The sequence below is a fragment of the Lithobates pipiens genome, unplaced genomic scaffold (genome assembly GCF_037356315.1).
Source record: "Lithobates pipiens isolate NorthernLeopardFrog02 unplaced genomic scaffold, aLitPip1_a1.2 Scaffold_35, whole genome shotgun sequence".
In the NCBI taxonomy this organism is placed as follows: domain Eukaryota; kingdom Metazoa; phylum Chordata; class Amphibia; order Anura; family Ranidae; genus Lithobates; species Lithobates pipiens.
Window position 1 is genome coordinate 9,670,240 of NW_027507811.1, and position 144,031 is coordinate 9,814,270.

A 144,031-nucleotide genomic window follows, 5' to 3' on the forward strand; every position below is an offset into this window, starting at 1 on the left:
ACATCTTGATGATCCCCAAGACTTTTGGGACAACATTCTGTGGACCGATGAGACAAAAGTGGAACTCTTTGGAAGGTGTGTGTCCAAGTATATCTGGCGTAGAAGGAACACTGCATTTCATAAAAAGAACATTATACCAACAGTAAAATATGGTGGTGGTAGTGTGATGGTCTGGGGCTGTTTTGCTCCTTCAGGACCTGGAAGACTTGCCGTGATAAAAGGAACTATGAATTCTGCTGTCTACCAAGAGATCCTGAAGGAGAATGTCCGACCATCTGTTCGTGTACTCAAGCTGAAACGAACTTGGGTTCTGCAGCAGGACAATGATCCTAAACACACCAGGAAGTCCACCACCGAATGGCTGAAGAAAAACAAAATGAAGACTTTGGAGTGGCCTAGCCAAAGTCCTGACCTGAATCCTATTGAGATGTTGTGGTATGACCTTAAAAAGGCCGTTCATGCTCGAAAACCCTCTAATGTAACTGAATTAGGACAATTCTGCAAAGATGAGTGGGCCAAAATTCCTCCAGGACGCTGTAAAAGCCTCATTGCACGTTATCGTAAACGCTTGGTTGCAGTTGTTGCTGCTAAGGGTGGCCCAACCAGTTATTAGGTTTAGGGGGCAATCACTTTTTCACACAGGGCCATGATGGTTTGGATTTTTTTTCACCTTTAATAATAAACACCTTCATTTACAAATTGCATTTTGTGTTTACTTGTGTTGTCCTTGACTATTGTTTAAATTGGTTTGATGTTCCGAAACACTTAAGTGTGACAAACATGCAAAGGAACAGGAAATGAGGAAGGGGCAAACACTTTTTCACACCACTGTTGTATGTATTAGGATTATAGTTTGGGGAGGGTTAAAATTTTTAATTTGAAGGGATAATGGTATTAATGGGATACACCTGTGAGGCTACAACCTGTGGTATAAAAATAGGAGGTTGTTTGTAGAACATTGCACAAAGCCTGATGAAGAGCATGGTATGCTCGTAACTGTACAGTAGCATTACGCTATATGCTTTGAAGAGTTATTAGATAAAATATATTTTTGCATTGGAGAACGTGTCCTGTCGTTTTATGTATATATATGTGTGTGTACATATATGTATATATATATATATATATATATATATATATATATATATATATATGTATATATATATATATATATTTGCCACTTGGTGGGAGTGGAGATGACCCCATCTATAACGATATTACAGTACATACACACACAGCACAAGGACGAGACGTTTCTCGGGGGGCTGCAGTTCTTCAGAGCTCCACAAGATGGTGATCTCACGTCTACCCAGACAGGAAGTCTCTATGGAAGACAGGAAGTGATGTCAGGTACACACAGGAAGTATTTAAAGACAAAGACAGGAAGTTGTGGGTGAGAGGTGGGATAGGAGGAAGCCGAGAAAAGATTTTGCTGGAATCGGCAGCGGAGGAGGTAATACAATAATATTATTATACAGGATTTATATAGATATTATTTTATTGTATCTCTCCTCAATGTCCATTATTGGGAACCAAATGGAGCTGTCCCTCTTTGTCCTTTAAATGTCTCTCTTTTCAGTCTGATGTACACACAGACAAATCAGTATACTATTTATCTGCCCAAAGCGTATTTCTTCAGATTTCAGATTATTTTCCTTATTGAACTGAAAATACTACAATATAAGAAAGATTTGACCAAACATCAAACCCAAATAAAAGTTTTCCCTGTAAAGGTAAATTCTTACCTCTCTGAATGGAGCTCCAATGCCGACTGAAGTTTTCAGAAACCCACACGACTGGGAAGTGCTGATCTCCTGGTCCTCCACAGAGCTCCGTGGTTCCTCCTGATGATCTCCTCATCACTGCAGGACAGGGTATGGGACACGTTATGGGAACACAGAGCTCTAATACCTACTGAAGTCTTTAGGAGCTGACACAACCAGGGAGTGACAATCTCCTGGTCCTCCACAGTGCTCCCTGGTTCCTGCTAATGATCTCTTCATCACTACAGGACACGGTATGGGACACGGTACAGGGACACATTATGGGAACACGGAGCTCTAATACCTACTGAAGTCTTTAGGAACTGACACGACCAGGGAGTGCCGATCTCCTGGTCCTCCACAGTGCTCTGTGGTTCCTGCTGATGATCTCCTCATCACTACAGGACATGGTATGGGACACGGTACAGGGACACATTATGGGAACACAGAGCTCTAATACCTACTGAAGTCTTTAGGAACTGACACGACCAGGGAGTGCCGATCTCCTGGTCCTCCACAGTGCTCTGTGGTTCCTGCTGATGATCTCCTCATCACTACAGGACATGGTACAGGACAGAGTATGGGAGGCAGTACAGGAACACATTACGGGAACACAGAGCTCTAATACCTACTGAAGTCTTTAGGAACGGACACGACCAGGGAGTGGCCGATCTCCTGGTCCTCCACAGAGCTATGTGGTTTCTCCTGATGATGTCTTCATCACCACAGGCAGGGTATGGGACAAGGTACAGGGACACATTATGGGAACGCAGAGCTCTAATACCTACTGAAGTCTTTAGTAACTGACACGACCAGGGAGTGCCGATCTCCTGGTCCTCCACAGTGCTCTGAGATTCCTGTTGATCTCCTCATTACTACAGGACATGGTACAGGACAGAGTATGGGACGCATTACAGGAACACATTATGGGAACACAGAGCTCTAATACCTACTGAAGTCTTTAGGAACGGACACGACCAGGGAGTGCCGATCTCCTGGTCCTCCACAGAGCTCTGTGGTTCCTGCTGATGATCTCCTCATCACCACAGGACAGGGTATGGGACAAGGTACAGGGACACATTATGGGAACACAGAGCTCTAATACCTACTGAAGTCTTTAGGAACTGACACGACCAGGGAGTGCCGATCTCCTGGTCCTCCACAGTGCTCTGTGGTTCCTGCTGATGATCTCCTCATCACTACAGGACAGGGTATGGGACAAGGTACAGGGACACATTATGGGAACACAGAGCTCTAATACCTACTGAAGTCTTTAGGAACTGACACGACCAGGGAGTGCCGATCTCCTGGTCCTCCACAGTGCTCTGTGGTTCCTGCTGATGATCTCCTCATCACTACAGGACATGGTACAGGACAGAGTATGGGAGGCAGTACAGGAACACATTATGGGAACACAGAGCTCTAATACCTACTGAAGTCTTTAGGAACGGACACGACCAGGGAGTGGCCGATCTCCTGGTACTCCACAGAGCTCTGTGGTTTCTCCTGATGATCTCCTCATCACCACAGCACAGGGTATGGGACAAGGTACAGGGACACATTAAGGGAACACAGAGCTCTAATACCTACTGAAATCTTTAGGAACTGACACGACCAGGGAGTGCCGATCTCCTGGTACTCCACAGAGCTCTGTGGTTCCTCCTGCTAATCTTTATGTCACTACAGAACATGGTACAGGGTGGATACAAGTGAAGCAGAAAGACAGAACACACTGGGCTCTGGAAATATTTCCAGGAGTGCTAACCACAGCCATCCCCCTAACTATCCAGTCCATCAATAGGCTTTGCCTGTCTCAGGAGTACATTAATGGCATAGGGAAAGTAGCAGATACAAAACGCTTTGACTCTATCATAAGCTGCACAATGTCCTATGTATAAACTATAGCAAAAAAATTCTAGCCCTCACCAAGAAGATGATGGAGCTGCTGACAGGAGAGGTGAGGAGGATTCTGGGAATTCTGGGACATTATCCAGTAACAGACAAGGGATGTGTCTGGATGGTGACTGTATCATTGTGTGTGTCAGGTTCCTATAAGGTGTCAGGATGTCACTGTCTATTTCTCCATGGAGGAGTGGGGGTATTTTTGTTTTTTGCATTAGTACATGTCCCCTCTGTATTGCATCAGTCAATCCCTAGCTTCCAAAAATGGCAGAACTGATTTGAAATATTCTCCTCTTATTGAATTTGCATTAAAGTTCCCATCCTAATATTTTGAAACCAATATAGTCCAGGTTATTCTCCTCTCTCCATCTTCAGAGAATAGGAGTGAAATCAGGAGTGGGAGTATTTAGAAGGACACAAGGATCTGTACAAGGACGTCATGATGGACTCACATAAAGAGGACAACAACGCACAACATGATCAGGTAGATGATGAACAATTATTGGTGGTTATGACTTTTATACAAGCATATGTGTTACAATGAATGTTGTATTATATATTCAGAATGGAAACCTCATGGATAATAATATTGGTATTAAAGAAGAGTATCAGGAGGAGGAGGATGAGTATGGTGTGATGAAGGGACAGAAGGATATGATGGAGCCGGCTAGTAACAGAAACCCACCAGAGAGATGTCCCCGTCCTCTGTATTCCCAGGATTCCACACAGGAAGATCACACCGTCCCCCACCATCATCGGGTAGATGAACTACAGTTATTGGTAGCTATTATTTAAACACAAGCATGTTTGTTACAATTAATTTATTATATATTTAGAATGAAAACCTCTGGGGTTGTAATATTGTTGTTAAAGAAGAATATAAAGAGGAGGATGAGGAGTATGGTGTGATGGAGGAGTTCCCAGAGAAACACAAGGATATGATGGAGCCGCCTAATGCCAGGAACCCACCAGAGAGATGTCCAAGTCCTCTGTATTCTCCACAGGAAGATCACACCATCCCCCACCATCATCAGGTAGATGAGGAACAATCACTGATAGTATCATTAGGATCTGTACATTATCTGCATTGTTACGATTTCTTATATGCCAAATTTTTTTATATATTCAGAGTGGAAACCTGCGTGTTCATACCATTGATGTTAAAGAAGAAATAAAAGAGGAGGATGATGAGGACGGGTTGATGGTGGAGTCGGTGTTCCCAATCGGGCACAAAGATCTGTACCAGGACACCATGGTGGAGTCCTCCAGCTACAGGAACCCACCAGAGAGATGCCCCCGTCCTCTGCATTCCTGGGATTCTGCAAAGCAAGATCACAGCTACACAAGACTTCATCAGGTAGATGATGGATGATATTAGGTAGTTATAATTTATACACACACTGTGTATGTTATTGCTGCCACACCACGCTGCACCCCACCTACGTTTGTCAGTCGGCATGATACGTGTCAGAAACCATGAAATCAGACCGAGGCAGAAGTACAGTTAAATCACACTTGTTTAATAATAAAAGTAAAAAGAACGACATAGCCAAAGTTCAGTGACCGGAACAGATAGTCAGCCAAGCCAGAAGTCAGGGATCAATGTAGTGGAACAGCAAGCAGGATCTTGAGGGATGTCAGCAAAGCCAGTCTTTAAACAGGAATGCAGGAGATGTTTCTTGTGACGTTGACCAGCTCCTCTGGGCTGGACGGCTTAAGTAGGCAGGACTGACGAGCAGGATATCATCAACAGCTGAGTAACTGTGGAGAGAGATGGAAGCTGGCAATTAGCCGACAGCTGAGCAGAAAGCTCAGAGAAGGAAGGGCTGAGTCCAGCCCTGACAATATGTCCCTTTGCAAGGGGTGTGGAGAGGGGATTGGGTTCCAGTAAGGATCCTCTAGCATCGGCATTAGCCCTAATACCAATGTTCAATGGCTCTAACATTCCCTTGGCAGAGTGGGAGAAGAGATTGGAGAGTTCTGTCCCAGTTGGTGGCAGGCGTACATTTTCGCCAGCACATATGGATCGGCAATTTTCGTCCAAAAGGTTTTAATGGAAAGGATCACATTACAAAGGAAAGTGCAACGTTTCGGAGCCACGCAGGACCCCTTCGTCAGGCAGCTGGTGGCAGAGCTAGATATTACCGCCTTAGAGGATGATACCCGCCATATGGTGATGGCGCTGGCCAGAGGACGAGCGAGTTACCTTGGAACAGATAGTGTCACGCTTGGAGGGCGTGTGTGGGGAGAAGATGATGCTTCAGGAGCTGAGATGAAGGTTCTTAAGGAAAGAGCAGGAGGACAAGAATCTTGCCCACTATGTGGTAGCCATTCGCTACCCCTTTGGTATCAATAAAGTATTCTGAATCTGAATTCGGAACCTCTGGAGGTGCCTGGAAAAGAGGGTTTTGCGTGGCTGTGCTGACATCACTTATTCAGACCACATACTAAGGGATCAGTTCATAGTTGGCTTAAAGAATGGCCCAGTCTGGAGAGTCTTGCAAGAGAAAGTTAAAGTGGAACCCGCCACCTCTTTCCATAATGCGGTGGTGGATGCAGATGCACAAGAACAGTAATAGACCGATTCAATGGTGGAATTAACCAATAAATGTGAACCTGCATTTTTCAAAGAGGAGGCCCTGGCACTTTCACTCCTGTCAGCTGTGCAAACCAAGCTAGATCAGGATGTGGCCGCCTTGAAACAGAAAGCAGCCTCCTCCTAAGAAGGACTCACCCCGACCCCATAGGGGGGCGAGAACCCACTACGTAGAGACCCCAAGAAGAACAAAAATGCTGGCAGTGCAGCCACATCCAAGAACTGTGGGCATCTGGATTCAGAAACCCCTTCATGCCATCTTTAAACAACTGATTCCCGGGGCAGAGGGACGACCCCTGGGACCAACAACTCAAAGTCCCAGCAAGTCAGAGGACATGGTCGCACCGAGCCCATTAGTAGCTGCCTTTTGTTAATGGAAAGGAAGTCCAATGCCTGACACCAGGTCCGGTGTCACGGTTCTGGAGTACGATTTCTATGTGCAGTGATTTGGAGCACGTGAACAGTTAGCCCCCTGCTGGCTGTCCCTCAGAGCGGCCAATAATCTACCCATCCTGGTCGAGGGCAACACCTGGGTGCGGATTCAAATTGAAGACCAGGTAGTGCAGTGGGTAGGAGTAGTAGCGAACCCACGGCCCAGTCATCCCAGGAGTGTCTGTCATGCCGGGCATGAATGTCTTGAAAGACCTGGACTTTCCCCACCTTACCATCAAATATGAACATTCGGGCCTTCAAGCGCTTGGCTGCAGCTTGCAAGCTATGTGGCTATGAGTGCTCCAGGTCTAAGAGACCCAGTGCAAGGCAACCAAGAAGTAAAATTACTATTGGCACCCCTGCAATAGGTGATCTGGTCACTCCCTGTTGGGGCCCACCAGGGTTACATGGGGCCACTGTTATGGTAGAATCCCCCAAGGATCCTGTGACATCAAGGGAGCGACTAGTGGGCCTATACGCTATTCAAGGTCCAACAGGGAAGAGTCTTGGTGCAACTTGTCAGCCTGGGAACAACGCTGCTCGGACACACCATCTGCGCCATGCCTTGTTCCTGTATCTCCGAGGCCCAACACGGTGGAAGTGATCTGTGTCCCTCTCCAGGTAGCTTTGGCCTTCTAGGATGAAAACCAATACAGGTTACTACTAGAGCAGCTGAATATCCCCTTTTTAAAGACTTTTCGAAAATTGCTGGAAAAACACCTGCTGCTGTTTTTCACCAGTCCAGAGGACTATGGGTTCACCAAAGCCATCGACCACCCCAGACACACAGGGGATGCACTGCCCATCCGGGATTGGGACATTGGGACCGGCTGGAATCGCAAGACAAGACACTCTACTGTTAGGCACATATCCCTTCCGAGCAGCGGGATATTCTTCAAGTTGTGGTCCCTCAGTGGCATATCCTACAGATCTGCCAAGTACTCCACACAACAGGTGGCCATTTTGGGGTGGATTGGATTCAATCGCTGGTTTAGAGGTACTTCTTCTGCCCCTATTTATCAGACTGGGTGCACAAAGCTTGTCAGGTCTGTGAAAGTTGTGCCATACACAAGGCTTCCTCTGAAACGATAACTCCCATAACAATTGTCACCTCGGAATCTTTCAAAATGGTGACCATGGACTTTCTGACAATCTCCATTGCGCCCTCTGGCTATCAATATGCTCTGGTCTTGGTCGACCAATTTACCAAATTCATTTGGTGGTCCTACCAAGGACCAGACAGCTGTCACCACTACCAAACTTTTCAGGGAACACATTGCCCAACTGTATGGCTGCCCGAAGCGGATCATGTAAGACCAAGGCCTGAACGTTGAGTCTGTAATCATGATTGAACTCTGTCGCCTAAGTGGTATCCGTAAGTTGCACACCAAGCCTTATCACCTTCAAGGTAACGGCACCTGTGAGCCATTCAATCGCACCCTGCTGGGAATGCTGTGGACCCTAGGGCTGAGTTACCCAGATTGGTGGCACCAACCCCTGGGGGCTGTGGTATGGGCCTATAACAACACCCTCCACAAATCCACCAGATACAGGCCGTTCTTCACAATGTTTGGGTGGTATGACCGGATGCCCATGGACCTCCTGTTGGGGCCACCAGAACAACTTCTGCCCCGAAAAACTAGTTCTGGGCTACAGGAACACTGGGAGTGTATGCAAAAGGCCAAGCAGTTTGTGTTGGAGAAGCACAAGGTGATGACTCCTGAACCTATCCTGTAAGAATTGCAACTGCTATCGGGGGGGGGGGGGGACTGGGTGTTGGTTAAGAATGCCAAGTACACCCAAGGAAGGAACTGGAGCTCAAATGGGACCAGATCCTGTACCACGTGGTAGGACAGCCTTTCCCACCTACCTCTGTCTATGATCTTGTCTCGTAGTGGCCTGACACCGTGAAGATTCGACTACATCGATTATATGCTGTGACCTTGTGTGCTGAGTGCGGACTGCCCAAGGAAGCCCACCAATGGCTGGGAGGTGCCTGACACTGTAGATTGTCCCCGGTGTGAAGCTACAACTGACTGGTTCCTGCTGCCCCTCATGCTCAAGTTTCTGGCCTTTTATACGTAGCTTGGGGCATGGCGATGTTGGAGTCCACCTTATCCACTACCATAGACTGTACTGACTCACCCGAAGATTCAACTTTGAGCTCAGGTGAAGACAAAATAGACATGTCTGGTCCCCTGACACTTGAGGCCTCTGAGTCACTGTCTGCAGTTGAGCCTTTGCCGAGTAACTCTAGAGAATCAAGAGAGCCATTGCCTTTTTCCTTTTTGGATGTTGCTGGCCCATGGGACTAGCAGCCATCTTGGGTCAGGCAGAGCCTGATTAAGGCCATGCCTTTCCGGGCTTGGAGCCCATTTTGCGAGTGGGTAGAGTAGGGAAACGTACCCTGCCTGGTAGGAACAGAACTAGTGACAGGGAAAGGTTTTTGACAAGGAGGGAAAGTGTAGGACTTGCAACTTCTCTGGACACCTTCCTGTTTGGGCATGAGATGGCCAGGCCACACTCTGTCCCTCCTAACAGGCGTTGTCAGTTCGACTGTAACCTTCTCTCTACACGTTGCTGGACCTGTGAGTGTTCCCGGTTGGGTTGTCTTTCCGCTAGGTTTATTGTGAACACTTACCTGGATGTTCCCTTACCCAAGGTTTCAATCTGGTTCCCTAGAATAGGTGGTCTCCATTTTGTTTTCAGATCTTGTTTTTAGTCAATTTCCTGGGAACTATCGGGCGTATGTTTGGAGTCGTTCTTGAGATCTGATCACCTGGAGATAGGACTTCCTTCTGTGGCTGATCCACAGCTTCCTAAGGAAGAGTCTCCATATCCCTTCCTCCGATGTGCCCTTAATCAGGCCAATGTTCTTAGCAGTGTGGCTAAGGTTCTTGTCCCTCACTTCATGAGTATGGGTGCTTCACTGGACCAGGATATCAGGCTCCTTGTCCAGGGGTCAGGATATCAGGATATTGGACCGGGGATCAGTACATATCCTTAGAAACATGTTCTATGCTAAGGTTAGGCAGGTCCTTCAGAGTTCATCTGTCAGCCCTCAGAGTCACCTACAGGTGTTCAGTGGATGGCTTGTCCATCCCTATGTTTGTCTGGTGTTCCTTCAAACTAGTTTGAGGTTACACCTTTCATCCCTCCCTACTTTTATAGGGGTAATTATTTTACATATTACCCCCTTTTTCAGTCCCCCTGACTTCAGGGTTGGTGTCCTTGAGTTCCCTTCTATTCTCTTGGGCTATTTTGGTATTTTTTTATGGTATATTTTGTGATGATGTTTCTCAGATTCTTGAATATCTTGTTTGGAATATTGGTTGTGTCGCCCGGCAACCTCATTTATTATTATGGAACCTTCTCTCCCTGAATACTATCGGTAGAGCAGTGGTTGACCATGTCATGTTGTTGGCCTTTTTCTCCTCTTGGGTAGTCATATAGTTCCACTGGTTTCGATGGATTTTTAGTTTCATAGACTCTTGCTGGTTGAGGCTCTGTGTTCCTTCTGGTGGAGTCTTCCCCCTTTTGGCAGTGATCTCTTCTGTCCAGGTCTGAGCATCAGGTTGACTCTCTGTGGCCTTCCATTTGGTTATTGGCAGCTTCCCCTAGCTAGTATGGTGCTTTTGTCTAGACATGTGCACTGACAAAAAAATGTGTTCTTTTTCGTTAGTTTTTTTGCTTTTTTACGAAAATGTGGATTTTCAAATTTTCGCATTTTCGGACCTCCAAATTCTCAAATTCCGAATTTCAGATTTAGAATTTCCGGATTTTCGGAAATTCAAAAATTTGAAAATCTGAAAAAAAGAAAGAGAAAATCATTAAAATTCGAAATAATAACTATTAAATTTATAGGTATTGGAATTTCCTTTCAAATTTTGGCTGTTTGTGAACGTAACGAATACACATTTATCTTAAGTTAAGAATTATCTGAAATAACGAATGCTGCATTTAAACAAATGGAATGGAACAAATTAATAATAATAATAAAAATAAAACCTTTTATTATTATTATTATTATTATTATTAGATCGTTACGTTCCATTAGTTTAGATGCGGCATTCGTTATTTCAGATAATTCGTAACTTTGGATAAATTCGTACTCATTATGTTCACAAACAGCCAAATTTGAATGAATTAAATTCTATAATTTATTATTATTGTTATTTCAGATTTGCGGGTTTTTGAATTTTCAGATTTTCATTCTTTTGAACTTTCTGATTTTCATTCTCAGTCTTGGATTTTCAAATCTCCAAATTTTTAGAATTTTTTTTTTTAATTTATGAAATTATGAATTTCCGAAATTTCGGAATTAACAAATTTTCCAAAATTCGTTAAACGATTTCGCAACTAAACGAATTGCACAGATCTACTTTTGTCTCCTGGTTCAAATTGAGGGGGTTATTCTTGCTGGTAGTTCTGAGTTCCCAGTCCCTTTTGGGCCTACCACTGGTTGTTGTCCACCCCCTTGGTTGGACTGCTTTTGGACATCCTGGTTGAATATGAATTCTTGCGTCCCTCAATGGACAAGAATGAAAATGTATCTTTGTACTTACCATAAAATCTGATTCTTGGAGTCCATTGAGGGACACAGGTCCCAAACCTTTTATGTATTTGTGTTTTCTCTTGGCCTTGGTACTGCTTTTCCACAAAACTAAGGCATATTGGGTAGAAGAGGGGTTAGATGGGGGTTGGCTTACAATTTCTCTGTTTGCAAGGACCTCAACCTCCAGTAGGCGGAAGTGTAACCTGACTGTTTTCGAAATACAGTAACTATGAGAACCTAATGTTTTGCTGCCATTCTGTTGGTTTAGGGTGAAGATCTGATGAACATAAAAGTTGAGGGTGAAGTAGAAGAGACGGATGTGAGCGATGATCAGCAATGTACGGAGGAGGCTGGAATGACGAGGACATTCATAGAGGAGGACACTCCTACAGAGATCAGCACAGGTGACCCATCATATATTCTTCTCTTATCTCTGCTCTGTTACTGCTCACTGATTGGTCCAGAGTAGGGCGGGAGCTCAGTGATATCGGCCAATAATAGGTTGATAACGGTCCCCTCCCTGTACTGATACCCTATTTGTGGTTCAGCTGGCAGTATTAGGTTGTGGGTCACTCCTAGTTACAGTAGCACAGATATGATAACACAGATTGAGCCTTTCTTTGGTTGGTCCCTCTTCTTCCAGCCGACTTATATCTAGATGTTACCATAAAACTCTATTACCGGTCTTGTTGGGATGAAACGTAAGAAGTAAAAGAGAGTGAAGCACCTATCTCTCTAGGAGAAAATACTCCTAAAAGCCCCCACAGTGCTGCATATCACCAGAAGCCTAGGCCCATGGTCACTTGTTCTATGGTAAAGGGTCTACAAGTCTGAACTTGGACCTCTTGTCTATCAGAGATCACATGACCCGGTGCCTAGGCTCGTGGTTGTGTGAGGAGCATGGACCTCCAGTCCCCATTGGTTCCTGCTCTTCTGACAAGGCTGTGTAAATGTAGAAGTGATCTGGGAGGAGGACCAAAGAACCTTTGACTGAAGAGGGGGGAAAAGTCCCGGCTGGTTGGGACCTTCACAGAGAACATCTGCTCACTCATATCATAGATCAGGTAGATATGAGTGAGCAGATGTTCTCTGTGAAGGTCCCAACCAGCCGGGACTTTTCCCCCCTCTTCAGTCAAAGGTTCTTTGGTATCACCAGAAGCCTAGGCCTATGGTCACTTGTTCTATGGTAAAGGGTCTACAAGTCTGAACTTGGACCTCTTGTCTATCAGAGATCACATGACCCAATGCCTAGGCTTGTGGTTGTGTGACGAGCATGGACCTCCCAGTCCCCATTGGTTCCTGCTCTTCTGACAAGGCTGTGTAAATGTAGAAGTGATCTGGGAGGAGGACCAAAGAACCTTTGACTGAAGAGGGGGGAAAAGTCCCGGCTGGTTGGGACCTCCACAGAGAACATCTCCTCACTCATATCTACCTGATCCAGATGGGATCTTGATGGAAGTGAACTAACCCTCTCATATCTATTGATGATGTTTTTATATTTTTCCAGGACACGCCATGGAGAAACCCTCAAAGAATCGTCTCACTTTATCTCCAGGTTGTAAAACGGAAGATGAGGACATCACAGGAGATGGTAGCGGAATTCAAGAGGAGAAAAAATTTCCCTGTCCTCAATGTGGGGAAAGTTTTAGCTCTGGTTTAGGCCTTTTTATACACCAGGGATCTCACAAGCAGGGGGAACTTCATTCCTGTTCCGAGTGCGGGAAATGTTTCCTATATAAAGCACAACTGGTCAGACATCAGAGAACTCACACGGGGGAGAAGCCGTATCCCTGCCCCGAGTGCGGGAAATGTTATGCGAAGAAATCGGAGCTTGTTTTACATCAAAAGTTCCATAATGGCGAGGAGCCGCATTCCTGCCCTGAGTGTGGGAAAAGTTTTTCGCATAAATCCGGGCTCACCATGCATAAAAGATCTCACACGGGGGAGAAGCCATATTCCTGCCCTGAGTGTGGAAAAGGTTTTATAAGGAAATTAGGACTTGTTGAACATCAGAGGACTCACACAGGGGAGAAGCCGTATTCCTGCGCTGAGTGCGGGAAATGTTTTTCACTCAAATTGGGGCTTGTTGTACATCAAAGAATTCACACAGGGGAGAGGCCGTATTCCTGTTCTGAGTGCGGAAAAGGTTTCAAAAGGAAATGCCTACTCGTTATGCATCAGAGGTCTCACACGGGGGAAAAGCCATTTTCCTGCCTTGAGTGCGGGAAAAGTTTTTCGCAAAAGTGCAATCTTAATACACATCAGAGGTCTCACACAGGTGAGAAGCCGTATTGCTGTTCTGAGTGTGGAAAAGGTTTTTCGCTGAAGTCTGATTTTATCAAACATCAGGTAAGGCATAGGCACACTTTTTAGTCGTCGGAGACGGCACACTGGCGAGAGGAAGAATGACTGCCTCGAGTGCGGAAAATGTTATAGGCAAAAATTAAAACGTTAATATATATATATATATATAAGGGGGCCCCCGGATACCAGCCCCCCACCCTATGTGAATGAGTATGGGGTACAATGTACCCCTACCCATTCACCTGTAAAATAAAAGTACAAAAAAAACACAACACACGAGATAAAACACTTTATTGCACAGCTCCGGGGGTCTTCCGTCTTCGGGGGTGTTCTCGCCGGACTCCTCCGCTATCTTCTTGTAGCTCTTTTGCTAGCGGAGGAGTCCGGCTTTCTTCCTCGCCGCCGGCCTCTTCTTCCGACTTCGGGGGTCTTGTCTCCCTCTTCGGTTCTTCTGCCGGGCCACCGCGCCTTCTTCTAGCTCTTTTACAGGCAGTGGCCCGGTCTCATAGGGTGGGGGGGGCCGCTATCCGGGGGCCCCCTTATTAAAGGGGGCTCCCGGATTCCGATAAGCCCCCCGCCCGCAGACCCCGACAACCAACGGCCAGGGTTGTCGGGAAGAGGCCCTTGTCCTCATCAACATGGGGACAAGGTGCTTGGGCACCCCCATGTTGAGGGCACGCGGCCTGGTACGGCTCAGAAGGGGGGGGTCTCACTCTCCCCCCCTTTCCTGGCCGGCCGGGCAGCGTGCTCGGACAAGGGTCTGTTGTGGACTTGGGGGGACCCCTACGCCGATTTTTTTTCGGCGTTGGGGTTCCCCTTTAAGTCCATACCAGGCGGTGGGGCCAGCGACGTCTCCTTCGCGGGCCCCGCCTACCTGGAGACCCGCTCAAAATGAGCAGACTTTTCTCCGGGTGGGAAAAGTCCGCTCAATTCAAAAGTACGGCGGACTGGCATACACACGGCCGGATTGTCCGTCGAAATGCGAGTCCGGCGGGAAGATTGGAGTGCAACACGGCATTCTAAGTCCGCCGTACTTTCGGGTCAAAAAAGTATGCCGGAGGCTACACAGAGGGGGATTGTCTGGCGGACTTGAGTTTGCCGGACTTTTCCACCCGCTTGTTTGATCGTGTGTACGCGGCATTAGGGAACAGAAGATGGGTATTTAAACCCACTTTGTGGCAGAGGGTAAAACAAATTGTACATGTTTTGTTCGTTTTTAGTTTCATTTGTTTTTTTTATTTAATTTTATTTTCGTTTTTCGGTTCATTCATTATGATCGCAATTTGAAAGAATAACTAACTAACTATTAAATTATAGGTATTGGAATTTCCTTTCACATTTGGCTGTTTTTGAATGTAAGGAATACGAATTTATCCGAAGTTACGAATTTATACGAAATAACAAATGCCGCTTCTAAACGAATGGAACGTAACAAATTAATAATAATAATAAAAAACGTTGAGTCATTGAAGTCAGGCTGGGCAGCAGATGGAGAGTCAGCAGAGTCAGGCTGGGCAGCAGATGGATAGTCAGCAGAGTCAGGCCGGGCAGCAGGTGGAGAGTCAGCAGAGTCAGGCTGGGCAGCAGATGGAGAGTCAGCAGAGTCAGGCTGGGCAGCAGATGGAGAGTCAGCAGAGTCAGGCTGGGCAGCAGATGGAGAGTCAGCAGAGTCAGGCTGGGCAGCAGATGGAGAGTCAGCAGAGTCAGGCCGGGCAGCAGGTGGAGAGTCAGGCTGGGCAGCTGGTGGAGAGTCAGCAGAGTCAGGCTGGGCAGCAGATGGAGAGTCAGGCAGGGCAGCAGGTGGAGTGTATGCAGAGTCAGGCTGGGCAGCAGGTGGAGTGTAAGCAGAGTCAGGCTGGGCAGCAGATAGAGAGTCAGCAGAGTCAGGCTGGGCAGCAGATGGAGAGTCAGCAGAGTCAGGCTGGGCAGCAGGTGGCGTGTAAGCAGAGTCAGGCAGGGCAGCAGGTGGAGTGTAAGCAGAGTCAGGCAGGGCAGCAGGTGGAGTGTAAGCAGAGTCAGGCTGGGCAGCAGGTGGAGTGTAAGCAGAGTCAGGCTGGGCAGCATGTGGTGAGTCATTAGAGCCAGGCTGGGCAGCAGGTGCAGAGTCAGCAGAGTAAGGCTGGGCAGCAGGTGTAGTGTAAGCAGAGTCAGGCTGGGCAGCAGGTGGAGAGTCAGCAGAGTCAGGCTGGGCAGCAGATGGAAAGTCAGGCTGGGCAGCAGGTGGAGTGTATGTAGAGTCAGGCTGGGCAGCAGGTGGCATGTAAGCAGAGTCAGGCTGGGCAGCAGATGGAGAGTCAGGCTGGGCAGCAGATGGAGAGTCAGCGGAGTCAGGCAGGGCAGCAGATGGAGAGTCAGCAGAGTCAGGTTGGGCAGCAGGTGGAGAGTCAGCAGAATCAGGCTGGGCAGCAGGTGGAGAGTCAGGCAGGGCAGCAGGTGGAGTGTAAGCAGAGTCAGGCTGGACAGCAGGTGGAGTGTAAGCAGAGTCAGGCTGGGCAGCAGGTGGCATCTAAGCAGAGTCAGGCTGGGCAGCAGATGGAGAGTCAGGCTGGGCAGCAGATGGAGAGTCAGCAGAGTCAGGCAGGGCAGCAGATGCAGAGTCAGGTTGGGCAGCAGGTGGAGAGTCAGCAGAATCAGGCTGGGCAGCAGGTGGAGAGTCAGGCAGGGCAGCAGGTGGAGTATAAGCAGAGTCAGGCTGGGCAGCAGGTGGAGTGTAAGCAGAGTCAGGCTGGGCAGCAGGTGGTGAGTCATTAGAGCCAGGCTGGGCAGCAGGTGGAGAGTCATAAGAGTCAGGCTGGGCAGCAGGTGGAGAGTCAGCAGTGTCAGGCTTGGCAGCAGGTGGAGAGTCAGCAGTGTCAGGCTGGGCAGCAGGTGGAGAGTCAGGCTCTGCAGCAGGAGGAGAGTCAGCAGAATCAGGCTGGGCAGGAGGTGGAGAGTCATCAAAGTCAGGCTGGGCAGTAGGTGGAGAGTCGGCAGAGTCAGGCTGGGCAGCAGGTATAGAGTCGGCAGAGCCAGGCTGGGCAGCAGGTGGAGAGTCGGCAGAGTCAGGCTGGGCAGCAGGTGGAGAGTCGGCAAAGTCAGACTGGGCAGAAGGAGAGAGTCTGTGAAGTCAGGCTGGGCAGCAGGTGGAGAGTAGGGATGGCCGAACGGTTCGCCCGGCGGTTGTTTCGCGGCAAATTACGGCAGATCGCCGGACTATTGCCGCCGTTCGCCCGGCGGACTTCCGTGTTTACTGTGTAAAAGAACTTTGACCTATGATGACACATCCATCATGGGGTACAGGACAGCCAATTGAGAGATTACAGCACATCAACACTTGGACATTCCCCCTAACTTATAAATAGACCCGATCCGGCGGCCATTTTACATTCTTTCTTCTGTCACTATAGGGAGAGGTTGCTTTGTGGAGCAGGGAGAGATTGCAGTGACCCAAATCGCTAGCTATTTGTTACACAAAAGTTATTTTCAGGACTGGTATAGGTGTTAGGTGTAGTTCAGGATATAGGTTTGAGGCAGTGCTGTGCTAGTGATTGTTGCAGCAGCCTGAGTGTCTTTTGTCAGTCTAGAGAAAGGGACAGGACGGTGTGTGCTGCAGGGACAGTCAGTTTAATCATTAGCTGTTACTATCAGGTCCACAAAAGTGCTATTCAAATTATTGTTCCAGCAGCCTCTGTTTTGTCAGTTTATATAGTGACAGGCAGGAAGCTGTGTGTCAGGCAGTGAGGGTCAGTTTAATCAGTAGCTGTTACTATTAGGTCCACAAAGGTTCTTTTCAGGACTGGTATCAGTGGTATGGTAATAGGCTTGTACACGTATAATATTCTTTCTTCAAAATATAGAAAGAATATTATACTTGTCTGCTGCCCTTCTGCTGCAGTCTGCTAATCATTCACAACCTACTTGTTCCTAGTGATGGCCGAACAGTTCGCCCGGCAGTCGTTTCGCGGCGAATTTCGGCTGTTCGCGGTCCGCCCGTTCGGCGGACTATTGGTGCCGTTCGCCCGGCGGACTTCCGTGTTTTTAATGTGTAAAAGAACTTTGACCTGATGACACATCCATCATGGGGTACAGGACAGCCAATTGAGACATTACAGCACATGGACATTCCCCCTAACTTATAAATACACCCGATCCGGCGGCCATTTTACATTCTTTCTTCTGTCACTATAGGGAGAGGTTGCTGTGTGGAGCAGGGAGAGATTACAGTGACCCAAATCGCTAGCTATTTGGTACGCTTTTCAGGACTGGTATAGGTGTTAGGTGTAGTTCAGGATAGGCAGTGCAGTGCTAGTGATTGTTGCAGCAGCCTGAGTGTCTTTTGTCAGTTTAGAGAAAGGGACAGGACGGTGTGTGCTGCTGTAGGGACAGCCAGATTAGTCATCATCATTAGCTGTTACTATCAGGTCCACAAAAGTGCTATTCCAGTAACCAGTTATTGTTCCAGCAGCCTCTGTTTTGCCAGTTTATATAGGGACAGGCAGGAAGCAGTGTGTCAGGCAGTGAGGGTCAGTTTAAACAGTAGCTGTTACTATTAGTTCCACAAAGGTTCTTTTCAGGACTGGTATCAGTGGTATGGTAATAGGCTTGTACACATATAATATTCTTTCTTCCAAATATAGAAAGAATATTATACTTGACTGCTGCCCTTCTGCTGCAGTCTGCTAATCATTCACAACTCACTTGTTCCACAAAGCTCTTTATCAGGACTGGTAACTTGGTCTGTCTAGGGTGCTACAGTACATAGGCTTGAGTGAGGTACAGTCTGCTATTCTATAAGGACTGGTATCGGTCCACAATACATAGGGTTGAGGTGCACTACTGCTGACCAATGCCCTATACTGCAGCAGTCCTTCATCGGTATAGGGACTGACGTACAGTCTGCTAATCACTCACACACAACCTACTTGGTCCACAAAGCTCTTTATCAGGACTGGTAACTTGGTCTGTCTAGGGTGCTACAGTACATAGAGTTGAGTGAGGTACAGTCTGCTATTCTATAAGGACTAGTATCGGTCCACAATACATAGGGTTGAGGTGCACTACTGCTGACCGCTGCCCTATACTGCAGCAGTCCTTCATTGGTATAGGGACTGAGAGTTTTGTCACAGGGTAATTTAAAAAATGACAGGCAGAGGAAGAGGCAGGCCCTTCCGCAGGGGTGGTAGGGGTAGGGCAGGAGCAACAGGCTTGAGCCAAAGTGAGAAGTTGCAGAAGGTGCGTTCAATTACTTTAAAGGACGCACCAGACTTGGTTGAATGGCTCGCTCAGCCTTACTCTTCTGCACCCTCCTCATCCTCTCGATCTGCACCCTCTTCTTCACTCTCTGCTATGTGCACCCCCAAAGACACTACCACCAACACCATCACCACCATATACCTTCCTCTTGAGTCACAGGAATTATTTTCCGATCCATATCAAGAGGACATTTCTGATGCGCAGCCACTCTTGGTATTGGATCAGGAAGAGGAGGTAGCAACAACCGCTACTCAGCAGTCTGACGACAGTACCCAGATCAGCCCAAGGAGGAGGTTGGTCCCCAGTGTTGCTGCCTACTCCGAGATCTCTACTTATAGCGGTGGGGAAGGTGACGTTGATGATGACGTGTCTAGGGATGTCACGTGGGTGCCCACAAAAGAGGAAGAGGAGGGGAGTTCAGAGGGAGATATGGACCAGCAGATAGGGAGGAGAAGCAGGAATAACTTACATTGCACAGGAGGGACAAAGCAGACTGCAAATGTATCCGTAGCGAGTCATCGACCATGTACGGTCACATCTGGCGCTCCCAGGACACCGGCACATGGCTCCGCAGTGTGGGCTTTTTTTAACGTGTCCGCTGCTGACAATAGCGTTGCCATCTGCAATCTTTGCAGTCAATGCATTAGTCGCGGTAAGCCCAACACTCACCTAGGGATGACCGCCTTAAGAAGGCACATGGGACACACAAAGCCACACTGCAGGCTCTCACCGTCCAGCCTCGTCTTCTACTTCTCCTTCTCCTCTCTCCTCACAATTGTCCTCCACTCCACCTTCCATCACGCCAAGCTCATGTTTTTCTGCAAAAGTCAGGCTTCCGTGGGCCTAATGTTCGAGCATAAAAAAATGATGATGCCGTATAACCCTCTTGCCCAACGGTTGACGGCTGGCTTGTCAGAACTCATAGCCCGCCAACTACTGCCATATAAACTGGTGGACTCGGAGGCCTTTCGCAAATTTGTGGCCATTGGAACACCACAATGGAAGGTCCCAGGAAGGAAGTATTTCTCAGAGAAGGGCATCCCAGAGCTATATGGCCATGTTCAGCGGCAAGTGAATGTATCTCTGGCACACACTGTCGGTGCCAAGATACATCTGACCACAGACACGTGGTCTAGCAAACACGGGCAGGGAAGGTATATCACTTTTACTGCCCACTGGGTGAACCTTCTGACGGCCGTCAAGCATGTAACCCGTGGCACCCATGTAGATTTGGTTTTACCGCCACGGATTGCATGCAGGCCTGACTCTTCTTCTCCTCCTCCTCCTACTCCATCCCCCTCCCTCTCCTCCTCAGCTGACTCCTCCTTTTCCGCTGCTAGGGTCTCTTCCGCTGCACCGCCCAAGCTCCCCAGAACCTATTCCACATGCCAGGTGAGACGTTGCCATGCCGTGCTGCGTCTGTTGTGCCTGGAAGCCAAGAGCCACACTGGCCCGGCACTCCTTTCAGCTTTGCGTTCACAGGCAGATCAGTGGCTAACACCGCTCAATTTGACAGTTGGTAAAGTGGTGTGTGACAACGGTGCCAATCTGCTTAGCGCATTGAAACAGGGCTAAATCACGCATGTGCCATGCATGGCACACGTCTTAAACTTGGTCGTTCAGCGATTCGTTGTCAAATACCCTGGGGTCCAGGACATCTTGCGGCAGGCAAGGAAAATATCGGCCCATTTCAGAAGATCTTACACGGCCATGGCTCGCCTTGCTGACATTCAGCGGCGACACAATCTGCCGGTCAGACGTCTTATTTGTGATTGCCCGACGTGAAGGAACTCAACCTTCTATATGCTTGATAGGCTGCTCCAGCAGAAACGTGCAGTTAACGTCTACCTGTATGAACTCTGCGGCAGAACCGGTTCTGGGGAGCTGTTTTTTTTTTCACCACGCCAGTGGCTGCTCATGCGCGATGCATGCAGTCTTCTGCGGCCATTTGAGGAGATCACCAAACTGGTCAGTCGCAGCCATGGCACCATCAGTGACATGGTACCTTATGCCTTCTTTATGGAGCGTGCATTGCGTCGTGTCATTGATCAAGCTGTGGAGGAGCGGGAAGATGAGGAAGTCACAATGCTGGATGAATTCCCAGGGGGGCTACTCTATCTGAGACAAGTCAACAACAGGAGTCTGAAGAGGAGTCAGAGGAGGATGGTGCCGGGGCGGATAAGGAGGAGCAAGAAGAGCATGCTTTAAACCTTTCTGGGATCCCTGTTGTTGTGCGTGGATGGGGAGAGGAGAATGAAGAGGACGACATTATCCTGGATGATGAGCAGGAGCCAGGCCACCACACCGCTTCCACTTTAGTGCAAATGGGGGCCTTCATGCTCCAGTGTTTTAATAGGGACCCCCGTATAAAAAGCATAAGGGTCAAGGACCAGTACTGGGTGGCAACGTACTTAGACCCCCGGTACAAACACAAAATGGCGGAAATGCTACCGCCGTCACAGAGGGCTGGCAGAATGGAGCACTTCCAGGCCTTGCTTCGAGAAATGCTGCATTCTGCTTTTGCGTGCGCTGGTAGAGGAGCAATTCCTACTCCCAGAGAAGGAGTTGCGGGTACCAATCCAACAACGCCTGCAAGAAGAGGCCGGTTTGAAGATGTGTTAGTGACTTCGGATATGAGGTCATTCTTTCAGCCAACCCATCGACAGGTGTCATCCGGATCCAGCATTAAGGAATGCCTAGACCGTCAGGTGTCTGACTACATCGGGTTAACGGCCGATGTGGACGCTCTGAGGAGTGCTGAACCCCTGGACTACTGGGTGGGCAGGCTTGACCTCTGGCCAGAGCTTGCCCAATTTGCAATCGAACTGTTGGCTTGCCCCTCATCCAGTGTCCTGTCCGAAAGGACGTTCAGTGCAGCAGGGGGGATCGTGACCGATAAGCGTACTCGCCTAGCTCACGACAGTGTTAACTACCTCACATTTCTAAAAATGAATGAGGCATGGATCTCGGAGGAATTCAACACAGGTGACCAGTAGACCATGTATATGTCTATAAGCAATTTTTTTCATCGAGCACACAGACCTTCTTTCTTCATTTGGCTCACTTCCTTGTCCAAAAAAAGCACACCGTACTATATGCCCGTACCCTCCTCTTTGAAGAGGTTGAGCGGTGTTATATTTCTACTGGGGCTGCTTATTATGAGGGGCTCCCACCATCCCTGTGCTGTGCTGACTTCCTCCTGGGGCTGCTTATTATGAGGGGCTCCCACCATCCCTGTGCTATGCTCATTATGAGGGGCTCCCACCATCCATGTGCTGTGCTGAATTCCTCCTGGGGCTGCTTATTATGAGGGGCTCCCACCATCCCTGTGCTGTGCTGACTTCCTCCTGGGGCTGTACCTCTGCTGTGCATATTATGAGGGGCTCCCACCATCCCTGTGCTATGCTCATTATGAGGGGCTCCCACCATCCCTGTGCTGTGCTGACTTCATCCTGGGGCTGCTTACGGTGCAGGTGTCAGTGCTGTATATCACGGCTCTGGGGACCCTGATGTAAATGGGATAGAATTGGGGAACCTGATGTAAAGTAGGTGATTCTGCAGACCCTGGTGTAAAATGGGTGATTCTGCGGACCCTGATGTAAGGCAGTGGCTCTGAAGACTTTGAGGTAAATGGGGTAACTCTGGGGACCCTGATGTAAGTAGGAGGCTCTGGGGACCCTAATGTAAATGGGTTGGCTCGGGGGAACCTGATGTAATGGTGATGGCTCTGGTGACCCTACTGTAAAGGGGAGGCTCTGGAGACCCTAAAGTAAGGGGGGATGCTGAAGTAGGGGGGAGTGGCTCTGGGTACCCTGGTGTACGATGGGTAGCTCTGGGGTCCCTGATGTAAGGATGAGGGCTCTTTTGTAAGAGGAGACTCTTGGGACCTTGAAGTAACTAGAAGGGGGGACCGATGAATGAGGGGATTCTGGGGACCCTGATTTAATGAAGTGACTTTTATGTAAAGGTGTTAACTCTGGGGACACTGATGTAAAGAGGAGGGCTCTAGGGTCTCGAATGTACAGGAACTTGTGCGGGAACTTATAATGTAGAAAGAGGACTCTGATGTAAGGGGAACTATGATAGGATGTAAGGGGGGATCTGATGTGAACAGTTGGAATGCACAAAGGGGGTAAAGTTGGCTTATAACCAAAGGGGATTGGATAATCACTGATTGGTACTAGGGGCGGACACAGAAGTGTCACAGGTCTTGCAAAGCAACATGGGAAGGTTTTTTATCATATAATTATAGAGAGTTTTTTCAATTAAGCAACTTTTGCCTATTTTGCAAATCAAAAGCTAACAGGAATTTGGCAAAAATCCGTAATTTCACTTTAAAATCCACTGAACCAAAATCCCTCATCCCGAGCAGAAATATATTTCTATCCCCTCTCGGTGGGAGTGGAGATGACCCCATCTATAAGGACATACGGTACATACACACACCGCACAAGGCCGTGTTCACACTACGAGATGTTTCTCGGGGGCTGCAGTTCCTCTGAGCTGCACAAGGTGGTGATCTCACTTCTACCCAGACAGGAAGTCTCTATGGTAGACAGGAAGTGATGTCAGGTACAGACAGGAAGTTCCGGGTGAGAGGTGAGTCAGATCGAAGCCGAGAGAAGACATGAAGCGCTGTACGGAGCACAAAGGACTTTCCATGTGGGAGGAATAGTAGGGAAGACATCATTTAACCTGGCAGCAGAGGAGGTAATAAGATATTTGATCATAGATCTTATCATTGTCTATTATTTGGAACCAAATTTCTCTGTCCCGTGTTGCCCTTTCGATATACTTGTTTATCTACGCAAAGTGTTTTTGTCGCTCTTGGTATTTCATCGGATTTTAGATCATTTGACGTATTGAACTGAAATACTAAAATATAAGAAAAAAGTATGACCAAACGTCAAACCCAAATAAAAGTTTTCCCTGTAAAAGGTAAATTCTCACCTCTCTGAACGAAGCTCCAATGTCATCTGAAGTCTTCTTCAGAAACCGACACGACTGGGGAGTGCCGATCTCCTGGTCCTCAACAGAGCTCTGAGATTCCATCTCTTTGGCCTTCATGTCACTACAGGACATGGTAGGGGGACAGAGTAGTGGGGTTGAGGTCATCGGGCTTGGAAACCACAGGGAGGGCACCAGAACATCAACACTCTGGGAAGAGTTGGTTTCTGAGGAACACGTCATCCAGCATTTGGTCTTCATCAGAGTGGATACAAGTACAGCAAAAGAAAAAAAAGAGCACACTGGCCTCCAGAAACATGTCTAGGAACCATGCCCACCACAGATTGTCCCCCAGGCAGGGCTTTTTCTGTCAGAGAATAGGTGTAGGTACTCCCTATTCCGAGTCATTCCCTTGACCTACTCCTTGAATGCAAAACCAAGTATGATGTTGTGGTGCTAAGCAATTTGCTAATGAAAACATGGAAAGCAGTAAAATAGATCCCCTGCAGCCAGCAACAAGAGAACCCCCCCCCCCCTTGCAAAAATAGACCTCTAGACCTCCACCTGTAACAATTGATCTGTCATCATCCAAAGACCCCTTCCTCAACAGTAGATCCCTCCCAGCAATGATTGCCCCCCCCCCCAGAAAAAAATCCACCACCAGCAACAATTGATCCCCTGAAACAATAGACCCCCACCCCCTGAACCAATAGACCTCCACCAGTAACAATTGATCTGCCATCATCCGAAGACCCTTCCCTCAACCGTAGATTTCTCCTAGCAATGATTGCCCTCCCCCCAGTTACATAAGACCCCTCCAGAAAAAAATACCCCACCAGCAACAAATGACCCCCTGAAACAATAGATCCCCCCTTCCCCCAGCGACAATATATTCCAGAAACAATAAATCTCCCAGCAGCCAGCATCAGGAAACCCTTCTTTCCAGAGTAGATCCCTTCCAGCAACAAAATCCCCCCACCAGTGACAAAAGACCCCCAGTAATAATAGACCCCTCCCAGCAATAATTTCCCCCTCAGCAACATAAGATCCCCCAGCAGCAAAATCCCCTACCAGCAACAATAGACCCCCCCCAGCGACAATAGATCCCAGGGACAATAGATCCTCAGTAGCAAATATCCATAAACCCACCAGCACACCCCTTGCCAGTACATACATTCAGTGCTGGAGGTGCCGAAACTGCATTCCCACTGAAAAAAATGCCCTGCCCCCCAGGTACCCAGGCAGCCAATTAGTAAAGGCTGATCAAAGGCTTTGCCCTTTATCAGGAGTACAGAGTGATGACTCGGGGCAAGTAGCAGATACTAACAGCTACCACTACCTAAAAAGAACAACAGTGTCTCTAATAGCTGCACAGTACTATCTATGTAAACGATGATAAAAAATGTTCTAGAGGTCACCATGAACTTGATGTGATGGAGCTGCTGACAGGAGAGGTGAGGAGGATTCTGGGAATTCTGGGACATTATCCAGTAACAGACAAGGGATGTGTCTGGATGGTGACTGTATCATTGTGTGTGTCAGGTTCCTATAAGGTGTCAGGATGTCACTGTCTATTTCTCTATGGAGGAGTGGGAGTATTTAGAAGGACACAAGGATCTCTACAAGGACGTCATGATGGACACACATGAAGATGATGACAACGTACCACATGATCAGGTAGATAATGAACAATTATTGGTGGTTATGATTATTATACAAGCATATGTGTCACAATGAATGTTGTATTATATATTCAGAGTGCAAACATCATGGATAATAATATTGGTATTAATGAAGAGGAAGATGAGGAGAATGGTGTGGTGGAGGAACCTTCATATGGACACAAGGATATTACCGAGACACCTAATAACAGAAACCCACCAGAGAGATGCTCCAGTCCTCCTCTGTATTCCCGGGATTCCACACAGGAAGGTCACACCATCCCCCACCATCATCAGGTAGATGAGGAACAATCACTGATAGTATCATTAGGATCTGTACATTATCTGCATTGTTACCATTGATGTGATTATTTTATTATATGTTTAGAGTGGAAACCTTGGAGATTCTAAAGTTGATGCTCAAGAAGAGTTTAAAATGGCGGATGAGCAGTATAGAGCGATGAAGGAGTTTTTTGAAGGAAACGCGGATCTGTATAAGGATTTCATGATGGGGCCACATAATACCAGAAACCCACCAGAGAGATGCTCCAGTCCTCCTCTGTATTCCCGGGATTCCACACAGGAAGGTCACACCATCCCCCACCATCATCAGGTAGATGAGGAACAATCACTGATAGTATCATTAGGATCTGTACATTATCTGCATTGTTACCATTGATGTCATTTTTATTATATATTCAGAGTGGAAACCTGAGTGATCCTACATTTGAGCTTAACGAAGAGATAAAAGAGGAGGGTGATCAGGACGGGGTGATGGAGGAGTCACAGTTTCCAATTGGACACGAAGATCTGCAACAGGACACCACGGTGGAGTCATCCAGCCACAGAGACCCAACAGAGAGTCCAAGACATTCCACACAGGAAGATCACAACTACGCAAGACTTTATCAGGTAGATGATGAATGATATTTTGGTAGTTATGATTTATACACAAGCATGTTTCCTTGTAGAAGATTCTAGACCACTGTGTGCTTGACAATATCATCTGAGTCTATTGAACCCATATATGTGGCGAAAAGATGAAAGTGCTAAATAGTTTACATTTCAGGATATACAGAGATATATGCCATTTTCATCATTAATGCAAAGAAGCTGGTTAACATATGACACACCCCTCATTAATATCAGCCAAACCCACTTATCTCACCCTCTGGATCTCCAAAACTCTACATTTCCAGAATACAGTCCCATTATTCAGACATACCAGGCTCACTTGGAGCAAGATGGGGATGGGCGAAGGGTTTAGCCCGGGCATGAGTTCAGGCAGAACATTGGCAGGTCGCCGAACCACCGAGTTATCGGGGATTTCATCCAGCCGAATGACCACAGTGCACAGCGCCGGCATGCAGTGCACTGAAAGCCCTGATTGGCTGAAGCAATGAAAGCTTTGGCCAGTCCCAAATTTAACTTTTTCTCTGTTAAGGTAAATTCTTATCTCTCTAAACAGAGCTCTGATGTCTGCTGAAGTCTTCTTCAGATGTCGACAAGACCGGGGAGTTCCGATCCCCTCCTGTTTCTTCCACAGAGCTCTGTGGTTCCTCGTTAATCTCTGGCATGATATAGGGACAGAGTAGTGGAATTGAGATCAATGATTGGTATAGGGACAGGTTAGTAGGGGTGTTGAATATAACGTTTAGGTCCCATAGACTTCATTGGGGTTCGTCATTCGGTTCCGAACTTTCGCAATGTTCGAAAGTTCTGTTGCAAACTGAACAGGGGGTCTGTTAAGGTTTATTCTGCTTAGACCTGGACAATCGGTGGGAAATTCTCTCCGAGCTCTGGGAAACATTCAAATCAACACGATGAACACAAGATTATAGTTTCAATGAATGTACCTTTTATACCGGATATGGACAGTGTAGTTCTACAGTTCCACCAGTTTTGATGGGTTTCATATTCTCTTGCTGGTTGAGGCTTGGTGTTCTTTCAGGTGGAGTCACCCCCCTTGGCAGTGATCTCTTCTGTCCAGGTCTGAGCGTCAGGTTGATTCTCTGTGGCCTTCCATTGGTCATTGGCAGCTTCCCCTGTTTTGTAGGGTGCTTTGTCCTATCTGGTTCAGATTTGGGGGTTATTCTTTCTGATGCCGCGTACACACGATCGGAATTCCGGCCAGAAAAGGACCGATGAGAGCTTTTCATCGGAAAATGCGACCGTGTGTACGCTCCATCGGAATTTAGCTGTCCGAATTTCCTTCCGCCAGCCAAAAATTTATAGCATATTCTCAATTTTCCAGATAGATCGGTAATTCCGATCGTGTGTATGGAATTCCGATATGCCAAAATTCACGCATGCTCAGATTCAACTATGAGACAGAAGCTACTGGCTATTGAAATTCCTTTTTCTAGTCACGTCACCACGTTATAAATGATCGGAATTTGATGTAACCGTGTGTAGGCAAGACAGCTTGAGCCGAATTCCGTCAGAATTCCGTCAGGAAAACCTTCAGAGCTTTTTCCGACGAGAATTCCGATCGTGTGTACGCGGCATGAGAGTTTTCAGTCTCTTTTGAACCTACCACTGGCTGTTGTCCACCCCCTTAGTTGCCTTTGTTGGGCTTCTTTTGGATGTTCTGATTGTATCAAAAATTCCCGTGTCCCTCAAGGGACACGAAAGAGAAAATATTTGTTTTATACTTCCTATAACATCTGGTTCTTGGCGTCCATTGAGGGACAGAGGTCCCAAAGCTTTGTGTTTATTTTGCTCTCGCTTTTCCACAAAACGAATGGACACTGAATAGAAAGGGGGGCTCCCTTACAATTTTTATGTTTGCAGGTGTCTCAACCTCCAGTGGGCAGCCGTAAAAACCTGACTGTGTTTCAATACAAAAAAATATGCAAAACCTTCTATTTTCTGATATTCTGTTGGTTTAGGGTGAAGATCTGATAAATATTGAGGGTGACGTAGAAGAGACGTATGTGAGGGATGATCAGCAATATACGGAGGAGGCTGGAATGACGAGGACATTCATAGAGGAGGACACTCCTACAGAGATCAGCACAGGTGACCCATCATATATTCTTCTCTTATCTCTGCTCTGTTACTGCACACTGAGTAACATCTCACCAGAAGCCTAGGCCTATGGTCACAAGGCCAATATGTATTCTGCTATATATTTTTGGTAAAAAAAAAATCCCCAATAAGAGTAAATTGATTGGTTTACGCAAACTTTACAGCGTCTACAAACTATCGGATATATTTATGGAATTTTTTAGCAGGACTGCAATATTGCGGCGTACACTCAGACATTTTTGACACTTGGTCAGAACCAGTGACACTAATATAGTGATCAGTGCTAAAAGCATACACTGTCGCTATACTAATGACACTGGCAAGTAAAGGGATTAAACACCAGGGTGACCAAAGTGTTAACTGTGTGCCTAGCCAGTGTTTTTGTGTACTGCGTGAGGTGCTTTCACTAGGGGAAGAGAATAAATTGCATGGACACAAAATCCATCCATCCACCCCCCCCCCCCCTCCTCCCCATCAGAATGACGAACTGCCTTGTTTACATAGACAGGTCTGCGCTCGGCGTTGTTTACCGACAATCAGCGGGTGCCAGAGGGCATTGAGTGCCTGCCACCTGCAGATTGGCTTCTGTTGTAAAGAAAAACAGCAGAAGCGATGCATGCGCGTCCCGGAAGTGCGGGATTACATATATATGCATAAGCCTGCGCAGAGCTGATGCCCTATAGAGGTAAACGTGCTATAAGGCAGTCGGAAAGTGTTTAACTAACCTGCTCATATTTATTGGTAATGGTTTTTATATTTTTTCCAGACCACACTGTGGAGAAACCTTCAAAGGATCGTCTGACTTTATCTCCAGGTTGGAAAATGGAAGATGATGACATCACAGGAGATTGTGGAGGAGAAAAGACAATGAGCTCAACTATGATTGGTGGACTTCACAGTGTGGATAGACCATGGAAACCCTCTGACCCTGAGCAACCTCGTACTGTGAGGGATGGTGCCGGAATTCAGGAGAAGACATTTCCCTGTCCTCAATGTGGGAAAAGTTTTAGCTCTGGTTTAGGTCTTTTTTTACATCATGGCACTCACAGGGAGGATGGACTTCATAACTGTTCTGAGTGTGGGAAATATTTTGCATATAAATCACATTTGGTCACACATCAGAGAACCCACACTGGGGAGAAGCCATATTCCTGCCTTGAGTGTGAAAAATGTTTTCCAGTTAAAGCACAGTTGGTCAGACATCAGAAGTCTCACACGGGTGAGAAGCCACATTCTTGCCCTGAGTGTGGAAAATGTTTTAGACAGAAATCGGCACTTGTTGAACATCAAAGATCTCACACGGATGAGAAGCCGCATTCCTGCCCTGAATGTGGAAAATGTTTTATATATAAGTCAGCACTTGTTGTACATCAAAGATCTCACACTGGTGAGAAGCCACATTCCTGTCCTGAGTGTGGAAAAGGTTTTATAAGAAAATCAGAACTTGTTGTACATCAAAGATCTCACACAGGTGAGAAGCCGTATTCTTGCCCTGAGTGTGGAAAATGTTTTACACAGAAATCAGCGCTTGTTCTACATCAAAGATATCACATGGGTGAGAAGCCGTATTCTTGCCCTGAGTGTGGAAAAGGTTTTATACAGAAATCAGCGCTTGTTCTACATCAAAGATATCACACGGGTGAAAAGCCGCATTCTTGCCCTGAGTGTGGAAAATGTTTTATAGAGAAATCAGAGCTTGTTGTGCATCAAAGATCTCACACGGGTGAGAAGCCGTTTTCTTGCCCTGAGTGTGAAAAATGTTTTACACGGAAATCAGTGCTTGTTCTACATCAAAGATGTCACACAGATGAGAAGCCGTATTCTTGCCCTGAGTGTGGAAAATGTTTTAGACGGAAATCAGCACTTGATGTACATCAAAGATCTCACACGGGTGAGAAGCCGTTTTCCTGCCCTGAGTGTGAAAAATGTTTTCCAGTTAAAGCACAGCTGGTCAGACATCAGAAGTCTCACACTGGTGAGAAGCCACATTCTTGCCCTGAGTGTGGAAAATGTTTTAGACAGAAATCAGCACTTGTTGTACATCAGAGATCTCACACGGGTGAGAAGCCACATTCCTGTCCTGAGTGTGGAAAAGGTTTTATAAGAAAATCAGAACTTTTTGTACATCAAAGATCTCACACAGGTGAGAAGCCGTATTCTTGCCCTGAGTGTGGAAAATGTTTTACACAGAAATCAGCGCTTGTTCTACATCAAAGCTATCACACGGGTGAGAAGCCGTATTCTTGCCCTGAGTGTGGAAAAGGTTTTATACAGAAATCGGCACTTGATGTACATCAAAGATCTCACACGGGTGAAAAGCCGCATTCTTGCCCTGAGTGTGGAAAATGTTTTATAGAGAAATCAGAGCTTGTTGTGCATCAAAGATCTCACACGGGTGAGAAGCCGTTTTCCTGCCCTGAGTGTGAAAAATGTTTTACACGGAAATCAGTGCTTGTTCTACATCAAAGATGTCACACAGATGAGAAGCCGTATTCTTGCCCTGAGTGTGGAAAATGTTTTAGACAGAAATCAGCACTTGATGTACATCAAAGATCTCACACGGGTGAGAAGCCGTTTTCCTGCCCTGAGTGTGAAAAATGTTTTACACGGAAATCAGTGCTTGTTCTACATCAAAGATGTCACGCAGATGAGAAGCCGTATTCTTGCCCTGAGTGTGGAAAATGTTTTAGACGGAAATCAGCACTTGATGTACATCAAAGATCTCACACGGGTGAGAAGCCGTATTCCTGCCCTGAGTGTGGAAAATGTTTTTTTCAGAAATCAGAGCTTGTTGTGCATCAAAGATATCACACGGGTGAAAAGCCGCATTCTTGCCCTGAGTGTGGAAAATGTTTTTTCCAGAAATCAGAGCTTGTTGTGCATCAAAGATCTCACACGGGTGAGAAGCCGTATTCTTGCCCTGAGTGTGGAAAATGTTTTATACATAAATCAGCTCTTGTTCTACATCAAAGATCTCACACGGGTGAGAAGCCGTATTCTTGCCCTGAGTGTGGAAAATGTTTTACACATAAATCAGCACTTGTTGTACATCAAAGATCTCACACGGGTGAGAAGCCGCATTCCTGTCCTGAGTGTGGAAAAGGTTTTATACAGAAATCAGCTCTTGTTCTACATCAAAGATCTCACACAGGTGAGAAGCCGTATTCTTGCCCTGAGTGTGGAAAATGTTTTATACATAAGTCAGCACTGTTTGTACATCAAAGATCTCACACAGGTGAGAAGCCACTTTCCTGCCCTGAGTGTGGAAAATGTTTTATACATAAATCAACACTTGTTGCACATCAAAGATCTCACAAAGGTGAGAAGCCGTATTCTTGCCCTTAGTGTGGAAACTGTTTTATACAGAAATCAGCGCTTGTTGTACATCAAAGATCTCACACGGTGAGAAGCCATATTGCTGTCCTGAGTGTGGGAAAAGTTTTTCATGTCATAAGAGACTGCACACAGGCGGTACGCTGTCAGAATGTTTATACTGAAATAATTAAACAGTTCTATATTTATGAATATAAGCAAGGATTTAAGATTAAGGTGATTCCTACTTGTTTCCGCAAAATCAACAAATAACTCAAATGAGTTTATTCACGCTAACCTGAAGACAAAAGGAACACAATAAAATGCAAAAATATATATATTTATTACTAAAAATCGGTGCAAAATAATATCAAAATGTAATTGGTAACAAACAAAGAATATGTATCAGTATTTCAATAATGTGGATAATATAGGTGTGGAGGAAATAACCACAGAATCTTATTTCAAAAACACCAATGTAGCAATACTTAGTAACTGCTTTGTAAGTAATTACCTAGCTCATCACTCTCTCAGCAGAATGTGAAAATAACAAGGTGTTGAGATCGACACGTGACCTTTCTCAGACAACAGACATTTGCAAGCTCAAATTACTTTAAACAGCACATGGACAAACTTGTTATGCCATGTACGGAGTTGGTGCTTTAACCAGAATTATATTTAAGGTAAAGATACATTTTAAATGAAATTGATATTTAAGCAGATATAACTAAGCCATTTACTAGAAACTGAAATTAGCCTCAAGATTATACAAATATGTGTATTTTTCTCTTTAAATCTCTTTAAACAGATCATACTGCAGTTAGAAATATTTCAATTTTATGCTACAAAGACTAAAATGGCCCAGTTAGGTATACGTTCAGCTTGATTTCGTACAGCTAAATAGAAGTTTTTACTTTACCAGAAATATCAAAATCTTTTTAAGAGATGTCAGCTGTATGTTTCGATGGACACCTTTCCCTTCCTTTAAGCCCCTTTCACACTGGGGCGGTGCGGGTGACGACGGTAAAGCGCCGCTATTTTTAGCGGCGCTTTACCGGCGTTTTCACTGGAGTGAAAGGGGCCGGTTTTTTCAGGCGCTATTTTTAGTGCTGTAGCGCCTGAAAACCACCCCAGTGTGAAAGGGCCCTTATTTTTCCGTTATTCTCTCAATCCATTCTCAAACTCTCATTCCAGAAAGAAAATTAGGCGTGGATGTATTTTCAATGCCGTCAAATGACATGTTATTTACTATGTAACCATGGCACAACTCTCTTTTTCTTTTCTCTCTTCTGGTTTTTAACTTACCTGGATTTAACTAATTTTTTAACATACTAATTGAACTAATTTTTTAACATACCTGGATTTTTTTTCATCTTTTTAAATGTTTTTTTTAATTTTATGGCGTGCCTTCTTATGCATATCTTTATACGTGTATGAATGTGTGTACATGCGTGTGTGTGTACATACATGTGCATATTATCACTACAAGGTGTGTGAAATTTGGTGGCATACACATGGATCACCCTATATGTATTGCAGCTGATTCTCTTTTTTTGGATAATTGCCTGCGGTCAATTAAGACAATGGATGGAGCCTGTGATCTTTAGAACTACTGTTTCAAAGTTTTATATCTGTAACGTGGTTATGACTAAGGCCTTATAGGATGAAATGCGTCAACTGACTTAATCTGCGTTTGTTCACTGTGGCTATTCAATAAAATGAAGAAATTTTAAAAGCAACAACCGGAGTGCGGATCATTTTGTCCACATCAATCTACTCAGCCAGTGACTGTGGATCGAGCACCTGGGAGCTCTGCTATCTGTGGTGTATGGGTATTAACACTGACTTTTCTGTTTATATCATGGCACAACTGCCTAGGGGCAGTATTGAACTCATGACATAGTTACCAAAAGGCGGGCAGTATTGTATTAAAAATGATTTTGGAAACTTTACTTAAAATACCATGATTGTTCTCAAACAACCTCTGACCTCAGCCTTGAAGAAAATCATACATATATTAAAGGTTCTATTTTTTGACAACATATGTCAGACTTCTTGTCTCTACCTATAATATATTGCTTTACGTAATGCTGCATACACACGAGCAGACTTTCCGCCAACAAAACTGTTGATTTTTTTTCCCGAAGGATGTTGGCTCAAACTTGTCTTGCATACACACGATCACACAAATGTTGGCCCAAAATTCCGAACGTGAGATTGCAGTGACATACAAGATGTACGACGAGCCGAGAAAAAGGAAGTTCAATAGCCAGTGCGGCTCCTGAGCATGCATGAACTTTTGTGCGCCGGACTTGTGTACACACGATCAGAATTTCCGACAACAAAGTGAAGTTGGTGGAAAATTTGAGAGCCTGCTCTCAAACATTTATGGGTGGAAATTCGGACAGGAAATGTTTGATGGAGCATACACATGGTCGGACTTTCCGACAACAAGCTCACACGGAAAGTCCGACCGTGTGTACGCGGCATTGGTCTAACCAACGCAATTAGCTTTTGCTCCAGATACCTTGGTAGTGAGGTAATTGGCCTCTCAGAATACAATGATTATTTTACATATAATTTCACTTATTCATAATTTTTCATATTAATAATATAGATACTAATATATTTCAATAAGTACAATTAAGCAATATGTAATGAATATACTGTAAGTTGAATGTTATAAAAATACATAAACCAAAATATGTGAAATATTCATTTAAGTTTGCATATAATTGCTCCATACAATGTAATAATAATGTAATATAATAATACAATAGATATTATTGCTAATATAATTACTTGCGATTAAAAATACTTGTTCGGGGGCATGGCCTGAACGGGCATGTGAGCGTTTGCACAGGACAGAGCGCCCGCTATAGATCCGCTATAGATCCTGCACAAATCCTCTTCCCGCCACCAGAGGAGCCTGACAGACCGCATGGCACCTCTGCACTAAATTATACATTGCCCCTCACCCCTGTATAATTTGTTTTGCCGTCCGTCTTTTTTCATCTCACTTGCTGTTATCTCCTTCCGTTTGCAAGTAGGAGACGTTTGTAAGTTGGATGTTTGGATGTTTGAAAGTAGAGGCCTGCCCTATATGCTCTGCAGAAATGGCGGAACAAGGTGTTGGTGTTGTCGCAACATTGTAAGCCCTCGATGTGAACGATTATATGAAGAATTGTAATTACATGCCATTGTTGAACAGTGGTAGAAAAATTTACCTTTGGTGGTTGTGGTGCTGGTGCCACAACACTATAAGTCCTCACAGTTACTCTGGGTGGGCACAGAAATGGGCCCTCCTGTGAACTATTATATCAAGAATTGTAATTACATGCCCCTGTTAAACAGGGGCTGAAAAATTGGGCTGCTGGCACTGGTGCTGGTGCCACGACACTGCAACCTCTCCCATATACTCTAGTTGTGGTGCAGGAATGAGCCCTGCTGCAAAGCATTGCATCAAAAATTGTAATTAAACGCCCCTGTTAAACAGGGGCAGAAAAATTGGGCCTTAGCACTGGTGCTGGTGCCATGACACTGCAACCTCTCCCATACACTCTAGTTGTGGTGCAGGAATGAGCCCTGCTGCAAAGCATTGCATCAAAAATTGTAATTAAACGCCCCTGTTAAACAGGGGCAGAAAAATTGGGCCTTAGGCACTGGTGCTGGTGCCACGACACTGCAACCTCTCCCATATACTCTACTTAAGGTGCAGGAATGAGCCCTGCTGCAAAGCATTGAATCAAAAATTGTAATTAAACGCCCCTGTTAAACAGGGGCTGAAAAATTGGGCTGGTGGCATCACCCAGAAGCAAAAATGTAACGCAGGTTTCCGTTACATCAGAGGGGGCGGGGTCACCCACACATCACTGGGGAACCCCTGGCTTCCCTCTCCAGCGTCAGAGGGGCGGGGTCAGGTGACGGGTGGCCCCGCCCTCCTAATATAAGAAACGTCAGCGCTGTGCTCTCTGCAGTGTCTCCGGAGAGGAGACAGAAGAAGGATGTATGGACAGCGCTGGACTGAGAGATCCCCCGTTGCTGGATATGATCATCCATCGCTGGACCCCGGAGACCCGTCGCTGGATAGCAAGAGTGGATTAGCAGCACTGGAATCTTTTTTTAATTTTTTTTATTTTTAATAAAGGAATTTTTCAAAAGTGTGTTTGTTTTATTTAACCATTTTGACACTTTCTTTGTGAAATGGTAGGGGTACTTTTGTACCCCCTTACCATTTCAAACGGGGGGGCCGGGATCTGGGGGTCCCCTTGTTAAAGGGGGCTTCCAGATTCTGATAAGCCCCCCACCCGCAGACCCTCACAACCAACGGCCAGGGTTGTGAGGATGAGGCCCTTGTCCTCATCAACATGGGGACAAGGTGCTTTGAGGGGTCACAGACCCCCAAAGCATCCTCCCAATGTTGAGGGTATGTGGCCTGGTATGGTTCAGGAGGGAGGGGGGGCCGCTCTCTCGTCCCCCCCCTCTTTTCCTGCGGCCTGCCAGGTTGCGTGCTCGGATAAAGGGTCTGATATGGATTTTTAGGGGGACCCCCACGTCAATTTTTTTTTAAATTTGACACGGGGTTCCCCTTAATATCCATGTCAGACCTGAAGGGCCTGGTAATTGAATTTAGGGGAACCCCCACGCTTTTTTTTTTTTTTTTTACCAATGAATGAATGAATTGTCGGCTAATGCAGAGAACACTCATTGAGTGTTCTCTGTATTACGGGACCCGACAATAGCCGCAAGTGATTTTAAAAGACTTTTTTTCCTGCACAAATGACACTTTGTGCAGGGACAGTTCTAAGCACCAGAAACATGCGCCCCTTCACAGGCATACTATAGACACCCCCCAGCTAAGAAATTTAAAGGAATATTACACTTTTATTGTTTCACTTTAATCATTATTAAAATCACTGCTCCTGAAAAAACGGCCGTTTTTAAAACTTTTTTTTGCATTGATCCATGTCCCCTGGGGCAGGACCCGGGTACCCAAACACTTTTTAGGACAGTAACCTGCATATTACCCTTTAAAATGAGCACTTTAGATTGTGAACGTTCAAGTCCCATAGACTTTAATAGGGTTCTAAAGTTCACACGAAGTTTAGGTCTGTTCGCAGGTTCTGGTGCGAACCGAACAGGGGGGTGTTCGGCTCATCCCTACCGTGTATCAAGGAGAGTGGACAGCCAGTAATGGTCCCTCTCCTTGATCCGAAGAATACAAGTATCCTTCCGCAGGCTTTGCAGGATCAGGGAGGCCATGCAGCGTAGGTTAGCTGAGGCATTTGGTCCGGAGTCCTCTGGGTCACTAAGGACAACATGATCCGCAGCTACCTCCTCCCAGCCACGTACAAGTCCACGTGTTTCTTGGGACTGTAAATCATCCCTATAAGACTGCTGCTGATGCTGATGCTGAGTGCCAGCCTCCACCTCCATGCTGACACAATCATCCTCCTCCTCCTCCTCCTCCCTCCTTCCAGGCACCCACGTGAAGTCAGTGCCCTCATCATCCCCTCCCTCTCCATCGCTGTAGCAAACCTGGCAGTATGCTGCAGCTTGTGGAACATGACTGCCAGATTGCTGTCCTTCTTGAGCATCCCCTCTCTCTGCGCTCACGCTACTGCCTTCCTCTAGCTGAGTGTCATCATCAGAGCCCACCAAACACTGGGCATCCTACTGGAGCATGTACCCAACACTGTGCTCAAAGAGTTCAGGAGACTCCTCAGGAGGACGTGGTGGGTCTAGGGAAGGAGTCACTGATGATGACATTGAGAGGAGGGAAGACGATGCGTTGGCAGCTGCTTTGCTACTACCCTGAGACTGGGTGAGAGAGGATGAGGAGGATGAAGAGGGCTTGGTCATCCACTCTACCAAGTCGTTGGCATGTTGCGGTTCAACATGTCCAGCTGCAGAAAAGAAGGACAAGCGTGTCCCATGGCCACGTGCTGATGACAATGCACCGCGTCCACGACCAGCACTGTTGTCTCTAGACACAGAGCCTGCTTGCCCTCTTTTATCGGCTCGCGCCTGTCTGCCTCTCCTTGCTGGCCTTCCAGACATGGTAATGGCCTGAAGGGAGTTGGGTAAAACAGTAGTTGGGTAGTTTATATTGTGCTAGAGGCACACACAACTTCCACTAACTCCTGCAGATGCCTTTTTTTATAGAACAGCAGAGATAAAGGGGTATATACAGATGTATACTGTGCTGTGCTGGAAGCACACACAACTTCCAATAACTTCTGCAGATGGCAATTGGGCTCAAATAGAGAACAGCTATGTAGGTGGATTATAGCGGTATGTACTGGGTACAGAGCACGCAGACAGCACGCACTATCTCCTGCCACTACTGACTGCAAGCTCTATTATTAAAGATGGACCACTAGCTATATAGGTGAGGTGACTATAGTGGTGTATACTGCGGTCAGGGCACAGACAGTAACCACTACACAAGAGCAAGATAGGAAATCAGCCAAAAACGATCGGTGTGTACTGTGTTGAAGGTACACAGAACACCCACTGCTTCAGATGCCAACACACTACATGAGGCCGCCTCAAAGGCGGCCTTATATAGTGTGGGGCGTGCACTACACAGCCTGAGCTATGATTGGCCACAGGCAGGATGCCTGTGGCCAATCATGGCTCTCCTCGCTGCTGGCGCTGCGATTGGCCAAGCATGCGGGGTCACAGTGCATGCTTGGCCAATCATGAGCCAGCAATGCACTGCGCCATCGCAGTGCATTGTGGGCTGTGCGCGCCACACGAATTTTGACGCGAACGGACCAAGAGTTCGGATTTCGCCGAACGGACGAACAGCCAACGTTCGAGTCGAACGTACGTTCGACTCGAACACGAAGCTCATCCCTAGTCAGAACAATTTCCCATATAAAAAAGAATGCTTGTAGTTGTCGATCCCATATTCACCTCATACATGTGTTATGTCATTGGCCATGTGGTGGGACTATGTTTGCACAGCTAATAATTATTTTGTGGCTGCAAATTTGACCTGTAGGTTTGCGAAGTTCGCCTCCCATTGAAGTCAATGGGGCCCGCCGCGAACGTTCCGGTTCGCAAACTATCGGCCGCGTTCGCGGTCCGCGTTCGCGAAACATCCCGTCGGAAGTTCGTCCATCACTACTTGTTCCACAAAGGTCATTATAAGGACTGGTAACTTGGTCTAGGGTGCTACAGTACATAGGGTTGAGTGAGGTACAGTCTGCTATTCTATAAGGACTGGTATAGGTCCACAATAGATAGGGTTGAGGTGCACTACTGTTGACCGCTGCCCTATACTGCAGCAGTCCTTCATCAGTATAGGGACTGACGTACAGTCTGCTAATCAGTCACAACCTACTTGTTCCACAAAGGTCCTTATAAGGACTGGTAACTTGGTCTAGGGTGCTACAGTACATAGGGTTGAGTGAGGTACAGTCTGCTATTCCGTAAGGACTGGTATAGGTCCACCATACATAGGGCTGAGGTGCACTACTGCTGACCGCTGCCCTATACTGCAGCAGTATAGGGACTGAGAGTTTTGTCACAGGGTCATTTAAAAAATGACAGGCAGAGGAAGAGGCAGGCCCTTCCGCAGGGGTGGTAGGGGTAGGGTAGGAGCAACAGGCTTAAGCCAAAGTGGGAAGTTGCAGAAGGTGCGTTCACTTCATTTAAAGGACGCACCAGACTTGGTTGAGTGGCTCACTCAGCCTTACTCTTCTGCACCCTCCTCATCCTCTCGATCTGCACCCTCTTCTTCACTCTCTGCTATGTGCACCCCCAAAGACACTACCACCAACAACACCACATACCTTCCGCTTGAGTCACAGGAATTATTTTCCGATCCATATCAAGACATTTCTGATGCGCAGCCACTCTTGGTATTGGATCAGGAAGAGGAGGTAGCAACAACCGCTACTCTGCAGTCTGACGACAGTACCCAGATCAGCCCAAGGAGGAGGTTGGTCCCCGGTGTTGCTGCCTACTCCGAGATTTCTACTTATAGCGGTGGGGAAGGTGACGTCGATGATGACGTGTCTAGTGATGTCACGTGGGTGCCCACAAGAGAGGAAGAGGAGGGGAGTTCAGAGGGAGATATGAACCAGCAGATAGGGAGGAGAAGCAGGAATAACTTACATTGCACAGGAGGGACAAAGCAGACTGCAAATGTATCAGGACCGAGTCATCGACCATGTATGGTCACATCTGGCGCTCCCAGGACACCGGCACATGGCTTCGCAGTGTGGGCTTTTTTTAACGTGTCCGCTGCTGACAATAGCGTTGCCATCTGCAATCTTTGCAGTCAACGCATTAGTCGCGGTAAGCCCAACACTCACCTAGGGACGACCGCCTTAAGAAGGCACATGAGCAGCCATCACCGAGCCCAGTGGGAGCAATGGAACACACAAAGCCACACTGCAGGCTCTCACCGTCCAGCCTCGTCTTCTACTTCTCCTCTCTCCTCACAATTGTCCTCCACTCCACCTTCCATCACGCCAAGCTCACGTTTTTCTGCAAAAAGGCAGGCTTCCGTGGGCCTAATGTTCGAGCGTAAAAAAATGATGACGCCGGATAACCCTCTTGCCCAACGGTTGACGACTGGCTTGTCAAAACTCATAGCCCGCCAACTACTGCCATATAAACTGGTGGACTTGGAGGCCTTTCGCAAATTTGTGGCCATTGGAACACCACAATGGAAGGTCCCAGGAAGGAAGTATTTCTCAGAGAAGGGCATCCCAGAGCTATATGGCCATGTTCAGCGGCAAGTGAATGTATCTCTGGCACACAGTGTCGGTGCCAAGATACATCTGACCACAGACACGTGGTCTAGCAAACACGGGCAGGGAAGGTATATCACTTTTACTGCCCACTGGGTGAACCTTCTGACGGCCGTCAAGCATGTAACCCGTGGCACCCGTGTAGATTTGGTTTTACCGCCACCGATTGCATGCAGGCCTGGCCCTTCTTCTCCTCCTCCTCCTACTCCATCCTCCTCCCTCTCCTCCTCGGCTGACTCCTCCTTTTCCGCTGCTAGCGTCTCTTCCGCTGCGCCGCCCAAGCTCCCCAGAACCTATTCAACATGCCAGGTGAGATGTTGCCATGCCATGCTGCGTCTGTTGTGCCTGGAAGCCAAGAGCCACACTGGCCCGGCACTCCTTTCAGCTTTATGTTCACAGGCAGATCAGTGGCTAACACCGCTCAATTTGACAGTTGGCAAAGTGGTGTGTGACAACGGTGCCAATCTGCTTAGCGCATTGAAACAGGGCAAAATCACGCACGTGCCATGCATGGCACACGTCTTAAACTTGGTCGTGCAGCGATTCGTTGTCAAATACCCTGGGGTCCAGAACATCTTGCGGCAGGCAAGGAAAATCTCGGCCCATTTCAGAAGATCTTACACGGCCATGGTTCGCCTTGCTGACATTCAGCGGCGACACAATCTGCTGGTCAGACGTCTTATTTGCGATTGCCCGACGCAATGCAACTCAACCTTCTATATGCTTGATAGGCTGCTTCAGCAGAAACGTGCAGTTAACGTCTACCTGTATGAACTCTGCGGCAGAACAGGTTCTGGGGAGCTGTTTTTTTTTTCACCACGCCAGTGGCTGCTCATGCGCGATGCATGCAGACTTCTGCGGCCATTTGAGGAGATCACCAAACTGGTCAGTCGCAGCCATGGCACCATCAGTGACATGGTACCTTATGCCTTCTTTATGGAGCGTGCATTGCGTCGTGTCATTGATCAAGCTGTGGAGGAGCATTAGCGGGAAGATGAGGAAGTCGCAATCCTGGATGAATTCCCAGGGGGGCTACTCTATCTGAGACAAGTCAACAACAGGAGTCTGAAGAGGAGTCAGAGGAGGATGGTGCCGGGGCGGATAAGGAGGAGCAAGAAGAGCATGCTTTAAACCTTTCTGGGATCCCTGTTGTTGTGCATGGATGGGGAGAGGAGAATGAAGAGGACGACATTATCCTGGATGATGAGCAGGAGCCAGGCCACCACACCGCTTCCAGTTTAGTGCAAATGGGGGCCTTCATGCTCCAGTGTTTTAATAGGGACCCCCGTATAAAAAGCATAAGGGTCAAGGACCAGTACTGGGTGGCAACATACTTAGACCCCCGGTACAAACACAAAATGGCGGAAAAGCTACAGCCGTCACAGAGGGCTGGCAGAATGGAGTACTTCCAGGCCTTGCTTTGAGAAATGCTGCATTCTGCTTTTGCGTGCGCTGGCAGAGGAGCAATTCCTACTCCCAGAGAAGGAGTTGCGGGTACCAATCCAACAACGCCTGCAAGAAGAGGCCGGTTTGAAGATGTGTTGGTGACTTCGGATATGAGGTCATTCTTTCAGCCGACCCATCGACAGGTGTCATCCGGATCCAGCATTAAGGAACGCCTAGACCGTCAGGTGTCCGACTACATCGGGTTAACGGCCGATGTGGACGCTCTGAGGAGTGATGAATCCCTGGACTACTGGGTGGGCAGGCTTGACCTCTGGCCAGAGCTTGCCCAATTTGCAATCGAACTGTTGGCTTGCCCCTCATCCAGTGTCCTGTCCGAAAGGACGTTCAGTGCAGCAGGGGGGATCGTGACCGATAAGCGTACTCGCCTAGCTCACGACAGTGTTAACTACCTCACATAAAAATGAATGAGGCATGGATCTCGGAGGAATTCAACACAGGTGACCAGTAGACCATGTATATGTCTAAAAGCAATTTTTTTTAATTGAGCACACAGACCTTCTTTCTTCATTTGGCTCACTTCCTTGTCCAAAAAAAGCACACCGTACTATATGCCCGAACCCTCCTCTTTGAAGAGGTTGAGCGGTGTTATATTTCTACTGGGGCAGCTTATTATGAGGGGCTCCCACCATCCCTGTGCTGTGCTGACTTCCTCCTGGGGCTGCTTATTATGAGGGGCTCCCACCATCCCTGTGCTATGCTCATTATGAGGGGCTCCCACCATCAATGTGCTGTGCTGACTTCCTCCTGGGGCTGCTTATTATGAGGGGCTCCCACCATCCCTGTGCTGTGCTGACTTCCTCCTGGGGCTGTACCTCTGCTGTGCATATTATGAGGGGCTCCCACCATCCCTGTGCTATGCTCATTATGAGGGGCTCCCACCATCCCTGTGCTGTGCTGACTTCATCCTGGGGCTGCTTACGGTGCAGGTGTCAGTGCTGTATATCACGGCTCTGGGGACCCTGATGTAAATGGGATAGCATTGGGGAACCTGATGTAAAGTAGGTGATTCTGCAGACCCTGATGTAAAATGGGTGATTCTGCGGACCCTGATGTAAGGCAGTGGCTCTGAAGACTTTGAGGTAAATGGGGTAACTCTGGGGACCCTGATGTAAGTAGGAGGCTCTGGGGACCCTAATGTAAATGGGTTGGCTCGGGGGAACCTGATGTAATGGTGATGGCTCTGGTGACCCTACTGTAAAGGGGAGGCTCTGGAGACCCTAAAGTAAGGGGGGATGCTGAAGTAGGGAGGAGTGGCTCTGGGTACCCTGGTGTACGATGGGTAGCTCTGGGGTCCCTGATGTAAGGATGAGGGCTCTGTTGTAAGAGGAGACTCTTGGGACCTTGAAGTAACTAGAAGGGGGGACCGATGAATGGGGGGATTCTGGGGACCCTGATTTAATGAAGTGACTCTGGGGACCCTGGTGTAGGGGGAGGGGGGCTTTGGAGACCCTGATGTAAAGGGGGTGATTCTGGGGACCCTGATGTAAGGGGGTAGCTTTGAAGACTTTTATGTAAAGGTGTTAACTCTGGGGACACTGATGTAAAGAGGATGGCTCTAGGGTCTCGAATGTACAGAAACTTGTGCGGGAACTTATAATGTAGAAAGAGGACTCTGATGTAAGGGGAACTATGATAGGATGTAAGGGGGGGATCTGATGTGAACAGTTGGAATGCACAAAGGGGGTAAAGTTGGCTTATAACCAAAGGGGATTGGATAATCACTGATTGGTACTAGGGGCGGACACAGAAGTGTCACAGGTCTTGCAAAGCAACATGGGAAGGTTTTTTATCATATAATTATAGAGAGTTTTTTTCAATTAAGCAACTTTTGCCTATTTTGCAAATCAAAAGCTAACAGGAATTTGGCAAAAATCCGTAATTTCACTTTAAAATCCACTGAACCAAAATCCCTCATCCCGAGCAGAAATATATTTCTATCCCCTCTCGGTGGGAGTGGAGATGACCCCATCTATAAGGACATACGGTACATACACACACCGCACAAGGCCGTGTTCACACTACGAGATGTTTCTCGGGGGCTGCAGTTCCTCTGAGCTGCACAAGGTGGTGATCTCACTTCTACCCAGACAGGAAGTCTCTATGGTAGACAGGAAGTGATGTCAGGTACAGACAGGAAGTTCCGGGTGAGAGGTGAGTCAGACCGAAGCCGAGAGAAGACATGAAGTGCTGTACGGAGCACAAAGGACTTTCCATGTGGGAGGAATAGTAGGGAAGACATCATTTAACCTGGCAGCAGAGGAGGTAATAAGATATTTGATCATAGATCTTATCATTGTCTATTATTTGGAACCAAATTTCTCTGTCCCGTGTTGGCCTTTTCGATATACTTGTTTATCTACGCAAAGTGTTTTTGTCGCTCTCTGTATTTCATCGGATTTTAGATCATTTGACGTATTGAACTGAAATACTAAAATATAAGAAAAAACGTCAAACCCAAATAAAAGTTTTCCCTGTACGAAGCTCCAATGTCATCTGAAGTCTTCTTCAGAAACCGACACGACCGGGGAGTGCCGATCTCCTGGTCCTCAACAGAGCTCTGCGATTCCTTCTCGCTGGCCTTCATGTCACTACAGGACATGGTAGGGGGACAGAGTAGTGGGGTTGAGGTCATCGGGCTTGGAAACCACAGGGAGGGCACCAGAACATCAACACTCTGGGAAGAGTTGGTTTCTGAGGAACACGTCATCCAGCATTTGGTCTTCATCAGAGTGGATACAAGGACAGCAAAAGAAAAAAAAGAGCACACTGGCCTCCAGAAACATGTCTAGGAACCATGCCCACCACAGATTGTCCCCCAGGCAGGGCTTTTTCTGTCAGAGAATAGGTGTAGGTACTCCCTATTCCGAGTCATTCCCTTGACCTACTCCTTGAATGCAAAGCCAAGTATCATGTTGTGGTGCTAAGCAATTTGTTAATGAAAACATGGAAAGCAGTAAAATATATCCCCTGCAGCCAGCAACAAGAGAACCCCCCCCTTGCAAAAATAGACCTCCACCTGTAACAATTGATCTGCCATCATCCGAAGACCCCTTCCTCAACAGTAGATCCCTCCCAGCAATGATTGCCCCCCCCCCCCCAGAAAAAAATCCGCCACCAGCAACAATTGATCCCCTGAAACAATAGACCCCCACCCCCTGAACCAATAGACCTCCACCAGTAACAATTGATCTGCCATCATCCGAAGACCCTTCCCTCAACCGTAGATTTCTCCTAGCAATGATTGCCCTCCCCCCAGTAACATAAGACCCCTCCAGAAAAAAATACCCCACCAGCAACAAATGACCCCCTGAAACAATAGATCCCCCCTTCCCCCAGCGACAATATATTCCAGAAACAATAAATCTCCCAGCAGCCAGCATCAGGAAACCCTTCTTTCCAGAGTAGATCCCTTCCAGCAACAAAATCCCCCCACCAGTGACAAAAGACCTCCGGTAATAATAGACCCCACCCAGCAATGATTTCCCCCTCAGCAACATAAGATCCCCCCCCAGCAGCAAAATCCCCTACCAGCAACAATAGATGAACAATTATTGGTTGTTGTGATTATTATACAAGCATATGTGTCACAATGAATGTTGTATTATATATTCAGAGTGCAAACATCATGGATAATAATATTGGTATTAATGAAGAGGAAGATGAGGAGGATGGTGTGGTGGAGGAACCTTCATATGGACACAAGGATATTACCGAGACACCTAATAACAGAAACCCACCAGAGAGATGTCCCCGTCCTCCTCTGTATTCCCGGGATTCCACACAGGAAGATCACACTATCCCCCACCATCATCAGGTAGATGAGGATCAATCACTGATAGTATCATTAGGATCTGTACATTATCTGAATTATTACAATTGATGCGATTATTTTATTATATGTTTAGAGTGGAAACCTGAGAGATTTTAAAACTGATGCTCAAGAAGAGTTTAAAATGGCGGATGAGCAGTATAGGGCGATGAAGGAGTTTTTTGAAGGAAACGTGGATGTGTATAAGGATGTCATGATGGGGCCACAAAATACCAGAAACCCACCAGAGAGATGTCCCAGTCCTCCTCTGTATTCCCGGGATTCCACACAGGAAGGTCACACCATCCCCCACCATCATCAGGTAGATGAGGAACAATCACTGATAGTATCATTAGGATCTGTACATTATCTGCATTGTTACCATTGATGTCATTTTTATTATATATTCAGAGTGGAAACCTGAGAGATCCTACATTTGAGTTTAACGAAGAGATAAAAGAGGAGGGTGATGAGGACGGGGTGATGGAGGAGTCACAGTTTCCAATTGGACACGAAGATCTGCAACAGGACACCATGGTGGAGTCATCCAGCCACAGAGACCCAACAGAGAGCCCAAGACATTCCACACAGGAAAATCACAACTACGCAAGACTTTATCAGGTAGATGATGAATGATATTTTGGTAGTTATGATTTATACACAAGCATGTTTCCTTGTAGAAGATTCTAGACCACTGTGTGCTTGACAATATCATCTGAGTCTATTGAACCCATATATGTGGAGAAAAGATGAAAGTGCTAAATAGTTTACATTTCAGGATATACAGAGATATATGCCATTTTCATCATTAATGCAAAGAAGCTGGTTAACATATGACACACCCCTCATTAATATCAGCCAAACCCACTTATCTCACCCTCTGGATCTCCAAAACTCTACATTTCCAGAATACAGTCCCATTATTCAGACATACCAGGCTCACCTGGAGCAAGATGGGCGAAGGGTTTAGCCGAACAACCAAGTTTTCCGGGATCTCCAAAACTCTACATTTCCAGAATACAGTCTCGTTATTCAGACATACCAGGTTAACTTGGAGCAAGATGGGGATGGGTGAAGGGTTTAGCCCGGGCATGAGTTCGGGCCAAACATTGGCAGTTCGCCGAACCACCGAGTTATCAGGGCGTTCGGCCAGCCGAATGACCACAGTGCACTGCGCTGACGCGCAGTGCACTGAAAGCCCTGATTGGCTGAAGCAATGAAGCTTTGGCCAGTCCCAAATTAAACTTTTTCCCTGTTAAGGTAAATTCTTATCTCTCTAAACAGAGCTCTGACGTCTGCTGAAGTCTTCTTCAGACATCGACAAGACCGGGGAGTGCTGATCTCCTCCTGTTTCTTCCACAGAGCTCTGATGTCTGCTGAAGTCTTCTTCAGATGTCGACAAGACCGGGGAGATCCGATCCCCTCCTGTTTCTTCCACAGAGCTCTGTGGTTGCTCGTTGATCTCTGGCATGATATAGGGACAGAGTAGTGGAGTTGAGATCAATGATTGGTATAGGGACAGGTTAGTAGGGGTGTTGAATATAACGTTCAGGTCCCATAGACTTCATTGTGGTTTGTTATTCAGTTCCGAACTTTCGCGATGTTCGAAAGTTCTGTTGCAAACCGAACAGGGGGTCTGTTAGGGTTAATTCTGTTTAGACCTGGACAATCAGTGGGAAATTCTCTCAGAGCTCTGGGAAACATTCAAATCAACACGATGAACACAAGATTATAGTTTCAATGAATGTACCTTTCATACCGGATATGGACAAAAAATTTTGCACAAAGAAAAGGAGGGAGGGAGGGAGGGAGGACAGAGTTCATCACATGAAACATAAATCCTATATAAACATATGACATCTCAGACATTGCTTGAACTAGTCATTATAGCTGACACTTGATTTTGTCTAAATACATAATTCCAAAACCGGTTCTTTCGGGACCCACTTAACCCGTGACCATCGAGACAAACAAGACCCTAAAAACAAAAGATATTTGTCTGTCAGCAATTTATAGAATGTCTCAGTCTTGTTAACTCTTTCTCACCCTTCAGGGGTCATTCGGCCCATCCCTAGAGCAAGATAACTTGGAGTCTCTCCTACTGGTTCACACATAACCAACTATACATTTCACACATCCACATATTCTTCTTTACTGACTCCAAAGTTGGAGAAGCTGAGGGCAGCAAGACCATGACCACCTGTTGGGTTCCCCAATTCTGTATTCAGAGAGGAAACCTTGGAAAATAAAATATTGTTGTTAAAGAAGAGTATAAAGAGGAGGATGAGGAGTATGGTGTGATGAAGGAGCTTTCTGAACGACACAGGGATCTACTGAGGACGTTCTAATGGAGCCACCTAAAAACTGAAACCCACCAGAGGGATGTCCTCGTCCTTTGTATTCCCGGGATGCCACACAGGAATATCACACCATCTCCCACCATCACCAGGTAGATTGAATTGAAGGTCTGGAACATGTCCTCGATACATTTTCTTCCTCTCGTGTAGTTCTACAGTTCCACCAGTTTTGTTGGGTTTCATATTCTCTTGCTGGTTGAGGCTTGGTGTTCTTTCAGGTGGAGTCACCCCCCTTGGCAGTGATCTCTTCTGTCCAGGTCTGAGCGTCAGGTTGATTCTCTGTGGCCTTCCATTGGTCATTGGCAGCTTCCCCTGTTTTGTAGGGCGCTTTGTCCTATCTGGTTCAGATTTGGGGGTTATTCTTTCTGATGCCGCGTACACACAATCAGAATTCCGGCCAGAAAAAGACAGATGAGAGCTTTTCATCGGAAAATGCGACCGTGTGTACACTCCATCGGAATTTAGCTGTCCGATTTTCCTTCTGCCAGCCAAAAATTGATAGCATATTCTCAATTTTCCCGATGGATCGGTAATTCCGATCGTGTGTATGGAATTCTGACACGCCAAAAATCACGCATGCTCAGATTCAACTATGAGACAGAAGCTACTGGCTATTGAAATTCCTTTTTCTAGTCACGTCACCACGTTATAAATGATCGGAATTTGATGTAACCGTGTGTAGGCAAGACAGCTTGAGCCGAATTCCGTCAGAATTCCGTCAGGAAAACCATCAGAGCTTTTTCCGACGAGAATTCCGATCGTGTGTACTATATAATATTGCATGGACACAAAATCCATCCTTTCCCCCCCCCCCCACTCCCCATCAGAATGACGAACTGCCTTGTTTACATAGACAGGTCTGCGCTCGGTGTTGTTTACCGACAATCAGCGGGTGCCAGAGGGCATTGAGTGCCCGCCACCTGCAGATTGGCTTCTGTTGTAAAGAAAAACAGCAGAAGCGAGGCATGCGCGCCCCCTGCAGGCGGAAGTGCGGGATTACATATATATGCATGAGCCTGCACAGAGCTGATGCCCTATAGCAGTAAAAGTGCTTTAAGGCAGTCGGAAAGTGGTTAACTAACCTGCTCATATCTATTGGTAATGGTTTTTATATATTTTTTCCAGAACACGCCGTGGAGAAACCTTCAAAGGATCGTCTCACTTTATCTCCAGGTTGGAAAATGGAAGATGAGGACATCACAGGAGATTGTGGAGGAGAAAAGACAATGATCTCCACTATGGATGGTGGACTTCACAGTGTGGATAGACCATGGAAACCCTCTGACGCTGAGCAACCTCGTACTGTGAGGGATGGGGCCGGAATTCAGGAGAAGACATTTCCCTGTCCTGAATGTGGGAAAAGTTTTTGCTCTGGTTTAGGTCTTTTTTTACATCAGGGGACTCACAGGGAGGATGGACTTCATAACTGTTCTGAGTGTGGGAAATATTTTACATATAAATCACGTTTGGACAGACATCAGAGAACTCACACTGGGGAGAAGCCATATTCCTGCCTTGAGTGTGAAAAATGTTTTCCAGTTAAAGCACAGCTGGTCAGACATCAGAGGTCTCACATTGGTGGGGAGCCACATTCCTGTTCTGAGTGCGGGAAATGTTTTTCAGCTAAGTCCAGTCTTTCCAATCATCAGAGGTCTCACACTGGTGAGCAGTCGTATTCCTGCCTTGAGTGTAAAAAAAGTTTTCCAGGTAAAGCACAGCTGAACAGACATCAGAGGTCTCACACTGGTGAGAAGCCACATTCCTGTCCTGAGTGTGGAAAAGGTTTTATAACAAAATCAGAACTTGTTAGACATCAAAGGTCTCACACGGGAGAGAAGCCATTTTCGTGTTCTGAGTGCGGGAAATGTTTTTCAGCTAAGTCTAGTCTTTACTATCATCAGAGGTCTCACATTGGTGAGCAGCCGTATTCCTGCCTTGAGTGTAAAAAAAGTTTTCCAAGTAAAGCACAGCTGAACAGACATCAGAGGTCTCACACAGGTGAGAAGCCGTATTCTTGCCCTGAGTGTGGAAAATGTTTTATACATAAATCAGCACTTGATGTACATCAAAGATCTCACACGGGTGAGAAGCCATATTCTTGCCCTGAGTGTGGAAAATGTTTTATACATAAATCAACACTTGTTGCACATCAAAGATCTCACACGGGTGAGAAGCCGCATTCCTGTCCTGAGTGTGGAAAATGTTTTATACGTAAATCAACACTTGTTGCACATCAAAGATCTCACACGGGTGAGAAACCGTATTCTTGCCCTGAGTGTGGAAAATGTTTTATACAGAAATCAGCACTTGTTGTACATCAAAGATGTCACACAGGTGAGAAGCCGTATTCTTGCCCTGAGTGTGGAAAATGTTTTATACATAAATCAACACTTGTTGCCCATCAAAGATCTCACACAGGTGAGAAGCCGTATTCTTGCCCTGAGTGTGGAAAATGTTTTATACATAAATCAAAACTTGTTGTACATCAAAGATCTCACACGGGTGAGAAGCCGTATTCTTGCCCTGAGTGTGGAAAATGTTTTATACGTAAATCAACACTTGTTGTACATCAAAGATCTCACACGGGTGAGAGGCTGCATTCCTGCCCTGAGTGTGGAAAATGTTTTATACATAAATCAGCACTTGTTGTACATCAAAGATGTCACACAGGTGAGAAGCCGCATTCCTGCCCTGAGTGTGGAAAATGTTTTATACGTAAATCAACACTTGTTGTACATCAAAGATCTCACACGGGTGAGAAGCCGCATTCTTGCCCTGAGTGTGGAAAAGGTTTTATACAGAAATCAGCTCTTGTTCTACATCAAAGATCTCACAAAGGTGAGAAGCCACTTTCCTGCCCTGAGTGTGGAAAATGTTTTATACAGAAATCGGCACTTGTTCTACATCAAAGATGTCACACAGGTGAGAAGCCGTATTCTTGCCCTGAGTGTGGAAAATGTTTTACACATAAATCAGCACTCGTTGTACATCAAAGATCTCACACGGGTGAGAAGCCGCATTCCTGCCCTGAGTGTGGAAAATGTTTTATACAGAAATCAGCACTTGTTGTACATCAAAGATATCACACAGGTGAGAAGCCGTATTCTTGCCCTGAGTGTGAAAAATGTTTTATACATAAGTCAGCACTTGTTGTACATCAAAGATATCACACAGGTGAGAAGCCGTATTCTTGCCCTGAGTGTGGAAAATGTTTTATACGGAAATCAGCATTTGATGTACATCAAAGATCTCACACGGGTGAGAAGCCACTTTCCTGCCCTGAGTGTGGAAAATGTTTTATACATAAATCAGCACTCGTTGTACATCAAAGATCTCACACGGGTGAGAAGCCGCATTCCTGTCCTGAGTGTGGAAAATGTTTTATACAGAAATCAACACTTGTTGCACATCAAAGATCTCACACGGGTGAGAAGTCGCATTCTTGCCCTGAGTGTGGAAAATGTTTTACACATAAATCAGCACTTGTTGTACATCAAAGATCTCACACGGGTGAGAAGCCATATTGCTGTCCTGAGTGTGGGAAAAGTTTTTCAAGTAAGTGCAGAGTTTCATGTCATAAGAGACTGCACACAGGCGAGACGCTGTCAGAATGTTTATACTGAAATAATTAAACAGTTCTATATTTATGAATATAAGCAAGGATTTAAGATTAAGAAGATTCCTGCAAATAAACAAATAACTCAAATGAGTTTATTCACGCTAACCTGAAGACAAAAGGAATACAATAAAATGCAAAAATATATATATTTATTACTAAAAATTGGTGCAAAATAATAACAAAATGTAATTGGTAACAAACAAAGAATATGTATCAATATTTCAATAATGTGGATAATATAGGTGTGGAGGAAATGAGCTTGATTTCGTACAGCTAAATAGTTTTTATTTTTCCAGAAATATCAAAATCTTTTTAAGAGATGTCAGCTGTATGTTTCGATGGACACCTTTCCCTTCCTTTAAGCCCCCCATTTTTAGCGGCGCTTTACCGGCGTTTTCACTGGAGTGAAAGGGGCCGGTTTTTTCATGGTGCTTTTTTTAGTGCTGTAGCGCCTGAAAACCGCCCCAGTGTGAAAGGGGCCTTATTTTTCCGTTATTCTCTCAATCCATTCTCAAACTCTCGTTCCCGAAAGAAAATTAGGCGTGGATGTATTTTCAATGCCGTCAAATGACATGTTATTTACTATGTAACCATGGCACAACTCTCTTTTTCTTTTCTCTCTTCTGGTTTTTAACTTACCTGGATTGAACTAATTTTTTAACATACTAATTGAACTAATTTTTTAACATACCTGGATTTTTTTTCATCTTTTTAAATGTTTTTTTTAATTTTATGGCGTGCCTTCTTATGCATATCTCTATACGTGTATGAATGTGTGTACATGCGTGTGTGTGTACATACATGTGCATATTATCACTACAAGGTGTGTGAAATTTGGTGGCATACACATGGATCACCCTATATGTATTGCAGCTGATTCTCTTTTTTTGGATAATTGCCTGCGGTCAATTAAGACAATGGATGGAGCCTGTGATCTTTAGAACTACTGTTTCAAAGTTTTATATCTGTAACGTGGTTATGACTAAGGCCTTATAGGATGAAATGCGTCAACTGACTTAATCTGCGTTTGTTCACTGTGGCTATTCAATAAAATGAAGAAATTTTAAAAGCAACAACCGGAGTGCGGATCGTTTTGTCCACATCAATCTACTCAGCCAGTGACTGTGGATCGAGCACCTGGGAGCTCTGCTATCTGTGGTGTATGGGTATTAACACTGACTTTTCTGTTTATATCATGGCACAACTGCCTAGGGGCAGTATTGAACTCATCACATACCAAAAGGGGGGCAGTATTGTATTAAAAATGATTTTGGAAACTTTACTTAAAATACCATGATTGTTCTCAAACAACCTCTGACCTGAAACTTGAAGAAAATCATACATATATTAAAGGTTCTATTTTCTGACAACATATGTCAGACTTCTTGTCTCTACCTATAATATATTGCTTTACGTAATGCTGCATACACACGAGCAGACTTTCCGCCAACAAAACTGTTGATTTTTTTTCCCGAAGGATGTTGGCTCAAACTTGTCTTGCATACACACGGTCACACAAATGTTGGCCCAAAATTCCGAATGTGAGATTGCAGTGACATACAAGATGTACGACGAGCCGAGAAAAGGGAAGTTCAATAGCCAGTGCGGCTGCTGAGCATGCATGAACTTTTGTGCGCCGGACTTGTGTACACACAATCAGAATTTCCGACAACAAAGTGAAGTTGGTGGAAAATTTGAGAACCTGCTCTCAAACATTTATGGGTGGAAATTCCGACAGGAAATGCTTGATGGAGCATACACATGGTCGGACTTTCCGACAACAAGCTCACACGGAAAGTCCAACCGTGTGTACGCGGCATTGGTCTAACCAACGCAATTAGATTTTGCTCCAGATACCTTGGTAGTGAGGTAATTGGCCTCTCAGAATACAATGATTATTTTACATGTAATTTCACTTATTCATAATTTTTCATATTAATAATATAGATACTAATATATTTCAATAAGTACAATTAAGCAATATGTAATGAATATACCGTAAGTTGAATGTTATAAAAATACATAAACCAAAATATGTGAAATATTCATTTAAGTTTGCATATAATTGCTCCATACAATGTAATAATAATGTAATATAATAATACAATAGATATTATTGCTAAGATAATTACTTGCGATTAAAAATACTTGATCGGGGGCATGGTCTGAACGGGCATGTGAGCGTTTGCACAGGACGGAGTGCCCACTATAGATCCTGCACAAATCCTCTTCCCGGCACCAATCCACACCAACACTGACCCAGATCGCTAGCTGTACCTCCCGAGTGGGGCCACAGGAGAAACCTCAGCACTTTCTGGTACCCATGATGAAAAGGCGAAAAAAGATACCGTGGCAGCCATGGACGCCCAAGATCGGCGCTGGCACCCCTCAGCCTCAAAGAACGGCACGAGGAGTCAACAAGGCACAGGAGACACGCGGTAAGTCCCACAAAACACAGAAACAGCTGGGGAAGGAGCAGCCTAGAGACATGCTCTATTACACGCAAAAACTACAAGGGACAAGCTGCTCACTTCCCCCACCAGCACAGACCCCTGCACATGAGCCTGACAGACCGCATGGCACCTCTGCACTAAATGATACATTGCCCCTCACCCCTGTATAATTTGTTTTGCCGTCCGTCTTTTTTCATCTCAGTTGCTGTTATCTCCTTCCGTTTGCAAGTAGGAGACGTTTGTAAGTTGGATGTTTGGATGTTTGAAAGTAGGGGCCTGCCCTATATGCTCTGCAGAAATGGTGGAACAAGGTGTTGGTGTTGCTGCAACATTGTAAGCCCTCGATGTGAACGATTATATCAAGAATTGTAATTACATGCCATTGTTGAACAGTGGTAGAAAAATTGACCTTTGGTGGTTGTGGTGCTGGTGCCACAACACTATAAGTCCTCACAGTTACTCTGGGTGGGCACAGGAACGGGCCCTCCTGTGAACTATTATATCAAGAATTGTAATTACATGCCCCTGTTAAACAGGGGCTGAAAAATTGGGCTGCTGGCACTGGTGCTGGTGCCATGACACTGCAACTTCTCCCATATACTCTAGTTGTGGTGCAGGAATGAGCCCTGCTGCAAAGCATTGCATCAAAAATTGTAATTGAATGAATGAATGAATGAAATACTTGTATAGCGCACAATGCGAACTGAATCGCCTTTAGGGACAGAAAAATTGGGCCTTAGGCACTGGTGCTGGTGCCACGACACTGCAACCTCTCCCATATACTCTACTTAAGGTGCAGGAATGAGCCCTGCTGCAAAGCATTGCATCAAAAATTGTAATTAAACGCCCCTGTTAAACAGGGGCAGAAAAATTGGGCCTTAGGCACTGGTGCTGGTGCCACGACACTGCAACCTCTCCCATATACTCTACTTAAGGTGCAGGAATGAGCCCTGCTGCAAAGCATTGCATCAAAAATTGTAATTAAACGCCCCTGTTAAACAGGGGCTGAAAAATTGGTCTGGTGGCATCACCCAGAAGCAAAAATGTTCTTCCAACATATCAGCAGAGGAGGAAGAGGATAGACAATCAACATAACAGGACAGTCACTCAGCATCAGCATAGGCAGTCTTGAAGGGATGTGATATTTAAAAAAAAAATATTCGGTTACATCAGCTTCAGGTGCTTGATAGCTGTGGGTGATCCAAGACTGATTCATCTTGATGAAGGTCAGCCGATCAAATGAGTCGGTGGACAGACGCACCCTGTGATAACAAAGCCACCAGCAGCACTGAAGGTGGGTTCTGAAAGAACGCTGGATGCAGGACAGGCCAGTAGCTCAATTGCATACTGTGGAAGCTCTGGCCAGTAATCCATCCTCAAGACCCAGTAAGCCAGAGGATTTTCGGTGGGAAAGGTGTCCAAGTCTGACCTTGCCCCTAGGTATTCCTGCACCATGTAAATCAGACGCTGGCGATGGTTGCTGGAACCTTTCATACCTTGGGGCTGCGGACTAAAAAATTATCTGAACGCATCGGTCAGACGGCCACCTTCTCCACTGCTCCTTCTGACCGATGCCTCAGCAACACGTTGTCCAGGACCAGGAGTTTGTAACCTCCCAGTCTCTGGGAACGCGTTGCACAGACCTTTCTGCAAGGCCTCCCGGAGGTGTCTCATCCTCTGCTCCCTCTGCGACGGCAAGATAAGGTCGGCAACATTACCGTTGTACCGTGTATCAAGGAGAGTGGCCAGCCAGTAATGGTCCCTCTCCTTGATCCGAAGAATACGAGGATCCTTCCGCAGGCTTTGCAGGATCAGGGAGGCCATGCAGCGTAGGTTAGCTGAGGTATTTGGTCTGGAGTCCTCTGGGTCACTAAGGACAACATGATCCGCAGCTACCTCCTCCCAGCCACGTACAAGTCCACGGGTTTCTTGGGACTGTAAATCATCCCTACAAGACTGCTGGTGCTGCTGATGCTGAGTGCCAGCCTCCACCTCCATGCTGACACAATCATCCTCCTCCTCCTCCTCCTCATCCTCTTCCTGTGTGATGGATGGCACAGCGGGAACACTTTCTGGATAAAGGGGGCCTTGAGAGGCAAGGAAGTCCTCCTCTTCCTGCCTCTGTTCTGCCTCAAGTGCCCTGTCCATTATTCCACGCAGTGCATGCTCCAAGAGGTGGACAAGAGGTACAGTGTCACTGATACATGCACTGTCACTGCTCACCATCCTTGTGGCCTCCTCAAGTGGTGACAGGACAGTGCATGCATCCCTGATCATGCCCCACTGGCGTGGTGAGAAAAAACCGAGCTCCCCTGAACCACCCTGTCCTGGTGCCGTAGTCGCACAGGTACTCATTGATGGCCCTCTTCTGCGTGTGCAGCCGCTGCAGCATGGCCAACGTTGAGTTCCACCTGGTGGGCATGTCACACATAAGGCGGTTCTTGGGCAGGTTCAACTCCTTTTGGAGCTCAGCCAGCCGAGCACAGGCATTAAATGATCGGCGTACCACCAGGTTAAGCACGTGAGCCACACAGGGCACATGGGTCAGTTGTCCCTGTCGGAGGGCGGAGAGGAGGTTGGTGCCATTGTCGCAAACCCCCATTCCTGGCTTAAGCTGGTGTGGTGTCAACCACCTCTCGGCCTGCCCCTGCAGAGCTGACAAAACATCTGCCCCAGTGTGGCTCCTGTCCCCCAAACAAACCAGCGCAAGCACGGCATGGCATTGTTTTGCCTGCGTACTTGCATAGCCCCTGGAACTCCCACGGAGCACCGCTGGTTCTGAGGACAGAGCACTGGAAGAGGCCATGGAGGAAGAAGAAGAGGAGGGGGTGGAGGAGAGAGGTGTGTCACAACCAATAGTAGCATTTTGGAGGCGTGGTGGCGGAACAACCTCCAACACTACTGCACCTTGTCCTGCATCCTTCCCAGCTGCCAGAAGAGTGACCCAATGGGCCGTGAAAGATAGGTAACATCCCAGTCCATGCCTGCTGGACCATGAGTCAGCGGTAATATGCACCTTACCACTGACCGCCCTGTCCAGCGAGGCAAGGACATTGCCTTCCACATGTCGGTAGAGAGCCGGAATCGCCTTCCGTGAGAAAAAGAGGCGTTTGGGGACCTGCCACTGAGGAACCGCACGTTGTACAAACTCACGGAAGGGGGCCGGGTCTACGAACTGAAAAGGCAGCAGTTGAAGTGCTAGCAATTTAGCCAAGCTAGCATTCAACCGCTGGGCATGTGGATGGCTGGGAGTGAACTTCTTTTCTTTCAGCAGCTGGGGCAGGGACATTTGCCTGCTATAATCGGACAGGGGTGTACTGCTAGCAGAGTGCCCGGAAAGGCACTTGGCTGTGACACACCTAATTCTACACCTTCATTACTCTCAGAGCAGGTTTCAGAGAGGACTGAATGTCTAGTGGGGTTGGAGATCCCAGCTTATGAGGAGCAAGGAGAGGTCCGCTTTGTTCTTTGGTGTGGGTCATTGAGGTACGCTTGCCAACAAGCTGCATGGCAGGTCAACATATGTCTGGTCAAGCATGTGGTGCCCAAGCGGCTGATGTTTTGGCCACGCGAGATACGCTTGAGACATATGTTGCAAATAGCAGCGGTGCGATCTGATACACTCGTCCCAAAAAAGGCCCACACCAAAGAACTTTTAGAATAACGCGCAGAGGCAGCGCCCTGCACAGGCGGAGCTCTGCAGTGTGATTCAGTCGGTGTGCTGCCCCTAAGCTGGCCCCCGGAGGGCATCCTGCCTCGTTGGACATGTGCCTCCTCCTTCTCTCTCCTACCAGGCACCCACATGGAGTCAGTGCCCTCATCCTCCCCTCCCTCTTCATGGCTGGAGCAAACCTGGCAGTATGCTGCAGCTTGTGGAACATGACTGCCAGATTGCTGTCCTTCTTGAGCATCCCCTCTCTCTGCGCTCACGCTACTGCCTTCCTCTAGCTGAGTATCATCATCAGAGCCTACAAAACACTGGGCATCCTCCTGGAGCATGTACCCAACACTGTGCTCAAAGAGTTCAGGAGACTCCTCAGGAGGACGTGGTGGGTCTAGGGAAGGAGTCACTGATGATGACATTGAGAGGAGGAAAGACGATGCGTTGGCAGCTGCTTTGCTAGTACCCTGAGCCTGGGTGAGAGAGGATGAGGAGCATGAAGAGGGCTTGGTCATCCACTCTACCAAGTCTTCGGCATGTTGCGGCTCAACATGTTCAGCTGCCGAAAAGAAGGACAAGCGTGTCCCATGGCCACGTGCTGATGATGATGATGCACCGCGTCCAGGACCAGCACTGTTGTCTCTAGACACAGAGCCTGCTTGCCCTCTTTTATCGGCTCACGCCTGTCTGCCTCTCCTTGTTGGCCTTCCAGACATGGTAATGGCCTGAAGGGAGATGGGAAAACCAGCAATTGGGTAGTGTATATTGTGCTGGAGGCACACACAACACCCACTAACTCCTGCAGATGGCAGATGGCTCAAATAGAGAAGAGCTATGTAGGTGGATATAACGGTGTATACTGCGGTCAGGGCACGCAGACAGCACACACAATCTCCTACAACTGACGGCACGCTCTATTTAAAAAGAGCAATATAGCTAGCTATATAGGTGAATATAACGGTGTATACTGCGGTCAGGGCACGCACAATCTCCTACAACTGACTGCAAGCTCTATTTAAAAAGAGCAATATAGCTAGCTATATAGGTGTATAAAACAGTGTATACTGCGGTCAGGGCATGCAGACAGCACGCACAATCTCCTACAACTGACTGCAAGCTCTATTTGAAAAGAGCAAGATAACTAGCTATATAGGTGGATATAACGGTGTATACTGTGGTCAGTGCACACAGACAGCACGCACAATCTCCTACATCTGACTGCAAGCTCTATTAAAAAAGAGAAATATAGCTAGCTATATAGGTGGATATAATGGTGTATACTGCGGTCAGGGCACGCAGACAACAACCACTACAGAAGAGCAAGAACGAGAAATCGGGCGATAACGAATGGTGTATACTGTGTTGAAGGTACACAGAACACCCACTAACTCCTACAGACGCCAACACACTACACAAGGCTGCCGCGCTGGCGGCCTTATATAGTGTGGGGCGTGTACTACACAGCCTGAGCTATGATTGGCCACAGGCATCCTGCCTGTGGCCAATCATTGCTCTCCTCGCTGCCGGTGCTGTGATTGGCCAAGCATGCAGGGTCACAGTGCATTCTTGGCCAATCATGAGCCAGCAATGCACTGCGATGGCGCAGTGCATTGTGGGCCATGAGCGCCACACGAATTTGGCGCGAACGGCCCATAATGTGCGGTATTCGCCGAACGGAATAACAGCCGATGTTCGAGACGAACGTATGTTCGACTCGAACATGAAGCTCATCCCTACTTACAAGTAGTCATTATAGAGCCCATCCTAAATTGATGGAAGGACCCCGAGGAACCTTTATGGTGGCACTAGAGGTGTTATTTACCTAATGGTCTATATTTCTATCCCCTCTCGGTGGGAGTGGAGATGACCCCATCTATAAGGATATTACAGTACATACACACACAGCACAAGGCCGTGTTCACACTACGAGACGTTTCTAGGGGGCTGCAGTTCCTCTGAGCTCCACAAGGTGGTGATCTCACTTCTACCCAGACAGGAAGTCTCTATGGTAGACAGGAAGTGATGTCAGGTACAGACAGGAAGTTCCGGGTGAGAGGTGAGTCAGACCGAAGCAGAGAGAAGACATTGCTGGAGCTGGAAGCTGAGGAGTTAATAAGATATTATTTAATCATTGCTCTCATCGCTGATCTCACTTTTACCCAGACAGGAAGTCTCTATGGAAGACAGAAAGTGATGTCAGGTACAAAAATGAAGCACCGTAATAGTAGGGAAGACGTCATTTAAACTGGCAGCAGAGGAGGTAATAAGATATTTGATCATAGATCTTATCATTGTCTATTAATTGGAACCAAATTTCTCTGTCCCGTGTTGCCCTTTCAATATACTTGTTTATCTACGCAAGGTGTTTTTGTCGCTGTCGGTCTGTCATCGGATTTTAGATCATTTGACGTATTGAACTGAAATACTAAAATATAAGAAAAAAAGTTTAACCAAACGTCAAACCCAAATAAAAGTTTTCCCTGTAAAAGGTAAATTCTCACCTCTCTGAATGAAGCTCCAATGTCATCTGAAGTCTTCTTCAGAAACCGACACGACCGGGGAGTGCCGATGTCCTGGTCCTCAACAGTGCTCTGCGATTCCTTCTCGCTGGTGTTCATGTCACTACAGGACATGGTAGGGGGACAGAGTCGTGGGGTTGAGGTCATCGGGCTTGGAAACCACAGGGAGGGCACCAGAACATCAACACTCTGGGAAGAGTTGGTTTCTGAGGAACACGTCATCCAGCATTTGGTCTTCATCAGAGTGGATACAAGGACAGCAAAAAAAAAAAAAAAAAGAGCACACTGGCCTCCAGAAACATGTCTAGGAACCATGCCCACCACAGATTGTCCCCCAGGCAGGGCTTTTTCTGTCATAGAATAGGTGTAGGTACTCCCTATTCCGAGTCATTCCCTTGACCTACTCCTTGAATGCAAAACCAAGTATCATGTTGTGGTGCTAAGCAATTTGTTAATGAAAACATGGAAAGCAGTAAAATAGATCCCCTGCAGCCAGCAACAAGAGAACCCCCCCTTGCAAAAATAGACCTCCACCAGTAACAACTGATCTGCCATCATCCGAAGACCCCTTCCTCAACAGTAGATCCCTCCCAGCAATGATTGCCCTCCCCCCAGTAACATAAGCCCCCCCCAGAAAAAAATCCACCACCAGCAACAATGGGCCCCCTGAAACAATAGACCCCCACCCCCTGAACCAATAGACCTCCACCAGTAACAATTGATCTGCCATCATCCGAAGACCCTTCCCTCAACCGTAGATTTCTCCTACCAATGATTGCCCCCCCCCCCCCGAAAAAAATACCCCACCAGCAACAAATGACCCCCTGAAACAATAGATTGCCCCCCTTCCCCCAGCGACAATATATTCCAGCAACAATAATTCTCCCAGCAGCCAGCATCAGGAAACCCTTCTTTCCAGAGTAGATCCCTTCCAGCAACAAAATCCCCCCCACCAGTGACAAAAGACCCCCGGTAATAATAGACCCCTCCCAGCAATGATTTCGCCCTCAGCAACATAAGATCCCCCCCCAGCAGCAAAATCCCCTACCAGCAACAATAGATGAACAATTATTGGTTGTTATGATTATTATACAAGCATATGTGTCACAATGAATGTTGTATTATATATTCAGAGTGCAAACATCATGGATAATAATATTGATATTAATGAAGAGGAAGATGAGGAGGATGGTGTGGTGGAGGAACCTTCATATGGACACCAGGATATTACCGAGACACCTAATAACAGAAACCCACCAGAGAGATGCTCCAGTCCTCCTCTGTATTCCCGGGATTCCACACAGGAAGGTCACACCATCCCCCACCATCATCAGGTAGATGAGGAACAATCACTGATAGTATCATTAGGATCTGTACATTATCTGCATTGTTACCATTGATGTGATTATTTTATTATATGTTTAGAGTGGAAACCTGATAGATTCTAAAATTGATGCTCAAGAAGAGTTTAAAATGGCGGATGAGCAGTATAGGGCGATGAAGGAGTTTTTTGAAGGAAACGCGGATCTGTATAAGGATTTCATGATGGGGCCACATAATACCAGAAACCCACCAGAGAGATGCTCCAGTCCTCCTCTGTATTCCCGGGATTCCACACAGGAAGATCACACCATCCCCCACCATCATCAGGTAGATGAGGAACAATCACTGATAGTATCATTAGGATCTGTACATTATCTGCATTGTTACCATTGATGTCATTTTTATTATATATTCAGAGTGGAAACCTGAGAGATCCTACATTTGAGTTTAACAGAGAGATAAAAGAGGAGGGTGATGAGGATGGGGTGATGGAGGAGTCACAGTTTCCAATTGGACACGAAGACCTGCAACAGGACACCATGGTGGAGTCATTCAGCCACAGAGACCCAACAGAGAGTCCAAGACATTCCACACAGGAAAATCACAACTACGCAAGACTTTATCAGGTAGATGATGAATGATATTTTGGTAGTTATGATTTATACACAAGCATGTTTCCTTGTAGAAGATTCTAGACCACTGTGTGCTTGACAATATCATCTGAGTCTATTGAACACATATACTGTATGTGGAGAAAAGATGAAAGTGCTAAATAGTTTACATTTCAGGATATACAGAGATATATGCCATTTTCATCATTAATGCAAAGAAGCTGGTTAACATATGACACACCCCTCATTAATATCAGCCAAACCCACTTATCTCACCCTCTGGATCTCCAAAACGCTACATTTCCAGAATACAGTCTCATTATTCAGACATACCAGGCTCACTTGGAGCAAGATGGGCGAAGGGTTTAGCCGAACAACCAAGCTTTCCGGGATCTCCAAAACTCTACATTTCCAGAATACACTCTCGTTATTCAAACATACCAGGCTCACTTTCAGCAAGATGGGGATGGGCGAAGGGTTTAGCCCGGGCATGAGTTCGGGCCGAACATTGGCAGGTCGCCAAACCACCGAGTTATCGGGGATTTCATCCAGCCGAATGACCACAGTGCACTGCGCCGACGCGCAGTGCATTGAAAGCCCTGATTGGCTGAAGCAATGAAAGCTTTGCCCAATCCCAAATTAAACTTTTTCTCTGTTAAGGTAAATTCTTATCTCTATAAACAGAGCTCTGATGTCTGCTGAGGTCTTCTTCATTCGACAAGACCGGGGAGTGCCGATCTCCTCCTGTTTCTTCTACAGAGCTCTGTGGTTCCTCGTTGATCTCTGGCATGATATAGGGACAGAGTAGTGGAGTTGAGATCAATGATTGGTATAGGGACAGGTTAGTAGGGGTGTTGAATATAACGTTCAGGTCCCATAGACTTCATTGGGGTTCATTATTCGGTTCCGAACTTTCGCAATGTTCGAAAGTTCTGTTGCAAACCGAACAGGGGGTCTGTTAGGGTTAATTCTGCTTAGACCTGGACAATCAGTGGGAAATTCTCTCAGAGCTCTGGGAAACATTCAAATCAACACGATGAACACAAGATTATAGTTTCAATGAATGTATCTTTTATACCGGATATGGACAAAGAATATTGCACAAAGAAAAGGAGGGAGGGAGGACAGAGTTCATCACATGAGACATAAATCCTATATAAACATATGACATCTCAGACATTGCTTGAACTAGTCATTATAGCTGACACTTGATTTTGTCTAAATACATAATTCCAAAACTGGTTCTTTCGGGACCCACTTAACCCGTGACCATCGAGACAAACAAGACCCTAAAAACAAAAGATATTTGTCTGTCAGCAATTTATAGAACGTCTCAGTCTTGTTAACTCTTTCTCACCCTTCAGGGGTCATTCGGCCCATCCCTAGAGCAAGATAACTTGGAGTCTCTCATACTGGTTCACACATAACCAACTATACATTTCACACATCCACATATTCTTCTTTACTGACTCCAAAGTTGGAGAAGCTGAGGGCAACAAGACCATGACCACCTGTTGGGTTCCCCTATTCTGTATTCAGAGAGGAAACCTTGGAAAATAAAATATTGTTGTTAAAGAAGAGTATAAAGAGGAGGATGAGGAGTATGGTGTGATGAAGGAGCTTTCTGAACGACACAGGGATCTATTGAGGACGTTCTAATGGAGCCACCTAAAAACTGAAACCCACCAGAGGGATGTCCTCGTCATTTGTATTTCCGGGATGCCACACAGGAATATCACACCGTCCCTCACCATCATCAGGTAGATTGAATTGAAGGTCTGGAACATGTCCTCAATACATTTTCTTCCTCTCGTGTAGTTCTACAGTTCCACCAGTTTTGGTGGGTTTCATATTCTCTTGCTGGTTGAGGCTTGGTGTTCTTTCAGGTGGAGTCACCCCCCTTGGCAGTGATCTCTTCTGTCCAGGTCTGAGCGTCAGGTTGATTCTCTGTGGCCTTCCATTGGTCATTGGCAGCTTCCCCTGTTTTGTAGGGCGCTTTGTCCTATCTGGTTCAGATTTGGGGGTTATTCTTTCTGATGCCGCATACACACGATCGGAATTCCGGCCAGAAAAAGACAGATGAGAGCTTTTCATCAGAAAATGCGGCCGTGTGTACACTCCATTGGAATTTAGCTGTCCGATTTTCCTTCTGCCAGCCAAAAATTGATAGCATATTCTCAATTTTCCTGATGTATCGGTAATTCCGATCGTGTGTATGGAATTCTGACACGCCAAAAATCACGCATGCTCAGATTCAACTATGAGACAGAAGCTATTGGCTATTGAAATTCCTTTTTCTAGTCACGTCACCACGTTATAAATGATCGGAATTTGATGTAACCGTGTGTAGGCAAGACAGCTTGAGCCGAATTCCGTCAGAATTCCGTCAGGAAAACCATCAGAGCTTTTTCCGACGAGAATTCCGATCGTGTGTACGCGGCATGAGAGTTTTCAGTCTCTTTTGAACCTACCACTGGCTGTTGTCCACCCCCTTAGTTGCCTTTGTTGGACTGCTTTTGGATGTTCCGATTGTATCAGAATTCCCGTGTCCCTCAAGGGACATGAAAGAGAAAATATTTGTTTTCTACTTCCTATAACATCTGGTTCTTGGCGTCCATTGAGGGACAGAGGTCCCAAAGCTTTGTGTTTATTTTGCTCTCGCTTTTCCACAAAACGAATGGACACTGAATAGAAAGGGGGGCTCCCTATACATTTTTATGTTTGCAGGTGTCTCAACCTCCAGTAGGCAGCAGTAAAAACCTGACTGTGTTCCAATACAAAAAAATATGCAAAACCTTCTATTTTCTGCTATTCTGTTGGTTTAGGGTGAAGATCTGATGAACATGAAAGTTGAGGGTGAAGTAGAAGAGACGTATGTGAGGGATGATCAGCAATATACGGAGGAGGCTGGAATGACGAGGACATTCATAGAGGAGGACACTCCTACAGAGATCAGCACAGGTGACCCATCATATATTCTTCTCTTATCTCTGCTCTGTTACTGCACACTGAGTAACATCTCACCAGAAGCCTAGGCCTATGGTCACAAGGCCAATATGTATTCTGCTATATATTTTTGGTAAAAAACAATTCCCAATTAGTGATGGACGAACTTCCGACGGGACGTTTCGCGAACGCGAAACGCGAACGGACACAAACGTTCGCGAAAACGACCGTTCGCCGCGGGCTCCATTGACTTCAATGGGAGGCGAATTTCGCAAACCTTTAGGTCGAATTTGCGGCCACGGGGTAATTATTAGGGGGTAGCACGTAGTCCCACCACCTGGACAATAGCATAATACATGTATGAGGTGAATTTGGGATCGATAACTACAAGCATTTTTTTTTTATTTGGGAAATTGTTCTGACAATTCAGGACTATGGAGCTAATGAAGGCAATGGAGGAGAGGGAAGGTCAGGGACCAGGGTAGGCAAACAAGAGGGTGCAGGAGATACAGAGCACTGACAGCAGCACCGTAATACAGAGCACTGACATCAGCACCGTGACATACAGCGCTGACAGCAGCTCCGTGACATACAGCGCTGACAGCAGCTCCGTGACATACAGCGCTGACAGCAGCTCCGTGACATACAGCGCTGACAGCAGCTCCGTGACATACAGCGCTGACAGCAGCTCCGTGACATACAGCGCTGACAGCAGCACCGTGACATACAGCGCTGACAGCAGCTCCGTGACATACAGCGCTGACAGCAGCTCCGTGACATACAGCGCTGACAGCAGCTCCGTGACATACAGCACTGACAGCAGCTCCGTGACATACAGCGCTGACAGCAGCTCCGTGACATACAGCGCTGACAGCAGCACCGTGACATACAGCGCTGACAGCAGCTCCGTGACATACAGCGCTGACAGCAGCTCCGTGACATACAGCGCTGACAGCAGCTCCGTGACATACAGCGCTGACAGCAGCTCCGTGACATACAGCGCTGACAGCAGCTCCGTGACATACAGCGCTGACAGCAGCTCCGTGACATACAGCGCTGACAGCAGCTCCGTGACATACAGCGCTGACAGCAGCTCCGTGACATACAGCACTGACAGCAGCTCCGTGACATACAGCGCTGACAGCAGCTCCGTGACATACAGCGCTGACAGCAGCACCGTAAGCAGCCCCAGGAGGAAGTCAGCACAGCACAGGGATGGTGTGATCCCCTCATAATAAGAACCCCCAGGAGGAAGTCAGCACAGCACAGGGATGGTGGGAGCCCCTCATAATAAGAACACCCAGGAGGAAGTCAGCACAGCACAGGGATGGTGGGAACCCCTCATAATAAGCAGCCCCAGTAGAAATATGACACCGCTCAACCTCTTCAAAGAGGAGGGTAGGGGCATATAGTACGGTGTGCTTTTTTGGGTCAGGGAAGTGAGCCAAATGAATTAAGAAGGTCTGTGTGCTTGATTCCAAAAATTGTTTATAGACATATACATGGTCTACTGATCACATGTGTTGAATTCCTCCGAGATCCATGCCTCATTCATTTTTAGAAATGTGAGGTAGTTAACACTGTGGTGAGCTAGGCGAGTACGCTTATCGGTCACAATCCCCCCTGCTGCGCTGAACGTCCTTTCGGACAGGACACTGGATGAGGGGCAAGCCAACAGTTCGATTGCAAATTGGGCAAGCTCTGGCCAGAGGTCAAGCCTGCCCACCCAGTAGTCTAGGGGTTCATCACTCCTCAGAGCGTCCACATCGGCCGTTAACCCAATGTAGTCGGACACCTGACGGTCTAGGCGTTCCCTGATGCTGGATCCGGATGACACCTGTCGATGGGTCGGCTGAAAGAATGACCTCATATCCGAAGTCACCAACACATCTTCAAACCGGCCTCTTCTTGCAGGCGCTGTTGGATTGGTACCCGCAAATCCTTCTCTGGGAGTGGGAATTGCTCCTCTGCCAGCGCACGCAAAAGCAGAATGCAGCATTTCTCGAAGCAAGGCCTGGAAGTGCTGCATTCTGACAGCCCTCTGCGACGGCGGTAACATTTCCGCCATTTTGTGTTTGTACCGGGGGTCTAAGTACGTTGCCACCCAGTACTGGTCCTTGACCCTCATGCTTTTTATACGGGGGTCCCTATTAAAACACTGGAGCATGAAGGCCCCCATTTGCACTAAAGTGGAAGCGGTGTGGTGGCCTGGCTCCTGCTCATCATCCAGGATAATGTCGTCCTCTTCATTCTCCTCTCCCCATCCTCGCACAACAGGGATCCCAGAAAGGTTTAAAGCATGCTCTTCTTGCTCCTGCTCATCCGCCCCGGCACCATCCTCCTCTGACTCCTCATCAGACTCCTGTTGTTGACTTGTCTCAGATAGAGTAGCCCCCCCTGGGAATTCATCCAGCATTGCGACTTCCTCATCTTCCCGCTCCTGCTCCTCCACAGCCTGATCAATGACACGACGCAATGCACGCTCCAGAAAGAAGGCATAAGGTACCATGTCACTGATGGCGCCATGGCTGCGACTGACCAGTTTGGTGATCTCCTCAAATGGCCGCAGAAGTCTGCATGTGTCGCGCATGAGCAGCCACTGGCGCGGTGAAAAAAAACCCAGCTCCCCAGAACCGTTTCTTTCGCAGAGTTCATACAGGTAGACGTTAACTGCACGTTTCTGCTGGAGCAGCCTATCAAGCATATAGAAGGTTGAGTTCCATCGCGTCGGGCAATCGCAAATAAGACGTCTGACCGGCAGATGGTGTCGCCGCTGAATGTCAGCAAGGCGAGCCATGGCCGTGTAAGATCTTCTGAAATGGGCCGAGATTTTCCTTGCCTGCCGCAAGATGTCCTGGACCCCAGGGTATTTGACAAGGAATCGCTGCACGACCAAGTTTAAGACGTGTGCCATGCACGGCACGTGCGTGATTTTGCCCTGTTTCAATGCGCTAAGCAGATTGGCACCGTTGTCACACACCACTTTACCAACTGTCAAATTGAGCGGTGTTAGCCACTCATCTGCCTGTGAACGCAAAGCTGAAAGGAGTGCCGGGCCAGTGTGGCTCTTTGCTTCCAGGCACAACAGACGCAGCACGGCATGGCAACGTCTCACCTGGCATGTGGAATAGGTTCTGGGGAGCTTGGGCGGTGCAGTGGAAGAGACGCTAGCAGCGGAAAAGGAGGAGGCAGCTGAGGAGGAGAGGGAGGAGGATGGAGTAGGAGGAGGAGAAGAAGAGTCAGGCCTGCATGCAATCCGTGGCGGTAAAACCAAATCTACACGGGTGCCACGGGTTACATGCTTGACGGCCGTCAGAAGGTTCACCCAGTGGGCAGTAAAACTGATATACCTTCCCTGCCCGTGTTTGCTAGACCACGTGTCTGTGGTCAGATGTATCTTGGCACCGACACTGTGTGCCAGAGATACATTCACTTGCCGCTGAACATGGCCATATAGCTCTGGGATGCCCTTCTCTGAGAAATACTTCCTTCCTGGGACCTTCCATTGTGGTGTTCCAATGGCCACAAATTTGCGAAAGGCCTCCGAGTCCACCAGTTTATATGGCAGTAGTTGGCGGGCTATGAGTTCTGACAAGCCAGCCGCCAACCGTTGGGCAAGAGGGTTATCCGGCGTCATCATTTTTTTACGCTCAAACATTAGGCCCACGGAAGCCTGCCTTTTTGCAGAAAAATGTGAGCTTGGCGTGATGGAAGGTGGAGTGGAGGACAATTGTGAGGAGAGAGGAGAAGGAGAAGTAGAAGACGAGGCTGGACGGTGAGAGCCTGCAGTGTGGCTTTGTGTGTTCCGTTGCTCCCACTGGGCTCGGTGATGGCTGCTCATGTGCCTTCTTAAGGCGGTCGTCCCTAGGTGAGTATTGGGCTTACCGCGACTAACGCGTTGACTGCAAAGATTGCAGATGGCAACGCTATTGTCAGCAGCGGACACGTTAAAAAAAGCCCACACTGCGGAGCCATGTGCCGGTGTCCTGGGAGCGCCAGATGTGACCGTACATGGTCGATGACTCGCTCCTGATACATTTGCAGTCTGCTTTGTCCCTGCTGTGCAATGTAAGTCATTGCTGCTTCTCCTCCCTATCTGCTGGTCCATATCTCCCTCTGAACTCCCCTCCTCTTCCTCTCTTGTGGGCACCCACGTGACATCACTAGACACGTCATCATCAACGTCACCTTCCCCACCGCTATAAGTAGAGTAGGCAGCAACACCGGGGACCAACCTCCTCCTTGGGCTGATCTGGGTACTGGCGTCAGACTGCTGAGTAGCGCTTGTTGCTACCTCCTCTTCCTGATCCAATACCAAGAGTGGCTGCGCATCAGAAATGTCCTCTTGATATGGATCGGAAAATAATTCCAGTGACTCAAGCGGAAGGTATGTGGTGGTGGTGGTGGTGGTCGTGTTGTTGGTGGTAGTGTCTTTGGGGGTGCACATAGCAGAGAGTGAAGAAGAGGGTGCAGATCGAGAGGATGAGGAGGGTGCAGAAGAGTAAGGCTGAGCGAGCCACTCAACCAAGTCTGGTGCATCCTTTAAAGTAATTGAACGCACCTTCTGCAACTTCCCACTTTGGCTCAAGCCTGTTGCTCCTGCCCTACCCCTACCACCCCTGCGGAAGGGCCTGCCTCTTCCTCTGCATGTCATTTTTTAAATGACCCTGTGACAAAACTCTTAGTCCCTATACCGCTGAAGGACTGCTGCAGTATAGGTGAGCGGTCAGCAGTGGTGCACGTCAACCCTATCTATTGTGGACCGATAGCGGTCCTTACAGAACAGCAGACTGTACCGCACTCAAGCCTATGTACCGTAGCACCCTATACCAAGTTACCAGTCCTTATAAGAACTTTTGTGGACCAAGCAGGTTGTGTATTAGTGTTTAGCAGACTGTACGTCAGTCCCTATACCGCTGAAGGACTGCTGCAGTATAGGGCAGCGGTCAGCAGTGGTGCACGTCAACCCTATCTATTGTGGACCGATAGCGGTCCTTACAGAACAGCAGACTGTACCGCACTCAAGCCTATGTACCGTAGCACCCTATACCAAGTTACCAGTCCTTATAAGAACTTTTGTGGACCAAGCAGGTTGTGTATTAGTGTTTAGCAGACTGTACGTCAGTCCCTATACCGCTGAAGGACTGCTGCAGTATAGGGCAGCGGTCAGCAGTGGTGCACGTCAACCCTATCTATTGTGGACCGATAGCGGTCCTTACAGAACAGCAGACTGTACCGCACTCAAGCCTATGTACCGTAGCACCCTATACCAAGTTACCAGTCCTTATAAGAACTTTTGTGGAACAAGCAGGTTGTGTGTTAGTGATTAGCAGACTGTACGTCAGTCCCTATACCGCTGAAGGACTGCTGCAGTATAGGTGAGCGGTCAGCAGTGGTGCACGTCAACCCTATCTATTGTGGACCGATAGCGGTCCTTACAGAACAGCAGACTGTACCGCACTCAAGCCTATGTACCGTAGCACCCTATACCAAGTTACCAGTCCTTATAAGAACTTTTGTGGACCAAGCAGGTTGTGTATTAGTGTTTAGCAGACTGTACGTCAGTCCCTATACCGCTGAAGGACTGCTGCAGTATAGGGCAGCGGTCAGCAGTGGTGCACGTCAACCCTATCTATTGTGGACCGATAGCGGTCCTTACAGAACAGCAGACTGTACCGCACTCAAGCCTATGTACCGTAGCACCCTATACCAAGTTACCAGTCCTTATAAGAACTTTTGTGGACCAAGCAGGTTGTGTATTAGTGTTTAGCAGACTGTACGTCAGTCCCTATACCGCTGAAGGACTGCTGCAGTATAGGGCAGCGGTCAGCAGTGGTGCACGTCAACCCTATCTATTGTGGACCGATAGCGGTCCTTACAGAACAGCAGACTGTACCGCACTCAAGCCTATGTACCGTAGCACCCTATACCAAGTTACCAGTCCTTATAAGAACTTTTGTGGAACAAGCAGGTTGTGTGTTAGTGATTAGCAGACTGTACGTCAGTCCCTATACCGCTGAAGGACTGCTGCAGTATAGGGCAGCGGTCAGCAGTGGTGCACGTCAACCCTATCTATTGTGGACCGATAGCGGTCCTTACAGAACAGCAGACTGTACCGCACTCAAGCCTATGTACCGTAGCACCCTATACCAAGTTACCAGTCCTTATAAGAACTTTTGTGGAACAAGCAGGTTGTGTGTTAGTGATTAGCAGACTGTACGTCAGTCCCTATACCGCTGAAGGACTGCTGCAGTATAGGTGAGCGGTCAGCAGTGGTGCACGTCAACCCTATCTATTGTGGACCGATAGCGGTCCTTACAGAACAGCAGACTGTACCGCACTCAAGCCTATGTACCGTAGCACCCTATACCAAGTTACCAGTCCTTATAAGAACTTTTGTGGACCAAGCAGGTTGTGTATTAGTGTTTAGCAGACTGTACGTCAGTCCCTATACCGCTGAAGGACTGCTGCAGTATAGGGCAGCGGTCAGCAGTGGTGCACGTCAACCCTATCTATTGTGGACCGATAGCGGTCCTTACAGAACAGCAGACTGTACCGCACTCAAGCCTATGTACCGTAGCACCCTATACCAAGTTACCAGTCCTTATAAGAACTTTTGTGGTCCAAGCAGGTTGTGTATTAGTGTTTAGCAGACTGTACGTCAGTCCCTATACCGCTGAAGGACTGCTGCAGTATAGGGCAGCGGTCAGCAGTGGTGCACGTCAACCCTATCTATTGTGGACCGATAGCGGTCCTTACAGAACAGCAGACTGTACCGCACTCAAGCCTATGTACCGTAGCACCCTATACCAAGTTACCAGTCCTTATAAGAACTTTTGTGGACCAAGCAGGTTGTGTATTAGTGTTTAGCAGACTGTACGTCAGTCCCTATACCGCTGAAGGACTGCTGCAGTATAGGGCAGCGGTCAGCAGTGGTGCACGTCAACCCTATCTATTGTGGACCGATAGCGGTCCTTACAGAACAGCAGACTGTACCGCACTCAAGCCTATGTACCGTAGCACCCTATACCAAGTTACCAGTCCTTATAAGAACTTTTGTGGAACAAGCAGGTTGTGTGTTAGTGATTAGCAGACTGTACGTCAGTCCCTATACCGCTGAAGGACTGCTGCAGTATAGGTGAGCGGTCAGCAGTGGTGCACGTCAACCCTATCTATTGTGGACCGATAGCGGTCCTTACAGAACAGCAGACTGTACCGCACTCAAGCCTATGTACCGTAGCACCCTATACCAAGTTACCAGTCCTTATAAGAACTTTTGTGGACCAAGCAGGTTGTGTATTAGTGTTTAGCAGACTGTACGTCAGTCCCTATACCGCTGAAGGACTGCTGCAGTATAGGGCAGCGGTCAGCAGTGGTGCACGTCAACCCTATCTATTGTGGACCGATAGCGGTCCTTACAGAACAGCAGACTGTACCGCACTCAAGCCTATGTACCGTAGCACCCTATACCAAGTTACCAGTCCTTATAAGAACTTTTGTGGAACAAGCAGGTTGTGTGTTAGTGATTAGCAGACTGTACGTCAGTCCCTATACCAATGAAGGACTGCTGCAGTATAGGGCAGCGGTCAGCAGTAGTGCACGGCAACCCTATGTATTGTGGACCGATAGCGGTCCTTACAGAACAGCAGACTGTACTGCACTCAGGCCTATGTACCGTAGCACCCTATACCAAGTTACCAGTCCTTATAAAAACTTTTGTGGACCAAGCAGGTTGTGTGTTAGTGTTTAGCAGACTGTGCGTCAGTCCCTATACCGCTGAAGGACTGCTGCAGTATAGGGCAGCGGTCAGCAGTAGTGCACGGCAACCCTATGTATTGTGGACCGATAGCGGTCCTTACAGAACAGCAGACTGTAACGCACTCAGGCCTATGTACCGTAGCACCCTATACCAAGTTACCAGTCCTTATAAGAACTTTTGTGGACCAAGCAGGTTGTGTGTTAGTGATTAGCAGACTGTACGTCAGTCCCTATACCAATGAAGGACTGCTGCAGTATAGGGCAGCGGTCAGCAGTAGTGCACGGCAACCCTATGTATTGTGGACCGATAGCGGTCCTTACAGAACAGCAGACTGTAACGCACTCAGGCCTATGTACCGTAGCACCCTATACCAAGTTACCAGTCCTTATAAAAACTTTTGTGGACCAAGCAGGTTGTGTGTTAGTGTTTAGCAGACTGTGCGTCAGTCCCTATACCGCTGAAGGACTGCTGCAGTATAGGGCAGCGGTCAGCAGTGGTGCACGTCAACCCTATCTATTGTGGACCGATAGCGGTCCTTACAGAACAGCAGACTGTACCGCACTCAAGCCTATGTACCGTAGCACCCTATACCAAGTTACCAGTCCTTATAAGAACTTTTGTGGACCAAGCAGGTTGTGTATTAGTGTTTAGCAGACTGTACGTCAGTCCCTATACCGCTGAAGGACTGCTGCAGTATAGGGCAGCGGTCAGCAGTGGTGCACGTCAACCCTATCTATTGTGGACCGATAGCGGTCCTTACAGAACAGCAGACTGTACCGCACTCAAGCCTATGTACCGTAGCACCCTATACCAAGTTACCAGTCCTTATAAGAACTTTTGTGGAACAAGCAGGTTGTGTGTTAGTGATTAGCAGACTGTACGTCAGTCCCTATACCAATGAAGGACTGCTGCAGTATAGGGCAGCGGTCAGCAGTAGTGCACGGCAACCCTATGTATTGTGGACCGATAGCGGTCCTTACAGAACAGCAGACTGTAACGCACTCAGGCCTATGTACCGTAGCACCCTATACCAAGTTACCAGTCCTTATAAGAACTTTTGTGGACCAAGCAGGTTGTGTGTTAGTGATTAGCAGACTGTACGTCAGTCCCTATACCAATGAAGGACTGCTGCAGTATAGGGCAGCGGTCAGCAGTAGTGCACGGCAACCCTATGTATTGTGGACCGATAGCGGTCCTTACAGAACAGCAGACTGTACTGCACTCAGGCCTATGTACCGTAGCACCCTATACCAAGTTACCAGTCCTTATAAAAACTTTTGTGGACCAAGCAGGTTGTGTGTTAGTGTTTAGCAGACTGTGCGTCAGTCCCTATACCGCTGAAGGACTGCTGCAGTATAGGGCAGCGGTCAGCAGTAGTGCACGGCAACCCTATGTATTGTGGACCGATAGCGGTCCTTACAGAACAGCAGACTGTAACGCACTCAGGCCTATGTACCGTAGCACCCTATACCAAGTTACCAGTCCTTATAAGAACTTTTGTGGACCAAGCAGGTTGTGTGTTAGTGATTAGCAGACTGTACGTCAGTCCCTATACCAATGAAGGACTGCTGCAGTATAGGGCAGCGGTCAGCAGTAGTGCACGGCAACCCTATGTATTGTGGACCGATAGCGGTCCTTACAGAACAGCAGACTGTAACGCACTCAGGCCTATGTACCGTAGCACCCTATACCAAGTTACCAGTCCTTATAAAAACTTTTGTGGACCAAGCAGGTTGTGTGTTAGTGTTTAGCAGACTGTGCGTCAGTCCCTATACCGCTGAAGGACTGCTGCAGTATAGGGCAGCGGTCAGCAGTAGTGCACGGCAACCCTATGTATTGTGGACCGATAGCGGTCCTTACAGAACAGCAGACTGTAACGCACTCAGGCCTATGTACCGTAGCACCCTATACCAAGTTACCAGTCCTTATAAGAACTTTTGTGGACCAAGCAGGTTGTGTGTTAGTGATTAGCAGACTGTACGTCAGTCCCTATACCAATGAAGGACTGCTGCAGTATAGGGCAGCGGTCAGCAGTAGTGCACGGCAACCCTATGTATTGTGGACCGATAGCGGTCCTTACAGAACAGCAGACTGTAACGCACTCAGGCCTATGTACCGTAGCACCCTATACCAAGTTACCAGTCCTTATAAGAACTTTTGTGGAACAAGCAGGTTGTGTGTTAGTGATTAGCAGACTGTACGTCAGTCCCTATACCAATGAAGGACTGCTGCAGTATAGGGCAGCGGTCAGCAGTAGTGCACGGCAACCCTATGTATTGTGGACCGATAGCGGTCCTTACAGAACAGCAGACTGTAACGCACTCAGGCCTATGTACCGTAGCACCCTATACCAAGTTACCAGTCCTTATAAGAACTTTTGTGGACCAAGCAGGTTGTGTGTTAGTGATTAGCAGACTGTACGTCAGTCCCTATACCAATGAAGGACTGCTGCAGTATAGGGCAGCGGTCAGCAGTAGTGCACGGCAACCCTATGTATTGTGGACCGATAGCGGTCCTTACAGAACAGCAGACTGTACTGCACTCAGGCCTATGTACCGTAGCACCCTATACCAAGTTACCAGTCCTTATAAAAACTTTTGTGGACCAAGCAGGTTGTGTGTTAGTGTTTAGCAGACTGTGCGTCAGTCCCTATACCGCTGAAGGACTGCTGCAGTATAGGGCAGCGGTCAGCAGTAGTGCACGGCAACCCTATGTATTGTGGACCGATAGCGGTCCTTACAGAACAGCAGACTGTAACGCACTCAGGCCTATGTACCGTAGCACCCTATACCAAGTTACCAGTCCTTATAAGAACTTTTGTGGACCAAGCAGGTTGTGTGTTAGTGATTAGCAGACTGTACGTCAGTCCCTATACCAATGAAGGACTGCTGCAGTATAGGGCAGCGGTCAGCAGTAGTGCACGGCAACCCTATGTATTGTGGACCGATAGCGGTCCTTACAGAACAGCAGACTGTACCGCACCCAAGCCTATGTACCGTAGCACCCTAGACAGACCAAGTTACCAGTCCTGATAAAGAGCTTTGTGGAACAAGTGAGTTGTGAATGATTAGCAGACTGCAGCAGAAGGGCAGCAGTCAAGTATAATATTCTTTCTATATTTGGAAGAAAGAATATTATACGTGTACAAGCCTATTACCGTACCACTGATACCAGTCCTGAAAAGAACCTTTGTGGAACTAATAGTAACAGCAAGTCTTTAAAATTATCCTCACTGCCTGACACACTGCTTCCTGCCTGTCCCTATACAAATTGGCAAAAAAGAGTAGGCTGGAACGATTAGCTGGAACAGCTCTTTTGTGGACCTGATAGTAACAGCTAATGATGATGATGATGATGATGATGAAGAAAGACTAATCTGGCTGAGCTGTCCCTAAAATAGCAGCATACAGCGCTCTGTCCCTTTATCTAAACTGACAAAAGAAACTCAGGCTGCTGACCTAACACCTATACCAGTCCTGAAAAGAACTTTTGTGTACCAAATAGCTAGCGTTTTCTCTGTCCCTACTCCACACAGGATCCTTTCCCTACAGTGACAGAAGAAAGAATGTAAAATGGCCACCGGATCGGGTGTATTTATAGGTTAGGGGGAATGTCCAAGTGTCCATGAGCTGTCATGTCTCAATTGGTTGTCCTGTAACACATGATAAACGTGTCACGAAAGGTTAAAGTTCTTGTATACATTAAACACGTAAGTCCGCCGGGGCGAACGACGGAAAAAGGCGTTCGAACCCGCGGACGGCGAAAGTCGGAAATTCGCCGCGAAACGACCGCCGGGCGAACCGTTCGGCCATCACTATTCCCAATAAGAGTATATTGATTGGTTTATGCAAACTTTACAGCGTCTACAAACTATCGGATATATTTATGGAATTTTTTAGCAGGACTGCAATATTGCGGCGTACACTCAGACATTTTTGACACTTGGTCAGAACCAGTGACACTAATATAGTGATCAGTGCTAAAAGCATACACTGTCGCTATACTAATGACACTGGCAAGTAAAGGGATTAAACACCAGGGTGATCAAAGGGTTAACTGTGTGCCTAGCCAGTGTTTTTGTGTACTGCGTGAGGTGCTTTCACTAGGGGAAGAGAATAAATTGCATGGACACAAAATCCATCCATTCCCCCCCCCCACTCCCCATCAGAATGACGAACTGCCTTGTTTACATAGACAGGTCTGCGCTCGGTGTTGTTTACCGACAATCAGCGGGTGCCAGAGGGCATTGAGTGCCCGCCACCTGCAGATTGGCTTCTGTTGTAAAGAAAAACAGCAGAAGCGAGGCATGCGCGCCCCCTGCAGGCGGAAGTGCAGGATTACATATATATGCATGAGCCTGCACAGAGCTGATGCCCTATAGCAGTAAAAGTGCTTTAAGGCAGTCGGAAAGTGGTTAACTAACCTGCTCATATCTATTGGTAATGGTTTTTATATTTTTTTTTCCAGAACACGCCGTGGAGAAAACTTCAAAGGATCGTCTCACTTTATCTCCAGGTTGGAAAATGGAAGATGATGACATCACAAGAGATTGTGCCGGAGAAAAGACAATGAGCTCAACTATGATTGGTGGACTTCACAGTGTGGATAGACCATGGAAACCCTCTGACGCTAAGCAACCTCGTACTGTGAGGGATGGGGCCGGAATTCAGGAGAAGACATTTCCCTGTCCTCAATGTGGGAAAAGTTTTTGCTCTGGTTTAGGTCTTTTTTTACATCAGGGGACTCACAGGGAGGATGGACTTCATAACTGTTCTGAGTGTGGGAAATATTTTGCATATAAATCACATTTGGTCACACATCAGAGAACTCACACTGGGGAGAAGCCATATTCCTGTTCTGAGTGCGGGAAATGTTTTCCAGGTAAAGCACAGCTGAACAGACATCAGAGGTCTCACACTGGTGAGAAGCCACATTCCTGTCCTGAGTGTGGAAAATGTTTTAGACAGAAATCAACACTTGTTTTACATCAAAGATCTCACACAGGTGAGAAGCCGTATTCTTGCCCTGAGTGTGGAAAATGTTTTAGACGGAAATCAGCACTTGATGTACATCAAAGATCTCACACAGGTGAGAAGCCGTATTCTTGCCCTGAGTGTGGAAAATGTTTTAGACAGAAATCAGCACTTGATGTACATCAAAGATCTCACACGGGTGAGAAGCCGTATTCTTGCCCTGAGTGTGGAAAATGTTTTTTGAAGAAATCAGTACTTGATGTACATCAAAGATCTCACACAGGTGAGAAGCCGTATTCCTGCCCTGAGTGTGGAAAATGTTTTATACATAAATACGCTCTTGTTCTACATCAAAGATCTCACACCGGTGAGAAGCCGTATTCTTGCCCTGAGTGTGGAAAAGGTTTTATACGGAAACCAGCTCTTGTTCTACATCAAAGATCTCACAAAGGTGAGAAGCCACTTTCCTGCCCTGAGTGTGGAAAATGTTTTATATATAAATCAGCACTTGATGTACATCAAAGATCTCACACGGGCGAGAAGCTGCATTCCTGCCCTGAGTGTGGAAAATGTTTTATACATAAATCAGCACTTGTTGTACATCAAAGATGTCACACGGGTGAGAAGCCTTATTCTTGCCCTGAGTGTGGAAAATGTTTTACACATAAATCAACACTCGTTGTACATCAAAGATCTCACACGGGTGAGAAGCCGCATTCCTGCCCTGAGTGTTCAAAATGTTTTACACATAAATCAACACTCGTTGTACATCAAAGATCTCACACGGGTGGGAAGCCACTTTCCTGCCCTGAGTGTGGAAAATGTTTTATACATGAATCAACACTTGTTGCACATCAAAGATCTCACACAGGTGAGAAGCCGCATTCCTGTCCTGAGTGTGGAAAATGTTTTATACATAAGTCAGCACTTGTTGTACATCAAAGATCTCACACGGGTGAGAAGCCGTATTCTTGCCCAGAGTGTGGAAAATGTTTTAGACGGAAATCAACGCTTGTTGTACATCAAAGATCTCACACGGGTGAGAAGCCGTATTCTTGCCCTGAGTGTGGAAAATGTTTTACACATAAATCAGCTCTTGTTGTACATCAAAGATCTCACAAAGGTGAGAAGCCGTATTCTTGCCCTTAGTGTGGAAAATGTTTTATACAGAAATCAGTGCTTGTTCTACATCAAAGATCTCACACGGGTGAGAAGCCATATTGCTGTCCTGAGTGTGGGAAAAGTTTTTCAAGTAAGTGCAGAGTTTCATGTCATAAGAGACTGCACACAGGCGAGACGCTGTCAGAATGTTTATACTGAAATAATTAAACAGTTCTATATTTATGAATATAAGCAAGGATTTAAGATTAAGGAGATTCCTACAAATAAACAAATAACTCAAATGAGTTTATTCACGCTAACCTGAAGACAAAAGGAATACAATAAAATGCAAAAATATATATATTTATTACTAAAAATTGGTGCAAAATAATAACAAAATGTAATTGGTAACAAACAAAGAATATGTATCAATATTTCAATAATGTGGATAATATAGGTGTGGAGGAAATAACCGCAGAATCTTATTTCAAAAATACCAATATAGCAATACTTAGTAACTGCTTTGTAAGTAATTACCTAGCTTATCACTCTCTCAGCAGAATGTGAAAATAACAAGGTGTTGAGATTGACACGTGACCTTTCTCAGACAACAGACATTTGCAAGCTCAAATTACTTTAAACAGCACATGGACACAAACTTGTTATACCATGTATGGAGTTGGTGCTTTAAACAGACTTATATTTAAGGTAAAGATACATTTTAAATGAAATTGATATTTAAGCAGATATCATAACTAAGCCATTTACTAGAAACTGAAATTAGCCTCAGAAGATTATACAAATATGTGTATTTTTCTCTTTAAATCTCTTTAAACAGATCATACTGCAGTTAGAAATATTTCAATTTTATGCTACAAAGACTAAAATGGCCCAGTTAGGTATATGTTCAGCTTGATTTCGTACAGCTAAATAGAAGTTTTTACTTTACCAGAAATATCAAAATCTTTTTAAGAGATGTCAGCTGTATGTTTCGATGGACACCTTTACCTTGCTTTAAGCCCCTTTCACACTGGGGCGTTGCGGGTGACGACGGTAAAGCGCCGCTATTTTTAGCGGTGCTTTACCTGCGTTTTCACTGGAGTGAAAGGGGCCGGTTTTTTCAGGCGCTATTTTTAGTGCTGTAGCGCCTGAAAACCACCCCAGTGTGAAAGGGCCCTTATTTTTCCGTTATTCTCTCAATCCATTCTCAAACTCTCATTCCAGAAAGAAAATTAGGCGTGGATGTATTTTCAATGCCGTCAAATGACATGTTATTTACTATGTAACCATGGCACAACTCTCTTTTTCTTTTCTCTCTTCTGGTTTTTAACTTACCTCGATTTAACTAATTTTTTAACATACTAATTGAACAAATTTTTTAACATACCTGGATTTTTTTTCATCTTTTTAAATGTTTTTTTTAATTTTATGGCGCGTCTTCTTATGCATATCTCTATACGTGTATGAATGTGTGTACATGCGTGTGTGTGTACATACATGTGCATATTATCACTACAAGGTGTGTGAAATTTGGTGGCATACACATGGATCACCCTATATGTATTGCAGCTGATTCTCTTTTTTTGGATAATTGCCTGCGGTCAATTAAGACAATGGATGGAGCCTGTGATCTTTAGAACTACTGTTTCAAAGTTTTATATCTGTAATGTGGTTATGACTAAGGCCTTATAGGATGAAATGCGTCAACTGACTTAATCTGCGTTTGTTCACTGTGGCTATTCAATAAAATGAAGAAATTTTAAAATCAACAACCGGAGTGCGGATCGTTTTGTCCACATCAATCTACTCAGCCAGTGACTGTGGATCGAGCACCTGGGAGCTCTGCTATCTGTGGTGTATGGGTATTAACACTGACTTTTCTGTTTATATCATGGCACAACTGCCTACGGGCAGTATTGAACTCATCACATAGTTACCAAAAGGCGGGCAGTATTGTATTAAAAATGATTTTGGAAACTTTACTTAAAATACCATGATTGTTCTCAAACAACCTCTGACCTCAGCCTTGAAGAAAATCATACATATATTAAAGGTTCTATTTTTTGACAACATATGTCAGACTTCTTGTCTCTACCTATAATATATTGCTTTACGTAATGCTGCATACACACGAGCAGACTTTCCGCCAACAAAACTGTTGATTTTTTTCCCGAAGGATGTTGGCTCAAACTTGTCTTGCATACACACGGTCACACAAATGTTGGCCCAAAATTCCGAACGTGAGATTGCAGTGACATACAAGATGTACGACGAGCCGAGAAAAAGGAAGTTCAATAGCCAGTGCGGCTCCTGAGCATGCATGAACTTTTGTGCGCCGGACTTGTGTACACACGATCAGAATTTCCGACAACAAAGTGAAGTTGGTGGAAAATTTGAGAGCCTGCTCTCAAACATTTATGGGTGGAAATTCGGACAGGAAATGTTTGATGGAGCATACACATGGTCGGACTTTCCGACAACAAGCTCACACGGAAAGTCCGACCGTGTGTACGCGGCATTGGTCTAACCAACGCAATTAGCTTTTGCTCCAGATACCTTGGTAGTGAGGTAATTGGCCTCTCAGAATACAATGATTATTTTACATATAATTTCACTTATTCATAATTTTTCATATTAATAATATAGATACTAATATATTTCAATAAGTACAATTAAGCAATATGTAATGAATATACTGTAAGTTGAATGTTATAAAAATACATAAACCAAAATATGTGAAATATTCATTTAAGTTTGCATATAATTGCTCCATACAATGTAATAATAATGTAATATAATAATACAATAGATATTATTGCTAATATAATTACTTGCGATTAAAAATACTTGTTCGGGGGCATGGCCTGAACGGGCATGTGAGCGTTTGCACAGGACAGAGCGCCCGCTATAGATCCTGCACAAATCCTCTTCCCGCCACCAGAGGAGCCTGACAGACCGCATGGCACCTCTGCACTAAATTATACATTGCCCCTCACCCCTGTATAATTTGTTTTGCCGTCCGTCTTTTTTCATCTCACTTGCTGTTATCTCCTTCCGTTTGCAAGTAGGAGACGTTTGTAAGTTGGATGTTTGGATGTTTGAAAGTAGAGGCCTGCCCTATATGCTCTGCAGAAATGGCGGAACAAGGTGTTGGTGTTGCCGCAACATTGTAAGCCCTCGATGTGAACGATTATATGAAGAATTGTAATTACATGCCATTGTTGAACAGTGGTAGAAAAATTTACCTTTGGTGGTTGTGGTGCTGGTGCCACAACACTATAAGTCCTCACAGTTACTCTGGGTGGGCACAGAAATGGGCCCTCCTGTGAACTATTATATCAAGAATTGTAATTACATGCCCCTGTTAAACAGGGGTTGAAAAATTGGGCTGCTGGCACTGGTGCTGGTGCCACGACACTGCAACCTCTCCCATATACTCTAGTTGTGGTGCAGGAATGAGCCCTGCTGCAAAGCATTGCATCAAAAATTGTAATTAAACGCCCCTGTTAAACAGGGGCAGAAAAATTGGGCCTTAGCACTGGTGCTGGTGCCATGACACTGCAACCTCTCCCATACACTCTAGTTGTGGTGCAGGAATGAGCCCTGCTGCAAAGCATTGCATCAAAAATTGTAATTAAACGCCCCTGTTAAACAGGGGCAGAAAAATTGGGCCTTAGGCACTGGTGCTGGTGCCACGACACTGCAACCTCTCCCATATACTCTACTTAAGGTGCAGGAATGAGCCCTGCTGCAAAGCATTGAATCAAAAATTGTAATTAAACGCCCCTGTTAAACAGGGGCTGAAAAATTGGGCTGGTGGCATCACCCAGAAGCAAAAATGTAACGCAGGTTTCCGTTACATCAGAGGGGGCGGGGTCACCCACACATCACTGGGGAACCCCTGGCTTCCCTCTCCAGCGTCAGAGGGGCGGGGTCAGGTGACGGGTGGCCCCGCCCTCCTAATATAAGAAACGTCAGCGCTGTGCTCTCTGCAGTGTCTCCGGAGAGGAGACAGAAGAAGGATGTATGGACAGCGCTGGACTGAGAGATCCCCCGTTGCTGGATATGATCATCCATCGCTGGACCCCGGAGACCCGTCGCTGGATAGCAAGAGTGGATTAGCAGCACTGGAATCTTTTTTTAATTTTTTTTATTTTTAATAAAGGAATTTTTCAAAAGTGTGTTTGTTTTATTTAACCATTTTGACACTTTCTTTGTGAAATGGTAGGGGTACTTTTGTACCCCCTTACCATTTCAAACAGGGGGGGGCCGGGATCTGGGGGTCCCCTTGTTAAAGGGGGCTTCCAGATTCTGATAAGCCCCCCGCCCGCAGACCCTCACAACCAACGGCCAGGGTTGTGAGGATGAGGCCCTTGTCCTCATCAACATGGGGACAAGGTGCTTTGAGGGGTCACAGACCCCCAAAGCATCCTCCCAATGTTGAGGGTATGTGGCCTGGTATGGTTCAGGAGGGAGGGGGGCCGCTCTCTCGTCCCCCCCTCTTTTCCTGCGGCCTGCCAGGTTGCGTGCTCGGATAAAGGGTCTGATATGGATTTTTAGGGGGACCCCCACGTCAATTTTTTTTTAAATTTGATGCGGGGTTCCCCTTAATATCCATATCAGACCTGAAGGGTCTGGTTATGGATATTTAGGGGGACCCCCACGTCAATTTTTTTTTTAATTTGACACGGGGTTCCCCTTAATATCCATGTCAGACCTGAAGGGCCTGGTAATTGAATTTAGGGGAACCCCCACGCTTTTTTTTTTTTTTTTACCAATGAATGAATGAATTGTCGGCTAATGCAGAGAACACTCATTGAGTGTTCTCTGTATTACGGGACCCGACAATAGCCGCAAGTGATTTTAAAAGACTTTTTTTCCTGCACAAATGACACTTTGTGCAGGGACAGTTCTAAGCACCAGAAACATGCGCCCCTTCACAGGCATACTATAGACACCCCCCAGCTACGAAATTTAAAGGAATATTACACTTTTATTGTTTCACTTTAATCATTATTAAAATCACTGCTCCTGAAAAAACGGCCGTTTTTAAAACTTTTTTTTGCATTGATCCATGTCCCCTGGGGCAGGACCCGGGTACCCAAACACTTTTTAGGACAGTAACCTGCATATTACCCTTTAAAATGAGCACTTTAGATTGTGAACGTTCAAGTCCCATAGACTTTAATAGGGTTCTAAAGTTCACACGAAGTTTAGGTCTGTTCGCAGGTTCTGGTGCGAACCGAACAGGGGGGTGTTCGGCTCATCCCTACCGTGTATCAAGGAGAGTGGACAGCCAGTAATGGTCCCTCTCCTTGATCCGAAGAATACAAGTATCCTTCCGCAGGCTTTGCAGGATCAGGGAGGCCATGCAGCGTAGGTTAGCTGAGGCATTTGGTCCGGAGTCCTCTGGGTCACTAAGGACAACATGATCCGCAGCTACCTCCTCCCAGCCACGTACAAGTCCACGTGTTTCTTGGGACTGTAAATCATCCCTATAAGACTGCTGCTGATGCTGATGCTGAGTGCCAGCCTCCACCTCCATGCTGACACAATCATCCTCCTCCTCCTCCCTCCTTCCAGGCACCCACGTGAAGTCAGTGCCCTCATCATCCCCTCCCTCTCCATCGCTGTAGCAAACCTGGCAGTATGCTGCAGCTTGTGGAACATGACTGCCAGATTGCTGTCCTTCTTGAGCATCCCCTCTCTCTGCGCTCACGCTACTGCCTTCCTCTAGCTGAGTGTCATCATCAGAGCCCACCAAACACTGGGCATCCTACTGGAGCATGTACCCAACACTGTGCTCAAAGAGTTCAGGAGACTCCTCAGGAGGACATGGTGGGTCTAGGGAAGGAGTCACTGATGATGACATTGAGAGGAGGGAAGACGATGCGTTGGCAGCTGCTTTGCTACTACCCTGAGACTGGGCGAGAGAGGATGAGGAGGATGAAGAGGGCTTGGTCATCCACTCTACCAAGTCGTTGGCATGTTGCGGTTCAACATGTCCAGCTGCAGAAAAGAAGGACAAGCGTGCCCCATGGCCACGTGCTGATGACAATGCACCGCGTCCACGACCAGCACTGTTGTCTCTAGACACAGAGCCTGCTTGCCCTCTTTTATCGGCTCGCGCCTGTCTGCCTCTCCTTGCTGGCCTTCCAGACATGGTAATGGCCTGAAGGGAGTTGGGTAAAACAGTAGTTGGGTAGTTTATATTGTGCTAGAGGCACACACAACTTCCACTAACTCCTGCAGATGCCTTTTTTTATAGAACAGCAGAGATAAAGGGGTATATACAGATGTATACTGTGCTGTGCTGGAAGCACACACAACTTCCAATAACTTCTGCAGATGGCAATTGGGCTCAAATAGAGAACAGCTATGTAGGTGGATTATAGCGGTATGTACTGGGTACAGAGCACGCAGACAGCACGCACTATCTCCTGCCACTACTGACTGCAAGCTCTATTATTAAAGATGGACCACTAGCTATATAGGTGAGGTGACTATAGTGGTGTATACTGCGGTCAGGGCACAGACAGTAACCACTACACAAGAGCAAGATAGGAAATCAGCCAAAAACGATCGGTGTGTACTGTGTTGAAGGTACACAGAACACCCACTGCTTCAGATGCCAACACACTACATGAGGCCGCCTCAAAGGCGGCCTTATATAGGGTGGGGCGTGCACTACACAGCCTGAGCTATGATTGGCCACAGGCAGGATGCCTGTGGCCAATCATGGCTCTCCTCGCTGCTGGCGCTGCGATTGGCCAAGCATGCGGGGTCACAGTGCATGCTTGGCCAATCATGAGCCAGCAATGCACTGCGCCATCGCAGTGCATTGTGGGCTGTGCGCGCCACACGAATTTTGACGCGAACGGACCAAGAGTTCGGATTTCGCCGAATGGACGAACAGCCAACGTTCGAGTCGAACGTACGTTCGACTCGAACACGAAGCTCATCCCTAGTCAGAACAATTTCCCATATAAAAAAGAATGCTTGTAGTTGTCGATCCCATATTCACCTCATACATGTGTTATGTCATTGGCCAGCTAATAATTATTTTGTGGCTGCAAATTTGACCTGTAGGTTTGCGAAGTTCGCCTCCCATTGAAGTCAATGGGGCCCGCCGCGAACGTTCCGGTTCGCAAACTATCGGCCGCGAAACATCCCGTCGGAAGTTCGTCCATCACTACTTGTTCCACAAAGGTCATTATAAGGACTGGTAACTTGGTCTAGGGTGCTACAGTACATAGGGTTGAGTGAGGTACAGTCTGCTATTCTATAAGGACTGGTATAGGTCCACAATAGATAGGGTTGAGGTGCACTACTGTTGACCGCTGCCCTATACTGCAGCAGTCCTTCATCAGTATAGGGACTGACGTACAGTCTGCTAATCAGTCACAACCTACTTGTTCCACAAAGGTCCTTATAAGGACTGGTAACTTGGTCTAGGGTGCTGCAGTACATAGGGTTGAGTGAGGTACAGTCTGCTATTCCGTAAGGACTGGTATAGGTCCACCATACATAGGGCTGAGGTGCACTACTGCTGACCGCTGCCCTATACTGCAGCAGTATAGGGACTGAGAGTTTTGTCACAGGGTCATTTAAAAAATGACAGGCAGAGGAAGAGGCAGGCCCTTCCGCAGGGGTGGTAGGGGTAGGGTAGGAGCAACAGGCTTAAGCCAAAGTGGGAAGTTGCAGAAGGTGCGTTCACTTCATTTAAAGGACGCACCAGACTTGGTTGAGTGGCTCACTCAGCCTTACTCTTCTGCACCCTCCTCATCCTCTCGATCTGCACCCTCTTCTTCACTCTCTGCTATGTGCACCCCCAAAGACACTACCACCAACAACACCACATACCTTCCGCTTGAGTCACAGGAATTATTTTCCGATCCATATCAAGACATTTCTGATGCGCAGCCACTCTTGGTATTGGATCAGGAAGAGGAGGTAGCAACAACCGCTACTCTGCAGTCTGACGACAGTACCCAGATCAGCCCAAGGAGGAGGTTGGTCCCCGGTGTTGCTGCCTACTCCGAGATTTCTACTTATAGCGGTGGGGAAGGTGACGTCGATGATGACGTGTCTAGTGATGTCACGTGGGTGCCCACAAGAGAGGAAGAGGAGGGGAGTTCAGAGGGAGATATGAACCAGCAGATAGGGAGGAGAAGCAGGAATAACTTACATTGCACAGGAGGGACAAAGCAGACTGCAAATGTATCAGGACCGAGTCATCGACCATGTATGGTCACATCTGGCGCTCCCAGGACACCGGCACATGGCTTCGCAGTGTGGGCTTTTTTTAACGTGTCCGCTGCTGACAATAGCGTTGCCATCTGCAATCTTTGCAGTCAACGCATTAGTCGCGGTAAGCCCAACACTCACCTAGGGACGACCGCCTTAAGAAGGCACATGAGCAGCCATCACCGAGCCCAGTGGGAGCAATGGAACACACAAAGCCACACTGCAGGCTCTCACCGTCCAGCCTCGTCTTCTACTTCTCCTCTCTCCTCACAATTGTCCTCCACTCCACCTTCCATCACGCCAAGCTCACGTTTTTCTGCAAAAAGGCAGGCTTCCGTGGGCCTAATGTTCGAGCGTAAAAAAATGATGACGCCGGATAACCCTCTTGCCCAACGGTTGACGACTGGCTTGTCAAAACTCATAGCCCGCCAACTACTGCCATATAAACTGGTGGACTTGGAGGCCTTTCGCAAATTTGTGGCCATTGGAACACCACAATGGAAGGTCCCAGGAAGGAAGTATTTCTCAGAGAAGGGCATCCCAGAGCTATATGGCCATGTTCAGCGGCAAGTGAATGTATCTCTGGCACACAGTGTCGGTGCCAAGATACATCTGACCACAGACACGTGGTCTAGCAAACACGGGCAGGGAAGGTATATCACTTTTACTGCCCACTGGGTGAACCTTCTGACGGCCGTCAAGCATGTAACCCGTGGCACCCGTGTAGATTTGGTTTTACCGCCACCAATTGCATGCAGGCCTGGCCCTTCTTCTCCTCCTCCTCCTACTCCATCCTCCTCCCTCTCCTCCTCGGCTGACTCCTCCTTTTCCGCTGCTAGCGTCTCTTCCGCTGCGCCGCCCAAGCTCCCCAGAACCTATTCAACATGCCAGGTGAGATGTTGCCATGCCATGCTGCGTCTGTTGTGCCTGGAAGCCAAGAGCCACACTGGCCCGGCACTCCTTTCAGCTTTATGTTCACAGGCAGATCAGTGGCTAACACCGCTCAATTTGACAGTTGGCAAAGTGGTGTGTGACAACGGTGCCAATCTGCTTAGCGCATTGAAACAGGGCAAAATCACGCACGTGCCATGCATGGCACACGTCTTAAACTTGGTTGTGCAGCGATTCGTTGTCAAATACCCTGGGGTCCAGAACATCTTGCGGCAGGCAAGGAAAATCTCGGCCCATTTCAGAAGATCTTACACGGCCATGGTTCGCCTTGCTGACATTCAGCGGCGACACAATCTGCTGGTCAGACGTCTTATTTGCGATTGCCCGACGCAATGCAACTCAACCTTCTATATGCTTGATAGGCTGCTTCAGCAGAAACGTGCAGTTAACGTCTACCTGTATGAACTCTGCGGCAGAACAGGTTCTGGGGAGCTGTTTTTTTTTTCACCACGCCAGTGGCTGCTCATGCGCGATGCATGCAGACTTCTGCGGCCATTTGAGGAGATCACCAAACTGGTCAGTCGCAGCCATGGCACCATCAGTGACATGGTACCTTATGCCTTCTTTATGGAGCGTGCATTGCGTCGTGTCATTGATCAAGCTGTGGAGGAGCATTAGCGGGAAGATGAGGAAGTCGCAATCCTGGATGAATTCCCAGGGGGGCTACTCTATCTGAGACAAGTCAACAACAGGAGTCTGAAGAGGAGTCAGAGGAGGATGGTGCCGGGGCGGATAAGGAGGAGCAAGAAGAGCATGCTTTAAACCTTTCTGGGATCCCTGTTGTTGTGCATGGATGGGGAGAGGAGAATGAAGAGGACGACATTATCCTGGATGATGAGCAGGAGCCAGGCCACCACACCGCTTCCAGTTTAGTGCAAATGGGGGCCTTCATGCTCCAGTGTTTTAATAGGGACCCCCGTATAAAAAGCATAAGGGTCAAGGACCAGTACTGGGTGGCAACATACTTAGACCCCCGGTACAAACACAAAATGGCGGAAAAGCTACAGCCGTCACAGAGGGCTGGCAGAATGGAGTACTTCCAGGCCTTGCTTTGAGAAATGCTGCATTCTGCTTTTGCGTGCGCTGGCAGAGGAGCAATTCCTACTCCCAGAGAAGGAGTTGCGGGTACCAATCCAACAACGCCTGCAAGAAGAGGCCGGTTTGAAGATGTGTTGGTGACTTCGGATATGAGGTCATTCTTTCAGCCGACCCATCGACAGGTGTCATCCGGATCCAGCATTAAGGAACGCCTAGACCGTCAGGTGTCCGACTACATCGGGTTAACGGCCGATGTGGACGCTCTGAGGAGTGATGAATCCCTGGACTACTGGGTGGGCAGGCTTGACCTCTGGCCAGAGCTTGCCCAATTTGCAATCGAACTGTTGGCTTGCCCCTCATCCAGTGTCCTGTCCGAAAGGACGTTCAGTGCAGCAGGGGGGATCGTGACCGATAAGCGTACTCGCCTAGCTCACGACAGTGTTAACTACCTCACATTTCTAAAAATGAATGAGGCATGGATCTCGGAGGAATTCAACACAGGTGACCAGTAGACCATGTATATGTCTAAAAGCAATTTTTTTTAATTGAGCACACAGACCTTCTTTCTTCATTTGGCTCACTTCCTTGTCCAAAAAAAGCACACCGTACTATATGCCCGAACCCTCCTCTTTGAAGAGGTTGAGCGGTGTTATATTTCTACTGGGGCAGCTTATTATGAGGGGCTCCCACCATCCCTGTGCTGTGCTGACTTCCTCCTGGGGCTGCTTATTATGAGGGGCTCCCACCATCCCTGTGCTATGCTCATTATGAGGGGCTCCCACCATCAATGTGCTGTGCTGACTTCCTCCTGGGGCTGCTTATTATGAGGGGCTCCCACCATCCCTGTGCTGTGCTGACTTCCTCCTGGGGCTGTACCTCTGCTGTGCATATTATGAGGGGCTCCCACCATCCCTGTGCTATGCTCATTATGAGGGGCTCCCACCATCCCTGTGCTGTGCTGACTTCATCCTGGGGCTGCTTACGGTGCAGGTGTCAGTGCTGTATATCACGGCTCTGGGGACCCTGATGTAAATGGGATAGCATTGGGGAACCTGATGTAAAGTAGGTGATTCTGCAGACCCTGATGTAAAATGGGTGATTCTGCGGACCCTGATGTAAGGCAGTGGCTCTGAAGACTTTGAGGTAAATGGGGTAACTCTGGGGACCCTGATGTAAGTAGGAGGCTCTGGGGACCCTAATGTAAATGGGTTGGCTCGGGGGAACCTGATGTAATGGTGATGGCTCTGGTGACCCTACTGTAAAGGGGAGGCTCTGGAGACCCTAAAGTAAGGGGGGATGCTGAAGTAGGGAGGAGTGGCTCTGGGTACCCTGGTGTACGATGGGTAGCTCTGGGGTCCCTGATGTAAGGATGAGGGCTCTGTTGTAAGAGGAGACTCTTGGGACCTTGAAGTAACTAGAAGGGGGGACCGATGAATGGGGGGATTCTGGGGACCCTGATTTAATGAAGTGACTCTGGGGACCCTGGTGTAGGGGGAGGGGGGCTTTGGAGACCCTGATGTAAAGGGGGTGATTCTGGGGACCCTGATGTAAGGGGGTAGCTTTGAAGACTTTTATGTAAAGGTGTTAACTCTGGGGACACTGATGTAAAGAGGATGGCTCTAGGGTCTCGAATGTACAGAAACTTGTGCGGGAACTTATAATGTAGAAAGAGGACTCTGATGTAAGGGGAACTATGATAGGATGTAAGGGGGGGATCTGATGTGAACAGTTGGAATGCACAAAGGGGGTAAAGTTGGCTTATAACCAAAGGGGATTGGATAATCACTGATTGGTACTAGGGGCGGACACAGAAGTGTCACAGGTCTTGCAAAGCAACATGGGAAGGTTTTTAATCATATAATTATAGAGAGTTTTTTTCAATTAAGCAACTTTTGCCTATTTTGCAAATCAAAAGCTAACAGGAATTTGGCAAAAATCCGTAATTTCACTTTAAAATCCACTGAACCAAAATCCCTCATCCCGAGCAGAAATATATTTCTATCCCCTCTCGGTGGGAGTGGAGATGACCCCATCTATAAGGACATACGGTACATACACACACCGCACAAGGCCGTGTTCACACTACCAGATGTTTCTCGGGGGCTGCAGTTCCTCTGAGCTGCACAAGGTGGTGATCTCACTTCTACCCAGACAGGAAGTCTCTATGGTAGACAGGAAGTGATGTCAGGTACAGACAGGAAGTTCCGGGTGAGAGGTGAGTCAGACCGAAGCCGAGAGAAGACATGAAGTGCTGTACGGAGCACAAAGGACTTTCCATGTGGGAGGAATAGTAGGGAAGACATCATTTAACCTGGCAGCAGAGGAGGTAATAAGATATTTGATCATAGATCTTATCATTGTCTATTATTTGGAACCAAATTTCTCTGTCCCGTGTTGCCCTTTCGATATACTTGTTTATGTACGCAAAGTGTTTTTGTCGCTCTCGGTATTTCATCGGATTTTAGATCATTTGACGCATTGAACTGAAATACTAAAATATATGAAAAAACGTCAAACCCAAATAAAAGTTTTCCCTGTACGAAGCTCCAATGTCATCTGAAGTCTTCTTCAGAAACCGACACGACCGGGGAGTGCCGATCTCCTGGTCCTCAACAGTGCTCTGCGATTCCTTCTCACTGGCCTTCATGTCACTACAGGACATGGTAGGGGGACAGAGTAGTGGGGTTGAGGTCATCGGGCTTGGAAACCACAGGGAGGGCACCAGAACATCAACACTCTGGGAAGAGTTGGTTTCTGAGGAACACGTCATCCAGCATTTGGTCTTCATCAGAGTGGATACAAGGACAGCAAAAGAAAAAAAAAGAGCACACTGGCCTCCAGAAACATGTCTAGGAACCATGCCCACCACAGATTGTCCCCCAGGCAGGGCTTTTTCTGTCAGAGAATAGGTGTAGGTACTCCCTATTCCGAGTCATTCCCTTGACCTACTCCTTGAATGCAAAGCCAAGTATCATGTTGTGGTGCTAAGCAATTTGCTAATGAAAACATGGAAAGCAGTAAAATAGATCCCCTGCAGCCAGCAACAAGAGAACCCCCCCCTTGCAAAAATAGACCTCCACCTGTAACAATTGATCTGCCATCATCCGAAGACCCCTTCCTCAACAGTAGATCCCTCCCAGAAATGATTGGCCCCCCCCCCAGAAAAAAATCCGCCACCAGCAACAATTGATCCCCTGAAACAATAGACCCCCACCCCCTGAACCAATAGACCTCCACCAGTAACAATTGATCTGCCATCATCCGAAGACCCTTCCTTCAACCGTAGATTTCTCCTAGCAATGATTGCCCTCCCCCCAGTAACATAAGACCCCTCCAGAAAAAAATACCCCACCAGCAACAAATGACCCCCTGAAACAATAGATCCCCCCTTCCCCCAGCGACAATATATTCCAGAAACAATAAATCTCCCAGCAGCCAGCATCAGGAAACCCTTCTTTCCAGAGTAGATCCCTTCCAGCAACAAAATCCCCCCGACCAGTGAAAAAAGACCCCCGGTAATAATAGACCCCACCCAGCAATGATTTCCCCCTCAGCAACATAAGATCCCCCCCCAGCAGCAAAATCCCCTACCAGCAACAATAGATGAACAATTATTGGTTGTTGTGATTATTATACAAGCATATGTGTCACAATGAATGTTGTATTATATATTCAGAGTGCAAACATCATGGATAATAATATTGGTATTAATGAAGAGGAAGATGAGGAGGATGGTGTGGTGGAGGAACCTTCATATGGACACAAGGATATTACCGAGACACCTAATAACAGAAACCCACCAGAGAGATGTCCCCGTCCTCCTCTGTATTCCCGGGATTCCACACAGGAAGATCACACCATCCCCCATCATCATCAGGTAGATGAGGATCAATCACTGATAGTATCATTAGGATCTGTACATTATCTGAATTATTACAATTGATGCGATTATTTTATTATATGTTTAGAGTGGAAACCTGAGAGATTTTAAAACTGATGCTCAAGAAGTGTTTAAAATGGCGGATGAGCAGTATAGGGCGATGAAGGAGTTTTTTGAAGGAAACGTGGATGTGTATAAGGATGTTATGATGGGGCCACATAATACCAGAAACCCACCAGAGAGATGCTCCAGTCCTCCTCTGTATTCCCGGGATTCCACACAGGAAGGTCACACCATCCCCCACCATCATCAGGTAGATGAGGAACAATCACTGATAGTATCATTAGGATCTGTACATTATCTGCATTGTTACCATTGATGTCATTTTTATTATATATTCAGAGTGGAAACCTGAGTGATCCTACATTTGAGTTTAACAAAGAGATAAAAGAGGAGGATGATGAGGACGGGGTGATGGAGGAGTCACAGTTTCCAATTGGACATGAAGATCTGCAACAGGACACCATGGTGGAGTCATCCAGCCACAGAGACCCAACAGAGAGTCCTAGACATTCCACACAGGAAAATCACAACTACGCAAGACTTTATCAGGTAGATGATGAATGATATTTTGGTAGTTATGATTTATACACAAGCATGTTTCCTTGTAGAAGATTCTAGACCACTGTGTGCTTGACAATATCATCTGAGTCTATTGAACCCATATATGTGGAGAAAAGATGAAAGAGCTAAATAGTTTACATTTCAGGATATACAGAGATATATGCCATTTTCATCATTAATGCAAAGAAGCTGGTTAACATATGACACACCCCTCATTAATATCAGCCAAACCCACTTATCTCACCCTCTGGATCTCCAAAACTCTACATTTCCAGAATACAGTCTCATTATTCAGACATACCAGGCTCACCTGGAGCAAGATGGGCGAAGGGTTTAGCCGAACAACCAAGTTTTCCGGGATCTCCAAAACTCTACATTTCCAGAATACAGTCCCATTATTCAGACATACCAGGCTCACTTGGAGCAAGATGGGGATGGGTGAAGGGTTTAGCCCGGGCATGAGTTCGGGCCAAACATTGGCAGTTCGCCGAACCACCGAGTTATCAGGGCGTTCGGCCAGCCGAATGACCACAGTGCACTGCGCTGACGCGCAGTGCACTGAAAGCCCTGATTGGCTGAAGCAATGAAGCTTTGGCCAGTCCCAAATTAAACTTTTTCCCTGTTAAGGTAAATTCTTATCTCTCTAAACAGAGCTCTGATGTCTGCTGAAGTCTTCTTCAGATGTCGACAAGACCGGGGAGATCCGATCCCCTCCTGTTTCTTCCACAGAGCTCTGTGGTTGCTCGTTGATCTCTGGCATGATATAGGGACAGAGTAGTGGAGTTGAGATCAATGATTGGTATAGGGACAGGTTAGTAGGGGTGTTGAATATAACGTTCAGGTCCCATAGACTTCATTGTGGTTTGTTATTCAGTTCCGAACTTTCGCGATGTTCGAAAGTTCTGTTGCAAACCGAACAGGGGGTCTGTTAGGGTTAATTCTGTTTAGACCTGGACAATCAGTGGGAAATTCTCTCAGAGCTCTGGGAAACATTCAAATCAACACGATGAACACAAGATTATAGTTTCAATGAATGTACCTTTCATACCGGATATGGACAAAGAATTTTGCACAAAGAAAAGGAGGGAGGGAGGGAGGGAGGGAGGACAGAGTTCATCACATGAGACATAAATCCTATATAAACATATGACATCTCAGACATTGCTTGAACTAGTCATTATAGCTGACACTTGATTTTGTCTAAATACATAATTCCAAAACCGGTTCTTTCGGGACCCACTTAACCCGTGACCATCGAGACAAACAAGACCCTAAAAACAAAATATATTTGTCTGTCAGCAATTTATAGAATGTCTCAGTCTTGTTAACTCTTTCTCACCCTTCAGGGGTCATTCGGCCCATCCCTAGAGCAAGATAACTTGGAGTCTCTCCTACTGGTTCACACATAACCAACTATACATTTCACACATCCACATATTCTTCTTTACTGACTCCAAAGTTGGAGAAGCTGAGGGCAGCAAGACCATGACCACCTGTTGGGTTCCCCAATTCTGTATTCAGAGAGGAAACCTTGGAAAATAAAATATTGTTGTTAAAGAAGAGTATAAAGAGGAGGATGAGGAGTATGGAGTGATGAAGGAGCTTTCTGAACGACACAGGGATCTATTGAGGACTTTCTAATGGAGCCACCTAAAAACTGAAATCCACCAGAGGGATGTCCTCGTCCTTTGTATTCCCGGGATGCCACACAGGAATATCACACCATCTCCCACCATCATCAGGTAGATTGAATTGAGGGTCTGGAACATGTCCTCGATACATTTTCTTCCTCTTGTGTAGTTCTACAGTTCCACCAGTTTTGTTGGGTTTCATATTCTCTTGCTGGTTGAGGCTTGGTGTTCTTTCAGGTGGAGTCACCCCCCTTGGCAGTGATCTCTTCTGTCCAGGTCTGAGCGTCAGGTTGATTCTCTGTGGCCTTCCATTGGTCATTGGCAGCTTCCCCTGTTTTGTAGGGCGCTTTGTCCTATCTGGTTCAGATTTGGGGGTTATTCTTTCTGATGCCGCATACACACGATCGGAATTCCGGCCAGAAAAAGACAGATGAGAGCTTTTCATCGGAAAATGCGACCGTGTGTACACTCCATCGGAATTTAGCTGTCCGATTTTCCTTCTGCCAAGCCCTGATTGGCTGAAGCAATGAAGCTTTGGCCAGTCCCAAATTAAACTTTTTCAGCCAAAAATTTATAGCATATTCTCAATTTTCCCGATGTATCGGTAATTCCGATCGTGTGTATGGAATTCTGACACGCCAAAAATCACGCATGCTCAGATTCAACTATGAGACAGAAGCTATTGGCTATTGAAATTCCTTTTTCTAGTCACGTCACCACGTTATAAATGATCGGAATTTGATGTAACTGTGTGTAGGCAAGACAGCTTGAGCCGAATTCCGTCAGAATTCCGTCAGGAAAACCATCAGAGCTTTTTCCGACGAGAATTCCGATCGTGTGTACGCGGCATGAGACTTTTCAGTGTCTTTTGAACCTACCACTGGTTGTTGTCCACCCCCTTAGTTGCCTTTGTTGGACTGCTTTTGGATGTTCTGATTGTATCAGAAATTCCCGTGTCCCTCAAGGGACACGAAAGAGAAAATATTTGTTTTCTACTTCCTATAACATCTGGTTCTTGGCGTCCATTGAGGGACAGAGGTCCCAAAGCTTTGTGTTTATTTTGCTCTCGCTTTTCCACAAAACGAATGGACACTGAATAGAAAGGGGGGCTCCCTATACATTTTTATGTTTGCAGGTGTCTCAACCTCCAGTAGGCAGCAGTAAAAACCTGACTGTGTTCCAATACAAAAAAATATGCAAAACCTTCTATTTTCTGCTATTCTGTTGGTTTAGGGTGAAGATCTGATGAACATGAAAGTTGAGGGTGAAGTAGAAGAGACGTATGTGAGGGATGATCAGCAATATACGGAGGAGGCTGGAATGACGAGGACATTCATAGAGGAGGACACTCCTACAGAGATCAGCACAGGTGACCCATCATATATTCTTCTCTTATCTCTGCTCTGTTACTGCACACTGAGTAACATCTCACCAGAAGCCTAGGCCTATGGTCACAAGGCCAATATGTATTCTGCTATATATTTTTGGTAAAAAACAATTCCCAATAAGAGTATATTGATTGGTTTACGCAAACTTTACAGCGTCTACAAACTATCGGATATATTTATGGAATTTTTTAGCAGGACTGCAATATTGCGGCGTACACTCAGACATTTTTGACACTTGGTCAGAACCAGTGACACTAATATAGTGATCAGTGCTAAAAGCATACACTGTCGCTATACTAATGACACTGGCAAGTAAAGGGATTAAACACCAGGGTGATCAAAGGGTTAACTGTGTGCCTAGCCAGTGTTTTTGTGTACTGCGTGAGGTGCTTTCACTAGGGGAAGAGAATAAATTGCATGGACACAAAATCCATCCATTCCCCCCCCCCACTCCCCATCAGAATGACGAACTGCCTTGTTTACATAGACAGGTCTGCGCTCGGTGTTGTTTACCGACAATCAGCGGGTGCCAGAGGGCATTGAGTGCCCGCCACCTGCAGATTGGCTTCTGTTGTAAAGAAAAACAGCAGAAGCGAGGCATGCGCGCCCCCTGCAGGCGGAAGTGCAGGATTACATATATATGCATGAGCCTGCACAGAGCTGATGCCCTATAGCAGTAAAAGTGCTTTAAGGCAGTCGGAAAGTGGTTAACTAACCTGCTCATATCTATTGGTAATGGTTTTTATATTTTTTTTTCCAGAACACGCCGTGGAGAAAACTTCAAAGGATCGTCTCACTTTATCTCCAGGTTGGAAAATGGAAGATGATGACATCACAAGAGATTGTGCCGGAGAAAAGACAATGAGCTCAACTATGATTGGTGGACTTCACAGTGTGGATAGACCATGGAAACCCTCTGACGCTAAGCAACCTCGTACTGTGAGGGATGGGGCCGGAATTCAGGAGAAGACATTTCCCTGTCCTCAATGTGGGAAAAGTTTTTGCTCTGGTTTAGGTCTTTTTTTACATCAGGGGACTCACAGGGAGGATGGACTTCATAACTGTTCTGAGTGTGGGAAATATTTTGCATATAAATCACATTTGGTCAGACATCAGAGAACTCACACTGGGGAGAAGCCATATTCCTGTTCTGAGTGCGGGAAATGTTTTCCAGGTAAAGCACAGCTGAACAGACATCAGAGGTCTCACACTGGTGAGAAGCCACATTCCTGTCCTGAGTGTGGAAAATGTTTTAGACAGAAATCAACACTTGTTGTACATCAAAGATCTCACACAGGTGAGAAGCCGTATTCTTGCCCTGAGTGTGGAAAATGTTTTAGACGGAAATCAGCACTTGATGTACATCAAAGATCTCACACAGGTGAGAAGCCGTATTCTTGCCCTGAGTGTGGAAAATGTTTTAGACAGAAATCAGCACTTGATGTACATCAAAGATCTCACACGGGTGAGAAGCCGTATTCTTGCCCTGAGTGTGGAAAATGTTTTTTAAAGAAATCAGTACTTGATGTACATCAAAGATCTCACACAGGTGAGAAGCCGTATTCCTGCCCTGAGTGTGGAAAATGTTTTATACATAAATACGCTCTTGTTCTACATCAAAGATCTCACACCGGTGAGAAGCCGTATTCTTGCCCTGAGTGTGGAAAAGGTTTTATACGGAAACCAGCTCTTGTTCTACATCAAAGATCTCACAAAGGTGAGAAGCCACTTTCCTGCCCTGAGTGTGGAAAATGTTTTATATATAAATCAGCACTTGATGTACATCAAAGATGTCACACGGGTGAGAAGCTGCATTCCTGCCCTGAGTGTGGAAAATGTTTTATACATAAATCAGCACTTGTTGTACATCAAAGATGTCACACGGGTGAGAAGCCTTATTCTTGCCCTGAGTGTGGAAAATGTTTTACACATAAATCAACACTCGTTGTACATCAAAGATCTCACACGGGTGAGAAGCCGCATTCCTGCCCTGAGTGTTCAAAATGTTTTACACATAAATCAACACTCGTTGTACATCAAAGATCTCACACGGGTGGGAAGCCACTTTCCTGCCCTGAGTGTGGAAAATGTTTTATACATGAATCAACACTTGTTGCACATCAAAGATCTCACACAGGTGAGAAGCCGCATTCCTGTCCTGAGTGTGGAAAATGTTTTATACATAAGTCAGCACTTGTTGTACATCAAAGATGTCACACAGGTGAGAAGCCGTATTCTTGCCCTGAGTGTGGAAAATGTTTTAGGCAGAAATCAACACTTGATGTACATCAAAGATCTCACACGGGTGAGAAGCCGTATTCTTGCCCTGAGTGTGGAAAATGTTTTAGACGGAAATCAACGCTTGTTGTACATCAAAGATCTCACACGGGTGAGAAGCCGTATTCTTGCCCTGAGTGTGGAAAATGTTTTACACATAAATCAGCTCTTGTTGTACATCAAAGATCTCACAAAGGTGAGAAGCCGTATTCTTGCCCTTAGTGTGGAAAATGTTTTATACAGAAATCAGTGCTTGTTCTACATCAAAGATCTCACACGGGTGAGAAGCCATATTGCTGTCCTGAGTGTGGGAAAAGTTTTTCAAGTAAGTGCAGAGTTTCATGTCATAAGAGACTGCACACAGGCTAGACGCTGTCAGAATGTTTATACTGAAATAATTAAACAGTTCTATATTTATGAATATAAGCAAGGATTTAAGATTAAGGAGATTCCTACAAATAAACAAATAACTCAAATGAGTTTATTCACGCTAACCTGAAGACAAAAGGAATACAATAAAATGCAAAAATATATATATTTATTACTAAAAATTGGTGCAAAATAATAACAAAATGTAATTGGTAACAAACAAAGAATATGTATCAATATTTCAATAATGTGGATAATATAGGTGTGGAGGAAATAACCGCAGAATCTTATTTCAAAAATACCAATATAGCAATACTTAGTAACTGCTTTGTAAGTAATTACCTAGCTTATCACTCTCTCAGCAGAATGTGAAAATAACAAGGTGTTGAGATTGACACGTGACCTTTCTCAGACAACAGACATTTGCAAGCTCAAATTACTTTAAACAGCACATGGACACAAACTTGTTATACCATGTATGGAGTTGGTGCTTTAACCAGACTTATATTTAAGGTAAAGATACATTTTAAATGAAATTGATATTTAAGCAGATATCATAACTAAGCCATTTACTAGAAACTGAAATTAGCCTCATAAGATTATACAAATATGTGTATTTTTCTCTTTAAATCTCTTTAAACAGATCATACTGCAGTTAGAAATATTTCAATTTTATGCTACAAAGACTAAAATGGCCCAGTTAGGTATATGTTCAGCTTGATTTCGTACAGCTAAATAGAAGTTTTTACTTTACCAGAAATATCAAAATCTTTTTAAGAGATGTCAGCTGTATGTTTCGATGGACACCTTTCCCTTCCTTTAAGCCCCTTTCACACTGGGGCGGTGCGGGTGACGACGGTAAAGCGCCGCTATTTTTAGCGGCGCTTTACCGGCGTTTTCACTGGAGTGAAAGGGGCCGGTTTTTTCAGGCGCTATTTTTAGTGCTGTAGCGCCTGAAACCCGCCCCAGTGTGAAAGGGGCCTTATTTTTCCGTTATTCTCTCAATCCATTCTCAAACTCTCATTCCCGAAAGAAAATTAGGCGTGGATGTATTTTCAATGCCGTCAAATGACATGTTATTTACTATGTAACCATGGCACAACTCTCTTTTTCTTTTCTCTCTTCTGGTTTTTAACTTACTTGGATTTAACTAATTTTTTAACATACTAATTGAACAAATTTTTTAACATACCTGGATTTTTTTTCATCTTTTTAAATGTTTTTTTTTATTTTATGGCGCGCCTTCTTATGCATATCTCTATACGTGTATGAATGTGTGTACATGCGTGTGTGTGTACATACATGTGCATATTATCACTACAAGGTGTGTGAAATTTGGTGGCATACACATGGTTTACCCTATATGTATTGCAGCTGATTCTCTTTTTTTGGATAATTGCCTGCAGTCAATTAAGACAATGGATGGAGCCTGTGATCTTTAGAACTACTGTTTCAAAGTTTTATATCTGTAATGTGGTTAGGACTAAGGCCTTATAGGATGAAATGCGTCAACTGACTTAATCTGCGTTTGTTCACTGTGGCTATTCAATAAAATGAAGACATTTTAAAAGCAACAACCGGAGTGCGGATCGTTTTGTCCACATCAATCTACTCAGCCAGTGACTGTGGATCGAGCACCTGGGAGCTCTGCTATCTGTGGTGTATGGGTATTAACACTGACTTTTCTGTTTATATCATGGCACAACTGCCTACGGGCAGTATTGAACTCATGACATAGTTACCAAAAGGGGGGCAGTATTGTATTAAAAATGATTTTGGAAACTTTACTTAAAATACCATGATTGTTCTCAAACAACCTCTGACCTGAGCCTTGAAGAAAATCATACATATATTAAAGGTTCTATTTTCTGACAACATATGTCAGACTTCTTGTCTCTACCTATAATATAATGCTTTACGTAATGCTGCATACACACGAGCAGACTTTCCGCCAACAAAACTGTTGATTTTTTTTCCCGAAGGATGTTGGCTCAAACTTGTCTTGCATACACACGGTCACACAAATGTTGGCCCAAAATTCCGAACGTGAGATTGCAGTGACATACAAAATGTACGACGAGCCGAGAAAAAGGAAGTTCAATAGCCAGTGCGGCTCCTGAGCATGCATGAACTTTTGTGCGCCGGACTTGTGTACACACGATCATAATTTCCGACAACAAAGTGAAGTTGGTGGAAAATTTGAGAACCTGCTCTCAAACATTTATGGGTGGAAATTCCGACAGGAAATGCTTGATGGAGCATACACATGGTCGGACTTTCCGACAACAAGCTCACACGGAAAGTCCAACCGTGTGTACACGGCATTGGTCTAACCAAGGCAATTAGATTTTGCTCCAGATACCTTGGTAGTGAGGTAATTGGCCTCTCAGAATACAATGATTATTTTACATGTAATTTCACTTATTCATAATTTTTCATATTAACAATATAGATACTAATATATCTCAATAAGTACAATTAAGCAATATGTAATGAATATACTGTAAGTTGAATGTTATAAAAATACATAAACCAAAATATGTGAAATATTCATTTAAGTTTGCATATAATTGCTCCATACAATGTAATAATAATGTAATATAATAATACAATAGATATTATTGCTAATATAATTACTTGCGATTAAAAATACTTGTTCGGGGGCATGGCCTGAACGGGCATGTGAGCGTTTGCACAGGACGGAGCGCCCGCTATAGATCCTGCACAAATCCTCTTCCTGCCACCAATCCACACCAACACTGACCCAGATCGCCAGCTGTACCTCCCGAGTGGGGCCACAGGAGAAACCTCCGCACTTTCTGGGGCCCATGATGAAAAGGCGAAAAAAGATAGCGTGGCAGCCATGGAGGCCCAAGATCGGCGCTGGCTCCCCTCAGCCTCAAAGAACGGCACGAGGAGTCAACAAGGCACAGGAGACACGCGGTAAGTCCCACAAAACACAGAAACAGCTGGGGAAGGAGCAGCCTAGAGACATGCTCTATTACACTCAAAAATTACAAGGGACAAGCTGCTCACTTCCCCCACCAGCACAGACCCCTGCACATGAGCCTGACAGACCGCATGGCACCTCTGCACTAAATGATACATTGCCCCTCACCCCTGTATAATTTGTTTTGCCGTCCGTCTTTTTTCATCTCACTTGCTGTTATCTCCTTCCGTTTGCAAGTAGGAGACGTTTGTAAGTTGGATGTTTGAAAGTAGGGGCCTGCCCTATATGCTCTGCAGAAATGGCGGAACAAGGTGTTGGTGTTGGCGCAACATTGTAAGCCCTCGGTGTGAACGATTATATCAAGAATTGTAATTACATGCCATTGTTGAACAGTGGTAAAAAAAATGACCTTTGGTGGTTGTGGTGCTGGTGCCACAACACTGTAAGTCCTCACAGTTACTCTGGGTGGGCACAGGAATGGGCCCTCCTGTGAACTATTATATCAAGAATTGTAATTACATGCCCCTGTTAAACAGGGGCTAAAAAATTGGGCTGCTGGCACTGGTGCTGGTGCCACGACACTGCAACCTCTCCCATATACTCTACTTAAGGTGCAGGAATGAGCCCTGCTGCAAAGCATTGCATCAAAAATTGTAATTAAACGCCCCTGTTAAACAGGGGCTGAAAAATTGGGCTGGTGGCATCACCCAGAAGCAAAAATGTTCTTCCAACATATCAGCAGAGGAGGAAGAGGATAGACAATCAACATAACAGGACAGTCACTCAGCATCAGCATAGGCAGTCTTGAAGGGATGTGATATTTTAAAAAAAAATATTCGGTTACATCAGCTTCAGGTGCTTGATAGCTGTGGGTGATCCAAGACTGATTCATCTTGATGAAGGTCAGCCGATCAAATGAGTCGGTGGACAGATGCACCCTGTGATAACAAAGCCACCAGCAGCACTGAAGGTGGGTTCTGAAAGAACCCTGGATGCAGGACAGGCCAGTAGCTCAATTGCATACTGTGGAAGCTCTGGCCAGTAATCCATCCTCAAGACTCAGTAAGCCAGAGGATTTTCGGTGGGAAAGGTGTCCAAGTCTGACCTTGCCCCTAGTTATTCCTGCACCATGTAAATCAGATGCTGGCGATGGTTGCTGGAACCTTTCATACCTTGGGGCTGCGGACTAAAAAATTATCTGAACGCATCGGTCAGACGGCCACCTTCTCCACTGCTCCTTCTGACCGATGCCTCAGCAACACGTTGTCCAGGACCAGGAGTTTGTAACCTCCCAGTCTCTGGGAACGCGTTGCACAGACCTTTCTGCAAGGCCTCCCGGAGGTGTCTCATCCTCTGCTCCCTCTGCGACGGCAAGATAAGGTCGGCAACCTTACCCTTGTACCGTGTCACAAGGAGAGTGGCCAGCCAGTAATGGTCCCTCTCCTTGATCCGAAGAATACGAGGATCCTTCCGCAGGCTTTGCAGGATCAGGGAGGCCATGCAGCGTAGGTTAGCTGAGGTATTTGGTCTGGAGTCCTCTGGGTCACTAAGGACAACATGATCCGCAGCTACCTCCTCCCAGCCACGTACAAGTCCACGGGTTTCTTGGGACTGTAAATCATCCCTACAAGACTGCTGGTGCTGCTGATGCTGAGTGCCAGCCTCCACCTCCATGCTGACACAATCATCCTCCTCCTCCTCCTCCTCCTCATCCTCTTCCTGTGTGATGGATGGCACAGCGGGAACACTTTCTGGATAAAGGGGGCCTTGAGAGGCAAGGAAGTCCTCCTCTTCCTGCCTCTGTTCTGCCTCAAGTGCCCTGTCCATTATTTCACGCAGTGCATGCTCCAAGAGGTGGACAAGAGGTACAGTGTCACTGATACATGCACTGTCACTGCTCACCATCCTTGTGGCCTCCTCAAGTGGTGACAGGACAGTGCATGCATCCCTGATCATGCCCCACTGGCGTGGTGAGAAAAAACCGAGCTCCCCTGAACCACCCTGTCCTGGTGCCGTAGTCGCACAGGTACTCATTGATGGCCCTCTTCTGCGTGTGCAGCCGCTGCAGCATGGCCAACGTTGAGTTCCACCTGGTGGGCATGTCACACATAAGGCGGTTCTTGGGCAGGTTCAACTCCTTTTGGAGCTCAGCCAGCCGAGCACAGGCATTAAATGATCGGCGTACCACCAGGTTAAGCACGTGAGCCACACAGGGCACATGGGTCAGTTGTCCCTGTCGGAGGGCGGAGAGGAGGTTGGTGCCATTGTCGCAAACCCCCATTCCTGGCTTAAGCTGGTGTGGTGTCAACCACCTCTCGGCCTGCCCCTGCAGAGCTGACAAAACATCTGCCCCAGTGTGGCTCCTGTCCCCCAAACAAACCAGCGCAAGCACGGCATGGCATTGTTTTGCCTGCGTACTTGCATAGCCCCTGGAACTCCCACGGAGCACCACTGGTTCTGAGGACAGAGCACTGGAAGAGGCCATGGAGGAAGAAGAAGAGGAGGGGGTGGAGGAGAGAGGTGTGTCACAACCAATAGTAGCATTTTGGAGGCGTGGTGGCGGAACAACCTCCAACACTACTGCACCTTGTCCTGCATCCTTCCCAGCTGCCAGAAGAGTGACCCAATGGGCCGTGAAAGATAGGTAACATCCCAGTCCATGCCTGCTGGACCATGAGTCAGCGGTAATATGCACCTTACCACTGACCGCCCTGTCCAGCGAGGCAAGGACATTGCCTTCCACATGTCGGTAGAGAGCCGGAATCGCCTTCCTTGAGAAAAAGAGGCGTTTGGGGACCTGCCACTGAGGAACCGCACGTTGTACAAACTCACGGAAGGGGGCCGGGTCTACGAACTGAAAAGGCAGCAGTTGAAGTGCTAGCAATTTAGCCAAGCTAGCATTCAACCGCTGGGCATGTGGATGGCTGGGAGTGAACTTCTTTTCTTTCAGCAGCTGGGGCAGGGACATTTGCCTGCTATAATCGGACAGGGGTGTACTGCTAGCAGAGTGCCCGGAAAGGCACTTGGCTGTGACACACCTAATTCTACACCTTCATTACTCTCAGAGCAGGTTTCAGAGAGGACTGAAGGTCTAGTGGGGTTGGAGATCCCAGCTTATGAGGAGCAAGGAGAGGTCCGCTTTGTTCTTTGGTGTGGGTCATTGAGGTACGCTTGCCAACAAGCTGCATGGCAGGTCAACATATGTCTGGTCAAGCATGTGGTGCCCAAGCGGCTGATGTTTTGGCCACGCGAGATACGCTTGAGACATATGTTGCAAATAGCAGCGGTGCGATCTGATACACTCGTCCCAAAAAAGGCCCACACCAAAGAACTTTTAGAATAACGCGCAGAGGCAGCGCCCTGCACAGGCGGAGCTCTGCAGTGTGATTCAGTCGGTGTGCTGCCCCTAAGCTGGCCCCCGGAGGGCATCCTGCCTCGTTGGACATGTGCCTCCTCCTTCTCTCTCCTACCAGGCACCCACATGGAGTCAGTGCCCTCATCCTCCCCTCCCTCTTCATGGCTGGAGCAAACCTGGCAGTATGCTGCAGCTTGTGGAACATGACTGCCAGATTGCTGTCCTTCTTGAGCATCCCCTCTCTCTGCGCTCACGCTACTGCCTTCCTCTAGCTGAGTATCATCATCAGAGCCTACAAAACACTGGGCATCCTCCTGGAGCATGTACCCAACACTGTGCTCAAAGAGTTCAGGAGACTCCTCAGGAGGACGTGGTGGGTCTAGGGAAGGAGTCACTGATGATGACATTGAGAGGAGGAAAGACGATGCGTTGGCAGCTGCTTTGCTAGTACCCTGAGCCTGGGTGAGAGAGGATGAGGAGCATGAAGAGGGCTTGGTCATCCACTCTACCAAGTCTTCGGCATGTTGCGGCTCAACATGTTCAGCTGCCGAAAAGAAGGACAAGCGTGTCCCATGGCCACGTGCTGATGATGATGATGCACCGCGTCCAGGACCAGCACTGTTGTCTCTAGACACAGAGCCTGCTTGCCCTCTTTTATCGGCTCACGCCTGTCTGCCTCTCCTTGTTGGCCTTCCAGACATGGTAATGGCCTGAAGGGAGATGGGAAAACCAGCAATTGGGTAGTGTATATTGTGCTGGAGGCACACACAACACCCACTAACTCCTGCAGATGGCAGATGGCTCAAATAGAGAAGAGCTATGTAGGTGGATATAACGGTGTATACTGCGGTCAGGGCACGCAGACAGCATACACAATCTCCTACAACTGACGGCACGCTCTATTTAAAAAGAGCAATATAGCTAGCTATATAGGTGAATATAACGGTGTATACTGCGGTCAGGGCACGCACAATCTCCTACAACTGACTGCAAGCTCTATTTAAAAAGAGCAATATAGCTAGCTATATAGGTGTATAAAACGGTGTATACTGCGGTCAGGGCATGCAGACAGCACGCACAATCTCCTACAACTGACTGCAAGCTCTATTTGAAAAGAGCAAGATAACTAGCTATATAGGTGGATATAACGGTGTATACTGTGGTCAGGGCACACAGACAGCACGCACAATCTCCTACAACTGACTGCAAGCTCTATTTGAAAAGAGCAAGATAACTAGCTATATAGGTGGATATAACGGTGTATACTGTGGTCAGTGCACACAGACAGCACGCACAATCTCCTACATCTGACTGCAAGCTCTATTAAAAAAGAGAAATATAGCTAGCTATATAGGTGGATATAATGGTGTATACTGCGGTCAGGGCACGCAGACAACAACCACTACAGAAGAGCAAGAACGAGAAATCGGGCGATAACGAATGGTGTATACTGTGTTGAAGGTACACAGAACACCCACTAAATCCTACAGACGCCAACACACTACACAAGGCTGCCGTGCTGGCGGCCTTATATAGTGTGGGGCGTGTACTACACAGCCTGAGCTATGATTGGCCACAGGCATCCTGCCTGTGGCCAATCATTGCTCTCCTCGCTGCCGGTGCTGTGATTGGCCAAGCATGCAGGGTCACAGTGCATTCTTGGCCAATCATGAGCCAGCAATGCACTGCCATGGCGCAGTGCATTGTGGGCCATGAGCGCCACACGAATTTGGCGCGAACGGCCCATAATGTGCGGTATTCACCGAACGGAATAACAGCCGATGTTCGAGACGAACGTATGTTCGACTCGAACATGAAGCTCATCCCTACTTACAAGTAGTCATTATAGAGCCCATCCTAAATTGATGGAAGGACCCCGAGGAACCTTTATGGTGGCACTAGAGGTGTTATTTACCTAATGGTCTATATTTCTATCCCCTCTCGGTGGGAGTGGAGATGACCCCATCTATAAGGATATTACAGTACATACACACACAGCACAAGGCCGTGTTCACACTACGAGACGTTTCTAGGGGGCTGCAGTTCCTCTGAGCTCCACAAGGTGGTGATCTCACTTCTACCCAGACAGGAAGTCTCTATGGTAGACAGGAAGTGATGTCAGGTACAGACAGGAAGTTCCGGGTGAGAGGTGAGTCAGACCGAAGCAGAGAGAAGACATTGCTGGAGCTGGAAGCTGAGGAGTTAATAAGATATTATTTAATCATTGCTCTCATCGCTGATCTCACTTTTACCCAGACAGGAAGTCTCTATGGAAGACAGAAAGTGATGTCAGGTACAAAAATGAAGCGCCGTAATAGTAGGGAAGACGTCATTTAAACTGGCAGCAGAGGAGGTAATAAGATATTTGATCATAGATCTTATCATTGTCTATTAATTGGAACCAAATTTCTCTGTCCCGTGTTGCCCTTTCAATATACTTGTTTATCTACGCAAGGTGTTTTTGTCGCTGTCGGTCTGTCATCGGATTTTAGATCATTTGACGTATTGAACTGAAATACTAAAATATAAGAAAAAAAGTTTAACCAAACGTCAAACCCAAATAAAAGTTTTCCCTGTAAAAGGTAAATTCTCACCTCTCTGAATGAAGCTCCAATGTCATCTGAAGTCTTCTTCAGAAACCGACACGACCGGGGAGTGCCGATCTCCTGGTCCTCAACAGTGCTCTGCGATTCCTTCTCGCTGGTGTTCATGTCACTACAGGACATGGTAGGGGGACAGAGTAGTGGGGTTGAGGTCATCGGGCTTGGAAACCACAGGGAGGGCACCAGAACATCAACACTCTGGGAAGAGTTGGTTTCTGAGGAACACGTCATCCAGCATTTGGTCTTCATCAGAGTGGATACAAGGACAGCAAAAAAAAAAAAAAAAGAGCACACTGGCCTCCAGAAACATGTCTAGGAACCATGCCCACCACAGATTGTCCCCCAGGCAGGGCTTTTTCTGTCATAGAATAGGTGTAGGTACTCCCTATTCCGAGTCATTCCCTTGACCTACTCCTTGAATGCAAAACCAAGTATCATGTTGTGGTGCTAAGCAATTTGTTAATGAAAACATGGAAAGCAGTAAAATAGATCCCCTGCAGCCAGCAACAAGAGAACCCCCCCTTGCAAAAATAGACCTCCACCAGTAACAACTGATCTGCCATCATCCGAAGACCCCTTCCTCAACAGTAGATCCCTCCCAGCAATGATTGCCCTTCCCCCAGTAACATAAGCCCCCCCCCCAGAAAAAAATCCACCACCAGCAACAATGGGCCCCCTGAAACAATAGACCCCCACCCCCTGAACCAATAGACCTCCACCAGTAACAATTGATCTGCCATCATCCGAAGACCCTTCCCTCAACCGTAGATTTCTCCTACCAATGATTGCCCCCCCCCCCCCCCCGAAAAAAATGCCCCACCAGCAACAAATGACCCCCTGAAACAATAGATTCCCCCCCTTCCCCCAGCGACAATATATTCCAGCAACAATAATTCTCCCAGCAGCCAGCATCAGGAAACCCTTATTTCCAGAGTAGATCCCTTCCAGCAACAAAATCCCCCCCACCAGTGACAAAAGACCCCCGGTAATAATAGACCCCTCCCAGCAATGATTTCGCCCTCAGCAACATAAGATCCCCCCCCAGCAGCAAAATCCCCTACCAGCAACAATAGATGAACAATTATTGGTTGTTATGATTATTATACAAGCATATGTGTCACAATGAATGTTGTATTATATATTCAGAGTGCAAACATCATGGATAATAATATTGATATTAATGAAGAGGAAGATGAGGAGGATGGTGTGGTGGAGGAACCTTCATATGGACACCAGGATATTACCGAGACACCTAATAACAGAAACCCACCAGAGAGATGCTCCAGTCCTCCTCTGTATTCCCGGGATTCCACACAGGAAGGTCACACCATCCCCCACCATCATCAGGTAGATGAGGAACAATCACTGATAGTATCATTAGGATCTGTACATTATCTGCATTGTTACCATTGATGTGATTATTTTATTATATGTTTAGAGTGGAAACCTGAGAGATCCTAAAATTGATGCTCAAGAAGAGTTTAAAATGGCGGATGAGCAGTATAGGGCGATGAAGGAGTTTTTTGAAGGAAACGCGGATCTGTATAAGGATTTCATGATGGGGTCGCATAATACCAGAAACCCACCAGAGAGATGCTCCAGTCCTCCTCTGTATTCCCGGGATTCCACACAGGAAGGTCTCACCATCCCCCACCATCATCAGGTAGATGAGGAACAATCACTGATAGTATCATTAGGATCTGTACATTATCTGCATTGTTACCATTGATGTCATTTTTATTATATATTCAGAGTGGAACCCTGAGTGATCCTACATTTGAGTTTAACAAAGAGATAAAAGAGGAGGGTGATGAGGATGGGGTGATGGAGGAGTCACAGTTTCCAATTGGACATGAAGATCTGCAACAGGACACCATGGTGAAGTCATCCAGCCACAGAGACCCAACAGAGAGTCCAAGACATTCCACACAGGAAAATCACAACTACGCAAGACTTTATCAGGTAGATGATGAATGATATTTTGGTAATTATGATTTATACACAAGCATGTTTCCTTGTAGAAGATTCTAGACCACTGTGTGCTTGACAATATCATCTGAGTCTATTGAACCCATATACTGTATGCGGAGAAAAGATAAAAGTGCTAAATAGTTTACATTTCAGGATATACAGAGATATATGCCATTTTCATCATTAATGCGAAGAAGCTGGTTAACATATGACACACCCCTCATTAATATCAGCCAACCCCACTTATCTCACCCTCTGGATCTCCAAAACTCTACATTTCCAGAATACAGTCCCATTATTCAGACATACCAGGCTCACTTGGAGCAAGATGGGCGAAGGGTTTAGCCAAACAACCAAGTTTTCCGGGATCTCCAAAACTCTACATTTCCAGAATACAGTCCCATTATTCAGACATGCCAGGCTCACTTGGAGCAAGATGGGCGAAGGGTTTAGCCGAACAACCAAGTTTTCCGGGATCTCCAAAACTCTACATTTCCAGAATACAGTCTCGTTATTCAAACATACCAGGCTCACTTGGAGTAAGATGGGGATGGGCGAAGGGTTTAGCCCGGGCATGAGTTTGGGCCGAACATTGGCAGTTCGCCGAAAAACCGAGTTATCGGGGATTTCATCCAGCCGAATGACCACAGTGCACCGCGCCGAGGCACAGTGCACTGAATGCCCTGATTGGCTGAAGCAATGAAAGCTTTGCCCAATCCCAAATTAAACTTTTTCTCTGTTAAGGTAAATTCTTATCTCTCTAAACAGAGCTCTGATATCTGCTGAAGTCTTCTTCAGATGTCGACAAGACCGGGGAGTTCCGATCCCCTACTGTTTCTTCCACAGAGCTCTGTGGTTCCTCGTTGATCTCTGGCATGATATAGGGACAGAGTAGTGGAGTTGAGATCAATGATTGGTATAGGGACAGGTTAGTAGGGGTGTTGAATATAACGTTCAGGTCCCATAGACTTCATTGGTTTTCGTTATTCGGTTCCGAACTTTCGCAATGTTCGAAAGTTCTGTTGCAAACTGAACAGGGGGTCTGTTAAGGTTTATTCTGCTTAGACCTGGACAATCAGTGGGAAATTCTCTCAGAGCTCTGGGAAACATTCAAATCAACACGATGAACACAAGAGTATAGTTTCAATGAATGTACCTTTTATACTGGATATGGACAGTGTAGTTCTACAGTTCCACCAGTTTTGATGGGTTTCATATTCTCTTGCTGGTTGAGGCTTGGTGTTCTTTCAGGTGGAGTCACCCCCCTTGGCAGTGATCTCTTCTGTCCAGGTCTGAGCGTCAGGTTGATTCTCTGTGGCCTTCCATTGGTCATTGGCAGCTTCCCCTGTTTTGTAGGGCGCTTTGTCCTATCTGGTTCAGATTTGGGGGTTATTCTTTCTGATGCCGCGTACACACAATCGGAATTCCGGCCAGAAAAGGACCGATGAGAGCTTTTCATCGGAAAATGCGACCGTGTGTACGCTCCATCGGAATTTAGCTGTCCGAATTTCCTTCCGCCAGCCCAAAATTGATAGCATATTCTCAATTTTCCAGATAGATCGGTAATTCCGATCGTGTGTATGGAATTCCGATACGCCAAAATTCACGCATGCTCAGATTCAACTATGAGACAGAAGCTACTGGCTATTGAAATTCCTTTTTCTAGTCACGTCACCACGTTATAAATGATCAGAATTTGATGTAACCGTGTGTAGGCAAGACAGCTTGAGCCGAATTCCGTCAGGAAAACCATCAGAGCTTTTTCCGACAAGAATTCCGATCGTGTGTACGCGGCATGAGAGTTTTCAGTCTCTTTTGAACCTACCACTGGCTGTTGTCCACCCCCTTAGTTGCCTTTGTTGGGCTTCTTTTGGATGTTCTGATTGTATCAGAAATTCCCGTGTCCCTCAAGGGACACGAAAGAGAAAATATTTGTTTTATACTTCCTATAACATCTGGTTCTTGGCGTCCATTGAGGGACAGAGGTCCCAAAGCTTTGTGTTTGTTTTGCTCTCGCTTTTCCACAAAACGAATGGACACTGAATAGAAAGGGGGGCTCCCTTACAATTTTTATGTTTGCAGGTGTCTCAACCTCCAGTGGGCAGCCGTAAAAAACTGACTGTGTTTCAATACAAAAAAATATGCAAAACCTTCTATTTTCTGCTATTCTGTTGGTTTAGGGTGAAGATCTGATGAACATGAAAGTTGAGGGTGAAGTAGAAGAGACGTATGTGAGGGATGATCAGCAATATACGGAGGAGGCTGGAATGACGAGGACATTCATAGAGGAGGACACTCCTACAGAGATCAGCACAGGTGACCAATCATATATTCTTCTCTTATCTCTGCTCTGTTACTGCACACTGAGTAACATCTCACCAGAAGCCTAGGCCTATGGTCACAAGGCCAATATTTATTCAGCTATATATTTTTGGTAAAAAAACAATTCCCAATAAGAGTAAATTGATTGGTTTACGCAAACTTTACAGCGTCTACAAACTATCGGATATATTTATGGAATTTTTTAGCAGGACTGCAATGTTGCGGCGTACACTCAGACATTTTTGACACTTGGTCAGAACCAGTGACACTAATATAGTGATCAGTGCTAAAAGCATACACTGTCGCTATACTAATGACACTGGCACGTAAAGGGATTGAACACCAGGGTGATCAAAGGGTTAACTGTGTGCCTAGCCAGTGTTTTTGTGTACTGCGTGAGGTGCTTTCACTAGGGGAAGAGAATAAATTGCATGGACACAAAATCCATCCATTCCCCCCCCCCCTACTCCCCATCAGAATGACGAACTGCCTTGTTTACATAGACAGGTCTGCGCTCGGTGTTGTTTACCGACAATCAGCGGGTGCCAGAGGGCATTGAGTGCCCGCCACCTGCAGATTGGCTTCTGTTGTAAAGAAAAACAGCAGAAGCAAGGCATGCGCGCCCCCTGCAGGCGGAAGTGCGGGATTACATATATATGCATGAACCTGCACAGAGCTGATGCCCTATAGCAGTAAAAGTGCTTTAAGGCAGTCGGAAAGTGGTTAACTAACCTGCTCATATCTATTGGTAATGGTTTTTATATATTTTTTTCCAGAACACGCCGTGGAGAAACCTTCAAAGGATCGTCTCACTTTATCTCCAGGTTGGAAAATGGAAGATGATGACATCACAAGAAATTGTGCCGGAGAAAAGACAATGAGCTCAACTATGATTGGTGGACTTCACAGTGTGGATAGACCATGGAAATCCTCTGACGCTGAGCAACCTCGTACTGTGAGGGATGGTGCCGGACTTCATAACTGTTCTGAGTGTGGGAAATATTTTGCATATAAATCACATTTGGTCACACATCAGAGAACTCACACTGGGGAGAAGCCATATTCCTGCCTTGAATGTGAAAAATGTTTTCCAGTTAAAGCACAGCTGGTCAGACATCAGAGGTCTCACACTGGTGAGGAGCCACATTCCTGTTCTGAGTGCGGGAAATGTTTTTCAGCTAAGCCCAGTCTTTCCTATCATCAGAGGTCTCACACTGGTGAGCAGTCTTATTCCTGCCTTGAGTGTAAAAAAAGTTTTACAGGTAAAACACAGCTGAACAGACATCAGAGGTCTCACACTGGTGAGAAGCCACATTCCTGTCCTGAGTGTGGAAAAGGTTTTATAACAAAATCAGAACTTGTTATACATCAAAGGTCTCACACGGGAGAGAAGCCATTTTCCTGTTCTGAGTGCGGGAAATGTTTTTCAGCTAAGTCTAGTCTTTACTATCATCAGAGGTCTCACATTGGTGAGAAGCCATATTCCTGTTCTGAGTGTGGGAAATGTTTTATAACAAAATCAGAACTTGTTGTACATCAACGATGTCACACAGGTGAGAAACCGTATTCTTGCCCTGAGTGTGGAAAATGTTTTAGGCAGAAATCATCACTTGATGTACATCAAAGGTCTCACACAGGTGAGAAGCCGCATTCCTGTCCTGAGTGTGGAAAATGCTTTATACATAAATCAAAACTTGTTGTACATCAAAGATCTCACACGGGTGAGAAGCCGCATTCCTGTCCTGAGTGTGGAAAATGCTTTAAACGGAAATCAGCACTTGTTGTACATCAAAGATTTCACACGGGTGAGAAGCCGTATTCCTGCCCTGAGTGTGGAAAATGTTATACACGTAAATCAGTACTTGATGTACATCAAAGATGTCACACAGGCGAGAAGCCGCATTCCTGCCCTGAGTGTGGAAAATGTTTTATACATAAATCAGCACTTGTTGAACATCAAATATGTCACACAGGTGAGAAGCCGTATTCCTGCCCTGAGTGTGGAAAATGTTTTATACAGAAATCATCACTTGTTGTACATCAAAGATGTCACACGGGTGAGAAGCCGCATTCCTGTCCTGAGTGTGGAAAATGTTTTATACAGAAATCAGCGCTTGTTGTACATCAAAGATGTCACACGGGTGAGAAGCCACTTTCCTGTCCTGAGTGTGGAAAATGTTTTAGGCAGAAATCGGCACTTGTTGTACATCAAAGATCTCACACGGGTGAGAAGCCGCATTCCTGTCCTGAGTGTGGAAAATGTTTTATACAGAAATCAGCGCTTGTTGTACATCAAAGATCTCACACGGGTGAGAAGCCGCATTCCTGTCCTGAGTGTGGAAAATGTTTTAGGCAGAAATCAGCACTTGTTCTACATCAAAGATCTCACACAGGTGAGAAGCCGCATTCCTGTCCTGAGTGTGGAAAATGTTTTAGGCAGAAATCAGCACTTGTTGTACATCAAAGATCTCACACGGGCGAGAAGCCGTATTCTTGCCCTGAGTGTGGAAAATGTTTTACACATAAATCAGCTCTTGTTCTACATCAAAGATCTCACAAAGGTGAGAAGCCGTATTCTTGCCCTTAGTGTGGAAAATGTTTTATACAGAAATCAGCGCTTGTTGTACATCAAAGATCTCACAAAGGTGAGAAGCCGTATTCTTGCCCTGAGTGTGGAAAATATTTTATACAGAAATCAGCTCTTGTTCTACATCAAAGATCTCACAAAGGTGAGAAGCCGCATTCTTGCCCTTAGTGTGGAAAATGTTTTATACAGAAATCAGTGCTTGTTCTACATCAAAGATCTCACACGGGTGAGAAGCCATATTGCTGTCCTGAGTGTGGGAAAAGTTTTTCAAGTAAGTGCAGAGTTTCATGTCATAAGAGACTGCACACAGGCGAGACGCCGTCAAAATGTTTATACTGAAATAATTAAACAGTTCTATATTTATGAATATAAGCAAGGATTTAAGATTAAGGAGATTCCTACTTGTTTCCGCAAATCAACAAATAACTGAAATGAGTTTATTCACGCTAACCTGAAGACAAAAGGAATACAATAAAATGCAAAAATATATATATTTATTACTAAAAATCGGTGCAAAATAATATCAAAATGTAATTGGTAACAAACAAAGAATATGTATCAGTATTTCAATAATGTGGACAATATAGGTGTGGAGGAAATAACCACAGAATCTTATTTCAAAAACACCAATGTAGCAATACTTAGTAACTGCTTTGTAAGTAATTACCTAGCTTATCACTCTCTGAGCAGAATGTGAAAATAATAAGGTGTTGAGATTGACACGTGACCTTTCTCAGACAACAGACATTTGCAAGCTCAAATTACTTTAAACAGCACATGGACAAACTTGTTATGCCATGTACGGAGTTGGTGCTTTAACCAGAATTATATTTAAGGTAAAGATACATTTTAAATGAAATTGATATTTAAGCAGATATCATAACTAAGCCATTTTTTCTCTTTAATTAAAAAAAAGAAACAGATCATACTGCAGTTAGAAATATTTCAATTTTATGCTACAAAGACTAAAATGGCCCAGTTAGGTATATGTTCAGCTTGATTTCGTACAGCTAAATAGAAGTTTTTACTTTACCAGAAATATCAAAATCTTTTTAAGAGATGTCAGCTGTATGTTTCGATGGACACCTTTACCTTGCTTTAAGCCCCTTTCACACTGGGGCGTTGCGGGTGACGACGGTAAAGCGCCGCTATTTTTAGCGGTGCTTTACCTGCGTTTTCACTGGAGTGAAAGGGGCCGGTTTTTTCAGGCGCTATTTTTAGTGCTGTAGCGCCTGAAAACCGCCCCAGTGTGAAAGGGCCCTTATTTTTCCGTTATTCTCTCAATCCATTCTCAAACTCTCATTCCAGAAAGAAAATTAGGCGTGGATGTATTTTCAATGCCGTCAAATGACATGTTATTTACTATGTAACCATGGCACAACTCTCTTTTTCTTTTGTCTCTTCTGGTTTTTAACTTACCTGGATTTAACTAATTTTTTAACATACTAATTGAACAAATTTTTTAACATACCTGGATTTTTTTTCATCTTTTTAAATGTTTTTTTTAAATTTTATGGCGCGTCTTCTTATGCATATCTCTATACGTGTATGAATGTGTGTACATGCGTGTGTGTGTACATACATGTGCATATTATCACTACAAGGTGTGTGAAATTTGGTGGCATACACATGGATCACCCTATATGTATTGCAGCTGATTCTCTTTTTTTGGATAATTGCCTGCGGTCAATTAAGACAATGGATGGAGCCTGTGATCTTTAGAACTACTGTTTCAAAGTTTTATATCTGTAATGTGGTTAGGACTAAGGCCTTATAGGATGAAATGCGTCAACTGACTTAATCTGCGTTTGTTCACTGTGGCTATTCAATAAAATGAAGAAATTTTAAAATCAACAACCGGAGTGCGGATCGTTTTGTCCACATCAATCTACTCAGCCAGTGACTGTGGATCGAGCACCTGGGAGCTCTGCTATCTGTGGTGTATGGGTATTAACACTGACTTTTCTGTTTATATCATGGCACAACTGCCTAGGGGCAGTATTGAACTCATGACATAGTTACCAAAAGGCGGGCAGTATTGTATTAAAAATGATTTTGGAAACTTTACTTAAAATACCATGATTGTTCTCAAACAACCTCTGACCTCAGCCTTGAAGAAAATCATACATATATTAAAGGTTCTATTTTTTGACAACATATGTCAGACTTCTTGTCTCTACCTATAATATATTGCTTTACGTAATGCTGCATACACACGAGCAGACTTTCCGCCAACAAAACTGTTGATTTTTTTTCCCGAAGGATGTTGGCTCAAACTTGTCTTGCATACACACGATCACACAAATGTTGGCCCAAAATTCCGAACGTGAGATTGCAGTGACATACAAGATGTACGACGAGCCGAGAAAAAGGAAGTTCAATAGCCAGTGCGGCTCCTGAGCATGCATGAACTTTTGTGCGCCGGACTTGTGTACACACGATCAGAATTTCCGACAACAAAGTGAAGTTGGTGGAAAATTTGAGAGCCTGCTCTCAAACATTTATGGGTGGAAATTCGGACAGGAAATGTTTGATGGAGCATACACATGGTCGGACTTTCCGACAACAAGCTCACACGGAAAGTCCGACCGTGTGTACGCGGCATTGGTCTAACCAACGCAATTAGCTTTTGCTCCAGATACCTTGGTAGTGAGGTAATTGGCCTCTCAGAATACAATGATTATTTTACATATAATTTCACTTATTCATAATTTTTCATATTAATAATATAGATACTAATATATTTCAATAAGTACAATTAAGCAATATGTAATGAATATACTGTAAGTTGAATGTTATAAAAATACATAAACCAAAATATGTGAAATATTCATTTAAGTTTGCATATAATTGCTCCATACAATGTAATAATAATGTAATATAATAATACAATAGATATTATTGCTAATATAATTACTTGCGATTAAAAATACTTGTTCGGGGGCATGGCCTGAACGGGCATGTGAGCGTTTGCACAGGACAGAGCGCCCGCTATAGATCCGCTATAGATCCTGCACAAATCCTCTTCCCGCCACCAGAGGAGCCTGACAGACCGCATGGCACCTCTGCACTAAATTATACATTGCCCCTCACCCCTGTATAATTTGTTTTGCCGTCCGTCTTTTTTCATCTCACTTGCTGTTATCTCCTTCCGTTTGCAAGTAGGAGACGTTTGTAAGTTGGATGTTTGGATGTTTGAAAGTAGAGGCCTGCCCTATATGCTCTGCAGAAATGGCGGAACAAGGTGTTGGTGTTGCCGCAACATTGTAAGCCCTCGATGTGAACGATTATATGAAGAATTGTAATTACATGCCATTGTTGAACAGTGGTAGAAAAATTTACCTTTGGTGGTTGTGGTGCTGGTGCCACAACACTATAAGTCCTCACAGTTACTCTGGGTGGGGACAGAAATGGGCCCTCCTGTGAACTATTATATCAAGAATTGTAATTACATGCCCCTGTTAAACAGGGGTTGAAAAATTGGGCTGCTGGCACTGGTGCTGGTGCCACGACACTGCAACCTCTCCCATATACTCTAGTTGTGGTGCAGGAATGAGCCCTGCTGCAAAGCATTGCATCAAAAATTGTAATTAAACGCCCCTGTTAAACAGGGGCAGAAAAATTGGGCCTTAGCACTGGTGCTGGTGCCATGACACTGCAACCTCTCCCATACACTCTAGTTGTGGTGCAGGAATGAGCCCTGCTGCAAAGCATTGCATCAAAAATTGTAATTAAACGCCCCTGTTAAACAGGGGCAGAAAAATTGGGCCTTAGGCACTGGTGCTGGTGCCACGACACTGCAACCTCTCCCATATACTCTACTTAAGGTGCAGGAATGAGCCCTGCTGCAAAGCATTGAATCAAAAATTGTAATTAAACGCCCCTGTTAAACAGGGGCTGAAAAATTGGGCTGGTGGCATCACCCAGAAGCAAAAATGTAACGCAGGTTTCCGTTACATCAGAGGGGGCGGGGTCACCCACACATCACTGGGGAACCCCTGGCTTCCCTCTCCAGCGTCAGAGGGGCGGGGTCAGGTGACGGGTGGCCCCGCCCTCCTAATATAAGAAACGTCAGCGCTGTGCTCTCTGCAGTGTCTCCGGAGAGGAGACAGAAGAAGGATGTATGGACAGCGCTGGACTGAGAGATCCCCCGTTGCTGGATATGATCATCCATCGCTGGACCCCGGAGACCCGTCGCTGGATAGCAAGAGTGGATTAGCAGCACTGGAATCTTTTTTTAATTTTTTTTATTTTTAATAAAGGAATTTTTCAAAAGTGTGTTTGTTTTATTTAACCATTTTGACACTTTCTTTGTGAAATGGTAGGGGTACTTTTGTACCCCCTTACCATTTCAAACAGGGGGGGGCCGGGATCTGGGGGTCCCCTTGTTAAAGGGGGCTTCCAGATTCTGATAAGCCCCCCGCCCGCAGACCCTCACAACCAACGGCCAGGGTTGTGAGGATGAGGCCCTTGTCCTCATCAACATGGGGACAAGGTGCTTTGAGGGGTCACAGACCCCCAAAGCATCCTCCCAATGTTGAGGGTATGTGGCCTGGTATGGTTCAGGAGGGAGGGGGGCCGCTCTCTCGTCCCCCCCTCTTTTCCTGCGGCCTGCCAGGTTGCGTGCTCGGATAAAGGGTCTGATATGGATTTTTAGGGGGACCCCCACGTCAATTTTTTTTAAAATTTGACACGGGGTTCCCCTTAATATCCATGTCAGACCTGAAGGGCCTGGTAATTGAATTTAGGGGAACCCCCACGCTTTTTTTTTTTTTTTTTACCAATGAATGAATGAATTGTCGGCTAATGCAGAGAACACTCATTGAGTGTTCTCTGTATTACGGGACCCGACAATAGCCGCAAGTGATTTTAAAAGACTTTTTTTCCTGCACAAATGACACTTTGTGCAGGGACAGTTCTAAGCCCCAGAAACATGCGCCCCTTTACAGGCATACTATAGACACCCCCCAGCTACGAAATTTAAAGGAATATTACACTTTTATTGTTTTACTTTAATCATTATTAAAATCACTGCTCCTGAAAAAACGGCCGTTTTTAAAACTTTTTTTTGCATTGATCCATGTCCCCTGGGGCAGGACCCGGGTACCCAATCACTTTTTAGGACAGTAACCTGCATATTACCCTTTAAAATGAGCACTTTAGATTGTGAACGTTCAAGTCCCATAGACTTTAATAGGGTTCTAAAGTTCACACGAAGTTTAGGTCTGTTCGCAGGTTCTGGTGCGAACCGAACAGGGGGGTGTTCGGCTCATCCCTACCGTGTATCAAGGAGAGTGGACAGCCAGTAATGGTCCCTCTCCTTGATCCGAAGAATACAAGTATCCTTCCGCAGGCTTTGCAGGATCAGGGAGGCCATGCAGCGTAGGTTAGCTGAGGCATTTGGTCCGGAGTCCTCTGGGTCACTAAGGACAACATGATCCGCAGCTACCTCCTCCCAGCCACGTACAAGTCCACGTGTTTCTTGGGACTGTAAATCATCCCTATAAGACTGCTGCTGATGCTGATGCTGAGTGCCAGCCTCCACCTCCATGCTGACACAATCATCCTCCTCCTCCTCCTCCTCCCTCCTTCCAGGCACCCACGTGAAGTCAGTGCCCTCATCATCCCCTCCCTCTCCATCGCTGTAGCAAACCTGGCAGTATGCTGCAGCTTGTGGAACATGACTGCCAGATTGCTGTCCTTCTTGAGCATCCCCTCTCTCTGCGCTCACGCTACTGCCTTCCTCTAGCTGAGTGTCATCATCAGAGCCCACCAAACACTGGGCATCCTACTGGAGCATGTACCCAACACTGTGCTCAAAGAGTTCAGGAGACTCCTCAGGAGGACGTGGTGGGTCTAGGGAAGGAGTCACTGATGATGACATTGAGAGGAGGGAAGACGATGCGTTGGCAGCTGCTTTGCTACTACCCTGAGACTGGGTGAGAGAGGATGAGGAGGATGAAGAGGGCTTGGTCATCCACTCTACCAAGTCGTTGGCATGTTGCGGTTCAACATGTCCAGCTGCAGAAAAGAAGGACAAGCGTGTCCCATGGCCACGTGCTGATGACAATGCACCGCGTCCACGACCAGCACTGTTGTCTCTAGACACAGAGCCTGCTTGCCCTCTTTTATCGGCTCGCGCTTGTCTGCCTCTCCTTGCTGGCCTTCCAGACATGGTAATGGCCTGAAGGGAGTTGGGTAAAACAGTAGTTGGGTAGTTTATATTGTGCTAGAGGCACACACAACTTCCACTAACTCCTGCAGATGCCTTTTTTTATAGAACAGCAGAGATAAAGGGGTATATACAGATGTATACTGTGCTGTGCTGGAAGCACACACAACTTCCAATAACTTCTGCAGATGGCAATTGGGCTCAAATAGAGAACAGCTATGTAGGTGGATTATAGCGGTATGTACTGGGTACAGAGCACGCAGACAGCACGCACTATCTCCTGCCACTACTGACTGCAAGCTCTATTATTAAAGATGGACCACTAGCTATATAGGTGAGGTGACTATAGTGGTGTATACTGCGGTCAGGGCACAGACAGTAACCACTACACAAGAGCAAGATAGGAAATCAGCCAAAAACGATCGGTGTGTACTGTGTTGAAGGTACACAGAACACCCACTGCTTCAGATGCCAACACACTACATGAGGCCGCCTCAAAGGCGGCCTTATATAGTGTGGGGCGTGCACTACACAGCCTGAGCTATGATTGGCCACAGGCAGGATGCCTGTGGCCAATCATGGCTCTCCTCGCTGCTGGCGCTGCGATTGGCCAAGCATGCGGGGTCACAGTGCATGCTTGGCCAATCATGAGCCAGCAATGCACTGCGCCATCGCAGTGCATTGTGGGCTGTGCGCGCCACACGAATTTTGACGCGAACGGACCAAGAGTTCGGATTTCGCCGAACGGACGAACAGCCAACGTTCGAGTCGAACGTACGTTCGACTCGAACACGAAGCTCATCCCTAGTCAGAACAATTTCCCATATAAAAAAGAATGCTTGTAGTTGTCGATCCCATATTCACCTCATACATGTGTTATGTCATTGGCCATGTGGTGGGACTATGTTTGCACAGCTAATAATTATTTTGTGGCTGCAAATTTGACCTGTAGGTTTGCGAAGTTCGCCTCCCATTGAAGTCAATGGGGCCCGCCGCGAACGTTCCGGTTCGCAAACTATCGGCCGCGTTCGCGGTCCGCGTTCGCGAAACATCCCGTCGGAAGTTCGTCCATCACTACTTCTTCCACAAAGGTCATTATAAGGACTGGTAACTTGGTCTAGGGTGCTACAGTACATAGGGTTGAGTGAGGTACAGTCTGCTATTCTATAAGGACTGGTATAGGTCCACAATAGATAGGGTTGAGGTGCACTACTGTTGACCGCTGCCCTATACTGCAGCAGTCCTTCATCAGTATAGGGACTGACGTACAGTCTGCTAATCAGTCACAACCTACTTGTTCCACAAAGGTCCTTATAAGGACTGGTAACTTGGTCTAGGGTGCTACAGTACATAGGGTTGAGTGAGGTACAGTCTGCTATTCCGTAAGGACTGGTATAGGTCCACCATACATAGGGCTGAGGTGCACTACTGCTGACCGCTGCCCTATACTGCAGCAGTATAGGGACTGAGAGTTTTGTCACAGGGTCATTTAAAAAATGACAGGCAGAGGAAGAGGCAGGCCCTTCCGCAGGGGTGGTAGGGGTAGGGTAGGAGCAACAGGCTTAAGCCAAAGTGGGAAGTTGCAGAAGGTGCGTTCACTTCATTTAAAGGACGCACCAGACTTGGTTGAGTGGCTCACTCAGCCTTACTCTTCTGCACCCTCCTCATCCTCTCGATCTGCACCCTCTTCTTCACTCTCTGCTATGTGCACCCCCAAAGACACTACCACCAACAACACCACATACCTTCCGCTTGAGTCACAGGAATTATTTTCCGATCCATATCAAGACATTTCTGATGCGCAGCCACTCTTGGTATTGGATCAGGAAGAGGAGGTAGCAACAACCGCTACTCTGCAGTCTGACGACAGTACCCAGATCAGCCCAAGGAGGAGGTTGGTCCCCGGTGTTGCTGCCTACTCCGAGATTTCTACTTATAGCGGTGGGGAAGGTGACGTCGATGATGACGTGTCTAGTGATGTCACGTGGGTGCCCACAAGAGAGGAAGAGGAGGGGAGTTCAGAGGGAGATATGAACCAGCAGATAGGGAGGAGAAGCAGGAATAACTTACATTGCACAGGAGGGACAAAGCAGACTGCAAATGTATCAGGACCGAGTCATCGACCATGTATGGTCACATCTGGCGCTCCCAGGACACCGGCACATGGCTTCGCAGTGTGGGCTTTTTTTAACGTGTCCGCTGCTGACAATAGCGTTGCCATCTGCAATCTTTGCAGTCAACGCATTAGTCGCGGTAAGCCCAACACTCACCTAGGGACGACCGCCTTAAGAAGGCACATGAGCAGCCATCACCGAGCCCAGTGGGAGCAATGGAACACACAAAGCCACACTGCAGGCTCTCACCATCCAGCCTCGTCTTCTACTTCTCCTCTCTCCTCACAATTGTCCTCCACTCCACCTTCCATCACGCCAAGCTCACGTTTTTCTGCAAAAAGGCAGGCTTCCGTGGGCCTAATGTTCGAGCGTAAAAAAATGATGACGCCGGATAACCCTCTTGCCCAACGGTTGACGACTGGCTTGTCAAAACTCATAGCCCGCCAACTACTGCCATATAAACTGGTGGACTTGGAGGCCTTTCGCAAATTTGTGGCCATTGGAACACCACAATGGAAGGTCCCAGGAAGGAAGTATTTCTCAGAGAAGGGCATCCCAGAGCTATATGGCCATGTTCAGCGGCAAGTGAATGTATCTCTGGCACACAGTGTCGGTGCCAAGATACATCTGACCACAGACACGTGGTCTAGCAAACACGGGCAGGGAAGGTATATCACTTTTACTGCCCACTGGGTGAACCTTCTGACGGCCGTCAAGCATGTAACCCGTGGCACCCGTGTAGATTTGGTTTTACCGCCACCGATTGCATGCAGGCCTGGCCCTTCTTCTCCTCCTCCTCCTACTCCATCCTCCTCCCTCTCCTCCTCGGCTGACTCCTCCTTTTCCGCTGCTAGCGTCTCTTCCGCTGCGCCGCCCAAGCTCCCCAGAACCTATTCAACATGCCAGGTGAGATGTTGCCATGCCATGCTGCGTCTGTTGTGCCTGGAAACCAAGAGCCACACTGGCCCTCACTCCTTTCAGCTTTATGTTCACAGGCAGATCAGTGGCTAACACCGCTCAATTTGACAGTTGGCAAAGTGGTGTGTGACAACGGTGCCAATCTGCTTAGCGCATTGAAACAGGGCAAAATCACGCACGTGCCATGCATGGCACACGTCTTAAACTTGGTCGTGCAGCGATTCGTTGTCAAATACCCTGGGGTCCAGAACATCTTGCGGCAGGCAAGGAAAATCTCGGCCCATTTCAGAAGATCTTACACGGCCATGGTTCGCCTTGCTGACATTCAGCGGCGACACAATCTGCTGGTCAGACGTCTTATTTGCGATTGCCCGACGCAATGCAACTCAACCTTCTATATGCTTGATAGGCTGCTTCAGCAGAAACGTGCAGTTAACGTCTACCTGTATGAACTCTGCGGCAGAACAGGTTCTGGGGAGCTGTTTTTTTTTTCACCACGCCAGTGGCTGCTCATGCGCGATGCATGCAGACTTCTGCAGCCATTTGAGGAGATCACCAAACTGGTCAGTCGCAGCCATGGCACCATCAGTGACATGGTACCTTATGCCTTCTTTATGGAGCGTGCATTGCGTCGTGTCATTGATCAAGCTGTGGAGGAGCATTAGCGGGAAGATGAGGAAGTCGCAATCCTGGATGAATTCCCAGGGGGGCTACTCTATCTGAGACAAGTCAACAACAGGAGTCTGAAGAGGAGTCAGAGGAGGATGGTGCCGGGGCGGATAAGGAGGAGCAAGAAGAGCATGCTTTAAACCTTTCTGGGATCCCTGTTGTTGTGCATGGATGGGGAGAGGAGAATGAAGAGGACGACATTATCCTGGATGATGAGCAGGAGCCAGGCCACCACACCGCTTCCAGTTTAGTGCAAATGGGGGCCTTCATGCTCCAGTGTTTTAATAGGGACCCCCGTATAAAAAGCATAAGGGTCAAGGACCAGTACTGGGTGGCAACATACTTAGACCCCCGGTACAAACACAAAATGGCGGAAAAGCTACAGCCGTCACAGAGGGCTGGCAGAATGGAGTACTTCCAGGCCTTGCTTTGAGAAATGCTGCATTCTGCTTTTGCGTGCGCTGGCAGAGGAGCAATTCCTACTCCCAGAGAAGGAGTTGCGGGTACCAATCCAACAACGCCTGCAAGAAGAGGCCGGTTTGAAGATGTGTTGGTGACTTCGGATATGAGGTCATTCTTTCAGCCGACCCATCGACAGGTGTCATCCGGATCCAGCATTAAGGAACGCCTAGACCGTCAGGTGTCCGACTACATCGGGTTAACGGCCGATGTGGACGCTCTGAGGAGTGATGAATCCCTGGACTACTGGGTGGGCAGGCTTGACCTCTGGCCAGAGCTTGCCCAATTTGCAATCGAACTGTTGGCTTGCCCCTCATCCAGTGTCCTGTCCGAAAGGACGTTCAGTGCAGCAGGGGGGATCGTGACCGATAAGCGTACTCGCCTAGCTCACGACAGTGTTAACTACCTCACATAAAAATGAATGAGGCATGGATCTCGGAGGAATTCAACACAGGTGACCAGTAGACCATGTATATGTCTAAAAGCAATTTTTTTTAATCGAGCACACAGACCTTCTTTCTTCATTTGGCTCACTTCCTTGTCCAAAAAAAGCACACCGTACTATATGCCCGAACCCTCCTCTTTGAAGAGGTTGAGCGGTGTTATATTTCTACTGGGGCAGCTTATTATGAGGGGCTCCCACCATCCCTGTGCTGTGCTGACTTCCTCCTGGGGCTGCTTATTATGAGGGGCTCCCACCATCCCTGTGCTATGCTCATTATGAGGGGCTCCCACCATCAATGTGCTGTGCTGACTTCCTCCTGGGGCTGCTTATTATGAGGGGCTCCCACCATCCCTGTGCTGTGCTGACTTCCTCCTGGGGCTGTACCTCTGCTGTGCATATTATGAGGGGCTCCCACCATCCCTGTGCTATGCTCATTATGAGGGGCTCCCACCATCCCTGTGCTGTGCTGACTTCATCCTGGGGCTGCTTACGGTGCAGGTGTCAGTGCTGTATATCACGGCTCTGGGGACCCTGATGTAAATGGGATAGCATTGGGGAACCTGATGTAAAGTAGGTGATTCTGCAGACCCTGATGTAAAATGGGTGATTCTGCGGACCCTGATGTAAGGCAGTGGCTCTGAAGACTTTGAGGTAAATGGGGTAACTCTGGGGACCCTGATGTAAGTAGGAGGCTCTGGGGACCCTAATGTAAATGGGTTGGCTCGGGGGAACCTGATGTAATGGTGATGGCTCTGGTGACCCTACTGTAAAGGGGAGGCTCTGGAGACCCTAAAGTAAGGGGGGATGCTGAAGTAGGGAGGAGTGGCTCTGGGTACCCTGGTGTACGATGGGTAGCTCTGGGGTCCCTGATGTAAGGATGAGGGCTCTGTTGTAAGAGGAGACTCTTGGGACCTTGAAGTAACTAGAAGGGGGGACCGATGAATGGGGGGATTCTGGGGACCCTGATTTAATGAAGTGACTCTGGGGACCCTGGTGTAGGGGGAGGGGGGCTTTGGAGACCCTGATGTAAAGGGGGTGATTCTGGGGACCCTGATGTAAGGGGGTAGCTTTGAAGACTTTTATGTAAAGGTGTTAACTCTGGGGACACTGATGTAAAGAGGATGGCTCTAGGGTCTCGAATGTACAGAAACTTGTGCGGGAACTTATAATGTAGAAAGAGGACTCTGATGTAAGGGGAACTATGATAGGATGTAAGGGGGGATCTGATGTGAACAGTTGGAATGCACAAAGGGGGTAAAGTTGGCTTATAACCAAAGGGGATTGGATAATCACTGATTGGTACTAGGGGCGGACACAGAAGTGTCACAGGTCTTGCAAAGCAACATGGGAAGGTTTTTTATCATATAATTATAGAGAGTTTTTTTCAATTAAGCAACTTTTGCCTATTTTGCAAATCAAAAGCTAACAGGAATTTGGCAAAAATCCGTAATTTCACTTTAAAATCCACTGAACCAAAATCCCTCATCCCGAGCAGAAATATATTTCTATTCCCTCTCGGTGGGAGTGGAGATGACCCCATCTATAAGGACATACGGTACATACACACACCGCACAAGGCCGTGTTCACACTACCAGATGTTTCTCGGGGGCTGCAGTTCCTCTGAGCTGCACAAGGTGGTGATCTCACTTCTACCCAGACAGGAAGTCTCTATGGTAGACAGGAAGTGATGTCAGGTACAGACAGGAAGTTCCGGGTGAGAGGTGAGTCAGACCGAAGCCGAGAGAAGACATGAAGTGCTGTACGGAGCACAAAGGACTTTCCATGTGGGAGGAATAGTAGGGAAGACATCATTTAACCTGGCAGCAGAGGAGGTAATAAGATATTTGATCATAGATCTTATCATTGTCTATTATTTGGAACCAAATTTCTCTGTCCCGTGTTGCCCTTTCGATATACTTGTTTATGTACGCAAAGTGTTTTTGTCGCTCTCGGTATTTCATCGGATTTTAGATCATTTGACGTATTGAACTGAAATACTAAAATATATGAAAAAACGTCAAACCCAAATAAAAGTTTTCCCTGTACGAAGCTCCAATGTCATCTGAAGTCTTCTTCAGAAACCGACACGAACGGGGAGTGCCGATCTCCTGGTCCTCAACAGAGCTCTGAGATTCCATCTCTTTGGCCTTCATGTCACTACAGGACATGGTAGGGGGACAGAGTAGTGGGGTTGAGGTCATCGGGCTTGGAAACCACAGGGAGGGCACCAGAACATCAACACTCTGGGAAGAGTTGGTTTCTGAGGAACACGTCATCCAGCATTTGGTCTTCATCAGAGTGGATACAAGTACAGCAAAAGAAAAAAAAGAGCACACTGGCCTCCAGAAACATGTCTAGGAACCATGCCCACCACAGATTGTCCCCCAGGCAGGGCTTTTTCTGTCAGAGAATAGGTGTAGGTACTCCCTATTCCGAGTCATTCCCTTGACCTACTCCTTGAATGCAAAACCAAGTATGATGTTGTGGTGCTAAGCAATTTGCTAATGAAAACATGGAAAGCAGTAAAATAGATCCCCTGCAGCCAGCAACAAGAGAACCCCCCCCCCCCCTTGCAAAAATAGACCTCTAGACCTCCACCTGTAACAATTGATCTGTCATCATCCAAAGACCCCTTCCTCAACAGTAGATCCCTCCCAGCAATGATTGCCCCCCCCCCCAGAAAAAAATCCACCACCAGCAACAATTGATCCCCTGAAACAATAGACCCCCACCCCCTGAACCAATAGACCTCCACCAGTAACAATTGATCTGCCATCATCCGAAGACCCTTCCCTCAACCGTAGATTTCTCCTAGCAATGATTGCCCTCCCCCCAGTTACATAAGACCCCTCCAGAAAAAAATACCCCACCAGCAACAAATGACCCCCTGAAACAATAGATCCCCCCTTCCCCCAGCGACAATATATTCCAAAAACAATAAATCTCCCAGCAGCCAGCATCAGGAAACCCTTCTTTCCAGAGTAGATCCCTTCCAGCAACAAAATCCCCCCACCAGTGACAAAAGACCCCCAGTAATAATAGACCCCTCCCAGCAATAATTTCCCCCTCAGCAACATAAGATCCCCCAGCAGCAAAATCCCCTACCAGCAACAATAGACCCCCCCCCCAGCGACAATAGATCCCAGGGACAATAGATCCTCAGTAGCAAATATCCATAAACCCACCAGCACACCCCTTGCCAGTACATACATTCAGTGCTGGAGGTGCCGAAACTGCATTCCCACTGAAAAAAATGCCCTGCCCCCCAGGTACCCAGGCAGCCAATTAGTAAAGGCTGATCAAAGGCTTTGCCCTTTATCAGGAGTACAGAGTGATGACTCGGGGCAAGTAGCAGATACTAACAGCTACCACTACCTAAAAAGAACAACAGTGTCTCTAATAGCTGCACAGTACTATCTATGTAAACGATGATAAAAAATGTTCTAGAGGTCACCATGAACTTGATGTGATGGAGCTGCTGACAGGAGAGGTGAGGAGGATTCTGGGAATTCTGGGACATTATCCAGTAACAGACAAGGGATGTGTCTGGATGGTGACTGTATCATTGTGTGTGTCAGGTTCCTATAAGGTGTCAGGATGTCACTGTCTATTTCTCTATGGAGGAGTGGGAGTATTTAGAAGGACACAAGGATCTCTACAAGGACGTCATGATGGACACACATGAAGATGATGACAACGTACCACATGATCAGGTAGATAATGAACAATTATTGGTGGTTATGATTATTATACAAGCATATGTGTCACAATGAATGTTGTATTATATATTCAGAGTGCAAACATCATGGATAATAATATTGGTATTAATGAAGAGGAAGATGAGGAGAATGGTGTGGTGGAGGAACCTTCATATGGACACAAGGATATTACCGAGACACCTAATAACAGAAACCCACCAGAGAGATGCTCCAGTCCTCCTCTGTATTCCCGGGATTCCACACAGGAAGGTCACACCATCCCCCACCATCATCAGGTAGATGAGGAACAATCACTGATAGTATCATTAGGATCTGTACATTATCTGCATTGTTACCATTGATGTGATTATTTTATTATATGTTTAGAGTGGAAACCTTGGAGATTCTAAAGTTGATGCTCAAGAAGAGTTTAAAATGGCGGATGAGCAGTATAGAGCGATGAAGGAGTTTTTTGAAGGAAACGCGGATCTGTATAAGGATTTCATGATGGGGCCACATAATACCAGAAACCCACCAGAGAGATGCTCCAGTCCTCCTCTGTATTCCCGGGATTCCACACAGGAAGGTCACACCATCCCCCACCATCATCAGGTAGATGAGGAACAATCACTGATAGTATCATTAGGATCTGTACATTATCTGCATTGTTACCATTGATGTCATTTTTATTATATATTCAGAGTGGAAACCTGAGAGATCCTACATTTGAGCTTAACGAAGAGATAAAAGAGGAGGGTGATCAGGACGGGGTGATGGAGGAGTCACAGTTTCCAATTGGACACGAAGATCTGCAACAGGACACCACGGTGGAGTCATCCAGCCACAGAGACCCAACAGAGAGTCCAAGACATTCCACACAGGAAGATCACAACTACGCAAGACTTTATCAGGTAGATGATGAATGATATTTTGGTAGTTATGATTTATACACAAGCATGTTTCCTTGTAGAAGATTCTAGACCACTGTGTGCTTGACAATATCATCTGAGTCTATTGAACCCATATATGTGGCGAAAAGATGAAAGTGCTAAATAGTTTACATTTCAGGATATACAGAGATATATGCCATTTTCATCATTAATGCAAAGAAGCTGGTTAACATATGACACACCCCTCATTAATATCAGCCAAACCCACTTATCTCACCCTCTGGATCTCCAAAACTCTACATTTCCAGAATACAGTCCCATTATTCAGACATACCAGGCTCACTTGGAGCAAGATGGGGATGGGCGAAGGGTTTAGCCCGGGCATGAGTTCAGGCAGAACATTGGCAGGTCGCCGAACCACCGAGTTATCGGGGATTTCATCCAGCCGAATGACCACAGTGCACCGCGCCGACATGCAGTGCACTGAAAGCCCTGATTGGCTGAAGCAATGAAAGCTTTGGCCAGTCCCAAATTTAACTTTTTCTCTGTTAAGGTAAATTCTTATCTCTCTAAACAGAGCTCTGATGTCTGCTGAAGTCTTCTTCAGATGTCGACAAGACCGGGGAGTTCCGATCCCCTCCTGTTTCTTCCACAGAGCTCTGTGGTTCCTCGTTAATCTCTGGCATGATATAGGGACAGAGTAGTGGAATTGAGATCAATGATTGGTATAGGGACAGGTTAGTAGGGGTGTTGAATATAACGTTTAGGTCCCATAGACTTCATTGGGGTTCGTCATTCGGTTCCGAACTTTCGCAATGTTCGAAAGTTCTGTTGCAAACCGAACAGGGGGTCTGTTAAGGTTTATTCTGCTTAGACCTGGACAATCGGTGGGAAATTCTCTCCGAGCTCTGGGAAACATTCAAATCAACACGATGAACACAAGATTATAGTTTCAATGAATGTACCTTTTATACCGGATATGGACAGTGTAGTTCTACAGTTCCACCAGTTTTGATGGGTTTCATATTCTCTTGCTGGTTGAGGCTTGGTGTTCTTTCAGGTGGAGTCACCCCCCTTGGCAGTGATCTCTTCTGTCCAGGTCTGAGCGTCAGGTTGATTCTCTGTGGCCTTCCATTGGTCATTGGCAGCTTCCCCTGTTTTGTAGGGTGCTTTGTCCTATCTGGTTCAGATTTGGGGGTTATTCTTTCTGATGCCGCGTACACACGATCGGAATTCCGGCCAGAAAAGGACCGATGAGAGCTTTTCATCGGAAAATGCGACCGTGTGTACGCTCCATCGGAATTTAGCTGTCCGAATTTCCTTCCGCCAGCCAAAAATTTATAGCATATTCTCAATTTTCCAGATAGATCGGTAATTCCGATCGTGTGTATGGAATTCCGATATGCCAAAATTCACGCATGCTCAGATTCAACTATGAGACAGAAGCTACTGGCTATTGAAATTCCTTTTTCTAGTCACGTCACCACGTTATAAATGATCGGAATTTGATGTAACCGTGTGTAGGCAAGACAGCTTGAGCCGAATTCCGTCAGAATTCCGTCAGGAAAACCTTCAGAGCTTTTTCCGACGAGAATTCCGATCGTGTGTACGCGGCATGAGAGTTTTCAGTCTCTTTTGAACCTACCACTGGCTGTTGTCCACCCCCTTAGTTGCCTTTGTTGGGCTTCTTTTGGATGTTCTGATTGTATCAAAAATTCCCGTGTCCCTCAAGGGACACGAAAGAGAAAATATTTGTTTTATACTTCCTATAACATCTGGTTCTTGGCGTCCATTGAGGGACAGAGGTCCCAAAGCTTTGTGTTTATTTTGCTCTCGCTTTTCCACAAAACGAATGGACACTGAATAGAAAGGGGGGCTCCCTTACAATTTTTATGTTTGCAGGTGTCTCAACCTCCAGTGGGCAGCCGTAAAAACCTGACTGTGTTTCAATACAAAAAAATATGCAAAACCTTCTATTTTCTGCTATTCTGTTGGTTTAGGGTGAAGATCTGATAAATATTGAGGGTGACGTAGAAGAGACGTATGTGAGGGATGATCAGCAATATACGGAGGAGGCTGGAATGACGAGGACATTCATAGAGGAGGACACTCCTACAGAGATCAGCACAGGTGACCCATCATATATTCTTCTCTTATCTCTGCTCTGTTACTGCACACTGAGTAACATCTCACCAGAAGCCTAGGCCTATGGTCACAAGGCCAATATGTATTCTGCTATATATTTTTGGTAAAAAAAAAATCCCCAATAAGAGTAAATTGATTGGTTTACGCAAACTTTACAGCGTCTACAAACTATCGGATATATTTATGGAATTTTTTAGCAGGACTGCAATATTGCGGCGTACACTCAGACATTTTTGACACTTGGTCAGAACCAGTGACACTAATATAGTGATCAGTGCTAAAAGCATACACTGTCGCTATACTAATGACACTGGCAAGTAAAGGGATTAAACACCAGGGTGACCAAAGTGTTAACTGTGTGCCTAGCCAGTGTTTTTGTGTACTGCGTGAGGTGCTTTCACTAGGGGAAGAGAATAAATTGCATGGACACAAAATCCATCCATTTCCCCCCCCCCCCTCCTCCCCATCAGAATGACGAACTGCCTTGTTTACATAGACAGGTCTGCGCTCGGCGTTGTTTACCGACAATCAGCGGGTGCCAGAGGGCATTGAGTGCCTGCCACCTGCAGATTGGCTTCTGTTGTAAAGAAAAACAGCAGAAGCGATGCATGCGCGTCCCGGAAGTGCGGGATTACATATATATGCATAAGCCTGCGCAGAGCTGATGCCCTATAGAGGTAAACGTGCTATAAGGCAGTCGGAAAGTGTTTAACTAACCTGCTCATATTTATTGGTAATGGTTTTTATATTTTTTCCAGACCACACTGTGGAGAAACCTTCAAAGGATCGTCTGACTTTATCTCCAGGTTGGAAAATGGAAGATGATGACATCACAGGAGATTGTGGAGGAGAAAAGACAATGAGCTCAACTATGATTGGTGGACTTCACAGTGTGGATAGACCATGGAAACCCTCTGACCCTGAGCAACCTCGTACTGTGAGGGATGGTGCCGGAATTCAGGAGAAGACATTTCCCTGTCCTCAATGTGGGAAAAGTTTTAGCTCTGGTTTAGGTCTTTTTTTACATCATGGCACTCACAGGGAGGATGGACTTCATAACTGTTCTGAGTGTGGGAAATATTTTGCATATAAATCACATTTGGTCAGACATCAGAGAACCCACACTGGGGAGAAGCCATATTCCTGCCTTGAGTGTGAAAAATGTTTTCCAGTTAAAGCACAGTTGGTCAGACATCAGAAGTCTCACACGGGTGAGAAGCCACATTCTTGCCCTGAGTGTGGAAAATGTTTTAGACAGAAATCGGCACTTGTTGAACATCAAAGATCTCACACGGATGAGAAGCCGCATTCCTGCCCTGAATGTGGAAAATGTTTTATATATAAGTCAGCACTTGTTGTACATCAAAGATCTCACACTGGTGAGAAGCCACATTCCTGTCCTGAGTGTGGAAAAGGTTTTATAAGAAAATCAGAACTTGTTGTACATCAAAGATCTCACACAGGTGAGAAGCCGTATTCTTGCCCTGAGTGTGGAAAATGTTTTACACAGAAATCAGCGCTTGTTCTACATCAAAGATATCACATGGGTGAGAAGCCGTATTCTTGCCCTGAGTGTGGAAAATGTTTTACACAGAAATCAGCGCTTGTTCTACATCAAAGATATCACACGGGTGAAAAGCCGCATTCTTGCCCTGAGTGTGGAAAATGTTTTATAGAGAAATCAGAGCTTGTTGTGCATCAAAGATCTCACACGGGTGAGAAGCCGTTTTCCTGCCCTGAGTGTGAAAAATGTTTTACACGGAAATCAGTGCTTGTTCTACATCAAAGATGTCACACAGATGAGAAGCCGTATTCTTGCCCTGAGTGTGGAAAATGTTTTAGACGGAAATCAGCACTTGATGTACATCAAAGATCTCACACGGGTGAGAAGCCGTTTTCCTGCCCTGAGTGTGAAAAATGTTTTCCAGTTAAAGCACAGCTGGTCAGACATCAGAAGTCTCACACTGGTGAGAAGCCACATTCTTGCCCTGAGTGTGGAAAATGTTTTAGACAGAAATCAGCACTTGTTGTACATCAGAGATCTCACACGGGTGAGAAGCCACATTCCTGTCCTGAGTGTGGAAAAGGTTTTATAAGAAAATCAGAACTTTTTGTACATCAAAGATCTCACACAGGTGAGAAGCCGTATTCTTGCCCTGAGTGTGGAAAATGTTTTACACAGAAATCAGCGCTTGTTCTACATCAAAGATATCACACGGGTGAGAAGCCGTATTCTTGCCCTGAGTGTGGAAAAGGTTTTATACAGAAATCGGCACTTGATGTACATCAAAGATCTCACACGGGTGAAAAGCCGCATTCTTGCCCTGAGTGTGGAAAATGTTTTATAGAGAAATCAGAGCTTGTTGTGCATCAAAGATCTCACACGGGTGAGAAGCCGTTTTCCTGCCCTGAGTGTGAAAAATGTTTTACACGGAAATCAGTGCTTGTTCTACATCAAAGATGTCACACAGATGAGAAGCCGTATTCTTGCCCTGAGTGTGGAAAATGTTTTAGACAGAAATCAGCACTTGATGTACATCAAAGATCTCACACGGGTGAGAAGCCGTTTTCCTGCCCTGAGTGTGAAAAATGTTTTACACGGAAATCAGTGCTTGTTCTACATCAAAGATGTCACGCAGATGAGAAGCCGTATTCTTGCCCTGAGTGTGGAAAATGTTTTAGACGGAAATCAGCACTTGATGTACATCAAAGATCTCACACGGGTGAGAAGCCGTATTCCTGCCCTGAGTGTGGAAAATGTTTTTTTCAGAAATCAGAGCTTGTTGTGCATCAAAGATATCACACGGGTGAAAAGCCGCATTCTTGCCCTGAGTGTGGAAAATGTTTTTTCCAGAAATCAGAGCTTGTTGTGCATCAAAGATCTCACACGGGTGAGAAGCCGTATTCTTGCCCTGAGTGTGGAAAATGTTTTATACATAAATCAGCTCTTGTTTTACATCAAAGATCTCACACGGGTGAGAAGCCGTATTCTTGCCCTGAGTGTGGAAAATGTTTTACACATAAATCAGCACTTGTTGTACATCAAAGATCTCACACGGGTGAGAAGCCGCATTCCTGTCCTGAGTGTGGAAAAGGTTTTATACAGAAATCAGCTCTTGTTCTACATCAAAGATCTCACACAGGTGAGAAGCCGTATTCTTGCCCTGAGTGTGGAAAAGGTTTTACACATAAATCAGCACTTGTTGTACATCAAAGATCTCACACGGGTGAGAAGCCGCATTCCTGCCCTGAGTGTGGAAAATGTTTTATACATAAGTCAGCACTGTTTGTACATCAAAGATCTCACACAGGTGAGAAGCCACTTTCCTGCCCTGAGTGTGGAAAATGTTTTATACATAAATCAACACTTGTTGCACATCAAAGATCTCACAAAGGTGAGAAGCCGTATTCTTGCCCTTAGTGTGGAAACTGTTTTATACAGAAATCAGCGCTTGTTGTACATCAAAGATCTCACACGGTGAGAAGCCATATTGCTGTCCTGAGTGTGGGAAAAGTTTTTCATGTCATAAGAGACTGCACACAGGCGGTACGCTGTCAGAATGTTTATACTGAAATAATTAAACAGTTCTATATTTATGAATATAAGCAAGGATTTAAGATTAAGGTGATTCCTACTTGTTTCCGCAAAATCAACAAATAACTCAAATGAGTTTATTCACGCTAACCTGAAGACAAAAGGAACACAATAAAATGCAAAAATATATATATTTATTACTAAAAATCGGTGCAAAATAATATCAAAATGTAATTGGTAACAAACAAAGAATATGTATCAGTATTTCAATAATGTGGATAATATAGGTGTGGAGGAAATAACCACAGAATCTTATTTCAAAAACACCAATGTAGCAATACTTAGTAACTGCTTTGTAAGTAATTACCTAGCTCTCTAACTCTCTCAGCAGAATGTGAAAATAACAAGGTGTTGAGATCGACACGTGACCTTTCTCAGACAACAGACATTTGCAAGCTCAAATTACTTTAAACAGCACATGGACAAACTTGTTATGCCATGTACGGAGTTGGTGCTTTAACCAGAATTATATTTAAGGTAAAGATACATTTTAAATGAAATTGATATTTAAGCAGATATCATAACTAAGCCATTTACTAGAAACTGAAATTAGCCTCAAGATTATACAAATATGTGTATTTTTCTCTTTAAATCTCTTTAAACAGATCATACTGCAGTTAGAAATATTTCAATTTTATGCTACAAAGACTAAAATGGCCCAGTTAGGTATACGTTCAGCTTGATTTCGTACAGCTAAATAGAAGTTTTTACTTTACCAGAAATATCAAAATCTTTTTAAGAGATGTCAGCTGTATGTTTCGATGGACACCTTTCCCTTCCTTTAAGCCCCTTTCACACTGGGGCGGTGCGGGTGACGAAGGTAAAGTGCCGCTATTTTTAGCGGCGCTTTACCGGCGTTTTCACTGGAGTGAAAGGGGCCGTTTTTTTCAGGCGCTATTTTTAGTGCTGTAGCGCCTGAAAACCACCCCAGTGTGAAAGGGCCCTTATTTTTCCGTTATTCTCTCAATCCATTCTCAAACTCTCATTCCAGAAAGAAAATTAGGCGTGGATGTATTTTCAATGCCGTCAAATGACATGTTATTTACTATGTAACCATGGCACAACTCTCTTTTTCTTTTCTCTCTTCTGGTTTTTAACTTACCTGGATTTAACTAATTTTTTAACATACTAATTGAACTAATTTTTTAACATACCTGGATTTTTTTTCATCTTTTTAAATGTTTTTTTTAATTTTATGGCGTGCCTTCTTATGCATATCTTTATACGTGTATGAATGTGTGTACATGCGTGTGTGTGTACATACATGTGCATATTATCACTACAAGGTGTGTGAAATTTGGTGGCATACACATGGATCACCCTATATGTATTGCAGCTGATTCTCTTTTTTTGGATAATTGCCTGCGGTCAATTAAGACAATGGATGGAGCCTGTGATCTTTAGAACTACTGTTTCAAAGTTTTATATCTGTAACGTGGTTATGACTAAGGCCTTATAGGATGAAATGCGTCAACTGACTTAATCTGCGTTTGTTCACTGTGGCTATTCAATAAAATGAAGAAATTTTAAAAGCAACAACCGGAGTGCGGATCGTTTTGTCCACATCAATCTACTCAGCCAGTGACTGTGGATCGAGCACCTGGGAGCTCTGCTATCTGTGGTGTATGGGTATTAACACTGACTTTTCTGTTTATATCATGGCACAACTGCCTAGGGGCAGTATTGAACTCATGACATAGTTACCAAAAGGCGGGCAGTATTGTATTAAAAATGATTTTGGAAACTTTACTTAAAATACCATGATTGTTCTCAAACAACCTCTGACCTCAGCCTTGAAGAAAATCATACATATATTAAAGGTTCTATTTTTTGACAACATATGTCAGACTTCTTGTCTCTACCTATAATATATTGCTTTACGTAATGCTGCATACACACGAGCAGACTTTCCGCCAACAAAACTGTTGATTTTTTTTCCCGAAGGATGTTGGCTCAAACTTGTCTTGCATACACACGATCACACAAATGTTGGCCCAAAATTCCGAACGTGAGATTGCAGTGACATACAAGATGTACGACGAGCCGAGAAAAAGGAAGTTCAATAGCCAGTGCGGCTCCTGAGCATGCATGAACTTTTGTGCGCCGGACTTGTGTACACACGATCAGAATTTCCGACAACAAAGTGAAGTTGGTGGAAAATTTGAGAGCCTGCTCTCAAACATTTATGGGTGGAAATTCGGACAGGAAATGTTTGATGGAGCATACACATGGTCGGACTTTCCGACAACAAGCTCACACGGAAAGTCCGACCGTGTGTACGCGGCATTGGTCTAACCAACGCAATTAGCTTTTGCTCCAGATACCTTGGTAGTGAGGTAATTGGCCTCTCAGAATACAATGATTATTTTACATATAATTTCACTTATTCATAATTTTTCATATTAATAATATAGATACTAATATATTTCAATAAGTACAATTAAGCAATATGTAATGAATATACTGTAAGTTGAATGTTATAAAAATACATAAACCAAAATATGTGAAATATTCATTTAAGTTTGCATATAATTGCTCCATACAATGTAATAATAATGTAATATAATAATACAATAGATATTATTGCTAATATAATTACTTGCGATTAAAAATACTTGTTCGGGGGCATGGCCTGAACGGGCATGTGAGCGTTTGCACAGGACAGAGCGCCTGTGGCCAATCATGGCTCTCCTCGCTGCTGGCGCTGCGATTGGCCAAGCATGCGGGGTCACAGTGCATGCTTGGCCAATCATGAGCCAGCAATGCACTGCGCCATCGCAGTGCATTGTGGGCTGTGCGCGCCACACGAATTTTGACGCGAACGGACCAAGAGTTCGGATTTCGCCAAACGGACGAACAGCCAACGTTCGAGTCGAACGTACGTTCGACTCGAACACGAAGCTCATCCCTAGTCAGAACAATTTCCCATATAAAAAAGAATGCTTGTAGTTGTCGATCCCATATTCACCTCATACATGTGTTATGTCATTGGCCATGTGGTGGGACTATGTTTGCACAGCTAATAATTATTTTGTGGCTGCAAATTTGACCTGTAGGTTTGCGAAGTTCGCCTCCCATTGAAGTCAATGGGGCCCGCCGCGAACGTTCCGGTTCGCAAACTATCGGCCGCGTTCGCGGTCCGCGTTCGCGAAACATCCCGTCGGAAGTTCGTCCATCACTACTTGTTCCACAAAGGTCATTATAAGGACTGGTAACTTGGTCTAGGGTGCTACAGTACATAGGGTTGAGTGAGGTACAGTCTGCTATTCTATAAGGACTGGTATAGGTCCACAATAGATAGGGTTGAGGTGCACTACTGTTGACCGCTGCCCTATACTGCAGCAGTCCTTCATCAGTATAGGGACTGACGTACAGTCTGCTAATCAGTCACAACCTACTTGTTCCACAAAGGTCCTTATAAGGACTGGTAACTTGGTCTAGGGTGCTACAGTACATAGGGTTGAGTGAGGTACAGTCTGCTATTCCGTAAGGACTGGTATAGGTCCACCATACATAGGGCTGAGGTGCACTACTGCTGACCGCTGCCCTATACTGCAGCAGTATAGGGACTGAGAGTTTTGTCACAGGGTCATTTAAAAAATGACAGGCAGAGGAAGAGGCAGGCCCTTCCGCAGGGGTGGTAGGGGTAGGGTAGGAGCAACAGGCTTAAGCCAAAGTGGGAAGTTGCAGAAGGTGCGTTCACTTCATTTAAAGGACGCACCAGACTTGGTTGAGTGGCTCACTCAGCCTTACTCTTCTGCACCCTCCTCATCCTCTCGATCTGCACCCTCTTCTTCACTCTCTGCTATGTGCACCCCCAAAGACACTACCACCAACAACACCACATACCTTCCGCTTGAGTCACAGGAATTATTTTCCGATCCATATCAAGACATTTCTGATGCGCAGCCACTCTTGGTATTGGATCAGGAAGAGGAGGTAGCAACAACCGCTACTCTGCAGTCTGACGACAGTACCCAGATCAGCCCAAGGAGGAGGTTGGTCCCCGGTGTTGCTGCCTACTCCGAGATTTCTACTTATAGCGGTGGGGAAGGTGACGTCGATGATGACGTGTCTAGTGATGTCACGTGGGTGCCCACAAGAGAGGAAGAGGAGGGGAGTTCAGAGGGAGATATGAACCAGCAGATAGGGAGGAGAAGCAGGAATAACTTACATTGCACAGGAGGGACAAAGCAGACTGCAAATGTATCAGGACCGAGTCATCGACCATGTATGGTCACATCTGGCGCTCCCAGGACACCGGCACATGGCTTCGCAGTGTGGGCTTTTTTTAACGTGTCCGCTGCTGACAATAGCGTTGCCATCTGCAATCTTTGCAGTCAACGCATTAGTCGCGGTAAGCCCAACACTCACCTAGGGACGACCGCCTTAAGAAGGCACATGAGCAGCCATCACCGAGCCCAGTGGGAGCAATGGAACACACAAAGCCACACTACAGGCTCTCACCGTCCAGCCTCGTCTTCTACTTCTCCTCTCTCCTCACAATTGTCCTCCACTCCACCTTCCATCACGCCAAGCTCACGTTTTTCTGCAAAAAGGCAGGCTTCCGTGGGCCTAATGTTCGAGCGTAAAAAAATGATGACGCCGGATAACCCTCTTGCCCAACGGTTGACGACTGGCTTGTCAAAACTCATAGCCCGCCAACTACTGCCATATAAACTGGTGGACTTGGAGGCCTTTCGCAAATTTGTGGCCATTGGAACACCACAATGGAAGGTCCCAGGAAGGAAGTATTTCTCAGAGAAGGGCATCCCAGAGCTATATGGCCATGTTCAGCGGCAAGTGAATGTATCTCTGGCACACAGTGTCGGTGCCAAGATACATCTGACCACAGACACGTGGTCTAGCAAACACGGGCAGGGAAGGTATATCACTTTTACTGCCCACTGGGTGAACCTTCTGACGGCCGTCAAGCATGTAACCCGTGGCACCCGTGTAGATTTGGTTTTACCGCCACCGATTGCATGCAGGCCTGGCCCTTCTTCTCCTCCTCCTCCTACTCCATCCTCCTCCCTCTCCTCCTCGGCTGACTCCTCCTTTTCCGCTGCTAGCGTCTCTTCCGCTGCGCCGCCCAAGCTCCCCAGAACCTATTCAACATGCCAGGTGAGATGTTGCCATGCCATGCTGCGTCTGTTGTGCCTGGAAGCCAAGAGCCACACTGGCCCGGCACTCCTTTCAGCTTTATGTTCACAGGCAGATCAGTGGCTAACACCGCTCAATTTGACAGTTGGCAAAGTGGTGTGTGACAACGGTGCCAATCTGCTTAGCGCATTGAAACAGGGCAAAATCACGCACGTGCCATGCATGGCACACGTCTTAAACTTGGTCGTGCAGCGATTCGTTGTCAAATACCCTGGGGTCCAGAACATCTTGCGGCAGGCAAGGAAAATCTCGGCCCATTTCAGAAGATCTTACACGGCCATGGTTCGCCTTGCTGACATTCAGCGGCGACACAATCTGCTGGTCAGACGTCTTATTTGCGATTGCCCGACGCAATGCAACTCAACCTTCTATATGCTTGATAGGCTGCTTCAGCAGAAACGTGCAGTTAACGTCTACCTGTATGAACTCTGCGGCAGAACAGGTTCTGGGGAGCTGTTTTTTTTTTCACCACGCCAGTGGCTGCTCATGCGCGATGCATGCAGACTTCTGCGGCCATTTGAGGAGATCACCAAACTGGTCAGTCGCAGCCATGGCACCATCAGTGACATGGTACCTTATGCCTTCTTTATGGAGCGTGCATTGCGTCGTGTCATTGATCAAGCTGTGGAGGAGCATTAGCGGGAAGATGAGGAAGTCGCAATCCTGGATGAATTCCCAGGGGGGCTACTCTATCTGAGACAAGTCAACAACAGGAGTCTGAAGAGGAGTCAGAGGAGGATGGTGCCGGGGCGGATAAGGAGGAGCAAGAAGAGCATGCTTTAAACCTTTCTGGGATCCCTGTTGTTGTGCATGGATGGGGAGAGGAGAATGAAGAGGATGACATTATCCTGGATGATGAGCAGGAGCCAGGCCACCACACCGCTTCCAGTTTAGTGCAAATGGGGGCCTTCATGCTCCAGTGTTTTAATAGGGACCCCCGTATAAAAAGCATAAGGGTCAAGGACCAGTACTGGGTGGCAACATACTTAGACCCCCGGTACAAACACAAAATGGCGGAAAAGCTACAGCCGTCACAGAGGGCTGGCAGAATGGAGTACTTCCAGGCCTTGCTTTGAGAAATGCTGCATTCTGCTTTTGCGTGCGCTGGCAGAGGAGCAATTCCTACTCCCAGAGAAGGAGTTGCGGGTACCAATCCAACAACGCCTGCAAGAAGAGGCCGGTTTGAAGATGTGTTGGTGACTTCGGATATGAGGTCATTCTTTCAGCCGACCCATCGACAGGTGTCATCCGGATCCAGCATTAAGGAACGCCTAGACCGTCAGGTGTCCGACTACATCGGGTTAACGGCCGATGTGGACGCTCTGAGGAGTGATGAATCCCTGGACTACTGGGTGGGCAGGCTTGACCTCTGGCCAGAGCTTGCCCAATTTGCAATCGAACTGTTGGCTTGCCCCTCATCCAGTGTCCTGTCCGAAAGGACGTTCAGTGCAGCAGGGGGGATCGTGACCGATAAGCGTACTCGCCTAGCTCACGACAGTGTTAACTACCTCACATAAAAATGAATGAGGCATGGATCTCGGAGGAATTCAACACAGGTGACCAGTAGACCATGTATATGTCTAAAAGCAATTTTTTTTAATTGAGCACACAGACCTTCTTTCTTCATTTGGCTCACTTCCTTGTCCAAAAAAAGCACACCGTACTATATGCCCGAACCCTCCTCTTTGAAGAGGTTGAGCGGTGTTATATTTCTACTGGGGCAGCTTATTATGAGGGGCTCCCACCATCCCTGTGCTGTGCTGACTTCCTCCTGGGGCTGCTTATTATGAGGGGCTCCCACCATCCCTGTGCTATGCTCATTATGAGGGGCTCCCACCATCAATGTGCTGTGCTGACTTCCTCCTGGGGCTGCTTATTATGAGGGGCTCCCACCATCCCTGTGCTGTGCTGACTTCCTCCTGGGGCTGTACCTCTGCTGTGCATATTATGAGGGGCTCCCACCATCCCTGTGCTATGCTCATTATGAGGGGCTCCCACCATCCCTGTGCTGTGCTGACTTCATCCTGGGGCTGCTTACGGTGCAGGTGTCAGTGCTGTATATCACGGCTCTGGGGACCCTGATGTAAATGGGATAGCATTGGGGAACCTGATGTAAAGTAGGTGATTCTGCAGACCCTGATGTAAAATGGGTGATTCTGCGGACCCTGATGTAAGGCAGTGGCTCTGAAGACTTTGAGGTAAATGGGGTAACTCTGGGGACCCTGATGTAAGTAGGAGGCTCTGGGGACCCTAATGTAAATGGGTTGGCTCGGGGGAACCTGATGTAATGGTGATGGCTCTGGTGACCCTACTGTAAAGGGGAGGCTCTGGAGACCCTAAAGTAAGGGAGGAGTGGCTCTGGGTACCCTGGTGTACGATGGGTAGCTCTGGGGTCCCTGATGTAAGGATGAGGGCTCTGTTGTAAGAGGAGACTCTTGGGACCTTGAAGTAACTAGAAGGGGGGACCGAT

At 46.4% G+C, this 144,031-nt stretch overlaps 4 protein-coding genes and 1 pseudogene across 6 annotated transcripts; all 5 read left to right on the top strand.

Moving 5' to 3' along the window:
* Window positions 1-1,364: 1,364 nt before the first annotated feature.
* Window positions 1,365-14,878, top strand: LOC143955723 (uncharacterized). Its single transcript, XM_077465840.1, has 7 exons — window positions 1,365-1,453; window positions 4,041-4,149; window positions 4,230-4,424; window positions 4,502-4,699; window positions 4,795-5,022; window positions 11,517-11,652; window positions 12,756-14,878. Exons 2-7 carry the CDS (start codon window positions 4,105-4,107, stop codon window positions 13,619-13,621), a joined length of 1,668 nt encoding a protein of 555 aa, XP_077321966.1. The 5' UTR covers window positions 1,365-1,453; window positions 4,041-4,104; the 3' UTR covers window positions 13,622-14,878.
* Window positions 14,879-18,144: 3,266 nt separating this feature from the next.
* On the top strand, window positions 18,145-80,723 carry LOC143956077 (uncharacterized). Its single transcript, XM_077466202.1, is given in 9 exon segments — window positions 18,145-23,494; window positions 25,274-25,408; window positions 25,489-25,689; window positions 25,781-26,005; window positions 26,095-26,304; window positions 28,284-28,413; window positions 49,260-51,693; window positions 60,383-60,387; window positions 77,832-80,723. Coding segments are annotated over 8 exon segments (4,788 nt in total). The 5' UTR covers window positions 18,145-23,494; window positions 25,274-25,312; the 3' UTR covers window positions 79,319-80,723.
* Window positions 59,468-77,720, top strand: LOC143955874 (uncharacterized). Of its 2 annotated transcripts, none has more exons than XM_077465994.1 (5): window positions 59,468-60,127; window positions 61,520-61,720; window positions 61,812-62,036; window positions 62,126-62,335; window positions 77,493-77,720. In XM_077465994.1, the coding sequence occupies exons 2-5, from the start codon at window positions 61,532-61,534 to the stop codon at window positions 77,595-77,597; spliced, it is 729 nt and encodes a 242-aa protein (XP_077322120.1). In that variant the 5' UTR covers window positions 59,468-60,127; window positions 61,520-61,531; the 3' UTR covers window positions 77,598-77,720. The 2 variants fall into 2 exon arrangements, with proteins under 2 accessions (XP_077322120.1, XP_077322119.1); XM_077465993.1 differs by lacking the exon at window positions 77,493-77,720 and adding an exon at window positions 65,146-65,374 and having other exon boundaries at window positions 59,670-60,127.
* A 12,586-nt stretch (window positions 80,724-93,309) lies between the features above and the next one.
* Window positions 93,310-117,447, top strand: LOC143956080 (uncharacterized; annotated as a pseudogene). The gene is made up of 6 exons (XR_013269826.1): window positions 93,310-93,528; window positions 93,618-93,827; window positions 96,704-96,839; window positions 97,619-99,415; window positions 105,583-105,587; window positions 113,496-117,447. The product of XR_013269826.1 is annotated as an uncharacterized LOC143956080 (transcript).
* A 10,331-nt stretch (window positions 117,448-127,778) lies between these two features.
* Window positions 127,779-137,937, top strand: LOC143955533 (uncharacterized). Its single transcript, XM_077465580.1, has 7 exons — window positions 127,779-127,902; window positions 129,649-129,783; window positions 129,864-130,064; window positions 130,156-130,380; window positions 130,470-130,679; window positions 132,659-132,788; window positions 133,562-137,937. Exons 2-7 carry the CDS (start codon window positions 129,688-129,690, stop codon window positions 136,222-136,224), a joined length of 3,525 nt encoding a protein of 1,174 aa, XP_077321706.1. The 5' UTR covers window positions 127,779-127,902; window positions 129,649-129,687; the 3' UTR covers window positions 136,225-137,937.
* The last annotated feature ends 6,094 nt before the right edge of the window (window positions 137,938-144,031 follow it).

Excerpts from the sequence above, each read along its gene's own strand:
- LOC143955723 (XM_077465840.1), top strand. The coding sequence starts at position 4,105 with ATGATGGACTCACATAAAGAGGACAACAACGCACAACATGATCAG. Across the intron at positions 4,425-4,501 it reads CCGTCCCCCACCATCATCGG|AATGAAAACCTCTGGGGTTG; the intron begins GTAGATGAACTA and ends TTATATATTTAG. Across the intron at positions 5,023-11,516 it reads GCTACACAAGACTTCATCAG|GGTGAAGATCTGATGAACAT; the intron begins GTAGATGATGGA and ends CTGTTGGTTTAG.
- LOC143955874 (XM_077465993.1), top strand. The coding sequence starts at position 61,532 with ATGGATAATAATATTGATATTAATGAAGAGGAAGATGAGGAGGATGGT. Across the intron at positions 61,721-61,811 it reads CCATCCCCCACCATCATCAG|AGTGGAAACCTGATAGATTC; the intron begins GTAGATGAGGAA and ends TTATATGTTTAG. Across the intron at positions 62,037-62,125 it reads CCATCCCCCACCATCATCAG|AGTGGAAACCTGAGAGATCC; the intron begins GTAGATGAGGAA and ends TTATATATTCAG.
- LOC143955533 (XM_077465580.1), top strand. The coding sequence starts at position 129,688 with ATGGAGGAGTGGGAGTATTTAGAAGGACACAAGGATCTCTACAAGGAC. Across the intron at positions 129,784-129,863 it reads ACAACGTACCACATGATCAG|AGTGCAAACATCATGGATAA; the intron begins GTAGATAATGAA and ends TTATATATTCAG. Across the intron at positions 130,680-132,658 it reads ACTACGCAAGACTTTATCAG|GGTGAAGATCTGATAAATAT; the intron begins GTAGATGATGAA and ends CTGTTGGTTTAG.